The sequence below is a fragment of the Convolutriloba macropyga genome, chromosome 6 (genome assembly GCF_964194025.1).
Source record: "Convolutriloba macropyga chromosome 6, txConMacr16.3, whole genome shotgun sequence".
In the NCBI taxonomy this organism is placed as follows: Eukaryota; Metazoa; Xenacoelomorpha; order Acoela; family Convolutidae; genus Convolutriloba; species Convolutriloba macropyga.
In genome coordinates, this window is record NC_134473.1 from 12,903,133 (window position 1) to 13,019,594 (window position 116,462).

Consider the following 116,462-nt stretch of genomic DNA (forward strand, 5'->3'; position numbering starts at 1 on the left):
ATTTCAGCACCATCACTGGACAACTATTGCCGGAGTCTAGCAGGGGCTCTTTTCTGTCGTTGCCCCAGACTGTACTGTTATTCTTTTCGGCATAAAGTGTATACACAAATCATAATATGCAAAGTTTTATCACTTTGGCACTGATCTTTCAGTCTAATCTCTTCACCAGACAATTTTTTTAATAATCGAGATCAATAATTATATTTTTTCACTAAAATATATAACCCTCGGTTAACATAATAAAAAAGGTAAGTTTTGTGGGGAGGGGGGGTGGGAACGGACTGAAAATCTGAAACATTTCAGAATGGGGCAGAAACTGAAAAGAGCCCGATCAGGAAGTTATGCGCACCCAAATTATGTTTATGTATTTTGATCCTATTTACCATTTTGGTCTTGTTTAGTCTGTTAGTGGGTTTTCCAATATATTGCATCGTCGTTGGTACAACTAATTCTTGCGCAGTTGAAGAAAAAACTTCCTATCTGGCTCATAGTTTTCGGTTCATTGACGTTAACCTTTACAGTGATAAGCTTGATTGTGATTGGTTGCGGAACAATTGCAGCGTCCAGGCACTCAATCAAGTTTCAGGAACGTCGGCGGATCCCAAAATCTTCTGCAGACGTGGATTCTCAAAGAGACCCAAAAGTAATTATGGATTCTTATTTGGTCGTGTCTGTTATAGTTACGACTATTTATTTTGTACTTATACTAGGATGGGTATTTATGGGGAATTATTGGCTCTATGGAATTGACAAAGATGCAACTGATAATGAAAAGAAAGATGTTAACTGCTCAAAGGCAATTTACGATGTTGCAATGGGAACTATTTATTTCATGGACGCATGTATTCTACTGATATTGTTCTTGATAATTTTTTCAACTTTTGTGCTTGGTGTTGTTTTAATTCTGTATAGTTGCAAGTTACAGTAAGCGTTCAAAGTAGCGGTTTTTTCACGTAAAATTTCCGTACGCATGTGATATGTCTTTTAAGAGTTTTTTAGTACTGCTACTGGTATCACTTGACTAGGAGCATTGAACCTTTTGATGACCTATCAAGTAAGTGGCGGTAAAACTGATATTGAAAATCACTAGCAACAAAAAATGTATTCTTGGAAATGTTCTTAAGGAAACTGATTTCTCCAGGAATTATTAATTTGAATATCCAAGGTTTTTGTTTTTTGAAATAGTTCTTTTTTCAACGATTAGAAAAATTTATCGATTAGAGCAAAAAATTTTTAGTTTTTGTTTACGGCTGAAAAAGTTGGCTTTGTCATTAAATGATCTATATGATATGAAAACAGACATAGAAAATTAGATTCTTAATGAAAATCAATTTTTAACTTTTTTTCCACTCTCAGAACGTAATATACATCCTTCTAAATTACTCTTTTTTAGGAAAGCGTTTTCTAGCTATTTTGATCTAAACCACAAGAATATAAACAGTTTTCAAAGCAGATGATTGAAAGCGTTCATTTCTTGTGAAAATTGAGACGTCCGAATCAACATTATGCAGAAAAAGTGATCTCATTTTAGTTTTGTGCAGCTATTGATATTCAAGAGTTACATATCTGATAAAAACATCAGAAACCACCCTAAATTTCTCAATTTTTGTCAGAACAAATTTCGTATTTAAACTCAACTAACCAAAACTCTTTGACCCTATAAAAACTCAGCCAAACTAATTTTTTATTAGCGATACTTGAGAATATGTTAGATTAAGAAGGATTTAACAAAAAAATGTTATTTTTGCTTGAAAATTTGCAGTCAAATATGTTGTTTAGTTTGCTTTAGAATAGTATTTTTGACTGCAAAAAAGGACCGCTTAGAACTTAGAAAGTATCAAATAATTGGTTTCTGTACCTCGATCCTTGCGAGAAAAAAGTTTGACCAGGAAATTTTCTCATTTTTGTTCTGTTCTTTTGTTTACTTGGTCATTGATTATCTTTTGTATACACTTTGCTTGATAATTTTAGATAATTATAGATATTGAAACTCCAAAGTTGAACTATTGTTTTTTTTTAAAAAAACAATCAGTTAAATCTTCAATTCATGAGTAATTAATAATTGCGTAATTAAAAAAAGGCTCAGTCAGTTTTTTGCCGAGCATAGTTTAGTTTGAAGAAGTTAATGGCAACTTTGGTCATTGGTCATCTTTTCAGTTTGAAGAAATTAATGGTAATTTTGGACATTAGAAAACATTTTTTTTCTTTATTTCTCTTTTTGTCTCGCAGAACAGCATTATTTTTCCGTTATTCGGTGGAAGTGTTGGCATAATGCAAAAAAACTAACTTTCTACATCTCAATTAATTTCAGATTTTTGTAAATCCTAGGATAAGTGTTAATTTTAAGACCTCAAAAAGTAAACGACTGGAAAGTTCAGAAAATATTAAGAATTATCTTTCAATTGTGTTTTATTTTTTACCAAAGAAAAACAAAACAATAGGAAACATTTTGGAAGAGAGCGGAAATTTAAGATTTCCAATTGACGGGTTGAAACCTTAGGTGCAAAAGCAAGTTGCCGATCCTCTTTGTTTAATAATTATAACACAACAATTACTTGCCCTTTTGCACCGCTGTATAAAACCACTGTTGAAAACTTTCAAATTAAAGTTTCTGTGCCTTCTATGGTATGTGTCAAACAAGCTCAGCAGAACCCAAAAAGAAATCATAACCGTTATTCCAATAGAAACTAAGTGACTATCAAGAAGTGGTGACTATCACAAAGGACGGATGATAACTGGGTATTTCCTATCTTCTTAGTGGTCATATAATACATAGCCCCGTCCCCCAATTACCGTGCAATTTCCATAAGAGGATTTTAATTCCTAGGGGGGGGGGGGGGGCTATTATGGGAAAGACCCAGGTAAGTAGTTGCTCCTGCTTCTGCTGATTTTTTAAAAATCAGCCGATTTTTATTTATAATAAATTATAACCTTGCAAAAATTTTCAGAACAAAATTAGTTTCTCAAGAAATTCTGAAAAAAACTATAATTATAGCTAAAATTTTGTACTTTTTTGTCTGAGTTCAAAAAATTGGGTAAAAGCCATACGATATATCCTCAACTTTAATTTGAGCTCGTTAAAACCTGTCCACATGATGAAAGAAATACATGAAATATAAAAAACAATATGAGTACGCCTAGTGTTCCAAAAGCTGACATTTTTGTCCTCCCGACTGCCCCCCCCCCCCCCAATCAAAAACAGGAGCCAATCTTTGATAAATTTTAAGAACTAAGTTGGTTTAAGTTTTGGTACTTGTTTGAGCAGCCATTACCAAAAACGTCAACTTCTTAAACCTAAGCGCAATCTTGTCATTACTTTTAATCTTTGTATCTTTTTCATCAAGCACCAAGGTCCGAAGGAGCTCAAATTGACGTCCAGCATGTCCGATGATAACAAAATAATTAGAATTCAATTTTTCTTATTAAAGTTTGGTTTGTAACTTTGCTTTTTTGGAATCATGATCTGCAAATATTATATGAAGCTATAGAAGAACAATTTAGAAAGGTGCTATCTTAACACCTTGCTTTTCCACAAGTTCGCATCAGCACGGCAAGCATTGTTTTCTGCCAAATTAAAACTTTTCCAAAGGTCATTCATGCTTTTTAGAAGAAGGTTTCATTGGGAGGTTACATTAACTACTGAATTGTGAAATGTCTTTTAGAAATTTGCGTTTTGATCAGGCTTAAATTTGAGAGCGGTTATCACTAGCGAAACACTGTTATATACCAGATTTAGATTTTTTAAATTCACATAAATGCATCTCTTCTGATGTTTTTCATTTATTAAATTCGTCTAAATTAAGGTCAGTAAATAATAAAACGTGTTTTGATATTAAAAACGGAATTTGCTTCCTCAATTGGTCAATTTTGTGACAAATCACCAAAGTTTCTGTAAAACCTGCTTATAATTGGTGTGATACCAGTTCAAAAGTGGGGCTCTTTCTCTTCCCACACTAAATTGTTTTAGGGCGCGCCGCGGTTACCCCAAACTTCACTAACTTTTAATTTTGAGCGTTAATTCCTAAACTGGTTACCAAAACGTCACGCATAGTTTATTTTGCGTTATTTTGAATAGTGTTGGTTGTACCAATTATATTAGGAATTGAAACCTCGACATTCTCTTCGACATATTTGCATTATTTTGAAAACTGAAGGTTTTACTTTTCCTCATACTAATTTATAGAGCATTTGCTGGAATGTTTCTTGAGTTGGATATCATTATGGAAAATTGGGAAATGTTCTCCTTCAAAGCCATGTCCATACAAAATCTCCTCTATGAAGGGAGCACTGACGTCAGAGTTATCACCAACAATTGTGAACAATTTAATCTTCATCACAGTTTTATTGTTGCTGATCTCTGAGATTACTTTTGAATGATCCAATTGTCGTTTCGTCGCCACGATTAGTACCTCCGAGAACACTTCAACACAGATAAACTGGACTTTTGTATGTCTCAGCAATAATGACCAATTTTTTGATAACCATTCTCTCGCATCATCGAAAAAGTTTTGGTGTCCATTGTGTGGCGTAGCTTTTATTACTCTTCACGAAGGATACCTTTCTGCTATTATATTGTGATATATTGTGATACTCTGATAATTTATTAATTATGATTGGTTGTTAAAGTTATTAATTTCAAATTGGTTCACGGAAATTTTAATTATTTCAGACGTCCGTCTTCCTGAATTTCGCACTAATTTTTCTAAATCAACTGTATACGCCTGAGGAACCAATAATAAGCGTCGCTTTGTTACATTAAAATAGCTCTACTAACGTCGGGCCAATTGCTCTTAAACGACTAGTGAGTGAAGTTGGCGGCGGTGGAGGGGGCTACGGGTGAAATATGGGGGGGGCTGGATACTGCTCAGCGATTTAAGGTCCTCCGGGCTTTACCTGTTAAATCCCGTCTTTGCGAAGAAAAAGTCAAATGGCCAGACGAAAAAACTATTAGACGCAGCCGGAATACCTGCGAAATGGAGATAGAACCAGAAAGCGATATAAGTTGAAAAAGATATCGACGGCGCTCAAAAAGCTGTGTGAAAACATTCAGCGAAACGATTATGAAGCTTGTTGGAACTCAATCCGCAGAAGCCTTTTTTATTAGAACCTTTATTGCACTTATGAGTTCCTTTAACCTAAAACTAATTCAAGTTAAACTTAAGTTTTAAAGTGCAAGAGTCATCCTTTCGAGTGAGGTAAGTCACATATTATCAAAATCTAATCAAGCAATTGACCTAAAACTTTCTGCTAGAGAGAAAAAGAAATGACATCACGCGCGCAAAAGCCATTAGTGAGAGGAAGAAGTCATTCGAAAAAGTTGACTACAGCATTGCGTCAGACGACGAAACAAAAAACATAGCAGAGCAAGTGTTGACTACAAACTTTATGTTACAGCAATTACTAAGTTTAGTTAAATAAGCGAACAAATTATTAAGCAACCAGATTTTGTGGGTCCTTTTGTCGTTACATTGCATCCTTTTGCTAGATGAACAGCCGTTGAGTTATTCCGAAAACGCAAAGAGTTTAGTTATTAGCAAAGAATTGTTAGCTGTAACTGTTTAAGCCCAGAGATAATTTATCACAAAACGAACAAAATTACATTAGTTTTGTTTGTCAATTTTTTCATTGACTTTATTTTTCGATATAATTACGAGACCATATCAGTGTTCTACTAGAATTCGCTTTTTTGTTTTGATGGTTACGCATATTATGAATTACTATTTAGCCCGTTTTCATGCTTAAAAATTGAAAAAAGCTATTCTCAGAAAAGTCAGCTATATTACGACTTTTACCGCATTCATCCAGAAAAAGCAAACTTAACTTTTTGCAAAAATGAGAGTAGAATTTTGTCTCTGAGACTCCACAACTAAAAAACATCCGTTTCTTCGTTTTGGGAGGTGCTTATTCTCACAATATGCTACACACAATCGGAAATTAAGCAGAACAATTCTCCTCCTGAAAGCATTTTTTTAATCCTTGTCTCTGGGCCCATAATTTACCATGAGCCATAGTTTAAATCTTGCTGGTTGTACCAATTATATAAGGAATTGAAACCTCAAACATTCTCTTCGACATATTCGCATTATTTTGAAAACTCATGGTTTTAATTTTCCTCTTACTAATTTATAGAGCATTTGCTTGAATGTTTCGTGAGTTGGATAAAATTATGGAAAATTGGGAAATGTTCTCCCTCAAAGGCATGTCCATACAAATTCTCCTCTATGAAGGCAGCACTGACGTCAGAATCATCACCAACAATTGTGAACAGTTCAATCTTCATCACAGTTTTGTTGTTGCTGATCTCTGAGTTTCGTTTTGAATGATCCAGTTGTCGTTTCGTCGCCACGATTACTACCTCAGAGAACATTTCAACACAGATAAACTGGACTTTTTTTATGTCTCAGCAAAAATAACCAATTTTTTGATAACCATTTTCTCGCATCATCGAAAAAGTTTTGATGTCGATTGTGTGGCGTATCTTATATTACTCTTCACGAAGGATACCTTTCTGCTATTAGATTGTGATATACTGTGTTACTCTGATAATTTTTTAATTATGATTGGTTGTTAAAGTTATTAATTTCAAATTGGTTCACGGAAGTTTTAATATCTTCAGACGTCCGCCTTCCTGAATTTCCTAATAATTTTTCTAAATCAACTTTATACGCCTGAGGAACCAAAATAAGCGTCGCCAGTGATAATTTACCATGAGCCATAGTTTAAACCAATAATATTTTCCATGAGCCATAGTTTAAATCTTGTTGGTTGTACCAATTGTATAAGGAACTGAAACCTCGACATTCTCTTCGACATATTCGCATTATTTTGAAAACTTTTGTTTTTAATTTTCCTCTTACTAATTTATAGAGCAATTGCTTGAATGTTTCATGAGTTGGATATCATAATGGAAAATTGGGAAATGTTCTCCTTCAAAGCCATGTCCATACAAATTCTCCTCTATGAAGGCAGCACTGACGTCAGAATTATCACCAACAATTGTGAACAGTTCAATCTTCATCACAGTTTTGTTGTTGCTGATATCTAAGTTTCGTTTTGAATGATCCAGTGGTCGTTTTTTCGCCACGATTACTACCTCAGAGAACATTTCAACACAGATAAACTGGACTTTTTTTATGTCTCAGCAATAATAACCAATTTTTTGATAACCATTTTCTCGCATCTTCGAAAAATTTCTGATGTCGATTGTGTGGCGTAGCTTTTATTACTATTCACGAAGGATACCTTTCTGCTATTATATTGTGATATACTGGGTTACTCTGATAATTTTTTAATTATGATTGGTTGTTAAAGTTATTAATTTCAGATTGGTTCACGGATGTTTTAATATCTTCAGACGTCCACCTTCATTGATTTTCCCACTAATTTTTCAAAATCAACGGTATACGCCTGACGAACCATTAATAAGCGTCGCTTTTTTACATTAAAATAGCTCTACTAACGTCGGGCCAATTGCTCTTAAACGACTAGTGAGTGAAGTTGGCGGCGGTGGAGGGGCTACGGGTGAAATATGGGGAGGGGAGGGGGCTGGATACTGCTCAGCGATTTAAGGCCCTCCAGTCTTTAACTGTTAAATCCCGTCTTTGTGAGGAAAAAGTCAAATAGCCAGACGAAAAAACTATTAGACGCAGCTGGAATGCCTGCGAAATAGAGATAGAACCAGATACCGATATAAGTTGAAAAAGATATCGACGGCGCTCAAAAAGCTGTGTGAAAACATTCAGCGAAACGATGATGAAGCTTGTTGGAACTCAATCCGCAGAAGCCTTTTTTATTAGAACCTTTATTGCACTTATGAGTTCCTTTAACCTAAAACTAATTCAAATTAAACTTAAGTTTTAAAGTGCAAGAGTCATCCTTTCGAGTGAGGTAAGTCACATATTATCAAAATCTAATCAAGCAATTGACCTAAAACTTTCTGCTAGAGAGAATAAGAAATGACATCACGCGCGCAAAAGCCATTAGTGAGAGGAAGAAACATTCGAAAAAGTTGACTCCAGCTTTGCATCAGACGACGAAACAAAAAACATAGCAGAGCAAGTGTTGACTAAAAACTTTATGTTACAGCAATTACTAAGTTTAGTTAAATAAGCGAACAAATTATTAAGCAACCAGATTTTGTGGGTCTTTTTGTCGTTACATTGCATCCTTTTGCTAGACCGTATCAGAGTTCTACTAGGATTCGCATTTTTGTTTTGATGGTTACACATATTATGCATTACTATTTAGCCCGTTTTCATACTTAAAAATTGAAAAAAGCTATTCTCAGAAAAAGAAGCTATATTAAAACTTTTAACCCATTCCTGCAGGAAGAGCAAATTAAACTTTTTGCAAAAATGAGAGTAGAATTTTATCTCTGAGACTCCTCAATCTAAAAACATCCGTTTCTTCGTTTTGGGAGGTGCTTATTCACACAATATGCTACAGAAAATCGAAAATTAAGTAGAACAATTCTCCTCCTGAAAGCAGGTTTTTATATCCTTGTCTCTGGGCTCATAATTTACCATGAGCCAAGGTTTAAATCTTGTTGTTGACGAATCTAAGTTCCCCATTCTTTCTTCCCCATTCTAAGTTTTCCCCATTCTTGAAAATTGATAGAACTCAAGAAGCAAGAAAACTGTTTCAGAGTGTGAATTAAAGGTGAAAAACTTTCAATCAATAACATCTCTTTATACTATAATTAGTACCAACCTGATCTGTTTTAATGCGCGGTCAACAAAACTTTTTCAAAAAAAAGTTTGCATGCAAAACAACCGCTAAAATGTGCTGGAAGAGCACGTTTTAACCTAATAAAATCAGAGTACGCAAATTGCGGAGTTGACTTTTTTGCCAAATTTAATTTATTTGTTTTTATTGTTCTTGAAAATGCCAAAAAATTTTTTGAAACCGGGAATCCAATAACCCACAGAAAATGGGTTTTCCATAGAAAAAAGCCGAACAGTCCAATTTGTTTTTGAAAAGCCCCCTAGTTTTTGAGGCCGAAAAGTCAAATGGGTCAGACGAATAATCGATCAAACAAAAAATCGCGTACAAAAATGCCACAGGACTAATATAGTTGTTACAAACTTAGTTTAAACGCAAGTAATAAAACACAAACCGATTGTAGGTGTTTACAAATCAAAAGGAAAGTGGTATGAAAGTAACTCCAATAATGCATTCATTCCTCAATCAGCAATTTCTAAACATTAACCGAATAATGTCGGAAAATTGCTCCCGAACGAGAGGCGGGGGAAAAACATTTGACCCCGCCGGGATTCGAACCTTTGATCTCCCTCTCCTTAACCTGGTGCACTGCCACCGATTTTTATTAGCAATAATTTTCACTTCGGAGTGAGAGCAATAGAGATCACTCAAAAATGAAGAATGAAGGCGTGAAAAATTCACTTGAGAAGTCAAAGAATGTTCTAGAAAAAAAGCGCAAAAACGGTCAAGCAAAAAATTTGCATAAAAAAGACCAACACGTTTACAATAATTGCTATGAACTTCGTTAAAGAGCAGTTAAAAAAACATGTTTAAATAGAGCTAAAACTGAAAATGTTTTATTGCAAGACTTCTCAATGGTTGATGATTTTGCCGCAAATCCTTTTTAAGCAATTGGAAAGTTTTTAGAAAAATTCTGGTTCAAATATTGAATGCGTTAACAGAAAGTTTCCTCAATTTAGGCAAATGATGAGCTAACTCCAACAAATGGTTGAAAAGCTTGTCTATTGTTTCATCGTAACCATACCTCAATTGCAGTGACACCAAATTATGAGAAAATTCTCTGACACGGTTGACCTCAACTGTCCTATCAAATCTGTTTTCCATAATTGTTAACGAAAGCTCTTCAAAATCCTTGGCTAATGTGAACATTTCCAACTGACTTTGAGAAGTTTCAATGTTCTTACAAGATCTAGGAAGCTGGAACTTTGTCTTCAAAAAGCTTGTCTGGCTTTCTAGCGCAGGGTAGAATCGAAAAGTTTGAAGACATCTAAAGACACGTTCTATAGTTGTGGAGAGATTTTCAGCGGTTACTTGGTTATAAATTGATAGTTCGGTAATTTGTGGTAGCTCAACAGTTGATAACGAATTGAGACCGTGAACTGCCAAGTGCTTTAACTTTGGTAAAATTTGCAACAGATGAAGGTTGGTAATGGTACCACGTATGTATAGCGTGTCCCATAAAGTTGAAATAAGCGAAGGTTTCAAAAGCCACAGGTTAGAGTTCAAAGGTCAAAGTTCAAATTTAAAACATGTAGAAAAAATTGATGAATGAAAACTTAATGGAGAAAACGTTGGCATTCAAATGAGCACCTTGATGCTCATTTACACGTTTTTGGCGTTTTTCGAACGTTCGCTTATTTCAACTTTATGGGACAGACTATACAAACCTACAGTATGATCATAGACGCTTCCGGGAGTTATGGATTGAGCAACGTGTCTGTCTGAAATAAGCGCGTTCATCAAAAAATTGCCAAAAGTTGAAATTTGTTCACTCATGTCATCAACAGGAAAAATGTCATGAAAGAAACAGTTTATTTCGCAGATCATTTTTCGATGTTCAATCTCTAACTTTAACCTCGTGTTGGCATCACTGTAGGGTTCCAGAGTTTGAAGCAACAATACATCTCTCTGTTTTGCCCGCAAGAAATCAGAAATATTATCATAAAGCCCACAAGTACCCAATTCGATTTCGACATATCGAAGTTTGTTTATGTTCGGTAACAAGTTTGATACCAGCAATTCGTTACCTAACGTCGGCAAATTTTTATCCCAGAAATGAAATCGTAGCCAATTTATACTCCAGCCAGGGTTAATCTCAAACAGTTTCCTGGGACCACTTCTGAAGTTCTGCAAATCTTAGAAGTTCTTTTTGAATAAACCAATTTTATATTGGGGCAAATTTTGATTAATCAATACTTGGTTAATTAAGTCAGTCAGGTCAATTACAGGCAATAATTTGGATAACCAAAAAGTCTAAACAATCGTAAACAATCGTTTCAATTTAAACTTGTCCGACAAAAAAAAGGAATTTATTGTCTCCGTAATTAAGCTATTTGAAATAATTGAAATGAATTGAGTTAGTGGCGCACGCGATTCAAATCAAATACGTAACGTACTTGATGATCGCGTTACCAAAAAAAATTGTCTTTCTGCCCATTGGTTAATTAATTCTATAATCGGCAATTGACTTTTACACACTATTGCGTGCCTTTTATTAAAATATAACCTCTTTACGTTGTTGTTGTCAACCGGCCTTTTGTCTGTCCGTACAGACAAAAGATTGCACTAAAACTTTCTCTTTAAAAGTTCCGTACCGGAACAGTTACTATTTACATGTCGTATTTTTTGTCTTTTAGTCCTACTGGTCGTCAGAAGCAAAAAGAGCAACGCAGCAGACAGTCGATTCTTCTTTCGTTCTTTCTTTGAAGCTTGCGCTATAGAAAACAAACCATTGCTTGCGTCAATTTTAACTTATATCTTATAACACGTATGACAAAAAACCTCAAGTTGAATGTTTAGAAATTGACAAAAAAAATGTGTTTGAAGCGTTTTTACATCAGAACCTGAAACCTTTTTGCATACAATAAAGTTGCATTATATCTCAGTTACAACAAACAATTATGAATTAAGATTAATTTTTTTCGAACACTTTTACCATTTATTTGTTATGTAAGGTGCATTATTTACAAAGGTGAGTGTGGTAACAACGTCAAGTCATGGACATTGGAGAATATTCAAGAAATTATGCAAACGACACATCAGGTATAAATAGTGGTACTAATCTGTCAAAAAAACCGTTGATAAACTATCAAAAATTGTGGTTGGTCTGGTCGAAACAAACAAGAATCAGGAATTATAAAATCAAAAGATGGAAAAAAAGCAGCAAATGACGAACGATTGCTTGAGAGCACAAGAATGTTATACTATCAATGACTAAGTGATCATTTGTAATCCACCCTTCGGTTCAAAAGATCAACGAAAAGTGCTTGAAAATACTTTGATTTTTTTGATAAATATCTTGGAACCAAACTGCGGGAGGATCGAATAAAAGCCTGCCATATTCTTCCTGGCACGGGGTCACATGTTTTTCCTGGCTCAATAATATGCAAGTTCGTGTATTTTGACGAAAAAGATCGAGTTTTTGTGGCAAAAAGGAAACTGAAAAAGTTGAAGAACCCATTAAACAATCTGAACATGTATATCAACGAGGAGCTACCAAAACACGAAGCGCAAGTCAACAGTGAAGCTAAAAAGATGGGAATCGTCCACTAAAAACTGTGCAGTATCGGTTATGGTCCGGAACTCTCAAAACGAAACTTCATTCCAACCCATTAACTCTGTCAACGACCTCAATAAAGTCAAGAATGTTTTGTTGAGAGACTCAGCCACAAGGAAACCAAAATTTGGCCTCAATTATGATCAAACGTTAACATCAAACGAACAAGAAAAGTATTCTCCTGAAATGAAAAAGCAGAGGAAATACCAAACCGGAAAAAACCTGCCACATTTCTAAAACTCAAAAATTCTTGATTACAATAAGCTGAAGCCGTAACTTTGTTTGCAATCCTGTACCAGTACTTCACATCATTGTCGAACTGTGGCTCCTGTATAATTTAAACACGACATTTAGTGCATTTCAATAACTACGATAAACGCAGCCTGTCTTTCCTTCGGTTTGAGGTTTTTTAATGAAATTTTTTATTAAACTTTAGAATGTTCTGCCTTAGTGCTCGCGATATCCGCAGCCTAAAGTAGCACAGGATTTTTTAACAGTGAAGAAAACATCAGAAGGAAGAAAAATAGTGCGATATACGCAGAGTAGTTGCTTAAAGCTCGAGATTCATTTCCAGTCGTTTGGAATTTGTGATATTCGCAGGTAACGATAGATAACTGATAATGAATCCTCGGGAAAGCCAGAAAAAACTGTCAAAATTTCGACCGGAGACATGTTTTTTGTGATATTCGCTAAAATTGTGTCAACCAGTCGGTGTTCTTTCGTTTTGATTTGATAACCGCGTAATAAAAAGAATGCACAGGGAGTTTCATTTTACAATAAACGAGTGGCAAAAATCTTCTTATTCAGTTAAGAGCTTGTAATAATTTAAACGATGAAAAATACTATTTTACTGCAGAACATCAGATCAATCTATAAAAATTCAAACCATTTCGAGATTTTATGGCGCAACAAGAAACACAGCCGTTGGCTATATGCCTAACCGAAACGTGGCTTAAAAATGACAGCAACATCAAATGTTCATCGTTTAGTAGTTACCAGCTGCTTGACACGTGCAACTTGCAAATAGACAAATGAGGCGGAGTTGTATTTTTTGCGAAGAAAGGCGTGGTGATAACGGTTCTAGAGAAATTTTCTAGTACGAACTGTCAATGGCTAACAATCAAAAATCAAAGCAAAAATTATGAAAAAGATCTGGTTCTAACTGTTGTATTTCTCAAACCTTATACAAGTTCATCAGAGTTGTCAAAAACTTTTGAGGAATTCAAGCCAAAACAGAAGCCTTTAAAGTGTGAAGATTTAATTATTGATCACTCAAAAACAAATGCTAAATTGTCGACGTCGAATAAAATTCTCGGAGGTTGTGATCTTAACAATATGTCTCTGACAGGATTCACCAGGGAGACCATTATTTCTCAAAAAAGAACCGATTAGCATATTGCTCACAGGAAGTGCAAGTAGACATCCTAAAATCTACAATAAATGGTCACTACACTGTTCAAACTGAACTAGATGAGGAAACGAAAGAAATAGGTTTGAAAATGCAAGAGTATTACAGAAATTCGGTTGTTCTAGAGAACAATTCTGCGTTAGAAAAGCTAGTGTTTAAACTGAGACACAAATTATAAGGTTTGCAAGATAACTTTTGTCTCCTGAACTGCGACTCAGCTTTTGAAAAATTTCAACAAACTCTTATTGATGAAATAAAACATTATGTGCCAGAGAAAATATCAAAGGCTCTCAGACATAATTCATGGATCGATAACTCAACTAAAAACCTTGCAGCAAAAATGCAAAAGTATATCAAAGATACATCCAACAGAAAACAGATGGCAATAAAAAGAGATTTAAAAGAATTAGGAATTTGCTACAAAGAAGGAGAAAATTTTATCAAAAGTTTTTAGTTAGGCTCCAAAAGTACTTCCAAAACAATCTTCGATACTATCAAAAATTTAAGAGGAGACACACAAAAAAAACAACAAGCTACTTTAACGCAGGAAAAGACTGAAAATTTCAAAAAACTTTTCACTACCATTGGAAAATTAGTAGCTGATAAACTGGCTCCAGGGGAAAAACAACACAAAGAACACAAGCCTCAATAGCATGTTTGTAAACAAAATCAGCGAAAAAAAAGCTATCCGTGACAATCAAAAACCTGAAAAAAAATACAGCTCAGATTATGATGGACTCAACAATTTTATACTCAAGAAAATACAGTTTGCTATTGTCCCCACTCTTACCTATTTGGTCAAAAAATGTTTTGAAAACAGCGTTTTCCCGAACTGCTTAAAAAAGCCGTCATTACCCCACTGTATAAAAAGGGAGATCCTAAAGTGGCTGAAAATTACAGACCAATCAGTTTGCTGCCAACAAGAGGAAAATTGATTGAGAAATTGGTTCAGAAAGGAATGCTAAGTTTTCTGGAAAAATTTAAACTAAAAAACAAAAATCAATATGGGTTTAGGCCAAAAAAATGCACTGTTGACGCCCCGGTATCTTTTATTGAGAGCGTCAGGCAAGATTGGGAGGATGGTATTGCAGAAACTAAAGCTGTGTTCATCGATCTCAAAAAAGCGTTTGATACAGTATTTCATACAGTATTTTTTGGACAAACTTAACAACTTGGGATTGAGGTGTCAAATGCAAAATTTCTTAAAATGTTTTCTAAGCAAAAGGCAGCAATGGGTAAATTCAGGAAATGTATACTCCAATTTTGCAGAAGTTGATTTTGGGGTACCACAAGGATCAGTACTTGGACCACTTCTTTTTCTTGTGTATATAAAAGATATTGATAATGACTGTAGTCAGAACTGTTGAACCGTATACGCTGAGGATACTGTTGTTGAACAAAAAGCGAAATCAACAATTGAAGTTTTCAGCCAATATTTGCATCTGTTTAGTGATTACCTCATAAAAAACAAACTAAATGTGAACTACGAATAAACTTGTTTTATGAACATGAAATCCAGAGGGAGAAGTTCACTGCAACAAATGAAGATAACAGAAAAAAACCTAACACAGAGATCATCACTGAAATACTTAGGTATAGAATTGAATGACAATATGAGTTTCGGCGATCATATAAAATACCTTTGCTCAAAACTGAACAAATTCTCACGACTTTTTTATCGGCTCAGATCAATTTTAACTGTTAAACAATTGTTATAAACAAAAAAGTGTATGCGCAGCCTGTTGTGAGCTTTGGCGTACTAGTCTATGGAACAAAAAACAAAATCCTAAATTTGCCACTTGAGTAAGAAAAAACAAATTACAAGAATTATTTTTAACAAGCCTAAATCAACCTCCACTTGCCTGGAACAAGAATCAAATCACATTTACTCGATTAGAGTCATGCACTTTTTTGATATACCGAACAAATAAGCTGAAATTTTGAGAGCAAAATGCCAAATTGATTGTATCAATTTTGTAATTACTAGAAAAAATGTTATTACACTGCAAGCAAAAAAAATCCAATCAAAGCAAATTAAAACTGCAAACAAAATCAGCGGCCTAGGTCCTAAAAGGTTGGGAGTAAGAATACGAAAATTACTTAACTTCAATTTAAAATTCTAACCTAAATTTGTTTTAAAAAGCAACATATGAGTGCAAGAGAACTTTAGCAACTCTTATCTAGTTTGAGGGAAAATTTTTTAGTAGACAACTTGGAACTGTTTGCCGTGCTTTATTAACAAAAACCTACGGGGTTTTTGCTGTGCTCAAAAATCTAAAAGGTTTTGAGGTTTCCCACCATTTTCTCCTACCATGATACGGCACGCATTCACACCAAAGTTTTGTTACACTAATGGTACTCGTCATCGCCAGACTGGGACCTCTTTGACCTATTGATGACCTGTCAAGTATATTTGTTTTTATGGTACATAATTTATACCATATGTGTTGCAAGTAAGTGTACATCCTATTCGAGAACAATTTATTATTATTATTGTTATCGTATGAGCTACCTTCAGTTAACACTCGATCCGCGTGTACGGAAATAGGAGCAGATCACAAAATTGCGCGGCCAAAAAGCCTCCAGACCACCGTTGCGCTTGGATTCAATTTGGGAAAGACAACCATGAGCACCACCTAAACCTCGGGAAATATGGAGATCCTACCCGAAACTAGCGTTGTTGGCGATAGAGAATTTTCATCTTGGAGTACTTTTGGGCCCTAAACCAAAAAATGTGTCGCTTCCAATCGAACCGATATATGAGGAACCAACTCTTGATCGAACCCCGACAATCAAACGCGAAACACAAGCGCGGAATACGCAACAAAGACCAATTAGGGAAAATAGATGTTGTAGAAACTGATGGGAATAATGTGTGCTGATAAACCTTTGAATGTAGCAGATCGGAGATCTTAGGCCCTGGGACAGCAGGTCGTAAACATCTACATAGTCAGGCAGACAGGGCCCGCACGCGAAAACTAAAGTCAAACATTTATGGAATCTAACGGAGAGAACATTCACGAGATCAGACAAAGATATATTACGCTCGACAACTATACAATGTGGAGTCGTAATTTTGTAAAAGATTAGTCTGTGGATCAATTTACGGTTAAATTATAGAGATAGCGGAGAATTGCAAGCCAGATCTTAGAGAACTGGAACTGATTAGAGACCCAATCATCTTTTTTTGAGGACTCGCAATATCTAACGAGCGCCCTTAAAAGACGTGTATTAAACTGAAGGCGCCCTGCAAATTGCAAAAAAAAAATTGAACCGAGTGTTCACTATCAAAGCGTCATAGAAAGTATTCCCAGTAATTTAATCATATCTTTGTCTTGGTACACGGTTTCAGTGTGGAAAGCTAAGACACGAGCATTGGGTCAGAGCGGAACGTTCGGACGAGCCAATAACAGAAAATGCTTGAATTTTCAGCCTAGAAAACGACTAAATTTTTGTCAAAATTGTGAATGAATTTATGACAAGATCACAAAGCACAAGGTATGGCGGAAAATAAATATGCAAAAAATCTTTTCGCTACTGTATATAGAAGTGTCTTCAGACAATAAAATGCGAATTCCAATACAAACAGAAGAGTCAAAGAGCTGCTGGAAAAATGCTCTGAATCATCAACAGAATTTGATCACCGAAAACAATTTCAATGCTCAATGCTGGTCAGATACTTCCGAGTCAGATGACAACAGCGTAATAAAAATAAAGGACAGTCCAGAAGCCTAGAAACTCGAAGATCAAATTCGGAAAAAATGAATTGGAAACCTCAACTGACTCGAAATCCCTTGACAATCTTTTATGAAATTTTTTGCCAAAAGTCTAAGACTTTTGCAAAAAAAGCAAAAAAAATGTCACAGACCAAACAGCACAACAAACTATCTCTAATGACTAAGTTACTATCCGTGGATCACAAAATTGTCCTATTGAATCAAACGGCTGGAAATTCAGTTCGTGGTAGATACTGGTTCTAACGGACGGGCACAAGCCAACTATCGGCAGAGACCTATTCTCGAGGATTGAATTGCAGCTAGTCCAAAAAAGTCAGTTCATTTTCGCTATCGAGGACTAATGTCCCATCAAATTGAAAACATTTTAAAAAAATCAAATTTGATATAAACGACTAGGAAAGTAAAAAAAAAACACGTCGTAAAGTCGAGTTTTGGCCAGAGATTTTTTTCAGTATCTCGCCCAAAAGGCGTATACCTATCCATCTTGAGAGCGTGTCAACTAATGTCAATTTCTGAATGCCATTGAAAACTGAAAAATTGTTGGGATGTCTATTTCATTTTTCCAATTCTAATGGCGGTAAGCAGAGATCATTTAATTCAACCTGCAATAGATTAGAAATTTTTCAAAAAAGTAATTCACAAAAAAAAATTAAAAACCAAACCTCGAGGTACTAATGGACCGTATACGGAACGCAATCAAATCTACGCTTGGAGAAGTATGGTTCAGCAACATCCAAATTACGCGTACAGTCATTTGAATCCAGGAACTTCAAAGCAATGTAATTTTAGAAGCGTCGGATTTGAATGCACAGGTCCCTATAATATAAAACCCGCATTTACGGACTCTCCAGCCGGTTTACAGAAAGCAATGAATTGCACTTTATCAACACTGAGCAACATATACTGTTTCTTAGATGACATATTTATTGTTACAAGAATATCAAAATCAGACCACTTAGTAACCGTACAATTGTGCCTCGAAGTAATTGACGAAGAAACCTTCCGGATAAATCTCCCAACATGTCTTTTCCCAAAAAAAACTTTTTGGCTCGGATTCCATATCTCATTTTCAGGAATTAAACCTCAAACTTAAAAAACAACGGCAACTTTGGACCTGAAAGCCCAAAAGATATTTAAACAGACGCAGAATTTCTTGAAATCGTACATCTTGTAACAAAATTTATTCCCAGTCTAGCAAAATTATGTTATCCTTTCAGAGATTTATTAAAAAACAAACAATATTTTTCTGGTTGAACTTTCAACACGTGCATTTTGAGAAGTATCAGAGGGAGATAATAAATAATACAGAAAACGCACATTTTACCCAGCGCTAAACAAGCGAGTCAGATGCAACGCTTCAGGTGAACTTATAGGTGGTACTTCAGGTGAACTTAACAAACACACATTAGGTAAAAACCTATTTTATATAAATCTCGATTCCTAAAAACTGCCCCTCAAAATTTTTTGTAAGCAAATTAGAACGTTTTGGAGCCGTTTGAGCAATAGAACGTTCTATGAACTATCTCTGCTGAAGTGACTGATAACTGAGTGCTACTTTCGGCAATTAAGGCAAAGAGAGCCAAAAAGATATATAAAAGTTGTCTAAATCGTTGAATTGATAAGCTCATCCCGTTCAATTTTATTATTCAACATATGCCAGACTCAGATATCATATTTGTAGAATAGAAGTCACCAAACACTTTACCGAAAAGCACGCGTAATATTTCAGTGTAAGTTTAATAAATTTTGGTTGCCAAAATCAATAGTGATAAAAAACTAGGTGCTGAACAAACATCGGCAAATTTAACAACTGAATGAAATAATCTGAAATCTATGAAGGCTGCAAATACTTATGGGTGAAAATAAACGCGAAAGATAAGTGATCATTCCATATAAGGAACGTTGTCTCCTTAAAAACTCCAATATTATTTACTAGGTTATTTTTTATTAGGTTAGTGTTAATTTAATTAAAAAATTCGGCTCAATTACCGAATAAAAAACTTGCATTACTCGCTCCTCACAATCTTCTAACCATCCCATAGATCATACGCGAGCAGCAGGAAACCCTCACCCTTACGCTATGGATCCGAGAAACACGGAACAACAGACGAGTTCAACGCCGAATAAGTTGAGTCACACTCTACGCTAACGTCTCCTTTGGCAGTGCACACCTTATCAAACCTGTGATAAGGCAAACACATCAGAGAATACATCAACGGAGATTAAATTCCTCACAATTCTGGCAACGACTTCAATAAGAATTTTATTGCAGCGATGACATCCAAAGACGCGTTGTTGAAAGTTATAAGCAGTGTTATGTTAGCTGAAGACGAACAGAGTTGCAGAGAATTCTCAAAACACATTCAGTCCTTTCGGACGGACCTTCATTTTAAAAATTGTTGGCTGTGCGCGGACGACAAAGTAGCAACCCTGGATGCAATTGAAAACGGGATGATCAAGTCACTGCACTTGTCACTTACTTGTAGCTGGGCATGAGTGATCTCTTACTGAACGCGTGTTGGCCATACATCAACAGGGATCTTCCTGCAAAGGCTGCAGAATGCCCGCCCTGTACATTGATAGAAGAATTTAAGACCGATTTTACTTAGTTATAAATTCAAACCCTTGGAAATGTTCGTTGTGCCAAACGATGAAAAACAATTACATTTTGCAGTACCGATACAAGACGATCACAGTCAGAATTCTATATATTAATAGCAACAGTTCGATTCAGTAAATTTCCGACGGCAAAAGTATAATTCAGTACATCTAGCGATTACGTAGTACATTTTGTTGACGCTTACATGAATAATCGTAGTGTACCGAGAAGTATCAGAGTCAATCAAGCACGGAGTCTAATTTGTACAACAATCCGACACTCTAGCGATAATCATAGGAATAACATATTAGATGCACCAGCGAACGACCATCGCGCAGTCGGTTTGGTAGAAAGAATGATCCAGACGATCAGACGCAGACTTTCTTGCCAAAATTGTCGAAATGTTTTTAATAATACAAATACTAATTTTCCAATAGCGGTTAGAGATATAACCTAACAACTGCGTATTTGTATACAAAAAAGATTAATATATGTCTACTTATATCATGCTATGGTTGACCTCGAAATACGCCATTATAAAACATATTACCGTATTCGAACCCCGATAGAGGCGTATAGTATCCTGGAGTATTCGTACAGTTAATGTATTGAAATCGTACAGTAGAACTTGATAAGCTTAATTGTAGGGGCAAAAACTCTGATGCTCGGAAGCTTTTAAGCATATCCCAAATAAAATTGCTTACTTCTTTATTTTTGTAAACTCCATTATTGCCCACAATTATCCAATTTCATTGTTGAGTAACATTAAATTAAATTAAATTATAGTTGTAATTTTCTTGCAAGTCATTCTAAGATAACAATCCTCTCTCTCTCTCGATTCGGGTAGCCCAAAAAATAAGTAGTAGATTGATGATTCTTTCTGACGTTTATCAGTTTTTTGTCAGCGACCAAAATGCACCCATACCTAACTTTGGGAGCAATTCAGAACAGAATCCGAATATGTTTTTTCAAAACGTATTACATTTGTCTTTTCATATTACATTTGGCCCTGATATTATCTGAATCAAACTCTGACATATTCTGTTCAGAATCTGAATCAGAGTTGGAATGCGAAAAGTTAAGGTCTGGTCAGTGCCTGAATCAGAATCAGAAAAAATTTTCAGAATCCGAAAAACACATAAATTAAAATTATCAAAAGGAACTTCTAAGCAACTATTCAATACCGACCTCAATGTCCTCGGTTTTGTTGATTGACCAGAAGAAGCCGAGATCAGCATTCTTGATCGTCTCATCAAAAAATTTATCTACCAACCTAAGTCGTAACACAGTTTTAAACTGTCTAATCTGTCTATCAAGTGTGTCGAATTGTCGATCACTGGCAGTGACTAATTTGAGAATAATCTCCCAAATATGAAATGGAATGTTGTATACTGTAACAGAAGATTGCAGTTCAATGTTAGAATTTGAGGCAATATCGGTTGGAGAAATAATGTTGCTCATAATAAAACTAGCGTCAAATCAAAACTCAAAAGTTCAACGTGACATTAAGAGGGTTTTGAAAGACCACGTCCAATAGTTCAAAGATAACCAAAAAAAATTGAAAGCATTAAATGATACAATATTTGCGATGACGCATAAGACTGCATATTTGGCATATAATTTTTCATTCTCTCAGCAAGCGTCTATTCATATCTTATACATATTTTAACAGCAACCGTAGTAGGATCGTTGTTTTTGTGCTTCAGTTTATGTAATATTATTACATTCAGCATAGCTAATATTAAGGCCTATGTATAATGTGTAGCGCTAGCTGAACTTAATTTCGAGCTGAACTCAATTTCAGCCGAACTTAATTTCAAGCTGAACTTAATATAGGTACATTAAGTTTAGTTCGTATACACGGCAATACTTAAGTCAACTCAAAGGGTCGAAAGGCCGCATTGCCGAAAAGAGCTGGGTAGCTCATTTAAGTGTCGGATAAAGCTCATTTCTGTCCGTGCGCAGTAAAGATTTTTTCGCCTCTTCCTCAATATCCGACCATCATAGGGAAGCTGAACCTTCTTCTTGGTTTATGTTTCATTTCGACTATCTAGCCTGCTTTCACATATTATAATACCTTGACATATTTGGTAAGATTTGGATTCGAGTTTATGGAGTTATACTATGGTACCAAAAAGCTACGTACAGCATGAGCATGATTTCTACTTTTAACGCGTGATTCGTGCTTCATAAGCAGAAATTGATCTAAGACGTGAAAAAAATGTGAAATTTAGAAGTTTTAAGAGAAATTTCGTTCTCAACTTCTCCGCTTAAGCAGAAAAGATGGTCAAACCGTATGTTCTTTCACTGTTTGCCAAGTTGTTACGCTATGAGATGTCGGATTTTCAAAGAAGAAAAAACAAAACAACGCAAGTTAAAATCAAGATCCAGCGCACTTCATACATACAAATGATATCTGAAAAATAACAGTTTGGAGCCCAAAATACTGAGTGGAAGACCACCAAAATTGTCAAAAAATCCGAAAATAAGTTAACAATGTTTTAAAAGATCTCGTAACCTCTCTGGAGCGTATCGGTGTTACTCGTAGGGCTGTGTCTTGCTGCGATTAAATTTCCAGAGCTACAGTTAGAAGAATTACAAAAACTGACAGTTTTCTGGTAAACTTTAGAAGAAAAAGTGTCAGAAATTTGGAACGAAATTGCCCTGATGTCATTAGAAACCTGTATGTAAACTATACAAAACGTCTGCTAGACGTTAAAAAAGCGAAGGGTGTACTGACGCGTTGTTAGAGAACAAATTTGAAATCAAAATGTTCTTTTGTTTGGTCCTTCGTAATGCTTTTAAAAAAATCTTCAGGTGTACCATAGTGTGTATATATAATGTGAGAATTATAGCACTATATGTTCAGTACACTTGTACGGTGACTGCTTTGAATGCGGCAGAGACAAAAATTCACCGCAATTTTTACAAGAAAAGAAAAATTATCAACTTAGACTGATAATTTTGCACTAACTTTAGTAAATTTTAATTGTAATATCCAACCACAACCTTCTATGACAACAAGCAAGCCAACATTAGGACAAAAATACGCAGCAATTCGACCGAGATGAATGCAATAAATTTGGTTGGCCGTAAGAAGAAAAGTTATTTCCGACAAATTTACCCCTTTCTCTGCTTCCCATGGAAGTATATAGGTTTTCCCGTAATTGTAGTAGCCACGCATCTCCGAAAAGTACAACCCAGGTTTAGACCTGGACATATGAAAAGATTTTATGAGTCTAGTAGGGAGGTCTTTATTGACTATAAATACACGGTACAGAACTTAGGTAAAGTCTTTTCACGGGACGAGCTAAGCCTTTTGATAGCCCAATAAAGTCGAGCACGGTCTTTTCATGGGTCGAGCAAAAGTCTTTTCATAGCCAACCAAAGTCGAATACGTTCTTTCCATGGGTCTGTTCATAAGCCAAATATACTCGAGCACGGTTTTTTCATGGATGGAGCCATGGTCTGTTCATAAGCCAAATTAAGTCCATAGCGTTCTTTTCACGGGTTTTGACATGGTCTGTTCATAAATAAAATTAATTCCATCACAGTCTGTCCATGGGACGAAACAAATTCTGTTCATATGCCAAATTAAGTCCATCACGGTCTCTTCATGCGTCGAGCAAAAGTATGGATGAAATAATTTTTTTAAAAGTTTTTTGATTCCGTTAGCATTTTGATATGAATCACACTGCAAAGAGTTGGTACAACATAGATGAACGCAAAAATTATCAAAATATTAAAAAATCTCATTTCACTAGCATCACGAAAGAAAAAGAATTCAGAGAGAAGACTTTCTTTCATCTAATCAAAACTTTTATCGCAATTTTACTATTCCGGCGGAACTTTGATATGAATCACACTGCACAGAGTTGACACAACATAGGTAAACGAAAAAATTACACAGAAACAATCAAGTCTCATTTCACTAGCATCAGGAGTAAAAGAGAAGAATTCAGAGAGAAGACTTTCTTTCATCTAATCGCAACTTCTATAGCAAATTCCTATATCGCCGGAGCTCTGACATGAATCACTCTGCAAAAAATTTTTACAACGTAGTGAAACGGAAAAAATACAGAAATTTTGAAAACAAGTCATTTCACTAGCATCACGACTAAAAGAGAAGAATTCAGAGAGAAGACTTTCATGTGCACACTTTACAGTGCCAAAGGTCTGCAGTGCCAGAAGTTAAAATGCAAGAAGTTGATACTCAGCCAGAAATTGACTTCCGTTGACTTTCGTCGTTTTAAAACGTGCAGATGAGTGTTTTAAGAGAGGTTGAGGTTGTTTGTAAAAGTCTTTTTTAACTACGTTGAAAAATTGTGCGTCGCCATGCGATTATACATCGTAAAACAATACAACTTCAACTGGCACAGATCTATTCAATAAAATTAAACTTTTTAATAGTAGCCTGGCTCCAAAGCCCCCTGGACTCTAAAAATTTTTAGAATACTATTTTATGAAGAGATACTTCTGCAGCTGTCTCTGTTCGAGTAATTTTCTGTTACGCTGTGTTATCGGTCTCACTGGAACAATGGCAAATTTGCACTGGTCAATAACAAATCGCAATCCAATACAGTAGATCTAATTTTGATGACCATGAAAAATACGAAGCGACAAATCCTCACCAGTGCCAAAGAAAAAAGAAAAATGTCAGAAAAACTCAATGAAGTTTTGACTCAATGACAGTATAATGTCATAGTGTCAATGTGTGAATTCTTGGCTCCTCAAGGCAGAAGATTTCAGAAAAATTAAATATTGTTATTAATGACTGACGAGCCAAATCTTACAATTACAATCTGAGCAACGCAGCAGAATTTGGTTACACCATTGAGCATAAATGTTAGACGGTTTTTGGGCTATTTTTGCTGGACTTGACTTGAATTGGCAATCAGAGGCAGGGCTTGCTGTTATGAAGAGAGAAGGAGTTTCAAAACACATAGAGCGTGCAAAGGAACCAAGGTCCTTTAAATTTATATTCCCCAGCCTACAATTTTATTTCCTAATTTTATTCACGTTGTCTTTAATTTCTTTTTCTTACGTCAGCCAGTGTTTAACTTCGTTCCTATATTTTTTATAGCTTGTGTTTTTCCCGTCTAAGGCCACAATTAGTAATATGAAAGATTCGCGGTATATCAAAACTGAAAACCAATTTATAATTAAATATCTTGAAATTATCGCGGGCCATGGCCATGCCTCGGATATGTGAAAGAGAGTCGACGTTAGAAAGCGCTGAAAACTGACTTGATTTAAAAAGAGCCGAAAGGAAAAAGGTGCCTTTAATTACACTAAATTGTTAGTTGATACCAAGAAAAGTACTTAAGTGGGTTAATTGGTCTTGTAATAGTTTCTTATCAAGTCCCATAAGCTGATGAGGCTTGACCATGGCCCGCGATAATTTCAAGATAAATATCTTTTAAGTCACGTTCAATTGGTTTTACTAGAAAAAAATTAAATTTTGTTTCTCAAATACTCGGTTGTGATTGGTTGAGAATTTGGTAGCCTTATTTCAGAAGACAATTTAATTGGCTGCAAAATTTATCGAATAATATTTTAAATAAATTTTGGGCTCCCTTTCAATCGGCTCTCTTACAAGGCACCCATTTCCTGCACGCTTCAACAGTCCTGCACGCACAATCCAATAGTTTGCTTCAGTGATATGAAACTATCACAACCGAAAATGAGACCAATTAACCCAATTAATTATTTTCTACTCAACTAACAGTCTAGGTTAATAAGAGACAACTTTTTGGTTTCGGTTCCTTTTAAATCAAGTCAGGTTTCAAGGCTTTAAATCAAGGTCGGCTCTTTGTAACGTCGGCTTTCTTGCACGTAACCGAATTGATGGAAAACTTGATACTTTAATTTGAAAACCTAGAGCACCAAAGTGTTGAGGAGAAATTGTCGCGGAATTCAAGATTTAGGCTGATAAGCATTAAGTTTATGGGCCTAAGAAAAGTACTTGCTAATTTAAGTACTCATGCTTTTATTATTTTGTTACAGCTACCTACTCAAATCATTCTCAACATCTGTTTTTACTCTGAAACCGTGTTGACCAAATGAAACAATAGCAGTTGAAAACAAAAAAACGCGTTGAAAAGTTGTTTGCAACACTTTGTTCTCTTTTAACACATTTGCCACTAATCAATCTTCTAATTACTATGAAACATAAAATATCTAAATTGTAATCATCGCATTTACGTACTCTTCATAGTGCTCAATTAATGAAAAAAGTTGTATGGTTCAATTTTTTCGCTAAATTAAAAAAAAAACTAGGACCGTATACAAATATTGAAAAACCAAAAACTGGCATCAAAATTTTTTAATTCAATTCTCTGTACAGAATGAAGTTTTCGTCTGCTGTAAAATAAAAGCATGACTACGTAGAAATTTTTCAAATTTTTTTTTAGGATGTAACGAAGAGCTCGTAAAAGATAATCTTTTGAGCCAATATTTCCAATTCAACAAAATTAGACAAAGAAAAGGAGTAAATAAAAGCAGAATAAATACCGACTTGTTTCATCTGAGTTGCACTCTCTTAAGAATCATTTTTGCGAAAAGAACTTCGAAATCATAAGATCTACTTTTAAAATGATTAACTTAGATTTTCTACCAAATAAAATTGCCAATTGAATTGTGCGTACGCGTTCAATTGAGCAGAACATGAGCTGTTTGAAGAAGTTTACTAATTCGTTTCATTTTGTTTTCATTCCTGTTCAAAAATGGAACAGAAATTAGGAGATCAACATATCAGCAGGCATTGGTTTAAGAATAAAGGAAAATTGCTTGTGTATAGGCTTTCACTTTCGCAAACTTTCGAAAGTATTTGATTGATCAAAAAAGTATGGAAATGCAATGCCAAAAACAAATAGTCTATGGAAAATAACAAGAAGTACCCTTTTGAATTCATGGAATATTTACACTACCCGGGTCGAATTTGGCGGTGAATTTTCGTAAGAAATGCTGTTAAATACGGTGAAAAAAAAATAATTTTCACCGCGAATTTCTTACATCTTTTTGCGGTGAATGCGGTGAATCGCAGTGAATTATTTATTTTCACCGCGTTCTCAGTATTCATATTCCACTGCGCCAACTGTCACTTACATCTTCAAAACTTCGGACCTTTTCGGACCTTTTGTGCTAGCGCCCCTCCAGCCTTATATAGCCGTTAAATTTGCACCCCCCCCCCCCCCCAAAAAAAAATCTAAGCTTTTGCGAATTGTGAGAGCGATATTTGCATTTCATTGAAACAAGAGTGTCTAGGTAGATTGAAGGCACTTTTAAAATAGTTTCCTTAGGAAGTTTTAAAAAATCAAGCCCTTATTGTAGCCGATAACACCAAAAATGATCAAATAAAGAAGTTTTCATTGATGCTTACGTTATATGCAACAAATTTTCGTTGAATACGTAATACTTTCAAACCATAGCTGTGCTACTTTTTAGTAAATGCATATTTCTCATATATGTTCACGTATAAGATTACTTAGCTTTAACAATATGTTTACACATTTATAATTAGGGATGCCTAACTAGGCGGGGGGGGGGGGGGCGCCAACTGAAACGATCCAAAATTTCTTGTGAATTTAAATCAGATTGAGTAAACTTTGGAAATCATATGCGGTGAATTTTGGTAAGAAATGCGGTGAAATGCGGTGAAATATTTATTTTCACCGCATTCACCGCAATCACCGCAATTCTTCCAAAAATTCACTTCATTCACCGCCGGCGCCTTTTTTACAAAAATTTACCCGAAAACCTCGACCCGGGTGGAATTTAACTCAAACCATGAAGTGTTGTTGGTCTTCAGCTCGATCCAAGGATCGAGGTTGCACTTTAGCCCGCAAAAAAGGAAGGTTTTTCAAAGCAAAAACATCAGCAGAAGATTGACGTCTTTTAGGAAACAAAAAATTGAGCAATGCATCAATCATAAGTGATGTTATTGAAAATCCCCCATAAAACCGAAAAAAACCTGAACTGCTTTTTTGGTTGCCATAATTTAGTCTTTTGCTTTGTGAGGATTGGTACGTTAGTAAGAAGCATCCATTAAAAATCAGGATAAAACGGTTATTCTAGGTTTCTTTATTTTTTATTCTTTATTTTATAGCTATTTCAGCGCCTCTATACATTCAAAAGCTCTAAACTTTTGGTGAACGCAAAATAAGGCCAGTTATCGCGGCGAATCTGAGACGCGCCGAAGCGCGCCCACCGGCCCGCCAGGGGCAACTTACAATACGGGTATCCCAAAATTTTTCGGCTTAGTTGACCTCATTTTCAAAATTCGGCTAGCTTGCCCATCGGCTTGCTTGACCGCCACCTAAATTTTTATACTTGTAATAAGACTTGCCCACTACTGATATTAACTTGGCATTGGGTCCAAGTTCCGTCAAATTTTCAACATCTCAGTCGGATTAGCGGTAAAGTTTGGGAAAATGTTTTACAGAACTGCGTCCTTTTGCCTACCAAATTTCGCGATGGGTCTTTGACTCGACTGTAGTTCCGTTTGATTAATTAGTGTTGTTTCTAACTCTGGTTCAACTTCCAAGGGTATCATTTAGGATTCAGGCAAGATTGTACAGTTTAGTAGAAGAGTTTTGAATTAATCTTGCAAGATCCTAAAAGATAAATGCGTAAGTTTGATTAGGGAAAACTCGCCATGTTTCCTCTCAAACAGTTTAGCTAACGAATGATTATTCTTTTATTTAAGCGATTGTTATTTAAGAAAAAAGATAAAATAACGGTTACAAATTTTAAGACAACATAGTCCACGATCCCATTTGTTTCAGTTATTCAGAAGTTACGTGTTCCTGGCAGGGTAGTTCCAAACACAGAGGGGAACTGTCTCAACCAAGGGGTGTTTCTCCGGAACCCAAACTGACCATTGAATCCGGGCACATCTTTCACATCCGACATAAATGCCCCGTGCCCACTGATTGTCTCCTGCGAATAACCCATACCAGATCTGTTTCGGTTGGAGAGGTAAATAAAACCCAGCCCCTTCTCGTGGAAGCTGTCCACGCTTTTACCCGCAATCGAGTAGCCTTTAAAGTCCTCGTTCGCAGGATCTTTTTGCTTACTTCCGATCAGAATCTTGTCAATGTCGTGGTACTCGAAATATCGACGAACGGAAGGATCTTTCTGAGAGTTGTATGGAGGAATCGCGGGTCCTAGTTTAGGGTTCGCTTTTGAGTAGTCGTTTGAGATCTGGGCTAATGCGATACAGTCGAGAACAAAACCCTTCTCTCGGGTGTTTCGCTCTTCGTCTGACAGCCCTTTGGGAACGTACTGTTGTCGGTAATTGTAGGGCCATTCTCGTCTTCGTGCTGTCGTCTTTTCTTCCCTGTCGGTTTTTTCGCCCCCATTTTCACCAGAGTCATTTTGAGAATCTTTTGTTTTTTCGTCCTCCTCTTTCTTCTCACGTCGGGGCATTTCTGATCTTTTTGCAGATGTCGACTTAAGTTCCAAGGATTATAATTACCCAATTTGGGATTCTGAAAATTTTGATTGGTTTTTTGAAAGTTATTTGACAGCTATGATTGTTCAAAAATAAACAATTATGATCTTCAGTTTAAGATATTTAATTTTGTAAATAAATTTTTTAGCTAATCAGAAAGATATTAAATGTTGCATAAAGCGATGCACGTAAAATGTTGCCAAGGAGTTTGTTTTATACGTACATACACACGTATTATCTTAAACGTCTCGAAGAGAGAAAGTTAATTTGATAAAGACAGTCCAAAAGAGAGTAAATCAAAAGCTAATTTTGCACTGTACAATAATGGTGCATATGTTGCGTTTGGCTTTTTTTCACGTGTTGTTTACCAGTGGTGGCCTGCTGGTTACAGTAGTAATGGTAAATAATAGTAAAACAGTGAGTGATTTTTATGGTTTTTAACCAGTGTATATCATTTGGCGAAACTGTTACCAAACAAAAATTGTGCTCCATTTTGACGGCGCAATCCACTGTTAGGTATCAAACCTATAACTGAGTTAATTCTTAAAGATTTATTTTTTGTTATAGGTCAATGCTGTCGTAAGATTAGGTCAATGCTGTTGCTGTTATAGGTCAATGCTGTTGCTTAGAAAAAGTAATTTTCATTTGATAGCAACTTCCCCCTTCATTTTTTGTACTCATTATAACTTTTTTCACATAATAAATCTTTTTCCTCGGCGCTTTTTTTTCAGAAACGCTTTTATGAAGTTTTTCTTTCTTCATCAAGAAGACTCATTGTAGTGCATGCTCAATTTAGACAGTCTTTTGTTTTTAAAAACCAATTTTCTAAGTGATATAACTAAAAAGATATCTGATGAGAAAGCAATCATGCGAAATTCGAGGTTTCACTCTAAAAAACACTCATTTGCAACATATTGCAGAACATTCTTCAGTTCTCTAATCCGGCACCTTAACCATTTCCATCAATTTTGTGTTAACAGCCTCAAATTTTATCGATTTTTGTCCAAAATGGAACTGGATTCGTTATTTGCTTTGTTTTTAAATTTTTTTCTAGGACTTCATAAACAACTTTTTTATACCGTGTTGTATTCATTCGCATATTATTTGTCATCATCTTTCGAAGTGCATTCTTTAAGAACCACTTCCAAAATAAAAACTCAATTTTTGATAGGAAAAAAAACCCACGGAGAAAGCCACTTCACTGCAACTAGTGCAATCTGGCATGCCTCACGAGCAATGCCCATGCTATGTCGGCCATCGAGACTTGACAATAAACTATCACAAGTGAACATTTTATCACAAACGAATTTCAATGTTAGCGTGGGGGCTCTTTTCCATGGGGGGTTCTTTTTCTAGACTCTTTGGGATCATCGAACAAAGACGGTTCTCCGAATTATGAAAGAGACTCAACAGAACAAAAAATTAAATAAAATTAAACTTTGTCAGCGTGTAAAAGGCTCCTTTTTACCAGCAAAAATGTGCTCTACATGATTCTAGCTTCTTTTTTTATGAGTTTGGCCGTAATTATAAAATTTCATTTAAAGTATGGATACCGAAAATCCACAGAACATGCGTTTGCGTTTTTGGCTCTTCTTTATCAGAAATATTTTCACGCTCAGCTGTCATCTGCTATTTTGACTTCTAAACATTCATATTCGGAACTTTTCCGTTTGTGCTCCCCCCAGTTTAGTGTGTGCATATTAATTGCGCCTCCTCCGACGCAGGTGCCGGTGTTTTACTTAGTAGTTTACTACGTAATGGCACGTGCTCTGCAACTGGTGGGAGCATAACTTGCGGGGAGGGGCTCAAACTGAAAAAAATTCTTCTTTTCCAGGAGTGGTCAATGTCAATGACGGACGCAATAAATTTAGCAATTAAAATTTAGAAGCTTTTGATTTTTAGATTTTTCTCATAATAAAACTTTTGAAAAAAGAGGAGGTTCGATTGTTAACAAAAACAATATCGGCTATTTAATCTTTTGTAGCAAAATCATAGATAACATTCAGATGAAAGAAAAACCGAAAAAAACATATGGCAAGCGGAATAACACAAAGTAATAACATTCAAAGCGTCATCTATCACGTTAAACGAAGTGAAAAGTTAAACAATAAAAATTTAGCTTTTTTCAAAAACAGTTGAACCAAATATATCTTTATGTCACACATTTTATATCACATGAACAATTCACAAAAACAAACCGACACACAACGACACGCACAATATATACCTATGTACCATATATAAAGTACAATTCAGTGGAAACAATTATGGGAAAACATCATCTTTTGGTTAATTTCATTTTCTTTTTTCGTCAGTTTAGTGACACTGACGCCCTGGTGCTATACGGACTAAGAGCAGCGTTCCATAAAATCCTAACGCATAACATCCACGCCGGGATCAAAACCAGCAATAAAGAGAACTCAAAATTTTGACAAAAAAATAAAACAGAAAAAAAACTCCGTAATATTGAGCGGCCGAAGCACCAATTGCTTTCCCCTTGGCCATAACTTGTTTAAAAAAAAGCTCGACTTTACTGCTTGTTCAAAATCTTTCTGTTTAATTGCACACAAATTAACCTTATTTATTACATTTTTGTTCTTCGTTTATTCCATATTATCCAGAGCACTCTATTGTAGATAATAAACAGTTCAATTTTTAATGGCCAGGTAACGAAATGCAGTGAAATCCTTATTTGCAATCAACATCGTTTTTTGTCTTTTAAAAACTGGATTTCACTAAACTGTTAAGCAATTTTTTTTTATATTTTTGTTTCAGAATTGGCAATGTATTGAGAATTCTGGTTTGCTAATTTGTTGCAATATTTTTCTTTGTTTTTGGGTATCTGAAAATAATAAACAATGACAATAGAAAAATTTTTAGGAATTGTACAGAAAAGTGTAGTACCTTATAGCAAAATTTTCGTTACAACAATACTAATACTGAACAAATTTTTTGTTTTTTGTCCAAATATTTGTGGTGTCTTCTCTTCCAAAGATTATTGACTCCATGTATCCCGATATCAGAAAAAAATAGGAAAAAAGTTTATAAAGACAAAAAATAATGTTTAAATTTCAAGAAAAAACTTTTGACTCAAATATGTATTAAATTGTTTTTTTGTGAAGTTGTCAACTAATTGGGCAACTGATCTAAAATGTTAATTTACAAAAAAACAGTCCTATTATTGGACAGAAAAGGCGGAGAAAACTTGTTAAACTACCTACGTTTTCTAATCGTTTGTAATCAACGCAAAGAAGTTTTATAGTAAAATTTGCCTTTTCTTGAATTCAAAAATATACTTTTTTCAGAATCCTGAAAAAAAAACTTTCTATTGTTTGTTCAAATTTTAAAATTTGCAATGTTGTTGGAACGTCAAAATTTTATTTCCTTTTTCACCGCATATTCGGCTTAATTTTTATTATTTTCCAAAAAATTTTGCTATGATACTCATATACAAGTATAATTTCAATCACACACTGAGAGGAAGCGCTCAAATTTTAGCTGCAACTAAAATTTTGTGAATCTTCTGTTAAACAAGTTCTTAATTGCTTAATCAATATCAATTTCATTAAAATTTTAACCTTAGATCGTTTTGATTTGATATAAAAAACATTTTCAGTTAAGATAATTCTAGTGCATCTAACAATTCTTTTATATATAATTTTCTCAGTATGGTATATCAGAAAGAAATTCAACTTGTTGATATATATTAAAAATAATCAGATATGAAAAAATGCTTGCTAAGTAAACATTGATATTTGACATTTGAATCATAGAAGAAAAATGGATCCTAAACAAACATTGATATTTGACATGAAAAACACAATGTCGACATTCAACAATGTTTAAGTGCAGCTGTTGAACAAAAATAAGGAAATTGAATGCTTCCTTGGTAAGAACTTAAATTTGAAATTTGCTAGAGCTATTAGTTCATAATGTATTCTAATCGAATTTTTTTTCTAAAATGAAACTACACAATTTGGCATTAAAAACTTTAAATTTGAATTAATGTGTACCTAAACCACAGTTTAAAATGAACTTAAAGAAAAACTTGAAATCAATCAAAAAGATAGGAATATGATGTTTATCGTAATGCGTATCAAATTGTTTAGATCCTAATTTTTACAATATCACAGGAATCTCAATGATTTTCCTGGAAAACTTTCACCCTGAAAAACAGAACCTGGATGCTTGATTTGAAAACAATCAGATCTAAATACGACATCATAAGTCACTTAAGTCTGAAAAAGACGACTGGTGTATTAGTTCTGTTCTTCAACATGGCACTACCTCATAGTATACAGAGTGAAATTCAAGTTTACCTACTGATTAAGTCACCTAATTTTAAAGACCTAAGTATATGTTAGAGTATAGTTCTGGGAAGCTTAAGGCAATTAGAGCTCAAAGCCGAGGGCGCTTGTGCCCGAGGCCGAGCTCGAATTGCCGAAGGCTTCCCAGAACTATAATCTAACTTATTTAGACCCCAATTTCGCTGTTCAAAACTCAGAGAGAACTCAAATAAAATTTATAGTAACATTGCAATTCTCGTGTAGCAAATGAATTCAACAATTAAATATTCGTTCAACCCAAGTAATATTTTTTTTCTGAATTACTTGATATTATTGTAGGAGCAAATAGATTGCAGAGGTCGTCAGCCGGCTGTGATGTGGCACTCTTGTTGTCACTCTTTATGGTTTTTAGAAAAATGAGCAATTTATTAAAAAATAGTTCTCTACATTGACTCAATTATAGATCTTAAATAAGTCCTCTTTGCGGAGGCTGTTATATTTTGTAATTATTTCCTGTTATCAATTGTCATCTTTAATTATCTTTGAAAAATGTATGCTTTGTCTCATGAGAAAAAATTGGGCTTCCAGAAAAATTTTCCAGGAAACATGCCTTAAGGATTCCAAGAATTTTTTCCGAGAAGTTTGCTCTGTTGATTGCTCATTTTATACCATTTTGTAAGGTTAAACTGTTCGAGAAGTGTGAAAAATGATTAATTTCAAAGTCTAGTGTGATATGAAACGTGAAATCTTGAAAAACAAAGTGAAATAATGACTTCTTGCTGGACCAACTTTCAAAATTAGTGATCGAGCCTAAATTTATTGTTGATTTTCTTTAACAGCGAAATTGAGGTCTAAGTATATGTTAGAACGAAATCTTCCAGAGGGACTTAGTGCCCTTGCACTCGACACGAGGGTGCTTGCACCCGGGTGCCGACACGTTGCCCAAAGGGGACAAAAATTTTGTTCTAACGTATTTAGAGAACCAAAGAGTTCGAAAATTTTGAATTTCATTTGAAATTGAAGTTGAGAGTAAATTTTGCAGATTAGTGGAGGAAAAGTATTCTTAAAAATACAGGAGTTGAAATAAACTAAAATTCGTCATCTCTGATAGAGAAGCAGCCGATTATTTTTAGTGGTTTCATTCAAGAAAGGAAAGGCTAATTTTTTTGTCGTAAAGCTTTGTGTCCTACAGGACACTAAGTTTTGGGACAAAAAAATTGACTTTCATTTCTTTAACTCTAAGTTCAAACTTTCAAACTAAGCTCTCTGCCTCGAGGTTTTAGTGACCGATGAAATCGTACCCTGGGTTCTCTAAATAAGTTGAAATGCAAATTTTTGCACTAAGTATTCGAGAGCAAATGCCATTGTGTCAGCTGGGCATCAAGTCATTGTTTTTAACTCGTCATTTTTGACTCTTGCTCTAGGTGAAAACCGCCTAAAATATTTTGGGTCGTTTCTAAAACTACGTCATATTAATCGCAACGAAATTTTCAAGGAACTGCTTTCGTCCCCCTTTAACTATCTAATTTTTGCAGAGTCAATTGCGTAAGAAATGTTTTGGAAGTTCATCACAAGCTAATGTAAGATCAAGTCAAAAATAGAATTTTCACAATTCAAAACTATAGCATTCTAACTTACATTAAAATATAGTACCTCGTTTAAAGAGACCGATACTGACTGTTGTCTTCCTACTGATTCTATTGCGTGGCAGGAGACGGAACTAGTCACTATGCCAAATAATATTAAATTTCTTCTGTTAAATAATTTAGGATACCTATTTCTTAAGCTTTTTAAGCTTTATCGCATGATGCAGAACCTACCTGAAGCAACGCCACGTGAGAGTCAAAATTATAGGTCCTCTTTTTTAAGTTTCCATTCAGCTAACATTTCTGTAGGAAACAGTCCCCATTTTAGAACAAATATAGTAAGAAACCAAGCAACATAATCCTCTACCGGTACCAGTTTAATCTTACTAAAGAAAGCGACTGCGACTTAGAGACCGAGAAAGAATTAAGGGATCTATTCTGTTTCGACCTCACAACCCCCCCCCCCCCCCCCCCCAGCTTAGTTAGCATAAATTTTTTATGCCCCCCCCCCAGGCGCACGTGCTATTTTCTTACATAGTAACGTGCTATATAACAACATATAATTTGTAACTGGGGGTCATAAAAAACACTGGGGGGGGGGGGGCGAAAAAGAATAGATCCGAATTAAGTATTAGCAAGTAAAGTTCATTTTTACGCAAAGATACAAAAGTGATAAACCAGCTTTAAAAGAGTAAATTTCATCAAAAAATTCGATACCGGTAGATTCCTGTAATGCAAAAGATACATTTTGGCAGAATTTACTCAGAGGTTAAACTAAGCGACTAAGAATCGAAAAATTCGGAATAAATGGATAACTCTGGAGTGACGACAAAAAATACAGATCCTGAGGATCCCGATAACTTTAAAAAGGAGCAGAATCTTCCGACTGAACAACTTGAAAATAAAATAATGCGAATGAAGAATGAGTTCAATCCTTTCCCACAATTTGACCCCTTCGGCTATCTACCAGGAACAAACTTCACCTATCGTGCGAGAGAAATATTCAGACACTTTGGACCCTTCAGTGTCATAGACGAGACCGTGGGCAGAGACGAGTGGGCTAATGTGCGTCTCGATACTTTCAACATTGCAGGAATCTTTTCACACTTAACCCAACATAGGTCTCTCAGGATACCCAGTAAAATGAAAAAAAAATTGATACACCTTGATACATGTTCTTGAAATATCTCGCAAAACCAGAAACATCTTGCCAAGAACTTTAATTACGATCATTTCATGCTAAATCTTGATAAGATCTTGGTATGATCTTATCAAGATCAACCAAGAAAAATTCTTGGCACCTCTTGACAAAATTTTGACCAATCTTGATAACATATTTCATCAATTCTGGTCACTGTTTGTTGACTGGCCAGAGAGATAAAGCTTTGAGGAACAAGAAGGAAGCCCAAGAAGCCCGAGTTAGAGAACTTAAGACCAGTTCTTTTTGTTGCACCTGCTTAGACTCTCTTACTATAGAAAATAGATGTCCGATTATTGTTTTCACAAAAGTGTCTGGCATCGGTAATTAACAATACGATGAACAACTGTAACTCCATCGACAACTTTGCCAGAGGGCTCAACGCTGCTTTTTTCGTTTGTTTTCTTATTAGGCAATGAATTGTTGCGTCAAATCTCTGTTTCGAGCTCCGTTTGCTGCGACTTTTGACCGTTTCGTACTCCTTTTACGGTAATAAATGCCTGTTTAGGTTCCGGTTCTTGGGCGACGATCATGCGCTCATTCATTCTAAAAACACCCGGAATCGAGTGTCATAGACTATCAGTACTGAATCATTATATTCCAACTCTTTGTAGTCTCCCAGTGAAACAAAAATTTTGTAAAACAAAATCATAAATTTAAGGTATGCTTGGTTGGGGAACAGTCGATCCTCAGACAATTTTTTTAATCTTTGATACAAAAATTGATACTTTGCCAAGACATGTAAAATCTTGACAGTCTTGACAAAACTTGGATTATTTTACCAAGGATAGGCCAAAAACTCTTGGTACATCTTGATAAGATCTTCCCAAGATGTTATTAAGGGGTTTCAGGAAATTTTCTTGATTAAACTTGCCAAGATCATGGTAAAACTTTGGTGATATTACACAAACCAGCTGGTGATTATATCAAAATAATTCTATTCAATTATGATAGGGTTAAAATCAGACCAAAACCACAGAAAAAATAGTAAAAACATCCTGTACATAATATACTCTCACGTGAATTTGAAATGAAACATAGCAAAATCAGCCTATATTTTACTATGATTCAGTTTTCAGGCCTGAAAAAGCCTTTTTTAAAAAAAACGTTTCTAGACATTGCAGAGTGGCGTGGTTAAAGGAGAAAAGATTCACTCACAGCAAATCGAGCCTTGTCGGCCAGATTATTCCCGATGTTCAAATTTGATCAAACGTGTGTGCTGTTCATAAAGAAACCTGAGGGTGAACCCTCACAAATGATTGCTTTACCACCTGGACATTACAAACCCAGAAAAAACCCATTGGGAGATGGCCACTGCAGGCCAATAGGAACTGTCTTTTGTTCCCCATTTCTCATTTAACATGTTTGTAAAACTCAAGCAGTCAAACAGAAAACGATATCAGATTTTTTAAAATAAAAATTCAACTCAAACAGTCTAATATAACAGCTCATTATAGTATCAATTGTTCTCGAAGGAAGTTTTAATATTATTAATATCATTTTAATTACCCACACGGATGTTCGAATCGCATACAAAGCAACCCGAGATGAGGTCGTTGATTTATGACTCGCCAAAACTCGTCTGCGGGGGATGTCATTCCGGTTCGTTAAATACACGGACCCGGAAGAAGTTAATGACCCGGTATTTCGATTAATAAATCAGATATTTCTGGACAATGACATTCTAACTCCATTAATAAATCTGGTATTTCGCAACTGTGACCCGGTCTTTCGAGTCATAAACCTGACGTTTCGAATCATAAACAGTGACACCTCGAATCATATTTATTTTTAAATTGAATCATACATCCCGTATTTAAAATCATGATTCTGATAATTCGATTCATTAAGTCTGTTATGTCAAAACAGCTACCCCGTATTTCGAGCTTACGCTTTGTTGAAGGGTTTATGATGTAAATTTTAGTCAAATATCGAGACTGGCCAATGTAGATTGAGACACGAATTTCAATATTCGTACTCAATAATTATGGAATTTACCTACTTTTCACCGTGTTCACTCCTTCTCTCCAACACACACACACACACACACACACACACACACACACACACACGCACGCACACACACGCACGACACACACACATATATATATATATATATATATATATATATATATATATATATATATATATATATACATATACACATACATACATACATACATACATACATATATATATATATATATATATATATATATATATATATATATAATTGCCTCATGTGACGTCATTTGAAGTACATAATAGCCACCTTAGTGAATTTAGTTACTATCTCCCCCTCGAATGAATCAAGCTGTAACAGATTTGAGGTCCCACACTAGTCTTTCGAAAATCAATTTCTAGTATTTTTGTAGGAAACGAATTGAAAACTAACTCTTGAGATATTTTTTCGGCAAAACAGTTTTGAGATAATAATTCACGAAAATGTTTTTTTTGTTTTAGCCTCTGCATCAAATGATATGAAAACTCAAATAGATATTTCTTTTTTTTTCGCTGCCCCCACAGAAGAAGTATTCTGGTACTTAGGCAAAATTTGGGTCATCAACCCCAGTAACGCTAAAAAATTATTGCAAACTTTTTCTTACACGTTGTGTTTGGGACAAACTCTTAGTCCTAATAGCAAAAGACAAGTCCAATCTGCAGGAACAATACGAGTAGAAGGAGGCCAAAATTGGGGAAAATATCTCGTTGAACCAGGTTACTTTTGGTACAAAAATCGATGCTATCTAATTCAATACCAGTCAATTTTGATATCACCCGTGCCACCGACCGAACTGACTTTCGCGAAGCATTTTATCAAAGCAATCAGAACTACGCCGCAGCCATTTTTGTGGCTGAATAAGATTGGAGAGTCTAACATCTTCGATACGGCTCAAAACCTTACCTTAAATGGCTATGAAGAGATGTTCGGTGATACCCTTAGGAAAAAACAACCGCATCTACTGTCTATTGCAGACTACCATGCCGTTACGTTACTAAGTGGATACGCATTCCAGGGTACAAATGTGGAATTTCGAGGTTCTGATTGGCTAAAATTGTTCATCAAATTCTTCATGACTCCAGTGATGAAGTTGTACTATTTGATCGGATATGATGGAAAAAAGATCGGAGACTTAGATATGGTTTGCATGATGGAACTATTTCAACTCTATCTCAGGAAAACCTTCCTTTTTTTCGCCCTGTTTTTTTTTTCTCTTTTTAAACGATTATAACCAAAGAAGTTTTATTCTTGCATGCCAATTCATAGAAATCAAATCACGATATCATTCGAAAAAAAAATTTTAGTGTTAAGACATGTTTAACAGAGGTCGGAAATAAAGAGTCCCAATTTTTTGTTCTCTGGAACAACGTTATGCTGGTTTCTTGAATATTACGTTAAACAAGGTTGTCTCTCGAAGTTTGTAGCAACTGTACTAGTCCTCTTAAGCTGGCCTTCTCTTTCATCAATTTTCGTAACACCTATTTTTTTCTCGGATAACTTTCTTCTTACTAAAAAATTTCGTGACATTTTGTCTTGAAGTAGTCTTTAAATTGGTGAGTAGTAATCTAAAAAATTACTAGACTCTAAGCTTGCGATTAAACAAAATCGCCAAAATTTCCGCACAGACATGAATACATGGTATTAATGGCGGTTTTATAGTTTGACCCCACTAAGCGCCCCAAATACGCCAAACTGTCTGTGTAATTTATCGGTGTAAAATAAATCTTCAAAAGGTAGTATATCCCCACCCCCTTTCATTTTCTATACCGCTCCTACCTTACCCAATATTCTTCCCCCCCCCCCCGCCCAACCATAAAGAAGAGAAGCGTTCTAAGCTACAGCTACCGATTACCAAAACCAGCCCCCACTGGTTCTGGTTGAATCTTATACGACACGGCAATTTGTTCGATGTTAATATTCTTTGAAATATTATAGGAATCGTTGCATTATACACCCATAGTCAAACTCCAGCGGTTGTCCAGCAACATTTTGCAAGATTACATGATAAATCTAACGTTAATCTGGGACAATCTGACCAACGAAAAAGTTTATCTTGCAAGATGAAACATCCGACGCTTATTTTGTAGAAATCTGGCAAAATTGTGGTGGACAACTTTCTACAAGGGTTGCATGAGAGGCCTTTAACTCATTTAATGTTATAATTAGTTGAAATTTGACTTGAAAACTTAAGAATGACCGCTTCCGAATAGTACTGATACAAAAATTCATAAAGCCTCATTATAGTTCAACCTGTAGTAATGGGAACTGTGAATAAGAACGGATAGTTAATGTGGCATATAGAACGAACGTATTTATGCGCGTCAATTATCAACCGTAGCTTTTCGCGCTAAACAAATTATTGCACTAAGAACATCAACTTTTTACTACTTTTACTTTGCATTTCCATATAATAGACTTGTTTCAGCATAGGCTGAATCACGGCGCTTAGACACAACAGGGAAAACAAAAGTTCTTTTTGGTAGATATTATTTAAAAACTCGACCTTCTTGCAATATCGCTTTGCAAGACTGGTCACTAATGTACAAAATCATTGGAGCAAATGACATTTTTCATAAATTTATTGAAATTTTCCAAAATGTATTAAATAATCACGCACCTTTGAAGAATATAGATGTGAAAACAAAAAAGGAGAACAAAAAATGGTTATCAAAACAACTGCGTAGTCTCATTAATGAAAAGCATCGTGTATTAAATGAATGGAAAAAAGATATCCTAATCAAGAGCTCTTTAACAGTTACGAAGTACTTAGAAACAATGTTAATAGAAAATTGCGTGAAGCATCTGACGATTATACCAAAAAATTTTTCGAGAATCTCTCAACTTCAAAAGAACAATGGAAATTTATCACGAACAAAAATAACTCAAACAAACAAACAGACAGAAAAAATTGCAAAGCTGAAAGAGGGCCATAACGTAATATCAGATGAAAAAAGCATTGCTAACTGTTTGAATAATTGTTTTGCCCGTCTTGGACTTTACAAGGGCAAAATAATTCCTCCTAAGTTGCCTTCTTTTAATTTTAAGGGAAATGAATTCAATTTCAGGCCGGTAACCAGAAGAGAACTATACAAAGTTATTGACAAATTACCAACACAAAAATCAGCTGGACCAGGGTATACACCATCTTGGGCATTGAAAGATTGTAAGTTGTCCATTGGAACCCATTTACAGTTTGCTATTAATGAGTGTATAAACGCAAACACATTCCATGAAATTTTAAAAGAAGCCTATGTCACTCCCATCTATAAAAAAGGAGACAGGCATAACCCTGAAAACTATCGACCAATATCGGTCACTCAACGTTAGCAAAAATTTTTGAAAGACTTCTCTTGGAGCAAATGTCGGAACATTTAGATATGAATAAAATAATTAACAAAAATCAATTTGGTTTCCAAAAACAAAAGTCGTGTCTTAATACAATAATTGCACTGACAGAGAAAATAAATCATTATGTTGAAGGAAAAGATATAGTCTTAACAATTTTTTTGGATTTAGTGAAAGCTTTTAACTCAATATCCTTGGACATTTTCATTCAAAAAATTTAAAAAAATGGTTTTGGAGAAAACGCAAGAGTCTTATTGAATTCGTTTCTAATTAACAAGAAACAGTGTGTTAGAAACGGATTAGTTGAATCCGACTGGACAATTATAAATCATGGTGTTCCGCAAGGTACTGTACTAGGACCACTAGTATTCATACTTTATGTAAATGACTTCGGTGAGGAAATAGGAAAAAGTTCAAATGTTTTACAATTTGCAGATGACACAGCAATTTTATGTCATGAAAAAAATGAACAGTGTTTAGAAGCAAAGGCTAAAAAAATATTGATGGAAACTGAACAATATGTGAAACAAAACAAGTTAACTCTAAATGAAGGGAAAACAGAAACAATGGTTTTCAAAAATGAGAAGTTACCAACTATCAATTGCGTTGAATTTAATAGTCATTCATTGAAACCAATAGATGAAGTCAGATACTTAGGTGTTATTCTTGACAAAGAGTTGACATACCAAAAACAACTTAATAATGTGATCAGTAAAATGGCTTTAGCTATCAGATCAATTTATTTGGTACGCAATCAAATACCTTTAAAGGCTCGAATAAATCTCTTTAGATCACTTGTTTTATCGCATTTAGAATTTAGTGCAATATTTTTTCAAAGTTTGCCGTCCTACTCAATTGACAGAATAAACAAACAAATTAGATGGGGCATAAAAGTTTGCTTTTTTCGAACAAAATATGACAGTGCTCATAAACTATTTCTTGAAAATAAAATACTTCCCGCAGAACTTCAAATAGCAAAAACTTCATTAAATAGACTTTTCGATATTGTCCAACAAACAAACATACAAGACCAAACAAATTCAGAGTAATCGGAGACGTTGAAATTAAAGTTAATAATCGTACATATGATTTTTCTATGACAACAAAATGTAAATCAAAATGGAGTCAAAATTCAATTATAAGAACCTTTGTTCGGAAATGGAATAAACTTCCAAGAGCTCTAAGAAAGGAAAAATCAAAGCAAACATTTAAAAAAGAATTAAAGGAAGAGATGCAAAAAAGACACAAACGAGTTCCAATAGACAAAAAAATTGAAGGCTTTAAAAGTTTATTTTTATAAAATAATTCACGAGAACTAGAAACTGAACCTTAGTTTTTTATTAATATTATTATGTTTAGTTTTTCAAGGGAAAGATGTAGTATGTTTGATTTATAATATTACAACATGTAACTTTAAACTTGGGTTTATTCGAATTTACATGTTTGAGATTTAAAAAAAAATTCTGAAATATGAATAGGAAGCAGGTTGCTCCCGGGGAAACAACAATAAAATTGTTCAAGAAAAAACAACCAGGAAAACAACAAATTGCAGCGGTTTTTAAGGAGAGAAAAAAAATATTTTGCTCTTTTAAAACAAACAATGATGCTATTAGTTTTTAAGATACCCGGACCGAACTTCAAGTCTATATCAGTACTAGGCAAGTCTAAGTACAAGTCTTATATAGTTTTTCAGTACTGTGCAAGTCTAATTACAAGTCTTACAAGTCTGACAAGTCTAGATTAAGACCTGCCAAGCCTTAGATTAGACTTGGATTTAGACTTGCCAAGTCTTAGATGAGACTTGGATTTAGACTTGCCAAGTCTCAGCCCAGACTTGGATTTAGACTGCTAAGTGTGAAAACCTTGGTACAAAATGGTACCAAACACTACTGCAGGACCCCCGGGAGGTCCCAATGGGTTATTTCAAGTACTATGGGCCGTTTTTAGGTGTTTTTCAGCCGTTTGGAGCCAAATTTTAGTCGAAAATCGACAATTCTTGATATTTTCAGATTTACCAAATGTCTGGCAATCCTATCAGAGGAAAAAATTATGAAAAGGGGTAGCGCAGTTAGAGTCCCCTTGCTGTCCCGAGGCCTTGTTAGCCAGTGGCGCCTGGTTTGACCCAAAATGTATCAAATCAGTCAGAATATGGATCTAGTCAAAATGCCTCAAATATGCCGATTTCGATGCTCCATACAAATTAGCCAGTGCACCAATATCGCTATCAGTCAGTATTTCGCTAAATACTAGTCCCACCAGAATGTTGTATTTATAGTTTTGAAGCTTTTATCATGCGCTTCTGACAGTTTTTGGAGCACTTTTGACATTTTTTCACCTATTTTTGACGTTTTTTTGGCTATTTTTGACGTATTGTTCAGCTAATTTTGACGTTTTTTAGACGTTCCAAGTCTTGGCCAAGACTTGCGTTTAGACTTGCACGTCTTGGCCAAGACTTGCATTTAGACTTGCACGTCTTGACCAAGGCTTGCATTTAGACTTGCACGTCATGGCCAAAACTTGCATTTAGATTTGCACGTCTTGGCCAAGACTTGCATTTATACTGATAAGTGTAAAAAGTGACATGATCATAGCTCCTAATCAGTACCGATATAAGACTTACAATTTGAAGTGCCCTCTACTGATATTGACTTGCCGTTCAGCCCGGGCAGTGACATGATCGTAGCTCTTAAGCAGTAATGAAATGAGACTCGCAATTAGACCTGCCCAGCACTGAAATTGACTTGGCTTTAGGTCCGGGTATTTACAGTTTGCTACATATTCATCAAATATTGACTGGGAGAAAAAAAATGAGCTGAATTTTCTATTTCCGGCCAGTAGAACAATTGGAAATCACCCATGATGAACAAGAACGTTTGATACAGAAATTAATTTTCAACCCCTCCCCCCCCCCCCCCCCCCCATTTAACTATGGCACAGAACATGTCTTAGACATATGTTTTTGCCTTAAATTTGCTTCATTATCAAATTAAACTGGTATAAATAGTTTTAGGAATAGTCATTTCAGAAAACTGATGGCTACCTTGAATGCCCAACATCAATTTCTTTTTCCATGTTCTATATCGACTCAATACTAAGGAAAAAAGTTTAATGAATCGTCAGTGTCTACAGAGAACAGCATTTGTCTCGCGAGAATCCTACAACATAGACATTCGTTTTCGAAGAATTTTTCACCGTTTTTGAAAATATATTGAAAGATATTACAGTACAGGATAAACATCCTGTTTCCCCGGCGGATAATGTTCAATGCTTAAAATAATTAATAACATTGTCATATGATCAATCGAGAGGCGGCTAAAAAGAAAGGAAGAACTTTCCCTAGTTTGAACTGGCTCAAAATGTACCAGGGTCCTGTGCCACTCGTGGAGCCTCATCCCGGTTTGCCCGCATCGTTCTTCAACAACTGGCTGGCTGAAGGCTGGCAGCAGAACCTGCAATCAGACTCCCCACAGACGAGCGCTACACTAGAGGGAACAACGCAGGACATCATTTCGGATGGTTTAACTCAAGTAATGAGAAAATTTTTATTTTTCAATTATGCTCTGCTAACACGATTAGCGCACAGCATTTTAGACGCGACTATTCCACACTACCACTCCCAATTAACATACTTTAGAAGTTGATGAAAAATCTTCAAAAATTGATCCAGATTTTTTTTAGAAATGGCCAAATATCTATGAGAAGCTGGCATTTCTTGAAATTGTGGTACCAAATGAAAGCTCTTGATGAGTACATTTCACTGACATTTACAAAAATTCGATAAAATGTTTTTACTAGTATCCATTATCCTCTTTGCCTTGGGTTGGTGGGTGGATGGCATGAAATGTAACTTGCAATAAGTTACATGTTGCATTGCATATTTCAAATTCTTTATTGATACTTTTTCTTTAGAGATTACGGACCAGAAGTTTAAACCAGAGTTGGCATTATTAAGTGTAAAGCATGTCTGTGCTCAATATTTCAAAAAAAAAACCTGAAAAAAAATATAGTTTTTTCTCAAATTATAATAATTTTCTGTTATTTTTAATAGCACTGTCGATTTATCAGCAAAAACGTAAAACTTTCGTAAAGGTTTTTTTCAAACTGCTTGTCAAGTGGATTGAGAAATTGCTCTATGATCAAATTTGATGTTTTAGAAACTTTTTCACGTGTGATAGTTTGACCTTTGTGAGCAGTTGCAAATGATTGACACTACTTATTGTCATAAAAAAAGTGAATTTAGTAAAATTCAGCATATTGGTTGCTATTAATAGCCGCCATTATCTTCTCAGTCGGCTATTATATGATTTCTTTTTTTCACTTTGCTAGACAAAAACTTGTCTTCACTTCACCACATTTTTCAATTGCATGAATTTTTACATATTTTCTGTTTGTAAAGTACTGGAGATGGTAAAGCTGGAGTTTGTCTATCTACGAATTCCAATCGAAGTAGCTCACATTTTTGTGTACAGTCAATTTGTGTTTGGTTCTTTCAATTCCAAGGGTCATTATGGGAATCTGCAACCTGCAACCTGGAAAGTATGTTTTTTATTGTTTTACTGGTGGGTTTAATAAGTGAGAAGTCTTATCCTTTTTTAGGTGACTTTTTCAAGAAACATGGTGATCATCAAGGAAAATTAGTGAATTTTACGCTTTTTTTCGTTGTTTGTTTTCCTAACAGTTAGTGTAGTTTCTGTTTTCAGTTTTGTAAACTCCAACACCATTTATGTTTTAAGAGGTTTAGTGGAGTCGTTTGCAATTACTTTTGTCGTTTTCACCTAATGGAAATAAGAAAAGATTCTTTATTATCTTGAGGAGTTTTAGAAATTGGTTTGCCAAATTTCCTGTTAATGCCCTTTCTGTCTCTTGATTGACTCTGATTGATCTATTCAGATGCTGCCAAGGTCTAAATTTAAAGTCAAATAACATTTTTGGAAACTTGTGAGCCAATTTTTTTTTTCAAATGTTCTAAAATTAGTAAAAACAATTATGAAATTAGTAAAGTGTTACAGAGGTTTTGGTGCACGCAAAACCTTTTTCGTGTCTGTTTTATGAGGAGTATGTGTATGTAGAAAAAGATACAATAAATTTCGGAGTCTGCAGAAAAATTTTTTAAGTTATTCTATATTTCGGAGCCCAAAAGAATTAAGGGGTAGTAGTTACCTTTAATCAGCGCCAAACTAACAACTGGGACATTAGCTTCGAAAACTTTAGCAGTATTTCGGTAGAGTTTTCTCATTTCTGAAAGTTTCAAAACTTTTGTCTTTTTGCCTCTGCTGGTTGTTAGTATATCCAGGAGGTTGCTACCACCTGGTTCACATTTGCTCTACAAAATCCGAGTGGTATTCATTATAGGTCATCTAAACTAGGTAACTGGAGGGCTACAATGAAGCACATTGTCTTTTTCGTTAATTTTTTTTAAAATAAGAATTGAAATTGAAATCATAATTTTGATATGCTTGGGTTGCCATTTTTTGTTTTTGATCCCAGAGGGCTTAGGCTTTTACGGTCTACTTCTCGATCTAAAAAATCTACGGTTCAAACGGCTAAGGGCCTCTACTGTCTCCTTCACGGCTGTTTTTCGGCATTCTGTCTACTATGTTTGGATTGTATTTCCACGCCGGTCATGTTTTGTTTCTTTTCTACTTCCGAAAACAAATTCCTTCACTTGAGCTACTATTTTTTGCGTCAACACTTTTTGACATCTCTAGACAATTATCAATTTTCACTGATTCTGTTAAAAGTGCTTTGAGCAGCAGATTCTCATTAAAAAAGCTGAAGTGGCAATAATTTATCAACAAACGAATTCAAAAAGAGAAACAAGATAAACTCAAAAAGACCAGTTTGAACTTTGCTCAAAATAGTCTTTCTACAAAAATACCATTTCTAAAGCTTACTGCTAATGAGATTAATCACTGTATAAAAATCAGTAATATTATAACGTATCAAGTACTTTTTCCGTGTACCACCTAGGTCAAAAATTCTTTCCCCCTCAGACTGTACTTGGGTAGTGACACTCCTCCCTAGACCCTCAATTCATTTGACTAAGTTCTTGACTAGGTTGAAAAGCGATTTATTTTGAAACATCAAAATAGCGAGTTTTGAGCGCGAAATTTGACAACGTATCGAGTACTTTTTTGTATACTTCAGTTACCACAGAAAACTTTGCACCAAATTTTCAAGAAAGTATTGGAAAAACAAAAAAAATCTGATCATAGGCTTTTTATAATCTGGACAGTGGTCTGAATTTGGGTCTGATCATAGGCGCACTATAGTCTGGACAAAGGTCTGGGTTTGGTCTGAAAAGCGGTCACTTTGGTCTGGCAAGTCTGATCATAGTCTGTTTATAGTCTGCACAATGGTCTGAATTTGGGTCTGATCATAAGCGCACTATAGTCTGGACAAAAGTCTGGTTTCGGTCTGATCAGAGGACATTTTGGTCTGAAAAGTCTGATCAGAGATCATTTTGGTCTGGAAAGTCTGATCAGGGGTAACTTCGGTCTGGAAAGTCAGATCAGAGGTCATTTCAGTCTGGATAGTCTGATCATAGCTCAATTTGGGTCTGGACCAAAACCTGGGTACTAAGCAAAATTTTTTCCTATTTCTTTTAATCCTATAACTATTCTTCGTTTATTCATACAAACATTTTTTCTAAGTTCCTGCATAGACGACTAATATGGGGTGACATTTTTCTATTATTTCTTCCGAGCGGTAGTTGTTACATTTTTTACATATTTTTATAACTTTTTTTGAATTTTCTTACTCCAAATAAACATGACTAAATTCTTGGCCTGACTAATTTGCTTTCTAGTTGCTTCACCAAGTAAAAGTTTTCGAAAACTTTGTAAAACACTGAAATTATAAAGCGTATAATCGATTGACTTTTCGATTCAAATAAAATCGAAGGAAAAATTTGTCCTGTTCACACAGTTTTAACGGGCAACCGAGAGCGAACGTATTACTGCTTTATTTATCCACGGTCGGATCCTTTGCTTCAATTCTCTTGCTTTTTTAACGACCAAGTAAATTTTTAGAAGTTAGATTTAATAGGCTATAAATTTATATCTTCAAAAACTTATTGGTGCAAATTAGATCTTTTCCGTTTGTACTACCATTGCGTTATGCATCGCCCAGTTACAGAACACGTGCCATTGCATAGTATGTAAAAAATATAGCGCGTGCGTTTGGGGTATGCGACCACCAAGCTGGTGGGGGCGGAAAAGATCTATTCGTCCTCATTATAATTCAGATTCATATGAGGTTCCGCATGAATGATTTTCAGGGCTCGCAATCGGCATTTGCTCAGGCTAGACGAATTAGAACTCCAAGATCTGTCCGTTTTGGTAACTAGGCTTAACAACTGTACGGTTAAAAAGGACTCATTATCGTGGAGCATCTCAACTGGATAAAATCTAAACTACTCCGGAACAAAAAAAGAACAAAGTGTAACCTAGTTTGATGAAAAGACATTTTAGTTTTTTTCAAGAATCAATTTTTTACTACAGACACGAAGATAGGGAATCAATACGCCCCGAATCTAACTATCTTATATAATTATCCCCACAGTAAGAAAAGAACCCTTCAGTCAAAGAGTATTTTCTTATACATAGCGAAACAGATTTTTCATTCTTTACACCCACCTTAGTGGAGGCATAAATTTTGTAGCCACTCGCCCTCGTGATATAAATGTTTGCTGAGTCCCATTTGCTGATAAAATGTAGGATTTCGCGAGTAAATTTTCTTGATTACGTAACAATTTTTCACAACCCTGTTTTAGGATTATGTTTATAAGCAGGTGTTAGACATTTGTGAGTGTAAGCAAACTTAATTCAAATTTTATTCAAATTTTGATATATACGTCACAATTTTTCACGATGCCGGTGTTTGGCCAAGATTGAAAAACAGCAACAAGATTTGTCAAGCTGATTAATTTCAGAAATGTCCTTCTCAATACTAATTATTGATTAAGAAGACAGTTAGTAGTTTTGATATAATCCATATCATTGTCAGCAAGTGTAATTAAGTGTTTGAATTGTGTCTCAAGTAATTACTATAAAAAATTGGGCACAAAGAATTTGGGCTATTTACATGCTCAAAATCGTGGAAATAATTATGTTCATTCGTGTATAATGCTGAAGAAATTCATGCTTTTTGTTCACTAGTATCCGCAAATTGCGTAGTTAAATTTCATCGTTAAATGAGTTACGCAAAATGAAAACGACATTGTATAACATATTTGGGGATCTGGCAAAAAAATGCACCCACTAAATTTGGGGCACAAAAGCAAAGAACCCCTAATCTCATTGTAACACATGATTAACTTGAGGTCCAGTTTCTTCGCAATTCATAATAAGACAACACAATTTCTCAATTTCACGGCATCAATTGCTTTGACGCTTGCTTGCTATGACAACCCGGGTCGAGGTGTCAAGGCTAAAAATCGCTAAAAATTGTAAGATTTGCTGTGAATGCGGTGAAAAAAAATTCACCGCTAAGAATCACAAATCTTACAAAAATTCACCGCTAAATTCACCGCAATTCGTACAAAAATTCACCACTTTCACCGCATTCATCGCTAAAAGATGCGGGCGCTTTGCGGTGAAAAATTTTTTTAACCGCTATTCGCCGCAATTCTTACATTATTTTTTCGACAAAACCTCGACCCGGGAAGGGTTCCTAAGCTATCAAGCCATCTGAACTCAGAATCAATTCAACTGTAATCCTTACTTGAAATTTTTTCTGATATCCTAAAAATTAAAATTGTAGTTGATATGTTTTTATCAGCGCTGACTTAAACTTGCAGTTAACTTGGGACACGTTATTTTGAGGTTGCACCAATAAATTATAAATGTATTTTCTGAAAAAATTGTAGCTTTATAGCAAACAATACAAAATGCTGCCCAAATTACTTTAACACAATTATTCAGCAAAACGTTTTTCTGTACAATATAAAACTATCATTTTAGTGATTGTAGTGATTAATTATGGTAGAGATTACTCAGACTAAACAGACACATTGAAGCGAGAACTAGGCCTTATTCTCCAAGCAATTACCATATGTGACCCATAAGCATAATACTGAGAGCTATTGTTGATCCCCCTATATCTAAACGCGTCTACCTGGTTGGCTGTTCATAGTAGTCACAAATTGATCATAGATAATATCATGCAAATCGTAACGTATTTAAAAGTAAAAAAAAATCATGTAGGGTAACCAGAACATCAAATATGCCCTTGTATGAATACAGGTTACGTCAGTTTTTGGTTCTTTGATTTTTGTATACGGTCTTCGTTATTTAATTTAGCAAACAAAGTGAACCATATAACTTTTTTCAGTCATTGAGCACTATGAAGAGTTCTTAAAAGCGGTGATTATAATTTAGATAATTTTTGGTTTCATTGTAATTAGAAGGTTGATTACAGTGGCGAATGTGTTGAAAGAGAACAAGGTGCTGCAAATAATAGTTCAACGCAATTTCTGTTTTCTTCAGCTGCTATTGTTTCATTTCCTCGACACGGTTTCAGAGTAAAAGCAGATGTTGAGAAAAATTTGAGGCAGTAACTGTAACAGCATAATTAAAGCATGAGTACAAAAATTAGCAAGTACGTTTCTTAGGCCCACAACTTAATGCTCTTCAGAATAAATCTTGAATTCTGCAACAATTTCTCCTCAACTCTTTGATTATCTAGGTTTCTCAAATTAAAGTATCATCAATTTGGTTACGTGTAAGAGAACCGACATTATAAAAAGTCGACATAATAAAGAGCCGAAGTAAGAAAACCCCAAAACCTGACTTGATTTAAAAAGAACCGAAAGCAAAAAGTTGCCTTTAATTAACCTAAATTGTTAGTTGATTACCAAGAAAAATATTTATTTGGGTTGATTGGTCTCATTTTTGGTTGTGATAGTTTCATGTCAAGTCCCATAAGACTCTGAATCATAGAGTGATGTATAAAGAGCCCAAGTGAAGAGAGCCGATTGAAAGAGAGCCGAAAATTTGATTAAATATCAATCGATTTTTTAGATAAATTTTGCAGCAAATTAAATTTTCTTCGGAAATGAGACTACCAAATACACAACCAATCACAACCGAGTATTTGAGACAAAATTTTAATGCAACTGAAAGCGAATTAGGAACTAAATATCTTGAAAAAATCGCGGGCTCGTGGGACTTGATATGAAACTATCACAACCAAACATGAGACTAATTAACCCAATCAAGAACGTTTCTTGGTAATCAACTAACAATTTAGGTTGCTTGAAAGAAACTATTTGCTTCTGGTTCTTTTTAATGAAGTCAGGTTTTGGGGGTTTCTAACTTCGGCTTTTTATAATGTAGACTCCTTATAACGTCAACTTTCTTGCACTTAACCGACTTGATGATAAACGCGATCTTTTAATTTGAAAAACCAAGAAAATCGAAGTGTTTAGGAGAAGTTGTCGCGGATTTCAAGATTTATGCTGAAGAGCATTAAGTTTGTAGGCCTAAGAAAAGTACTGGCCAATTTTCGTACTCATGCTTTAATTATGTTGTTACAGTTGCTGCCTCAAATCTTTCTCGACATCTGTTTTTAATCTGAAACCGTGTCGACCAAATGAAAAATTAGCATTTGAGAACAAAAATTGCGTGAAAAAATATTTGCAGCACCTGGTTCTCTTTTCACATATTTGCCATAGGTCACTTTTAATTAAACAATGTGACTCCGCGTCATTATCTTGGGACGCGCAAAAAACTTTTAAATGTCTTAAAAGACTTTCAGGCAAAAAAATAAATATTCATCAGATGACATGTTTTAAATATTATAAAGTATTGATACGAGTTCTTATCAAGTGAATTATACCGATTGCGAATTTGTAGATCATAATCTTCAAATAGGACCTCAAAATAATTTTCAATAAAACTTGCAACCTAAAAAATTGTGGTTTTTGAGAACTAGGCAGATCACAAATTAGAGTTGTTATGCAAAATAATGATTTCATTATTTGCAGATTATGTCATAAGGGATCCTCTGAAAAAAATTGATGAATTATGGTCCTTAAACGATCTTGCGTGATTAAAGAGACAAGGCGGCTCGGTAATGTGCGATCGCACACAAGGTTCCGACTCCGCTCATCCACAATTTTGGCATAATTGTCTACCAAATGTTGAACAGATAGAAAAACACAAAAAATTCAAGTATTTTTCAAAAAAAAACTGTTGTATGAACGAAAAGACAGCCTCCAAAGCAAATAACTCACTGGAGTAAAAAAATGATGCCTTAGATTGATGAGATATGCCGATATTAAGAAAGCGAGCGAAGACGAACGGCAAAATCAAACAAAAACAACAAACATTAATTACATCAAAAAGTTTGTGTCAGTTTTAAAAAACAAAACTTAATAACAGAATCAAAATAGCGTCAGATGAAACTGAAAAAAGTAAAAAAAACTTGTAATTCATCATAAACAAATGATTATTTGGCAGTTTATAATAAAGCTTGGTAACGATTAGACAAAAAAGAACAGAAACTTTTAAGTTAGAAAATTTGCTGAATTTTTTTAAAAAAACAAATAATTTCAAAGTAATGAAAACCATTAGGAATCAACTAAAATATCCCATAGGTTTACAATTACCAATGCTTCTATAGAAGGGAATTAAGATTTCTTGGCATTCAATTTTTTGTGCAGTTACAAAAAGAACAACAAAAACACAGCAAACTAAAAATCAAATAAAACTTGCCAAGAAAATGCTTTGGAAGCCGTAAAGCCATATTTTGGCCCCAAAATATGTTTAATTGCACCTTCATTGAACACGGATAAGGTATTATGGGGTACACACTTATTAATGACAAAAAGCAACAATTAGAGAAAAAAATGCAAAATTATGTAATAATTTTTTTTTTTTCGAAAAAAATTTATTTCCAAAGACATGAAAGCCATTAATTACAAAATAAAAAATTGAATAGGTTCGTTCATTCTTCCAAAAAAAGCCCTTGAGACCTGCAGTGACCCAGAATATGTCTTACGTCTACAAAAAGAACGTCAAATATGACAAAAATCGAAAATTCATTTAATTTTTGTGAAAAACCCGTGTGGAAGCCAGTAAAATCATAACGAATTCTCTTAAAACATTAGATTTTGTGACACCAATCCCTTTTGACACCTCCCCTTGATAAAAATAATGTCATCTTTAACATTTAATTAACGAGACCAGGTAACAAACGGACAATAAAAGGAACAAAATTGCAAAGTTGAATTGATTTTTTTTAATTTGTTTTCAAAAATTTGTACAATTGTTTTCAAAGTCATGAAAGCCATTATCTATCTTCTAACATCAGAAAAACGGCTCATGTACTCTTCCAAAAAAACCAATCAAACTGGGTCATTGTACAGGAAATTAAAGACGACTAAAAAGACAAAGTAAAAACGACAGTTAAAGACAAAATTAAAAGATTTAATCAAATTCTTCGAGAAACTATTGTCGAAGCGGTAAAGAACCACAATCTATACCTTCAAGAATTTAAATATTATCAATTGTGCATTTTTTGAACACGAGAAATTCTTCGAGAAACTATTGTCGAAGCGGTAAAGAACCACAATCTATACCTTCAAGAATTTAAATATTATCAATTGTGCATTTTTTGAACACGAAAATGTAAAATATGAAATGACAAAAACGTGAAAATTTGTTAATACTAGAAAACATGAAAAATAGGCCAATACCTAAAAATTAAAAAAAAATGAGAAATCTAGTAGTATCAAAGCCAGAACACCATAACTTAAGGCTTAAAACCGCATTAACGACTAAATTTGAATTCAGCAGAAAGAAGGAGCACTCTTTGATTGCTGACACATTTGCTACAAATTGACCAAATTAAGAGTAAAACTGAGGCAAAGTTCAATAATCCGTTTTTTATTTAAAACTCAAGCATTTTAAAAGTCAAAACGACAATAAGCTTTCAAGCAATCAACTAGATAAATTGATTTTGAACTAATTAGGAAGCCAATATGACCTATCACTAGTGACCTTTGATTTGAAAAAATCGGTATTTAATTAATATAAAAAAGATCGAATTTTTAAATAAAAAAAACCGACTGATGACAATCCGAATTATTTTTGGATTGTAACGGTCCAAGATTGGTACAGAAATAATCGTGCTAATTGTCCATGAGGAATATTTAATTTTGGGAATGTCGTTGATATAGATATTTTGTTAGATAAAATTCAAAAATAAATGCTGCGTTTTTGATAATCAACGAATAAAGTTAGCAAAAAACGGCAAAGTTTTCTTTACAGAGCACTCTCAACGGAAGTTGATGTGGAATTAGCCCTCTTTTCAGTCTACAAAGATTGTATTAGTGGTGTTTGGATGTGCACTTCCTGCAAATTTAATCAGAGTGGACTAAAGAAACTTATTTCGTGCTGTTTTTGACGAAAAAGTCTGAATTTTGTGAAATAGTTGGCCGGAATTTGTGACAATAAAAATTCAATGAAAATAGCCGACAGTATATTTTGTCTTTAAACGTAAAATCAACATCATTTTCTTGAAAAATTTTATTAAATTTTATCAAAATTGGCGAAATTTTATTCAAAAATTACGAAAAAAGTGAATGAAATCAACGGAATTTACTCTATTTTATCGAAAGTTTAAACATCGATATCTCCCTGTCAAAAACGAAAATAAAAAAAATCTTTTTAATTCCATATTCTACACTGGACAAGCTTTCTAATGATACCAGTCTCAACTCTCTACGATGAATATATCGATCGGCCGAAATTGACTGAACAAAAAAAACCCATTTTGAGTATATAGTTCCTCCCCCCCTCAAGAGGGGTCGGAACAAAAATTCTTACAATTAATTTTATATTTAAAAAATATTGTTAATGTGACCAGTTGGATGCCTGATTCTTGTATTTATGCCAAAAAATATTATATGATTTTTCCATGACATTGGGAGGTCATAAAATTGCTTCACGGTCAAGTCACCAAGAGTTTTGTATCGCCACCAAACCAAATGAATTAAACGCAAATTTGAAAACTCAGAGATAAGAATTTCGAGTTGCCCTCCACTCGGTGGCTGCAACTGGTTTGGTGAAATATTCGGCTTCAATTTTTTAATGCATTCTGCTCTGCGCTCGTTCGGTTCTACCGGGAACCTTAGATAGGTCAGTTATTTGCATGACAGCTAGACAATGAAAACGCCTTTTGATCAAAGCAAAAACGAAAACCACCAAACACAAAATTAACTGACCGATTACATATTTGACTAAGTTTGACATCAGTCAATTTTGAGGCGACAACTTTTTCTGAATACAATACATTGTACTAACTCAAACTTAATGTGTGTTAATTTACTAGAAAGTAAGAATATAAAGCGGAAAGAAGAGTTAAAAGTGCAGTATCAAAGCTGACAGCTTGGCATCAATGTTATCACTCAAAAGAGCAAAAATCTTTACAAACACATTTTTTAAAACCCCAACCCTTCTGCTCAAAAAGTTATGAAGGAAATTGACGAGTTGGAAGAAAATGTGAAATCAGCAGAAGCTGCAGCCAGCATTTGCAAAGCATATAGCCCATTTTTAGTTGCGTTAGAATCTCGGTCGCTCATGTGTGATTATTTTGTTTATCAGTTTATCCAGTTTGATATTTTTTCCTTTTGTTACTTTCTTTCTTTTCCTGTTATTGAATTACAATGGGAGGGGAGATTTCCTTACGACAATTATGATTTTGTATTTTTGAATATAAAAAGAAAATTGATTCTTTTGTTTCGCTTGTTTTGTTGCAAGGAAAGGTTTTTGTGGAAGTCAGCTACTTCCGTCAGGTTTTGAGACGATTGTCTTTTTTGTGCTGCGATCGTCGGGTTTTTAACAAAAAGTCGCAGTGTCCTTGACATCGCCAAAACTGAAAAAATAGAGTAATGCTGTCGAGGTGCAGCGTGTTGATTCATCCAAAAGTCGGACCAATGAAGAAATTAAAAATTATGGCAATCAAAATGTAGGGGTACAAATTTAATCCCGTGGCCCGCAAAAAGCCACTAACCCAAATCAATAATCGGAAATGCCAATTGAATAAACCAGAATTGTCAAAAGTTAGCGAGATGGGTTTCAGAACTATGCGAAAACTAAATTAATAACAAGTTTAAATGGGTAGGTGATAAGGGGTGATCAACGAAATTTGAAGATCGGATAAATTGAACCGCTGGTTGGTGAAAAAAGAACAAACCAGAGCTCAAGAGGGAGTAACGTAATAATCAGATGCCATGCAAAGCAGGTCTTGACTGAAAATTCATGAATAGTGGGCTGTGAGTAATGGCAACGAAAGGTTTTGTAATGAGGGGTGACCATGGTCAAGCTCAGCTAGGAAAGTGATTGACTTTTGTTTATAAGGGTACTGGAGAAGACAATGGAGAAAATGGTTGCCCGTTAAATTCTTGTCGTTAGAGAGACGTTTGGTTTTGCTGAACTTTGGTTCCATTCCGTTTGAAAATGACTTTTCTCAGCTTCACAACAAGTCTAATGCGCTCTCCGAATGGTGTCTTTAGTTTAATTGATCGGGTGATCCCTCCTGTTTTTGCCAAGGAAAACTTGAATGAGTCTAGCCGAAGGCCAGTGGCCACTGGGGCGACAAATTCAAGAATCCATACTAATTTGTCAACTTGTAAAAATTTTGCCGTTTTATGCCATTAAAACATACTTGTTGAGTTGTTTTATACTCCCGTAGGAAACTATTCCAAACCAAATTGAGTTGCTGTTTAGTGTAATGAGCGCTGATTTTTTAAAATATTCGTATCCATACATGTGAGCATGCAAGGAGACAAGTTAACAGATGAGTGATCTAGGAGAAAATGATAACCCGAAAGTGGTAAGTAGCCATTTATGTCGTGAAAAACGTTTATTAGGGAATTGGTTCATGTCGGTCTCTATTCCACAATAAACTGTCCTCCGAATTTTCTTTGTCAAAATTCTGGAACCAATGATGTTGTATAGTGATAGTTTGAAATTTGTTCCTTTTTTTCCGAATTCCACTGAAATGGAAAGCACACAGGGGATTAAATATCCAATCGACCACTGTGTTCATGTATCAAATCTTAGTTGAAAACAATTTTGATTCGCTCAAGTCTGCGTTGCTAGATCTCAGAGCATTGTTTGAACTAACAGATTGCCGCAGTCTGAGATAATCTTGTTGGGTTTTCCTCCAACGCTGATTAACGACTGATGCAATTGATTGTAGTGTCTGATGAGAGATCATTCGACTCTTCAAGATGTACTGCTCTACCAACAAGAAAGTTGCAGAGTGAAATATATCTGTTAGATATCTTGCCATTGTTTTTAAGAAGAAAAGGTCCTGTGAAATGCAGATCTGTTACTTCCAAGGCCTTTTAATTTTTCATGGGCAATCTTTTCGCAGGTAAATCAACTATATGGGCATGCTGACATTTTGCAGCATTCAGCGATGTGGCAAACAGTTAATTATAGTACAAGGTTCTTCAGCGAAGTATCCAATCGTACTCCATAAGAGTGCTTCGAGTTCGCTCGGGAACATAATAATAATTAGTTTTGTGTGTGTTGTTGAAGCAGCTTAAATAAAAAATTTTACCGTCCAGTATTCTGCTAACACGGGGCCATCGAAAGACTTGCTTTTGACAGGCGACCACGTGCTAGTAGTTGGTTATTCTCGTCTCCAAAAGGTGTTAGTGCTTTCAGTTGGCTAGCACTAGAGACCTTAACTCCTTTTTTCAACGCCATGAACTCTGAGTTGAAATCTCTTCTTTGATTATCGTGATTAACGTGCAGATAAGTTTTAGTGTAATGCGCTAACTTCATTTCTGCGTCGCTTCTACACTTGTCTGCAAAAAGGATAGACTGCTATCACACGCACAATTTTGTTCCAACAGCTGAATCTTGTCGAGGCAACTAAGCTTGATACAATTACTTTAATTGAAATATATATATATATATATATATATATATATATATATATATATATCTATATATATATATATATATATATATATATATATATATATATATGTTGGGCGTGCAAAGTTTCCTGTTTAGGTCAAATTTATATTTTGATGTCATTTGTTCAACATTATGTCTTCGAATTCCGTCATCTGCTGAGTTAGCTGTCAAAGAACCGTACTTCCAACAGAAACGGGAGGTGACATCTAAAACTCTGGCTGTTCGATTTGCCATTAATAAAAAATTAAAACTGATTTTTTTTTTGCTTGCTTGTTTTGTTGCTGTGAAAAGTTTTTTTCCGGAAGTCAAACATTTCCTTCAGATTTATTGTCTTCTTCGTCCTGCAATTTCTTGGCTTTTTGACATCTCATTTTATCCTTGTTCTGTTCAATCGAGACCAAAGCAAAACTACATCCTTGTCGATCAATTCGGTTGTTTCGACTTGATTTTATAATCCAAATTATTGCCTATAGTTACCCTGACTGTCTAGAGTATCCAAATCGATAAATGAATAGATGATTTTCCAATTCAAGCTAACTCTTAACTGAAAGGAGTAAAAATTGCGGGTTTATTTAACTTTATAACAATCGCAATCAATGTTGTAGCTAAATTTCATCCGAGGTAATTGAACGATTTTGAAAAAACCGATTCTAAAAACTTTCTTTAATAAGAAAGGTATCGTAAGTTCATTCAAGTTTGGGTAAAATTTCAGTACCGGCAATTAATACGGACATGCTTGCTTCTTAACAAAGTATTTGTTCAAAAATCCTTGGAGAAAAAGCAACATAGGTTTCGGTAGTGAAGAAACCCACAGAAATAGACCCCTCGGAAATACCCCCCCCCCCCACTCCACTAGACTGTTGAAGATCTGCGCATATAGCGCGTTTGGCCATATGTCTTATCGGCACGCGGAACTTGATATGAAACTATCACAACCGAACAAATTATCAGGTCCATAGTTAATTTTAAAATGCGGGTTTATTTACTATTAGAATCAGACTGGTGCTTATTTTCCGCGGGGCTTTCTCCCTAGACCCGTTTTTAATAACTTTTATTTACGATAGGGTCATAAATATCTTTAATTAAAGCGAACAAATTAACTATATAGCTACTACATTCGCAAAAATGAAATTCATAGTCAATTTGAGAAACTAAAAGCTGATTTGTTTTCGACTAAATACATTCAGATGTTATATCTAAGTCAATAGAATTGACTGATATCTCTTTCAGTCTGTCTACATCACGAAATGGAGCGTAGCCAATCATGGCCAGGTAGAAATGGGAATCATAGTCTTCCTGTTCATCAGAATATATCGATGCATCCGTCGTAGCTGTCACGTTCCACCTAAATCGACTGAACTCAAACGCCGGGAAGAATTTGCTCTCATAAAATTGACGTAACTCTTCGTACTTCAAGCGCAGAGAATTTCGAAAAGCAGCAGTGACAACGTCACAGTTATCAGGTTTGGATCCAATCATGCCAACTTGGCATTCCTCGACGTTGTCATACGTGTGATGCATGAATGGGAGTAAACTTTTCGAAAATGGTGTAAAATCAAAAACTGAACATTTTACTTCGTTAATGTCCATATCGGAGAGTTTTTTTGATTTTACTGGACTGCAGACGAGGCCAGATTCGTGAATATCTAGCAATGATAGTTGACTTGATATAGAGTTGAAGAAAACGAAATACTCAGAATTGAAAACTCGGGAACTTGTCGCAAAAAAGTCAGACACAGGATGTTGGATCGGCACTTTCTCAACTTCTATCCAAGTTAGTTCTTCTGTTTGGTCTTGTTTGAGTTTGAATACAAGGAAGTTACTTCGTCCGTCAACTCCGACCAAGGTCATGGTATGGCCGTTTCCGAGCAGGCCTAAAAAATAATTTCTATCCGATTCCATAAAAGTTCCGCAGTTTTGTGAGTTCAACCAGACGTAACTCTTGTTAAACTGAAATATTACTAAAATCAGACCAACTTATCATACTTACAAGCCTAGTGTGATAATCGTAACTCTTTGCGTGCCTCCTGTAACATCTATACTGCTTGTTCCTTCTTCCCTAATTGAAACCTAACGTAAAGTTTGCAAAAAATTGCAAATGGATTTACAAATTTTGTATAATAATGTAAACATTTGTTCATCAAGGCTTCATCACTAAAACCAAGTTCGCTTTGTAAAAGCAGAAATTCGTATCTAGCTATGCTAAGTCTATCTTACGCAAAATTTATGTTTGGTGTTAACTTCAACCGTCTTACACCTGCAAGCATAGGACGCTGAGACTGTAAGATGCGAGGTATGACTTTAATCTTGAACAAGTTTTACTAGCAAGATGGACGTCAAAAAATTACTGTGAAAAATCAAAACCCAATAATTTGGTTGCTGACCAAGTTTCGTAGTCTTTCGAATTACAAAGCTTTTGCTTTTAGGATGGTTATCTTTTACGATCTTGAATTTTTTCAAAAGTACTGTCTGCATAATAATGTTTAACGATCCCATGTTTTTGCTAAACCTTCCAAGAAAGTCGTAACGTTCAAACAATGCGTTAATAAAGTTCTAGTTAGGGTTACGGCGATAATTGTAATATAATTACTGATAAATTACCAAAAAAATGTTGCAAACAATTGAATAGATGGGACAAGGGAAAAGGTACAAATTTCCTTGCGAACGAATACTTTTGTCACTTTTCAGGATGCAGCTCCACAAACTCGACTAAATTGTATTTTTAGAACTTTTTTATCTGCTAAAGAAAAAAGTTATTAAACTTCTCAAGGACTTCGCATATCAGGTTTGTAGACTCAACAAGTTTTGATTTGCAGCCCATAAAATTATATTCAAAAATTATCTTTGTGATTATTTTTGGAAAACCACTTTTCGATTGTACTGAAGCCACAATAAGGATGCTTTTCAAAACAAAAATTGGATTAGTGTTTATAACAAGCCTAGTAATTGACTATCGAGTACATAGCACAATGATTGTTTCAAAATGCCAATTATTGAGGGTCATACAGCTGGACGAAAAGCAGTTAATGATAATAAAAAATATACTTTAGGAACACAAGACATGACACTGCATCATAATTTTATCTGACAGAGTCTACTTTTAAAAAAAAATAGAGCAGGAGTTGCTCTTGTGCTCATAAAATTATATTCAAAAATTATCTTTGTGATTCTTTAGGAAAACCAGTTTTCGATTGTACTGAAGCCATAATAAGGATGCTTTTCAAAACGAAAAATGGATTAGTGTTCATTGATAAGGATTAGTGTTTATCAATAAGTTCACTAATCCATATTAATAAAATTGGATTAGTGTTTATTGGATTAGTGTTTATTAATAATTTCATAGCAACACTAAGCTATTAACTATCGAGTACATAGCACAATGATTGTTCCAAAATGCCAGTTATTGAGGGTCATACAGCTTGACTAAAAGCAGCTACATATAATAAAAAATATACTTTAGGAACACAAGACATGACACTGTATTTTAGTTTCAATTGACAAAGTCAATTTTAAAAAAATAGAGCCGGGGTTACTCTTGTAATTGAAAAAAAATTCAGGGAACTGGTATAATTTTGGGTTCAAAAAGAACAAAATAATGATTGTATAAGAAATACTTAGATCGAAGCACTGTTTCAATTTTTAGAATCTCTGCTAAGTTTTATTTTAATAATTGCATCCAATATCTTGTATTAATTAGTTTTTACGATACTAGAGGAAGGATTGCGCGCAAAAACGTGTAAACTTGTGCCATGCGCAAAATGTGTTTCAACATATTGTTGAGGCACTCTGCCAAAAGCTTTCCTTGCTCAAAAAACGAAAAGAAAATCTATTCTATTTAATAATCTTGAGGCAAGTTTTCGAGAAAATTTGGATACTTTAAGTTGCTACTAAAAAGTTGTTCGACAGTTATTTACGTTCCCTTTTTGAGACATGGTTTCTTCATAAAATTTTTGGTAAAAATTTTTTGTCTTGCTAGAATTTTTGATATTATTATCAGTCTCCTATTCACATGGTTCACAAAAATTCTGAAACAATTCCTGAGTAATCTCCGTATCGGGCATTTTGTTTTGCATGATTGTGGAATTTTGACGCCCCATGTAGATATAACGTTGATATTTCAAAAAACAATTGACAATCGGAAATGTCATGTGTTCACTTTTGAGAACGATCTGTCCTGTATTTATTTTAAATCATTTATATTGTTGCTTCTCAAATTATCTAAAATTTTTTTGACTTTTCACCATAAAAGAATATTTTTGGAGTTTACAAGGAAAATCAAATAGAAAGAACTAGGAAATCAAATTATGCAAAAATAGTTTCGTAAAACAAGATGCTTGAAATTGAACGTCTTTTTAGCCAAGCGTCAATTATAAAGTCTTACTTCAGATGAATTTGATCTGTATCTTTTGTAATTTGAGTATAACAAAAAATCTTGGCACAGAAATTTGGTAAACTGATTATTTAGAATCACATCGATTTTGTATTATAATTTCTTTAAAAGACAAAGATTCATTTGTCTTCATTTATATTAGATCGAAGAAATCCAAAGATTAAATTAAGTTATGCATTTCAAAACCAAGGTAATTAACTATTCAGACGTCAAAACAAATACAGAAGATAGCGAAGCATAAAAACAAAGTTATATGATGTAAGATGAAAGTTTCAATGCTAAACTCAATGGATTGGCATTTTTTTAGTTCCAGCTTTACGGAGACTTCTTATTTCAAACTCTGTTCAGAACCTAAAATTTTCAAATTGAAAATTAAAAACTACCAAAACCACCTTATCCAAAATAGGCCAATATAAATCAAATTTTTCTGCAAAAAGAATTATTCGGAACTATCCGAAGACGGGGATCTTTTCTGCCCCCCCCCCCAATCCTATATAACCAGTCTGTTTGCACCCCGATATATGTACTTTTTGTTACTTAGAGATCCCTTATTTTCATCATGGTTCACAAGGTTGGATGGATTTTTTTACCTATTGTCAAAAAAATAGGGCCCTAAAGACAATCACATGAAAGATAAGCGCGACAATAGTTTAAAATACCCATTATTATTTGTCTGCTTACATTATGAGCAAATTTGAATAAATATGTGTTAATTTCAAATGTTCGCTACATGATTAAATTGTTAATGCCGTTTGCGCATAATTGTATATGTAATTGTATGCGCTGCAAGCAATATGCTATAGCGTGTGTAAGTGGGGGGTGCAAATGGACATGGGGGCAAAAACAGAAAAGATTCGAAAACTGGCTAAAATCCACCAAAAAATGCTCCCAAAGTTTTTGAATAATTTCCGTCTCGGAATTCACCATTAGGACGACTATTGTGAGGAACGCCAGGCTATCATACAAAACAGGGCAGCAGAGATTTGTTGACATCCTAATATCTTCTTAAAATGATCGGATATGAATTTAACGACTCGCACTTTTTCGCGCAAATGGTTATCCGAAATGTTGCTTGTAAGTTGTTAGAAATTTGTAAATTTTTCTTTAAATTCTAATCTAACAAATATCTCAAAATTGAGAACGTGTTCATTACTTTAAGACATCTACTAAAATCCAATTTTCTTCTTCATTCAATTTAAAGTTTAGATATAGTTGATTGTGGTCATGTTCAATAAGTGTTTCAATATTTGAGCAATTGTCATTCCTTTCTTCATCATGTCGTTAGCAATATTTTGACCTTCCCGCTAATTTTGTTGGTCATTTGGTGACAGGTTTAGTTTGCTCCTCGCCGATTGGCTGAGCGTTTAAATTCTAGAGATCTCGAAATTCAAATATCAACCTCCCAATCACTATTCATACACTCGCGAGTCCAGCGCAATTATTATCAAGGTCAAGCCTCGCATTGCACACGTTGAAAAAACTTGAGCAAACTGATTGAAGCTTTTTAAAAGTTTGAAAAAAAATTCAACTAACTGATGGAATGGACAAAATACTGCAGAGTCAGTCTCGGTCCTTGGATCAATTGGGTGTTGTGTATGAAGAATGTGTATATGGTACTGCAACCATCATAGCTCAGCTTGAGTGCGACATTGTTGTTGTGAGTGACCATGTCTGGTCTGTTGGAGACATTCTTGGTCGGTGTCTGCACTGTGATTGTGTTGCTCTGAAAAATTCAAGTTGCTTATGAGGTATCATTGTCTAGACAATACTTTGATGTAAATAAAAGAGGGTAAGAAAATTTGTTGAGATGTCGCTTTTGATTCCCAACAAACTTGGGAATCTGAAAAGGTGTGCATGTTTAAGTGACTCAATTTGATAGCCATCAAGGCATCAAAAAATGAAAATCAGTTTCCTGAGTATGAGTTGGTTTGCTTTCAACTACCTTCTGATCTGTGTCTGGAAAGCCTTTGCAACAAGTTGGAAGCAAAAACAGTATAAAACTCGTATTGGATCTACTTTGATCTTTTTTGGAAGTTGAATTTGGTTCAAGAAAAGTCTTTCCATTTACCTGCTTCAAAAACTGTAATTTTATGTGTCATAAATTATCAAAATCATAGCTAGCTGTGCCATGAATTTTTTGTTGCATGTCTTCATAAATACTATGTAAGGTCTTACCATGATATTTTAAAAGAATTTGCCGTATCGAGATCTTGGTAAGAATTTTCCAGAATTGCAACGATCAATAAACCTTGAACGACATGTCAAGGTGTATCAACTGTTCTTTTACAGTTACGTTTTTCTCATCAGTTTCAAATGGACCGAGGGGTTTTAGCCCTATTATGGGACAATCGCCCAGACCTCCCTTCTGTTAAAAGAAGTCTGGGTTATAGACTTAGCCTGTTTTCAACCCAATTTTCTGACAACAGGTCTGTCTGGATAACTTTATTGCTTGTATGTCCTGTTGCAAATTGCGGATCTTTTCCGTTTGTGTCTCTACCCCAGTACGTTATGCTCCCACCAGTTACACACCACGCACCATTGCATAGAACATCATAACGTAAGAAAATGCAATGGCACGTGAGTCCGGGGGTGCAAATAATATGCACCCAACCCACTTAGATTGGGGGGGGGGGGGGGGGGGTAAACGGAAAAGATCCCAAATTTCTTACCTGCATGACACCTTTTGAAGTGAACTGTATCAAATCCAACTGTAATAGTTCAGACTTGTACTCGAAAGACGCGATCAAAAGCGTGATCACATCCAAACAATTGTCAACAACCGGAAACTCTGAAAGGAACACGTGATTAAACCTGATAGCATTCGCCTTCCCTTTCAATTCTATCACGTGACTCCAATCCAGGGTTGCGAAAAGCAAGCATCGTGTGTCTTCATTCTGTTGAAGTGTAATTGCATACGTTATACCGCAAATAACGCCCATGTCAACGTTTGAAGCCTGAATCAGTACAGATTGTTTTACATGAAGTGAGGCTTCAACAGGGGTCAGAAGGTTGGATAAAATTTTAGTTTGGTCCAATGTGTGTCGGAGTTTGAGAATGCTCTTCCAGAATTTGGTCGGCTGTCGTACATGTTGCATATTGTCGTGCAGTGTGAGTGACCTGAGAACTGGTTTATATGAGAAATGGCTGGCGAGTCGTTTCCACAATGATTCCTCGTTTTTTACTAAATCCTAAAAAATGTTGAAACAGATCCAAAACAATGCTTGAAATTTATCATATCGATGAGCTCAGATTCAATTCTTGCAAGGTAATTCGCAAACTGCAAGATTCCCATTGACAGTCATGCAAGATGAAATCGTGCAAGTTTCTTGCAATATTCATGCAAGATTTTATATTACTCTGAAAACATCCAAATGGAAGGCATGGATTTTTCTGTTAGTTGTAACTTTATAAGAAAAGCAAAACTACAGTAGAAAATGATCTTTATAGTCAATTTTTTAGACATATCGAATCATAGGAGGCAAAAAACAGTGAACTGAAACCTGAAATATCTTGATACGGTCTTTTCTTTTTAAAAGTTCTGGTGAGAACGGTTCTCATATACAAAAATAAACAACTTTTTGGTACAAATTAGGCATATTTTTTGAAATTAGGCACAAAAAAAGTAAGTTTACCAATATCTTATCAAGGCACACCAAGGTCTATCATGAAAACTTAGCCTTAATGATCATGCTGGAACCCAACTTGTGTTTAGTTTCAGTCGTTTTACAAAGAACGCTCTGAAGCGAATTCTATTAATTTGAAAAAATAAGATTGTGCTCCGTTAAAAATTTAATATTCGGTTTAAAGTTTGTGTTTGAGCATACGTGCCCAAAATTAGACCCCCCCCCCCTCCCCCCTTTGGCTATGCCAAAGTAACATGGAGCTGCAACAAAAAAGTGATTTTTTGGAAAAAAAACAACTGTAAGATTCAGATGTCTATTTCGAGACAGAATGCGCCATATCTTATAATCAATTTTTGGACTTACGTGAAATGCGCGACACACCAACTCCACAGAAACAACATCTTGTTCTGACAAACTTCCAAAAATCTTCAAAATAACCTCGAACGGCAAGTCCATAATTCCCTTAACGGGCAAAACCATTACAAGGCTCAAATAATTATCAGAATCAGTTAGCATTTTGTTTAGGACAAATAATTTGTAGAGTGCATTGAGTTTTCCCTCGAAATAGGAAAATTGAACCGTGTATGGTTTAAGCTAGCAGCGCAGAAGTAATAGTACGGTGATAGAATTGAATGATTAAAGAAATCCCAAACAAACAGAAGCTTCGGGGCTCCAGGGGTTTACAAGACATGGAAACATACCAAACATACCATGAACAAATTCTACAAGCTATAATATTATCACTAGGAAATTCTGTTTCACTATAGGCTCCAAATTGGTTTCATGTCAAACTGGAAATTCAATTCAAAATTCGATTCAATTTGAGTTTAGTGAGAATTTTGCAGGTTGTAACAACATAACACCAGAATGTTTTAGTTCAATTCTTCAATGTTCGCCTATTTTAGAATGCCTGGTTTTGTGCAAATAAACGTGTTCTGGTTATACCTTTGTTGTTGTTTAGTTGCCATCTGAAACCTGGCCGAGTTAAGCAAATAGCAACCAACTGCCGGTTGTTGGAACCCAGGAAACCTCTAAAGCTTGAGCTATGGAGTTTGACAACCAAAGCCATGACAATATAGACCGCTGGGCTCTCCTGAGCCATACACTGAGGGCTCAATACAATTAGTAGAAAGTATTTTCCGAAGACAAGTTTTGGAGTCCATCAACTAAAATTTTCCAAAATATCGCACTGCCAGGCCGCAAATGAGAACTGTGACTACACGAAAAGGTTCAAAATTGAAATCCCACTACATGAAACAAAAGAAAATAGCAGCATAATTTTTGTAAAATATCATGCTGTGCCTTCAACGTCGTAATCCCCCCCCCCCATAGTTTTGCAATTTGCAAAATAATGTAAAATAGCAATTTAAACTGAGCAGCTCATTGACTGAGAACAATGAGTGAGAAAAAACAGAAGCTGTGAAGTGTTTCGAAGCAAGGTCGCAAAGATAGGACTTGAAACCAACAAGAAGGTAGAAATGTGAGTACACTCCTAAAATTTCGACCTGTTTTACACAAAAAACAGATCAGAAACGATCAATATTTAAAATTATTAACTAATCAAATTTTACTGATAATAAGATAGCCGCTTTGCAGTTAAAGAGGTCGCTATAATTTTCAACATTTTGATCTCAGCTATGTCAAAATATCAGTAACTGTATCACTTAATCACAGTTTCATTAAAAATGCAGCTTTTCAAATCACAAACCAAACTTAACTTTTTTGTTGCGACCCTTCTTGAGGGGGGAGGAACTATATACTCAAATGGTTTTTTTTTGTTCAGACAATTTTGAACGATCGGTATATTCATCGTACAGAGTTGTGAGTGTTATCATTAACAACCCCTCCAGCGTAAAAAACAAAATTAAAAAGATTTTTTTGAACTTGGTATTTTACAGGGACTTATTGCGGTTTGAAGTTTTCTGAATAATAGACGGATTTCCGTTGTTTCTATTCACATTTTCCGGAATTCTGCCTTACAATTTCGTCAAATCTGCTTAGAATTATAAAAAAAATGTTAACAATAGTACTGTTGATATCGATTTTGGAAAAAAAAAGTACTGTAGACTACTTTGATTTATTCTTTCTTGCTGAGATTTTTGCCAAAATTCTGCCTTTTTCAGCAAAAATTGCCCGAAGTAAGCTTTATAGTCCACTTTTTCAAATGAGTTTTCTTTTTAAATAATTATTGGCTTATTGAACTTCGTCACTTTTTTTTAATTTGGAAACTTGTAGCTTAGTGTCAGCGAAGAAAGAATGCTTCTTCGTCCTTTTTTTCTGCTGCAATTTAATCTTTCTTGCGGTTTTGAGCGTTAATTTTTCTCGCTTTGATACTACTAGCTTTCAATTTTTTTTTTGGGTATTGGCACGCTTTTCACGTTTTTTTTTTCTCGTTTTGTCAAATTATCAATTTATTGACTGTTCACATATTAGATTATTGGCGTTCAAAAAAAGGCAGAATTGAACATTTGAAAGTCTTGTATGGCATGGTTTATGGTTTTAACGGCTTCGACACCCCTTTCTCGAAGATCTTAATTAAATTTTTTACAATCGTCTTTAACTGACGTTTTAATGTGTCTTTTTAGTCTTATGAAATTAGTTGAATAAAGATAGGTCTCATTGGCTTTTCACGATGAAATGAAGGAGCTTTTATTCTGCTTTGAGTAGATAGCTGATGGCTTTCAAGAATTTGAAAAAAAATGTTTTCAGAAATTGAAAAAAAAATTTTTTAACTTGTTTAACTTTGCATTTTTGTTCTTTTTTTGTCTTTTGGTTACTTATTCTCGTTAATTACAGATCACATATGACATTATTGTTGTCAAGGGAGGTTGCGATTGTACAAAATCTAATGTTTTTTATATAAATTTGTTATGAATTTACTGGCTTCGGCACGGGTTAGTGGCACAAAAATTAAACTAATTTTTGATTTTTGTCTAGATTTAACGTTCGTTTTGTAGACGTAAGACAAATTCTGAATTGTTACAAGTTTCAAGCACTTCTTTCGGTCTAATAGACGAACCTATTTAATTATTTCATTTTGTAGCTAACAGCTCTCATGACTTTGAAAATAAATGTTTTCGAAAAAAAAACAAAAGTGTTAAATAATTTTGTTTTTTTTTTGGTCTGCTTGTTACTTATTCTCATTAATGAGAAAGCCTACACCACATATTTAGCGTTCGAGGAACTCAATTTGAGGGCCAAATTTGGCCTATGGGCTCCGACAGAGTTTTCTCGCAGGTTTTAATTAAATTTATTTTAATGTCTCTTTTTCGTTCTTTATGTAACCTCCTAAAAAATTGATTAATGACAGGCCTTAATGCCCTCCTATAGAAGCGTATATAATCCTAAACTTATTAGACGTTTTCAATTGCCCTCTAATGGTTTTCCTTCCTGTGAAATGATTTGTTTTTAAAAAAAATAAACCATTTTTTTCTTTGCTTTTTTCTTTTTTGTCTAATTGTTACCGAGGCTTTTTATAGAGTGGTCCCATATGTTTTCTAGTGACGTGCAAGTTAGTTTATTTAGTTTCAGTTTTTTCCGACGCTATTTTGAGCTTGTTAGTAAGTTTTTTTAAAATGGACATAACGTTTCGGATGTTATTAGTATTTGTTGTTATTGTTGTTTGATTTTGTTGTTCGTCTTGACTTGCTTTCTTAATGATGACTGATCTCATCAATCTAATGCAGCATTTGTTACTCCAATGAGTTTTTTGCGTCGGAGGCGATCTTGCTCATACACATTTTTTTTGAAAAATACTTGAATCTTTGAGGTTTTCTATCTGTTCCTCATTTGATAGACATTTATGCCAAAAATGTTGATGAGCGGGGTCGGAACTTTATGTGCGAACGCACATTACCAAGCCTCCTTGTTCTGATCTTTTCTATTACCCGCTGATATTGCGTTTGTTTCTGTGAAATGCACTCGGACGCCAAATAAACATTGTTTTGGTAAAATTTCGTTATTTTTAGTAAGAAAATATGAGAAATACCTTTTCGCCAAGAATATTAGTTTATTAGGTTTGAAAATAAGGTTCCCATAAATCAAGGGCTACAAGCATTCAATTCAACCTTGTGAAATCAAACAAAAACTTAAAATGTGAAATGAATTGCAATAAACGAACATTGCTTCAAAAGAGCTCATTTGAGAAAGGCAACCAATTAAAAAGTTTGATATATTTTTTGCCTGGGAAGATAGAACTAAAAAAGTGTGACAAAAAGTTTGATAAAAGTCTGCGAAGATATAACCTCTCCTAGTATTACAATGACCATTAACATCGGAAATTTCAGAGATGATTGCAACGATACTTCTTATATCATAAAAACAATTTAACAATTAAAATTAAAAGACCGTGCGTGTGTGTGTGACTATAGCGTGGAGTTAATGGAAATTAGGCAGTAAAATGTGCGATAACAGTGTTCTATTTGTTGAAAAATAAAACCGAAAAAATGTTTTTAACGTTATCTTACACTAACTTTTTTTGGTATCTCACTGCTACAAACTCTGCAGTCTAACTTTTTCAATCTTTTTCGCAATTTTCAAAAATTTCAATTATTAAATGACCATTATTTTAAGTTGTACATTTTTCTGATTTTTTATAATGTTAATTTTCGTTTCAAATCAACCTTACTTCAAACGTTCTTGTTGCTTGTATATGTATTCTTTTTGAACTATAAAGTCCATCGTATGACAAAACCAAATCATAGCCAAAAAATGTCGCAGAGATTTTTTCGTTTTGCGATCGAGTTATAAAATTTTCTCCAAAGATACATCCAATTGATTTGTTCAAATTCTGTTTAACAAACGTTTACACTAGAGCAGAGGCATGTTCATTTAGCGACAAGCTTTTTTTCTCTCTGACTCAATTTTTGGCCAGCTAATTTCATATCCAAAGTTTAACGTAGAATAACAAATTAAATCTAACTTATAAAAATAAATTTCGGAAAAATTCAGTTATTTTCAAAAATTATTCACTTTTTTATCCTAAATATTATTTGAACAACCTTTTCGCTGATGCTTTCTATTACGTTTTTACTGGATTTAATTAACTGGTTTTTTGTTAAGTCGTTTTAACATTTTTTTCAATCAGACTAAAGATTAAATGGAATTTTTCTCCAATGAATAAAATAACAACTCATCTATTAGAACCCAAATTCTTAGCTTTTGACGGTATTAAATTGTTGTTAATATTTGATATTTTTCAATGAGACGTCTCATAAATAAAGAATAAAATTAAAACTATTAAATTAAGAGTTGCATCAAAAAGTTTATAGAAAAACTTGATAATTGTAGTTTTAATTACTAATGATTTTCTCAAAAACTTTTAGGATTTAGTCTCAAATTTCCGACGTAATTAAAAGTTCTTGAGAGTTCATTTTGTAGAGAAAACAAGGAAATTTTTCAAAAGAACGTGTTTTTTCAAAAGAATGTTTCTTCAAAAGAATTTTTCAAAAGAATGTTTCTTCAAAAAAGTTTTTTAAAAAACGCAAAACTTGACTGACAATGAAGAGACTTCCATAAAACCTCTCTAGCAATGGGTGACAGTTCAGTACCAGGTGACTATTTATTTTAAAAAACGGCAAAATAAAGTTTGAGTTAAGTATCGAAGAGTTCTGTTTTATTCATTGTTATTTCAATTGATTTGCTATATTGAAGTTTTCACTGTGTCTCACCTTATACAGAACAATCTCATGTGCTCTCCTCTTATTATTCCTTTCCAAAAAATAATACAAAAAATTAGGCTCGGTAATGTGTTTTGGCAAATAATGTTCCAACCCTGCTCAACCACGTCTTGACTTAATTGCCTGCTAAAGGAGACGGAGAGAGAAAACTTTCAAAAACTGGTTTATCCTTTTGAAAAATCGCTTTAAGCTCAAACCAATATACAAATTAAATCATGTGTCATTAGAGAGCCAATGTTACCAGCCATTAAAAAGAATATGGAAGAAGACAACAACAAAACTGAATAAAAACAACAAATATTACTTACGACCAGAACACAAAGTCTACCCATTTTTTAAAAACGAAAAATTAAAATACGTTTATACTCGTTGAAAACAATTATTTTTAATGCCATGAAAACGCTTAGAAATTAACAGCAAACCATGACTGGCTTCATTTTTACCCTCATATGAAACCTTTGAGACCTGTAACTATCCAAAATATCAGGCGAATACAGAAAAACAGATACAGGCAAAATTTTGCCCAAAAAATAAAATCCCTTCACTAAAATTCTCTAAAAGAATCAATTTCGCCTTCGTTCAACTTCAAAACGTGATATGTGGTATGTCATTAATGTGCCGATAATGTCATAATTGGACAAGAAATCAAAAAATCTTCAAAAACTGAAAAATTTATGAATTTTTATAAAAACTTATGTAAGCGCGTCGAGTAAACGCAAAATAATCAATTTTTAAAAGATAATTCAGCGCTGAAAATAAGATTTCAGCTCCGTTGAAAGGAAATGCAACCTCTCTGCTTGCCGACTTTACGCTCAATGGAAATAAGATTAAAATTGGCAAATCTCAAAAAAATGTTTTTTTGGAAAACAAATCTTATAGAGCCAGAAGTAAGAAAAACCATAATTTTACAGAAGAAAAATAAAAATTAATTGATACTTTTTAAAAAGCCAATTGGACATTAACAGACAATAGACAATAACAACGTATACAAGCATAACTCCTAGTTATACAAACGTTTTACGCAAACGGTATTGAAACCTAAAAAACCAAAAAGTTTTCTCTGAAATTATCATTTAAATTCATTGGCTTTCATTTGCTTGTGAATTTTTTTTTAATTTGACTTTTCAAAAATTGAGCTTTAGCTTGAAATCTTTTGGGTCTCTAATTAACACAAAAAGGCAAAAAATTGTAGATTAAATTATCAAAAGGACAAAGTGTTAGATCCAGAACACTGAGAACTGGAGGTAAAATATACCTTTATCTGAGTAAACAAAACTGTTTTCATAATTTTTGTGACTGCAATTCTTGTCAAATTGTACTAAATAAGCGTATTCTGAAACAAGAATATGCAAAAAAAATTCTGAAACTTTAAAAAATTTAGTCGAAATTTAAGCCATAACTGTTGACTCTAACATCTGTGACTCTAACATCTCTACCAATTTTATCATATTTCTATCACATTATTATCATATTCAAAATTGGTCAAAATTTCAGCAGAAATCACGAAGTGAAAAACAACAGAAAATAGGCTATCGTTCACAAAAGTTTAAACCTCCATAGCTTCTGGGAAAAACCAAATTTCTAAGAAATCATTTTTAGTTTGAAATTCTACACTTGACAAGCTTTCTAATGGTACAACTCTAGAATTGAACATTTTGATCGGCTAAAATTGACTGAACAAAAAAACCAGTTGAGCATTTAGTTCCGCCCCTACTAAAGTGGTTTGACAATGAACATATGAGTGCGAAAATGTTTAAAAAGTTAATTCAACAATGTTTCTTTTTTATCGATATTTTTAGTAGTGCCAGGGCATGCAACACGCGCAGGAGATTTGCTATAGCACAATATTTCAGCGTAATTTCATGTTCATTTCAGAAATGACTCTTAACATTTTTCATTTCGTTTGAAATTGATTGAAATCTTCTTGATGCAGCGCAAAAAATGTCAACTAGTGTATCCGATATAAGGGTTCAGATCTGCCACTGAACTATTGTCAAATGTAAGAACTTGCATGTTGAGCGTTGTACATTTTTTAAAAAAATTATTCAATTATAAGCATTTAAAGGCCAAATTAGGAAAGGAGCTGAAATTTTTAAAATTCGATAAATATTAGTCTGTTGAACTATCCATTACATAATTTCTTGGGAACAAAAAATTCAAGTGACTTTTTCCTTGCTATATTAGTGTCGACTCCATAAATTCCATTTTATGCAGGCTTTTTGACAATCGTTTTCTTGAAAATTTGTTGTAAATTTCAAGCTTTTCCGTTTTTTTAAGACATCATTTGCAGTATTCCTGCGTTAAAATGTGGCTGCCCCAGCGTTGTTCTTTTTTGGAAAGCAAAGACCAATAACTTTTATGGTTTTTTTCCTTACAATTTGCATCAAATGCGTGGGTTTGTTAAAGTATCCATGAACCATCATCATCATCTATTGAGGCTTTTTGTGGTATTTGTCATTGATAGGCTGAAATAAGATGCTCTGATTAAAAACATTGTTAGTAACTGATGCTTTCTCTGTCATTCGTACGATAATAATAAAAGTCTCCGAGGTCATTTACACATTAAATTATACATAGCACCAATAGAATTTTGATGAATACATTGCACAATCGAGAGTATATTTTTCTGCCGTTTCAATTCGATCTAACAAGGTTCCATTATTGACCTGAAAACTTAAAACAATAACTGATACGGCCACTAAAGCTAAAGAAAATACAGTCAAAACTATGAAAAATGTAAGTCGTCTCTCTTCGTTCGTGTCGAACTTGTTCACGACTACTGCCCCGAGAACTAATCCGACAAGCGAAGCAACCGACACGGTGATTGCGTAACACATTGGCAAGATAGCCGAGAGAAGGAGGTTGAGAGAGAAGTAGAGGATAATAGCCACTTGTTTGGTCCCAGATTTGAAACAGCAGGATGAGGTCTTGCGTCTGGTTGAGATGAAAATGCCAAAGTAGGTGAAACACAGGGGCATCCAGCCAATCAGAAGTCGATTTGGCACAAGGAATGTTGATATCTGCAACAAAACACTTGATTCGTACCCAGTATAAGTTCCGCGACCCAAGACAAGAATGAACTAGACGGACTTGGGGGTCCGGCGCAACCGAGCTCATAGTCTGGAGAAAATTTCATTTCAGTGGCGTCGCTCTGTATGGCCATACCCAAATTGTGTCTGTTCGGTCTGGCCCATACCCAATGGTTGCGGTGTCTGGCATGGCCCATAACCCTAACCCAGACATTCCAGAATAATTATCTCGCTGGTTGAGGTCCCAGACCAAAATCGGTAAGGTCTATGCCAAAGCTGAACGTTGGGGGGGGGGGGGGGGTGTCGTGCGTTCAATATTACATTATGTAAACACCAAAAAATGAACCAACGTCTAAACATGAACGACCGAAAATGGGAACATGAATGCTCGCCTGCATGTTGCGGACTAAATTGCACTTAATGCTCAAAAATTAGCATGACTACATGTGACTTCCACTGATAACAATTATGACACTAAATAATTATCTAGTAAGATCTTATAAGAAATTGCATCATTTGATCTATAATTTTTTACCTATGGCTCATTCAAGCTCAGGATGAGTCAGCTTTGAATAAAAAGTGCAAGACAAAAATAACAAATGAAAAATTAACTTGCAAGAAAAAAGGAAAAAATATTCAGATCCGGAAGTTAGTTCTTTTTAGTTTTCCATGCTCAAAACAGATCCATTAATTCTATGACAGCGACATCTGCCAAGATCAATTTGTATTTTCTATCTGTTTTTTGTATATTTTGGTCAAAATTTCTGGGACAATTTTTTTAGCACTCACGATTTATGAAAACAAGTCATATTGTTCAGTCTGAACTTCCCTTCTTTAATTTTATTTTTAGTGGCTATTATTATTTTATGTTGTCACTATTTTTAATTCTCATGACTGCGTTGTGGTAATGAATGACGTTTAATAGGTGATTTTCGCTTGTTATTGCTCATTAAACTTTGGAGGTATGGAGTAAAAAACTATAGAATGATAAATTTTTCTGATCTCAAGTAAAAATGGTCAATGTCAAAATCAAAAATTGCCCGAATACTTGCGAGAAAACGCTGTCGAAGCCGTAAAGCCATTTTTTGCCCCTCAGATTATGTTTTATTTCGCCTTCTTCGATAAACCCAAAAATTTGGTGAGTGACCTCTCATTAATGAGGGTAGGTAAAGAGCAGACAAAAAATAGAAAAAAAAGAGAAACTAAAAAATACTTTTGTAATTTTCAAAAACAATTATTTTCAAAGTCATGAAAGCTATAAGCTACAGAATTAATGATTAAATAGGTACGTTCATTCGTCCAAAGGACGCGCTTGAGAACTTATATGCTCAAAATATGTCTTACGTCTACAAAAAGAACGTCAAATATAGACAAAAATCAAAAATTATTCTACTTTTATTGCGAAAAACCCGTGTCGAAGCCAGTAAATTCATAACGAATTTTTTCATAACGAAAAAAGATCAGATTTTGTACACATAAACCTTCGCCTGACAACAATATTTTCGTATATGACCTGTAATTAACGAGACTGGGTAACAAATAGACAACAAAGTACAAAATGCGAAGTTTAAATTTTTTTTAATTCGAAAACAATTGTTTTCAAAGTCATGAAAACCATCACCTATCATTTTAAATCAAAATATAGGCTCATTTATTCCTCCATAAAACCAATGAGACTTTCATTATGCAAGAAAAATCAAACGACTAAAAAGACAAAGTAAAAACGATAATTAAAAGTTAATGAAAAAAAAATTCTTCGAGAAAGGGGTGTCGAAGCCGATAAAACCACAATCTTTGCCTTTAAAGACTTATATAGGTTCTATTTGTCCTCATTTTGAATGCCAATAATGTAATATGTGAACTGTCGATAGTGTGATAATGTGATTAAGCGAGAAAAAATGTGAAAAATGGGCCAACGCCTAAAAATTAAAAAATGTGAAATATAGTAGTATCAAGCCGGAAAAATTAAATTTAAATTCATTAGCAGGAGGAGGAAGAAGAAGCATTCTTTCTTTATTGACACTAAGATACAAATGGACCAAGTAAAGAGCAAAATAGTGGCAAAATTCAATAAGTCATTGTTTATTTAAAAATCAAACATTTTTAAAACCAAAACGACCATAAATTTTTCCAGTAGAGAAACTAGATACATTAATTTGGAAGTTCATAAAATACCATTTGGACCTATCACCCCTGAGCTTTGATTTGAATTGTTCTGCTCTTTAATTAACACAAAAAGTCGAATTTTTACTTCAAAAGAAAAAAGATCGACTGACTACAATCCGAATTATTTTTGGATCGTAACAGTGCAAGACCGGACAAAAACCAGCCTTGCTTTTGCTGTTCGTCCATTGAGAACATTCAATTCATTCGAATGTTATAGACCTAGATAATTTGTTAGTTAAAAGATCAAAAATAAAGGCTGCGTTTTTGATGATCATAGATTAAAGTTAGTAAAAACCAGCAAAACTCCAATTCCAGACTTCTCTCAATGAAAGAAGAAGTAGGAAAAGCTCCATTTGTAATTTACTAAGATTGTCCTTGCTGTTTTTGGGTGTGTACTTCCGGCAAATTTAATAAAGTAGACTAAAAAACCTTATTTTGGGCAATTTTTGATGAATAAAAGGCTGAACTTTGAAATATTTATAAAAAATTTCTGCCACAAAATTAGATCAACAAAATTTTTTTGTCCTCTAAAAATAAAACAACAGACTATTGTTAACAATTCTCACATATTTTAGCAAAAATCACTAAATTTTAGGCAAACATTCCGGAAAATGTGAAAAAAATAAGGCAAACCGGTTCAATATTACACAAAAATTTAAACTACAATAACTCGCTCTAGGAAACGAAATTAAAAAAATCTTTTTAATTCCTTTTTCTACGCTGGACGGGCTTTTTTAAGATACCACTCACAACTCTCTACAATCAAAATATCGATCGGTCAAAAGGGTTTGTATAAAATAAACAACCCATTTGAGTATGTAGTTCCTCCCCCCTCAAGAGGGTCGGAACAAAAACTCCAGATTCGTTCAGAGAGTTCGCACAATTAGTACTGACAGTGGTGTAAATGATTTGGTTGGTGAGAGAAAGATTAGTTTTATAAAACGTCTAAAATTTGCAATACCCCAGCAGGACTCTTGCGAAATCTTCCAAGAACTATTCGCAGAAATTAGCATGAATCTTATTTTTCGAGGCATGAATATCTCGGGGTTGTTTACTTCCTATTAAAAACTTATGAATCTAAGTAAGAAAAGTGTTAAAAAAGAACAATATATGTGCTAAGTCAAAAAAAATGTGGAATTAAGGTCCCAACGCATAATTAGAGCCATTAGGCAAGTATTAGGAAAAGTCAGCTTCTGAAAACCTGTTAAGTCGGACACTAAAATTTGTCAAGTTGGAAATTTTCTGTCGCGTTAAATCCAGTACAAAACTCGATATCGCTGTTTCATTTGTTGAGTTGGCCAGAATTCAATTACACAAGATTTTATATGATTTAAAAATTACAGGGCTCTGTAGTATTGCTAATTGGATAATTGCCGCCGCAATTTTCGATACTAGAGTCTTTATAATTATTTAACCGTTGACTTTGTGAACACCTTAGACTTAGTCTAAACTGACGGGAAAATTCAAAGAGAACTACGCTGCGTGAAATGTGTTGAGTGAAAGAATACGTTATTCATGGCCAATACTGCTGTGTATTATTTAAAACACTATTGAATAGGTTATGGAGGCTATTTCACTGCCGCTATTGATACGCGTACTAAGTGAAGGATACTGAAGCTATCCATGCCAATCTTCGCAGCAGCAAGTCTGAAACGCATATATGACTAAAGTCGAAAAAGTGTCGGCTCCACGAATGACCCAGGAATCAATTCAAAGCTAATCATAAGCCTCGTAATTTGACAGTCGTGTTGACTCAAGTTTACGAGCGTAGACAAACGTAAAAGCCTAGAACTTGCTGTTGACGGAAATCTGTTCCTCAATTCAACAATCGCGACTCTAGTCTATTCTTTTCAGCAATAATTTCTCTCTCTCTCTCTCTCTCTCTCTCTCTCTCTCTCTCTCTCTCTCTCTCTCTGCTCTAAGAGCAAAACTCTTCTCCTCCGCTAAGCGTTAATCATCGCATTAATGGCAAGTACGCCAATTTTTAAGCGATATAAACTTAGATTATTATTCACATCCAGCAGTAAGATGGATTTATTTACTTGATTAAGATTAGATATCCCACCATATTTTCAACTTAGGATTTACCACTAATTGTGCTGTATCATTTCTATCTGTTTCTGACTCAATCTTTATATCTAATCTATTTTATTTCTAGCAAATCACACATAGGTTTGGCAATTAGAAAAGAGCATTGTGAGCATATAGTGAGACTTATTCTAGCATTTAATTAAGGTCGCTTAAATAGTATTGGTTTAGCTCTAGTGTGGTGATTGAGATCAAGCGAAAAAAATCCCTACAACATAAGAGTTAAAAGCTCAAACAAAACCTACTTCATCTACTTCAATCAGACAGTAAAAGCACGTCTACGTCACAAAAATTAAAACTCTAACCAAGAGATTCTTCGAACAATCTTAGAACGCTAAATCTTTAACCTTTATGAACATCCCAATCTGAGAAAGATAACTAGAGCAATTGACAGAATTTAATTTTCCAATCTTTAGCAGACCTGTTCTGGTTGCGTTTTTTTTCAGATTAAGACATGTAATCAATTATGCATTCAAAAAGTGACAGAAACAGTCAGATTGTAAGAAATTGCCGCAAATAGGTTTTCCTCTTCGTGATTTAAAAAACGAACTAACTAGATTTTACTACACTGGCCTATTATTTTTGCTCAATATTGTGGTTTGGTGTTGTTGTATTACAGTTGAAACAAATCTGCGTAAGAAATGAAAATCAAATTGATCAATTCAAGCGCGATGCGAGACAAAAATGTTGAAAAATAGAAACCTGTTGTACCAGTCAGCAAATTGATTTAAAAAGAAGCTATATGAGAATAAATGGCCAACTTCGCACACTTTATACAGTATCAACTTACACTAAGGCAACAAAAATTCACGTTTATCTAAAGAAATTTTAAAAAGCTCCACATAGATTAAACAATATATTTCGAGTTCAAATCACTCTTGTATTACGTCAATGCATTTCTACCTTTTTTAACATAGACTAGAAGGTTTGCAGATTTATGTTTTCTTACATTTTTCTAACAAAATCTCAGTCAAATGACGGAAAGTTGTTGGTCTGAATTTGTCCCAAGAAATGTCTGTTTCTGTAATTGCTGTATCGAAATTGCCCATACATATTTAATTGGATTGAGATTGTGACTATTTGGTGGCTTTTCCAGTACTTCCCGCTCCTTTTATTTGAAAAAATGCTTAATTTTATTGAAAATTTCCAGAACCTTTAGCTATGGTTTGAAGACCTACCAAAACAGTTTCCTCTCGTCTGAAAACAAAATGAGATTTTCTATCTAATTTCCTCTGTTCCAATAGTCCCCCACGATTAGTGGTCTTAGACCATATACCCACCATTACGGCAGATGTACTATAATGAGGGTATAATTGCGTCAGAGTGGGGGCTATAATGGGAACGATCCTGTCAAAAAAAAACTAGTAAGATTTAAAGTCTGCAATCAAAATCTTCTGTCTCACTGCGTGTTACTTGGGGTTTCATGGAAACAAAATATTTGAATCGCTAGTCCGTAGGAACAAAAATATGAACTAAAAACCCTTCAAGATATATTTTTCAAAATATATTTTCAAACGTCACAACGCTTTTAACCCTCAAAACCCAATCCGTTGATAATAATTCATGTTTTAAACGCAGAGTAGCAAATCAACATCATGCTCGATTAAGCATAAATGTCATTTCAGCCGTGCATGAAAAGCGGAAATGGGAAAGTCCGCTTTTATTCAAAGTAGGCCATTTATAGCACGCGGGCAAATTGCATTATGACGTCAAGCTATGCTTCAATGCCCAATTTTTTTTAATAAACCCAACTCCATAGATACCATCCAATTAAACAAAATATCGCCACATGAAGCAAGGCTTGATCAAAACTAATAGAATTTCTATTTAGAAGGTAACCCAACCGTTAAATCGGTGCTATTTCTTTTCAACCCGCCTCACTTTTTTCAAACCAACAACATTTAACCACGCAAACTTTTCAGCCTGAAGCCCATTTCTCAAACCCTACACATCCCTAAATTTGAAAGTTCTTTACACCAATTATATAAAGAATTACAATAGGGGTGAAATGATGGAGGGGTGAATTAATCGGGGTGCAATATGAAGATAAGGGTGGGGCCCATAGGGGTGAAAAGGCGGGGGTAAAATTTATTAAAATATTTCAGACAATTCAGACCTCGATATGAAAGCAGATTGTATATTGTAGTTAAAGATAAAAGCGTCATTCAAAAACAATTCAATGCGGCTTTTATAGACAAAACTGCTCACAATTAGTTGATCAAAATAGGACCTAACAAAGAATTGAGTGAAAATTGTTTCTGAACAAAATGTTGACCTTGTTCGATACAAGCAACAATTTGACGCAGAGATCAAACAAGAGAAAGTTTTTAATTAATCGAACAATACCAAGAAATTCAATGCAAAGCTTAAAGCAAAATTATATCCTTGAACCTGCATAAATTTTGAACTGTTCTAACTCCCGGAGGCTGATGACGGATTGCAAATCAGGGTTCAAGACTCAAACAGAAATGTACTTTGAGATGACCTCTACGCTTACATGTGGAAATATACGTTATTGCGCTAAAATTCAAACCATTACTTCCCGGTCTAAAAAACGGTACTAAGACATTTTACCAATTGTCACCACACCCGGTGTTCTAAAAATAACCACTAGCAAAGTCACCAATAAAACGACAATCGATTCCTCTCGATCTTTGCGTTCAATAGCCCGGCTATAAGTTAGCTGCCGTCTCAAACGATCCGGTTGATGTTTATTCTTAACGATCCGGTTAAAATAATCTTATGTTTGGTTTTGATAGATTCATATCAAATCCGATAGGCTACAGAGGTATGGCCCAGACGGTGAAAACACAATTTATCTCACTAAATGTTCTGCTTCTTTTAAAGAATGTTTTATCGATTCTTTTCTTTCGATTCTTTTAAACCAAGATATTTTCATATCACATCTTTTCAATCCTGTATAATTTAACGGGGACAGCCGTACACCAGTGCAAAATTACACACATCTCTGAAAAAACATATAAAGTATAATGACAAACCATTTTCTAACAGGGGCAAAACCGTGTGCTCTTAAATATCATCAATGAATTCAAAACAAGGCCTTTCATTTCGGTTTATTTTTCATCCGGCTAACTGTTTCGACCAGTATGAATGTTTAAATTTTTTTTAAAAAAAAGAAAACAACCACGCCAATAAATAGTAGACTGCACAAAATTTATTACCAACAGTCTGGCATCCCTAGTCGAGACCAAAAGGTTATCTCGTATGATCTTGCAATATTTTTGTTTTAAAAATATCTTGCAAAGCAAAAAGTTATCTTGCATGATGAAAGGAGGTTATCTTGCAAGATAGTAGTTTATCTTGCAACATCATGCGAGGCGGGATGTTATAAAGTTAGATTTTAGGAAAGTCATTCCATTAAAGCCATATTCTGATTGTTAAATTTAACCATTCATTCTATCAATTCTCGTCAAAAATCAATCGGGAGCGAGTTGTTGAAATTGAAGAACACGTAAATTGATTTAAATTTAGAAAATAACAAGGAGGCTCGGTAATGCGCGTTTGCTCATAAAGTTCCGACCGCACCCATCCGCATTTGGCATAAAGGTCTACCAAATAAGGAACAGATAGAAAACCCCAAAAATTCAAGTATTCTTAAAAAAATGTGTATGAACAAAAAGATAGCCCCCAAAGCAGACAACTCAGTGGAGTAAAAATGCCGCATTAGATTGATTAGATCAGCCAATAGTAAGAAAGCAAGTCAAGACGAACAACCAAATCAAACAACAATAACAACAAACATTTATTACATCCAAAACATTATGTTCATTTTAAAAAAAAACAAAACTTAATAGCAAGGTCAAAATAGCTTCGAAAAAACTGAACTAAACAAAAAAAACTTCAACCGACGCACCTCAACACAAAAAAGAAAAAAAAACAGCGAAAATAAGAAGTAGGCAAAAATTTTTAAAAAACAATTAGTTTCAAAGTAATGAAAACCATTAGATAGCAATTGAAAACATTCAACATGTTTTTGCTCAAATACGCCTCTATAGGAGGGCAGTAAGACCTGTCATTATTCAATTTTTAATGCGGCTACAAAAAGAACAACAAATAGACAACAAACAAAAATTCAATTTAAACTTGCGAGAAAACGCTGTCGAAACTGTAGAAGCATATCTTGCCCCTCAAAAAATTCAATTGAGCCTTTCTCGAACACCAATATTCTGTTAAGCGAGCTCTATTTAATGAGAATAGGTAATAAGTAGACCAAAAAAGAGAAAGGGCAAAATTAGTAATACATTTATATTTTTCGAGAACAATTATTTTCAAAGTCATGAAGGACATTAGTTACAAACAACAATAAAATAAGTTTGTTTTTTTCGACCAGAAGAAGCGCTTGAGAACTGTATTTAATCAGAGTATGTCTTACGTCTACAAAAAGGGGCGTCGATTTTAGACAAAAATCAAAAACTAGTTTATTTTTTTTGCAAAAAAGACTGTGTCGGAGCCATAAAAATCAAAAAGAAATATTGTAACAAATTATAATTTGTAGATTTGCATCTACGCTTGACAACAGCAATGTCATATGAGACCTTTAACAAAAACGACTAGGTAACAAACAGACAAAAAACAAAACTTAAAAAAAAGTTTTTTTTTAATTTTTAAATCAATTGTTTTCAAGGCCATGAAAAACATTAGCTATCTATTCAAATCAGATTGTAGGCTCAATTATTCTTCCATTAAAAGCCAATGAAGACTCTCAAAACCATGGAAGTTTCAAACAAAAAGAATAGAAATTAAAAATTACAGTTAAAGACAAATGTTAAAAAATTTTAAATCTTCGAGAAAGGGGTATCGAAGTCGTTAAAACCATAACCCACACCTCTAAAGATTTTTGTTCCATTCGGCCGTATGTTTAACGCCAAAAGTAACATATGTGAACTTTCAGTAATGTGATAATGTGACAAAACAAGAAAAAAACACGTGAAAAATGCGCCAAGGCAGAAAAATTAAAAAAAAATTATCAAATTTAGTAGTATCAAAGCCAGTAAACCGTTACTTAACGCGCAAAAAGATTAAATTTTAAATCAGTAGAAAAGAAGCAAGAAAAAATACTCTTTCTATGCTGACACTAAGCCACAAGTTGACCAAATTAGGAAAAAGTAGTGGCAAAATTCAATAAGCCATTGTTTTTTTAATCAAACATTTGTTAAAGTCAAAACCCCAAAAATCTTTCAAGTAATTTGACTTGATACATTAATTTGTTTATGAAAATACACTAACTGCTTATGAAGCCAATTGGACCTATCAATACTGAGCTTTAATTTGAATTGTTTTTTCTTTAATTGACATGAAAAAGAACTAAATTTTATTAAAAAATAGACTCACTGATTACAATTCGAATCATTTTAGGATTTTAATTGTCCAAAATTAGACTGAAACCAGCCTTGCTATTGCTGTTCGTCCATTAAGAACACTGAATTGTTTCCAATGTTTTAGATCTAGATAATTTGTTAGTAACAATATTAAAAATTAATGCCGCGTTTTTGATAATCGTAGAGTAAACAGCAACAATACTTTTTTGTCTGTGAAAATCAAATGAACAACACCATTGTTAACAATTTTAACATATCTTAACAAAATTGACTCAATTTTATATAAAATTTCCGGAAAATGCGAATAAAAATAACGCAAACCAACCTCAATATTCACAAAAAAGCAAACCACGATAACTCGCTCTAGAAAACGAAATTCAAAAAAGTTTTTAATTCCATATTTTACGCGAGACGGGCTTTTTAATGATACCACTCACAACTCTCTACGATGAATATATCGATCGGTCGAAATTGTCTGAACAAAAAAACAGTTGAGTATATAGTTCCTCCCAACTCAAGAGGGGTCGGAACAAAAAATTAAGTGATGCTTCTTGCAAATTATTACGGGCATTTTTCTAGGTACAACAGTCCTCGCTCATGCCAAGGAGAATGTTGCATAGGTTTCAACCGAAGTTCTTGAAATGAAATTTCAATCTTCAATTATTGATGTTGGAGGGACAAAAGGTATTTTTCGAGTTTTCATATAAATGGGTAAGAATTACAGGATCTTTTCCGTTTGTGACAACCCCCAGTCGTTATGCTCTCCCCATTTACAGAGCACGCGTCATTACATAGTAAATTATTATGTAAAAATATGGCACGTGCGTCTGGGGGATTAAAATAAAAAGAACCCACTAAGCTGGGGGGGGCACAAAGGGAAACGATCCGAATTACGGTATAATTCGCTTTAAATTTTACAAAAATTACGGCAAATCTGGATTGTTTCTCTACACAGTACGATTTTCTATAGATCTCTAGTTTTCAAAATTAGTTAGAAGTTCTCATGTTTTCTATTGTTCTCAAATTTTTTTCCTACAGAGATAAAAAAAATGACCCTTTTTTTAACTAAGTTTTTGTTTTTCGTGTATCAACAACTGAGTAAGAACACGGAGAAGGATTATCTGAGCATATACGGAGAAGGATTATCAATTTAAGATTATCAATAATACTAAAAATTACGATGATACTTTTTACAAAAATTAAGCCGCAGTTAAGAGCGTAACCCAAAACCTAACAGACAAAAGAACTGACTTAAATTTTCGTACCGATTGTGAAAGAAATAACGATGATAAATGGGTAGCCAGAATGAATAATGCGCTCCAGTGTCGTTCGAAAGCCCTTCCTAGACAGAGAACAAAACCACCACACAGTAGACAGTCCAGCAGACCCAGGGGATAAAAGAGGACAGAGAAAATGTACATTAAGAGTCTGAGGGTATAAGGAGTTGATGAGTCACCACAGATGTGAAGGAAACAGCCCTAAAATTTAACCACCTGTTGGTCAATGAGAGATACACTATAAAATTTCACTATACATTATGAAATTTCGCTAATGTTTAATATCACTCCAATTGACAGCAAGATGGCTAATGCTCAAAATAAAGCAGGTTATCTAGGCCGTATCATTTGAGGCTTGGACTAGGACGGATGATTTTGATCGGTCTACTATAATTTGAACTTCAATAAGTAATTAATAGTCGCAAAACGATGGCTGGGGCCATTATCTGCCTTCTCTTCGTTTTTACGACTCGAAGAGGAGTGTTCGTTTCCTTTGTATTGGTTTCCCGGTAAAATTTCCGGGTGAACTGCTTTTTTTCTGAAACACAGGCTTTTAGATCATTCACTACGTTCCGTGAATGACCTATCGAATTTGAAAAATGTTTCTTTGAGATTGGCGCTCATGGATAACGATTTTTAGACATTTTTTCGATATTTGAATCAATTTTTTCATTATATTTTGTTTTTCTGTGTAGAAAAAATTTTTTATACATGCTGCAATAATATGTAAACCTTTGAAATTGATCCCAAAGTAAGCCCAACAATGCGTTTCAAATTCAAAAGGGCATATTCTCAAATTTTAAAGTTTTTAGTTAATTTTTTGGCTTTTTTCCATTAATTCCTTTATTTTTGGATCTCTTTGCAGACTTTTTTTTAAAAAAATTGAGTGTATATGACAACTTCCCAAAACTCATGCATTGAATGCCTCTTCTTACCGTGAGTTATATTGTTTCATAAAACTGTACAATTACTAATCCGACTCCAACGGTTTTGTCCAGTTTTTCTTATTTTTTGTTTGTATTTTAAACTTAATTACACGAAAAACACTTTCTGTGCATCATTTATTTGCATTAAATCTTTTGGTGTTAAAATCAGCAAAAAATCGCAAGTGCCTGTTTAACAACAATTTGACAAGTTGGAAAATATTTTAATGTTATCAAACTTTGAACTCTGTATTTTAATCAAATTTTCGGGTGACGGTACAATTTTGCTTAGGAAGGTTCTGCTCTTTGAGTTGCATCCAAAATTCTTTTGGATATGTTTTTCATTTCGTCGTAAAGATTTTTGTTACGACCATTTGACGTCCTGATCATTTCCTATTAGAATTTTGTGTCATTAACTTTTACTCTTTGGTCACACGTGACTTACCTCTCTCTTAAAAATGACTTTCCTCGGTTAAAAATTACTGTTCTCTATTTTAATTCGGCAATTTGTCATGCAATACTTAACTAAAAAATAACATCATAGCAATCAATAAAAAGGAAGAGAACTTTCTCTATATCGGGTTGTTTCTCAAAGATCTTTTTGAGCCTGCATATCTACAAAGCTATCGCGGCTATTTTCGCGGCTATGTTCTTCCATGTTTTGAAGATGACTATGACGTGTGTCTATGTTTTACGGGTGTCCTACAAAATCAAGTTATATAGTAGCTGAAAAAGCAGAATTTTTATATAGTATGATTTTATCAAAACTTTGATCCTTTGTAGAAAATTTGATCTTTGACAATACTTAGATACATAAGCAATGTGATCTCTAACGTAATCTCACCTGTTCTGTACACATATCTGACTCCTGTATAGAATTAGAGGGGTACTCTATCTTTGGTCTTCGACATTGTCTACCCAGCACTTCTTGACCAGTTGACTCAAAAACATCACAAGTAGACGGACCAAAACAGCACGAAAGTTGACTTGAGTCAGGCCTATTCTGTGTCATATTCACTGGGGAGTTGTCCACACTGTTCATATTAAGTTCTTCCTTTTGCAGTGTAGTTGCAGCCGCCAAGCAATCTATTCGGAAGGCGAAGAAATCTAAAGATGAAACTCGATGTCTTTCTCATTATATCCCAACCCTCCAAATAACCATAAATAACCATAATGATGGTATTATATACCGTAAAGATACTATACCATAATGATGACCCAGAAAACTTGAGGCCGATCTGAATTTCCAATAAATAGCTATAGCTTTTTTCTTTGAGAGCATTTATTATTACCTTTTTCTCTTAAACTTATTTAAATTTTGATTGCAAGTTAAGAGAGTCTCATTGGGGCAGGATTTGCGGGTACTAGTGCCCCGTTACCTGTCCTCTTTGGTTGCGGTAAAGAATAATTTTGTTTATCATTAGATGTTAGATTTGTATTACCTGATCAAAGAAATGAATTCTTTTTTTCTTTCTTTATACTGTTGAAGCTATAATTTCGCTTCGGATAGCGTGAGGGGAGGGGGTTACAATCGGAGTTTGAGAAACGCAATTGGATGTAAATGCAAGAATGCAATATTTTTATCATGTATACTAGTGGGTAGGGGGGTGCGAAGGTTCAAACTTAAACTTCTGACTCGATGGTCTTACTCCTAGTATACGCTATCTTTCTAAGCCTGATAAGTCTCATGAAATTACTTAAGGATTTAAATATGTAAATTTGACTAATTATTCTAGTTATAAGATTTGTATATGATTTGTAAAAGTTTAACATAGATAATTCACAGCACTAATGGTATAATTATAAGAGTTGCACTTAGAGTTATTAAATCTAACTTGTAAAAAGGGAAAGGGTCGGAATATTTGTAAAAACGTTATTAACTTATCAGTAACTAATTATCTCTCTTTTAGATAAGTACTGATTTGAAGAACACCTCTAACTATTCTTTTGTTGTAATAGCTGAGGAATGTTTAGCAATTCTTCTTTGAATTACTTTTGTTTGAGATTACTTTTCTCAATTTGGAGATATTAGAATCTCAGTTTCTCTGAGTTGTTAATTCTTAATTTCTCAAAGTTGTGATTCTTTTTTTGCTATATATAGTTCTCAGAACGGGATAGTTCACGTCCTGCTGGATGGCAAATTGTCCGTTTGGCTGGACGGACATTTTGTGCAATATGAATGGTTCAGCTAATTACATCATTCTATTTTTAGGATGATGTAATTTGAATACTTAGCTTAGTTAAGCTAAGTATTCAACATAAACATTACTTCAGTACATCCCGACCCGGCCCTTAGTGGGGGTTAAATGAAAATCATAGCATCAATAAAGGTACACATATAAATTTTTAAAGTTTACAGATAAAAAAAAACAAGTTATAAATTTTAAGGTTTACAGATTGTAAAAAATTTTTTGTGCCTTCTCCCCGGCTCAGAGATTCGAAAAATTGTCGTTACCTCGAAAATTTCTATGTCGATAGTCTCTTAGTTCTCTCAGCAGGCTTTCGTTGCGCTGCTGGAGCTGGAAATTCTTGTAACGTTCCTTGAGGAAACTTTGCTCGAGGTTTCGAATGTAGTTGTCTTCTGAGCTGTCGAGGTTTGCGGTTAGGAAATGAAATGGGACAGAGATGATTTGTTTATCGATGCCTAAATTCTTCGCTCTGTAAGTTTTTGTTTTGGGGTTATAAGAGATCAGTTTGTATAGGTTAGCGTGGTTTTGCAATTTATAGTTCAAGCTCATGTCATATTTCGGGTGCCCCTTGAAGCTTGGGTTGCACACTAGTTGTTCGGTTTTGATTTGGCGATTGATTTTGTCCTGCATAGTAAGTGTCTTTGGCATGACTGCTGCCACTGGTGGTTGGAGTTGTGATGGTCCTGGTTGTGGTTGTTGAGGCTGTTCTGGCAGTTGTTGGGTATCTTGTTGCTCATATGATTGGGGCTCCTCGGTTGTTGTTAGATATTGTGTGACAATGTCGATGGGAAGTTCTGATGGAGGTGCATCGTCTAGTAATTCCTCGAATGCTGGCAGCAGAAAGTCATTGTCGTCCAGTGTTATGTTCTAAAAAAATTTTTATATAAAGGGTTATTTATAGTTGTAATTAATTAGATTTAATTACACTGGAGAGGTTGGGAAATCATCATTGCTAGAGTGATTTTCCCTCTCTTGTCTAATTGATTGTAGCTCACTTTGTATTGGAGGGTATATGTTTATAGTCGGCTCTTTATAAGTTGGGGCTTGTACTAAGTGTTCTGAGTCGTCTCTTTCTTCAGTAGGACGAAATACTGAAGTTACTATAGACTGAAAAAGTATATTGAAAGTAGCTGATAGTATTACTTTCCCAAAACTCACTGAGGCTCCAGTAACTTTGTGTATTTGTAGTGCTCGAATGATGCAAACTACAATGTCGATTATAAATTTCACTAAAAGGAATACAGCGAAAGTAATTCCGCATTGTTCCAAATAATAGTGTATTCGGCCGGAGGCTTTTATATACCGGTTGTGTAAGAATTGTGACGAGATTAGAGAATCTAAATATATTGTTTTTGTAGTGTAGTAGTTGCTATAACCACTAGGCTGGCTTTTATTATGTTGAATCTCAACTAATTCACGAGAAAACTCTTGCGCTGCGTCTTTCATTTCGGAATTTAAAGTTCCATCGTTCCAAAATGCAATCATGTCTTCTTTGACATGAAAAGAAACTTCCTGTCTGTTTTTGAATTTCATCGAAACCATTTTGTGTTTCTGATTGCTGGGGGCAAATAATGCTGGCCCAGTGACTTGTGTTATACTTGGAGTTAGCTCGATCCAAGAGTTATCATTTTCAATATCTAGTTGAAAAAGATCCTTTTGTTTGTTGTTACATGGTTGTTGTTTAGTAGTAGTGAAAGTTTGTCTGCTTACTGGGTCGATAAAGCGAACTTTATTTTTATATAACACCGGTATTCGATCGTAACAAGTATCCATTACTTGTAAAGGCGAATAAAATTTTGGACAGTGATAGAGCCAGGCTATATTGCCGTTTGTCTCTAAAAACATAGATCTGTTATTAGTTAACAGAAAACCAGCCAGCTTAGGGCTGAGACGCGAATATGCAAGTTGTGTATTTTTAAGTGAACGTTCTAGTTCACAAATTTGTTGTATAGTATTTATTTCAGAGAGTTGTAGCCTTCGGAAATTAATATACTGATAGTAGTCGAATTTAGTATTCAAATGTGCCTCGTAATCTATCTCTGTTCGGGAGATATTAAGCGAACTTAGTGAATTGTTCGGAAGTCTAGTAATTCTATTTATATTAGGTAGAGTTTCGAGTGCCTCTCCTGTATTCATATTAAATCCGCCTGTAAATTCAACATATAGTGTGTCGTATGGTGACGGATGAACTATATTATTGCTATTGCATAGCGATTGAGGCTTATTGTACACTTGAAATAGAAAGCTTTGCTCTTTCGCTGATTCTTTAGAGATACAGTAATTATCTCCTATTTTTATCATTTTGCCTTCAAATTGTTCTCTTAAAGCGAACAAGCAATTATCTTGTTTCTCCCAGCTATAAGCATGGGGGTCAGTTGACGTGCTTTGACAACCGCCTTCTGATAATGTGCAAGGCAGGGGAATATTTTGCCAGTTATTTACTGATCCTCCCCGCAGGTTAACATTTAAAGTTGTATCCTGCATATAGGTTTCAAATGTATCGTGAATTATCCAGCCAGAATCGTCACATTCGTTTGGATTTTCTCCAATATTTGGACCGGAATTTTTTATATAAGTTGTTCTTACATTTAATTTAATAGGAATTTCTTTTCCGTTAATACTTAACTTATAAGTTAATCTAGCCTGCCTACACTGTTCTGGAGTTAAATCTACGTCTGTGGTAATTGTGCTACGTTTTGCATCAATTCCGCTAGCGCCGAAAAGGCCGCAATACTACCTAATGCTTTGGTGGCTTGCTCTACACATAGTAGCTTCTAATTTTCCCCTAAAGAAACGGTTGAAAATTTGTCCTTTGATTTTTGAAATTTCAACATTTTGTGGTTCAATTTTACAAGGAGCGACTTTGTTTAGTGAGTACATTTTATTAGAGTCCATAAATGAACAATCGTAGTGAGCGACTTTTAGTGATGTTGCAGTTTTTGCGTATAAGTGATGGTGAGCAGTTTTTAAGTCTGTGAAAATTTCAGAGTCTGGGTTTTCACAATTTGTGAAATTAGATAAAATTAAGGTTGCGGTCACAAATAATTTTGTGACATTTTCTATGTATCTGTTTTTGCAAAATAGAAATAGACGAAACAGAAAAAGAATAAGCAAAAGATTCACCTCAGTGAAGTTTCTTCTGGGGTTTTCAGTTTCGATAACCTCTCCCTCCTCGGGGAACAGAGATTCGATTTTTGTATTCATTTTTAAAAATGAATTTCGGATTGTTTTGTAGATAAGAGTTTAAAGATGTAGTCTCTACGCGAGAGATTCAGAAGAATGAATCGATTCAGTTGGGCTGAGAATTTATAGATTTCTCAATGGCAATTTGGCCGTCCGTGCGGAAGGCAAAATACTGAGCTCTGATTGGCTAACTGTTTCAACTGCATTTTTTAGTTTTTATATTTGCATAAATTATTGAGAGCGGATTACTATCCGCGCAACTGGCGGAATATGCAATTCTCATTGGTTGATTGAGGGTTGTCCGTGAAGACAGAGTGAATAAGAAATTTAACTGGTAGGGGTATATTTTTATACTTGTATAAATAGAGAAATATTCTGAGTGTAATTCTAGTCTAATTTTGAGAATAATGAACAGAACTATTTTAAATTTGTTTAAAGAGGCAAATTATTCTGCCTTCGAACACTTAGATTTGGAGTTGGATGCCAGAGAGATGAAATTTTTCCTCTCTGAGCAGTATATATCAACTCAAATTGTCCTCTCTGAAGAGGAGTTTTATTCGCTGCGGGTTGCGCAGGAGTATTGTGTAAATAATAAAGATAGGAATTTATTGAAATACGCTAAGATATGTCCTGCTACAGTGCAGTACCTCAAATGTTGGTTGGGGGAAGAGGTAAATTTTTAAAGTTGCAAATATTTTTCTGGGATATATTGGGGTAGATAATGAAATTTTTGAATTTTTTAGTTCGAGCGAAAATTAACAGCACCCAACCCCGAGGGCCATGAAGAATTTATGAATTTTGTGTTCGAGCTTTGGCGAGTGTGGTGGACCCCTGAGACAGCAAGAGCTGCTCAGCAACTGTATGGGTTGGCTGTTGTTCTGGGGTGCGGGCTTCTCTTTCGAGACTGTGCTATTGCCCGCGAATACCTTAAACTAATTAAACTTGCTAGAGCTCGACTGTTATAATTTTTGTAAATTTTTGCTTTAATTATTTTTATAATTTGTATATTTTATTTTTATAATTTCGTATATTGTAATAACAACTTTGTACAAAAGAATTATTTCTTTTGGACTTTTGGAATTAAATCTGATGGAATTGTATTTCCATAGCGTTTAGGTTCAGTCCGTGTTCTCTGCGGTCTGACATCAGAATGAATTGGATTAGGATTAGTTTTTATTTTTACTGGGTGGGGGGTTGAACTAATGATAGGGCTAAATGTATGGGAATTGGACGTAGTACTTTGTGAACTACTTTGGGGGCTAAACAAATTCCTGATATGTAGTGTGCTATCATTTTTATTTGTTTTGTATGGGCTGTTAGGCGCACTCCGGCACGTGTTAACAGTAGTTGAGTATTCAACTGGTTGCGGTGACGTTATTTGCTCAGCCTGATTATTTGCGTTGTTAATAATAGGCCACGGCATATATTCCGGGTTATCAATTGTTTGGTGATTGAATCTATTCATTGAGTACTGGTTGAATCTATCTTAGTAGGCTTGTGAATCATCATAGTTAGTACTATAGTCCTGTACTAACTTGTCTATTTCCTGTTCTTTAGGAAAGTATTCTACAAAGTGATTTCTATGCACTACTTTCTTTTGTTCAGTTGTGTCGTGAACAATTTCATACGTAGTGTTAGTAATTTGTTTAGTAACAGTATATGGTCCAGAGCGTAACTCTAGTAGTTTTTTGGATTTCAATAATCCTTTAGCGTGATTCTCTAGTAGAACTTTACGACCGATTTTGATTGGTCTACCCAATTTAAATCTATTCCTATACTCGTGTGCTTTGTTTGTAATTTGCCGACAGCGAGTATACGTTTTACTATATATATTTTCAAATTCATTTTCGCGTTGTAGTATAGTACTAGACAATCTATTCTGTAATAGTTTGTCTACTTTCTCGTTTTTACAAGAATTTTCACAGTGAGTATGTAAGGGAAGGTCTTTACAATACTCTGAATTACAATTCCGTCTATTATCCCGTAGTAAGCCTAGCTTAAGGGAAATTGGAATTTGCGGTTTAATGCCGAATACTGTCTCGTACGGAGTATATCCTGTACTGTAATTTATTGCAGTATTATGCGCAAAGGCAAACTTATTAGTAAGGCTGGCCCAGTTCGATCCGGTGTCGTTAATAAAACTGCGCAAATAATTTGCTAAGTTTTTATTTTGTACTTCAACCTTGCCATTTGTCCAAGGTGAGTATGAGGTTCGTGGTTTTAAGGTAATTCCGAATTCATGCGTCCAGTGCACAAAATCATTACTCAAAAATGCAGTACCGTTGTCATGTACTATTTGCTGGGGGATTCCGGATCGGGTAATATATTTTTCTATTAACTTAACAGTTTCTGGTGCAACGGCTGTTTCTGATGGATAAACTTGTATAAAGAGAGAGAAACTATCTACTATAACTAGACAAAATTTCTTTTGGTTACTACAAGGCCTAAATGGGCCCTTGTGGTCAATGTGTATAGTATGAAATGGGGTGGTTTCTAGTTCTCCCCACTGTTCTAAGGGTGCTTCGTTTAGATCATGTCTTTGTGGTTTATTCTTCTGACAAACTAGGCAATCATGTATTAGCATTGTAACCCATTTGTACATTCCGGGCCAGTAAAAGAATCTACTAATGTTGTTAAATGTACATGCGTCTCCACGATGCTCACTTAGCGGAATATTATGTGCTAACTCAAAACACTTCATAAATACCGATAGTGGAACACATATTTTGGTATCGTATAAACCGTTCTCGTCTGGTTTATTGTAGCATAGTAAGTCATATTGTTCCTCGAGTAGTAGAAGGTTAAATATATTTTTGTATGCACGTAATCCTTTACAATGTTTAATTGTACTTGTGCTCGGCGGTTCTTTGCCTGCCTTTAGCCACTGGCGAACGGTTTGTAAAACCGGATCATTTATTTGTTCTCGCAGAATTGTATCTGTGTCTAGTTGAGCTTGTTTGGTGAACTCTGTTAATTTTAGTAGTAAGTCCTTACAAGATACTTTTACTACTTCTGTATGTAGAGTCGTCGGTTCTACAATATCACACTTGTGTGTGCGTTGTTTGTATTCCTCCTTCGATTGTTCTAGTTCTTGTATTAACGATATATCTATATTCCCTTTTTGCAGTTCTAACCAGTCTTCATCATCAAGAACGTCATCTACTGCATGTACCTCTTCGGTTATTTCTTCGTATGTGTGGTCATTAAGGCTTTCTGTAGATACATTTTCCGAAGACATCTTTCTGATCTGATTTATTTGTCGTCCATATCTGAACGAGTCGGCAATATTGTATATTGCACTACATGTCTGCTCTATATCGTCGCTTGCGTCGTTAATACTAAAATCTTCGTCGGTTATATATAGTATTTTCTTTTTCTGACCGGGTATATGTGCAATTACCGGATAGCTAGTATTTTGGGGTGCTTTCTTTTCGTCACAGTGTAGTATTGAATAGTTTATCGGTTTATAATCCGGTGTGTAGAAGCGAATGTCCTTTGGGACTGTTTTGTGTTCAATTTGAACTTTTTCGCTTCTTCTTGCGGGACTTGTCTACTAAGTAAGTCGGGGAAAGCAAGGTTTTTACCTTCAGTGTATATTATCTTTAGATTCTGAAATTTAGTAAGCACGACTTGATACTTAAAGAATCTATGTGATAATTGTCCGTGGCGAGACCAGAGGAATAGTATAGGTCTGTGATCGCAGAATAGATATATTGGATAGGGGGAGCCTATAATGTAGAACTCGTAAGTTTGTAACGCTGATATTATACCGCACAGTTCTCTATGCTGTGGGGACATTTTCTGTTCTGCTTTATCGAATACGCGGGAGTTTGCAGAAACAATTCTTTTCCCTTCGGGGAACTGTTGTATTAGTATACTACCAGTTCCTAAGTTGGAAGAGTCAGCATGTATATGAAAGGGGTATTTTGGGTTGGGGATAGCGACGGAAATATCGTGTGCAAATTTTGCTTTCAACTTATCGAATACCTGCTGGTGGCTATCCAGCCATTCGAAATTCGTTTCATTCTTAACTAAATCATATAGCGGTTTTGCGTCTATATGATAGTTTATAACATAATTTGCATAAAATCCCATCGCCCCTAATACGCTGAGGACATCGGTTTTCGATTCAGGCGTTTTTAAGTTTTGTATATCTGCAATGCGCGAAGTGATTGGGCTAAGTGTCCCTTTCGATATTACATGCCCGAGGAATTTCACTTTTCGTAAAAAGAATTTTGTTTTATCCGGCGCAGCTTTTAAGTTAGCTTTACGCAGTAGTGCATGATATTCACGTATTACTGTGAACATTTCCTGTTTATCTTGTGCTTGTAGCAGTGTATCGTCAATATAAGTGATGGCTTGCTTTTTCTTTATTAGCGGTCCAAATGCATAACGCATAAGTTTACTAAAGAAGTTCGGAAGGGGCTTTAAGCCATAAAATCCGACTTGATAAGTATATTGACGTCCACCTACAATAAAACTAGTTAATTTCTGAGTCTCTGCTGTAAGGGGCACTTGATGATAAGCGCACGACAAATCATTACTTGTAAAATATGCTCCATTTACTCGTGTCATTAGAACCTGTAGTGGCTCGAGTGGCCAACTTGAGTTACTTGTATCTGTAATTGAGTTTAGGTAGCGAGCGTCAATTACAAGTTTTACATAGTCGTTCTTAGGCAGTATAATAATTGGATTTACAAACCAGCTATTTAAATCGTCGTGCTCATTTAGCTCGCGTATTATTCCGGCTTGTATTAATTCGTCCATTAATGCCTCTAACTTGTCACGCAAATGTAGGGGAACTTTGCTGGGACGTTGCTTTTTAAATTCGCAGTCCTTTTTTAGGGGTATGTGAAATTTCTGTTTCGTGCGGCCGATATCATACTTGTGATGGGAGTATACGTCCTCATCATCTAGAAGAACTTCTAGAAGTGCTCTGAATTCATCGTCCGTTAAATCAATCTGCGTGAGGTCAAACTTTTTTAGGTATTCGATATAGTGTGCATAGTTTTTACTTGCATCTTTTGGTCGTGTATCGAGTCCTTCTTGTACAACTTCATGAATAATGAAGTGGTTTTGTTCAGTTGTTCTGAACTTGGGGAATTGTTCAGTATTATTGGGCTTGCATAAGGTTTTTGCATCATTTGAGAAATCAGTTGCTACTTCAGCATCATTTTTGCACTTGTTTACAATTTCATCGCCTACAATTCCGAATATCTCTTCAATGTTTTCATCTGTGTATTGTGTAAAGGACGGCATTTGATTAATTTCGGCTTTACTCACATAAAAATATATTTTAATTCCCGAAGAATTAAATACATTGTATTTAAGACCAGTTCATTTTGTCTAATCCACATGCGATTTTTGGCATAGCTATGCATCTAATGTTTTGCATTAGAAGTATATTGCGAGGTTCGAATAGTGCAGTTGTAATACCTTCAATAGTCGGTTTACTATTGTATTTTTCTTTAGCTATTAGACTAAAGATTTGGTGTCCGAGACTAGGAGCAATGTATTGTAATACATTTTGGTTTATTGTATTTCCGTCACGATCGTTCACTTCTACTTGCCACTTACAATGTTCTCTCAAGTCGGGGAACCTTTTACACAGCATGAGTGCAAAGCCTTTGCTCATAGCGCAGTCCTTAGAAATTGTGTGCACAATAGCCATACTACTATTGAATATTGACTGTTCTTCGTGGTTAACATAGTTTATGCAACTATCGGATTCGTTCGACTCAGCCTCTTGTACTGATTTAACAACTGTACTAAGCGTGAAACAATTATCCAATTCTTCATACTTATTTAGTATTGAGTATGCGAACTCACTACAATCGCGCATGTTGAATTTGCGCGTTTCACGACTCAATACTAGATCACATACAGCATACCCAATAATACCTTTATTAAGTGTAATAGGGTGATTTTTGTGGTTTTCTATTAGTATAGGTAGTGTTTTCTCGTTTTGTGTACAGACTGTGTTAATAAACACTAGTTCTGTTTTTACTGTATTTTTGTGCAGTAGAAAAGAAGTGCCTTTGGGGTAACATAAATCAGTGTTTTGGTGTTTGTACAAGTAGGTTGATCTTGCCTGTATATAAAGTGGCTGAGACAAGACTATTGCTTCTATCTCTGATACTTGTGGATACTGTTTTTCATTATTCAGTGTTCCATAACTGATTACTCCTGTGTGTTCTTTTAACTCTACAGCAGGAATATCGAAATACAGAGCTTTAAAGAAAATATGGCAGAAATCAACACCAATCAGGTTAGACGTTCCTTCTTGTGTAACCCATACTTTATAGTTTGCTTCATACTTTCTCAGTCATCAAAGTATGATGTTACTGTAGTATGGCCTAACATACGAATTTGTGATCTATTATAGGATTTTGTGATATTGATAGCTGAGAAGATTCTCATGCTAGGGTTCAACTTTTGCATTTCTAGAAATGTGGGGTAATTTGTTATCGTACATGTCGAGCCTGGGTCAATCAGATACTCAATCTCAAGTCCACTATTTTTATTTATGTCTCCGGTGGTGAAATAATACATGTTTAGGTAAATCCTGGATTTTGGATTACTATTTGTGTTAACTTTCGGAGACTTTAGAAGTTTAAAGGGAAGAAATCTGTGATAGCATCGGTGTAATTATTCTGATCGTAATATTCTGTTTGTTGGTTTTGATCCTCTACCCAGCGAACAGAGTGGGACGAGCGGGGTTGTTGATCATAATATCTACTGCTTGATGCTTGGAATTGATTATTATGAGCGTGGGGGGATAAGAACGTTGAAAATTTTGATTCTCACATTCATAATATTGCCTAGCTTCAGTTTCATGGGGACTAAATTGGTTGTTTTGGGGAAATTTTTGTTCATAGGATTTGTTATTATTATTATTATAGTGTTTATTTCCGTATCTGCGGTTGTCATATCCACTGTTAGTATTATTTGGGCGATTCTGGTTATTAAAATACGGCTTACTGTTAGTCTGCTTTTTGCAGTCAGTACTGAAGGATGTCTTTTTCTCCTTTTCCTCAGTGAGTTCTCTTTTCATCTTTTTAAATCCTTCATCAATCCTGTGCTTAGAGCAGTTAGAAATGGAATGCCCATGATTACGGCAATAGTTACAAAAGCGTGTATTATTTGGTCGTCCTTTTACATTGGGGTCTTTAAAGGAACCTGAGTTAATAGCGCTGACTTCATTATTTCTTATTAGGCTAGTGAGCTCTTTAATTTGTGCTTCAAGGCTACTGATTTTATCATTTGTTTGTTTTACTGTGCCGTCAGTGCTAACAGTAAATGTTAAGTTTTTTGTTATTAAGTGGTTTTGTATTTCGTTCCATGTTTTATCCGGATTTTCTATCCTATATTCATGCGCTTCGCGTTTTAATGAGGGGGGCTGTAAACCTCTTATGGCAAAGTCAATATACTTTTGCTCTCTTTGTCGCTGCTGTATTGTTCGTTCAGTAGCAATTTGGCCAGGATCAGTTAATCGTGCAGGTATTTTTTCAGGCCATCCTCTATCAACAGCATGCTTAATTCGGTGGAAATAATTTTTATTTAGTTCCCCTTCTTGTCTGGTGGCACCTTCTACTTCTAGTCGATACTTAAATTGATCACGGCTATCAGTGAATCTATTTATGAAATCTCCGTTGATTTGGTCGAGATTTCTTGTGGGGTCTATAGTATTGTACCACTCTAATGCAGTCTCTGTCAGTAGTGATCCAAATAGCGCTTTGCGTCTATTTTGGTGATTTGTTAATGCAGTGGGGTCTGTCGGCAACGTTGTACCTAAGGAGAAGTTTATTTTTTGTTCAACGGAGTTCCTAAAATCGCTTGCATTTTGTCTAGGGTCATTTCCCGAGAAGGTGACAAGCGACATGCTAGGATGAGAGAGGGGGTATCAATTAATGTTCTGGTTACTGCTGCCGGATCCGGAACTTACAGTTGTTGTGCCTGTACTACCGGAGCCGGTTGAAGGAGCTGTACTACTCGGTGTTCCTCCTAAGGACATTATGTTAGGCTTGTTTTGTTATTTTATTTTTTGCTTAGAAGATAGAATGTTTATGCGTGCCTCACTGGTCGCACCAGCTTATAGTAGTGGGTAGGGGTGCGAAGGTTCAAACTTAAACTTCTGACTCGATGGTCTTACTCCTAGTATACGCTATCTTTCTAAGCCCGATAAGTCTCATGAAATTACTTAAGGATTTAAATATGTAAATTTGACTAATTATTCTAGTTATAAGATTTGTACATGATTTGTAAAAGTTTAACATAGATAATTTACAGCACTAATGGTATAATCATAAGAGTTGCACTTAGAGTTATTATATCTAACTTGTAAAAAGGGAAAGGGTCGGAATATTTGTAAAAACGTTATTAACTTATCAGTAACTATTTATCTCTCTTTTAGATAAGTACTGATTTGAAGAACACCTCTAACTATTCTTTTGTTGTAATAGCTGAGGAATGTTTAGCAATTCTTCTTTGAATTACTTTTGTTTTGAGATTACTTTTCTCAATTTGGAGATATTAGATTCTCAGTTTCTCTGAGTTGTTAATTCTTAATTTCTCAAAGTTGTGATTCTTTCTTTGCTATATATAGTTCTCAGAACGGGATAGTTCCCGTCCTGCTGGATGGCAAAATGTCCGTTTGGCTGGACGGACATTTTGTGCAATATGAATGGTTCAGCTAATTACATCATTCTATTTTTAGAATGATGTAATTTGAATACTTAGCTTAGTTAAGCTAAGTATTCAACATAAACATTACTTCAGTACACATGGTTTCTCTTTGTTGGGATTTTTATAGTAGTAAATTTGTAATACCAATAACACCTTAAATCTTACAATATTCCCTCAGTTCAATTGAAACTTTTCCAGTCATTTTCTTGCTGTGAATGATAACATTATATACGGGGAGGGGATCCCACTCCAGTCAATAATGATTTTTTGTGATGGTGGCGTAAGAACTATCTGCCCCTAAGAAAGAACAGTCAGAGACGAGTACGGATGTTTAGCTTATCAGATTTTATAAAATACTTACAAGACGATGTATTTAATAAGTTAACCATCCATCTTGTTAACAATTCAACTTACAATTTAACTTTTCAAGTTCTTACAATTTAACCAATCAGCTTTTAAATTGCTGCGGGCTTGACATTCGACGTACAAGAAACTAAGAAACTTATACAAGATACCGAACTCGTCCCACAAACCTTTACTGAAAGAAAATTCAGGTTCGGGATAGCACTTTGCAAGCTCTCAAAAATAAACATTCTAAAATTAAGAAAAATAAGGAAAAAGTAATGCAGTATAATTATGTGAAGAAGAAATCCACAAGTTGCATTCAAAAAATGAGAATCAAACTGGCTAAAAGCGGTGAAAAAAACATAAACCGACTAACATCGGAAAAATTGCTCTCAAACGACAGGCGGAGAAATTTAATTCAAGGGCTGTATACCAGATAAATTTTGGTTTATGGTAGCAAAAACATACGACCGGGGTGCAATTCGAATCCCAGGAGTCCTTGACAGAAGGATTACGACTCGGCTATCAGGCCCTTCTGATTTCCTATGCCACAATCCCTTTTACTTTAGAAACGAACTTTACTTCGGAATGAGAACAATTGTGATCACTCAAAAATGACGAAGAGATGCGTGAAGATGTCACTTGAGAAGTCAAGCAAACATTTTGCATAAAAAAGAAACGTTTTCAATAATTGCTTCGAACTTCTTTCGAGAGCAATTAAAAATTCAACAAATAAGTCTCGAATAACTTAAATCATTTAGCTTTTCATTAAAGTCAAAATAAAAATAGAAAAACATTTGTTATCTTTTTTAAATAAATTATCTGATGCAGATGAGATTAAATAATAACAGTTGAAGTATCAGCGAGCATGGTTAATTTAGCTGAAAAAAAATGAAGATATTTCAGAACTTAAGTTTTCTATTTAAAATGGTTTCAAATACGCAACTATTTCTTGTCTACATTTGGGATTGAAAAACATATTGAACCAAAAAGACAGCGCCCCAATACAATTCAAATTCTTTGAAATGTAAAAAAAAAACATAAGAAAATCCAAATAATAGCCCCAGCTATCGCTTTGCGGCTTCAAAATGGTATTTACGGAGAATGGAATACACGTACCCATATAGCCTTGTGCTACCAAAGTAAATTCTATTTGATCTTCATAGCCCACCTGATGATAATTCGTGTGCAGAGGGACCCAGCCACACATTCACAGGCACTTGCAGAGTCACGTTAGCAGCCATCATCTCATCCACATCCGGGAGGTCTGCACCCATTTGAATTCCGCCTTCTGAGGAGAAAACCAGGAGCAGTATTCCAGATGCAATGTGAATGATTGCCAGGAGGTATACAGCCCATACTTTGTACACTAAAACAGCAGATGCTTGTTGACAGGCTATAGAGTGAAAAAAGATTTGCCAAGCAGAACTTTTTTTATCTACATATATTGCGTTCCCGGGTCGAGAAAAAATCGGAAAAATATGTAAGATAAGCGGTGAAAAGTTAGTTTTTTCACCGCAAATTTCGTACATAATTTTGCGGTGAAATGCGATGAATGCGGTGAAATTATGTAAAATCACCGCTAGAGCAAGCGGTGATCTTACAAAAATTCACCACAATTCACCGCTAAAATATGTAATTTCACCGCTTAATATTAAGCAACACCTATATTAAGCAACACCAACTCCAATTGCAACACCTATATTAGTTTGAAATGGAGTTGGTTTAAAGAGCTGATTGCTTTATGCTTAAGAGGGAACTTAGCTCCAAATTAAACAAGGATGCTCGTTAATGTGCCTTAGCACACGATGTTCCGACCCCAGCTTATCTGTAATTTTCACTGAATTGTCAACCAACTGAAGAGATAATCAAAAATAGATGTTTGAGTTTTAAAAAAATCGTTACACAAACAGACTACTAATTGAATTACATAATGCCATGCCACTTTACAGCACCCACGAGATCTGATAATAAAAAGACTACAAAAAAACAATAAAATAAGCAAAAACAAAAATTTCACGGCACAAACTCAATATTTAAATTTAAAAGCACCTAGTAACAACGTGAAAATGCAATCGGATAAATCTTTACTACACAAATTTACTTTTTGCTTAATAAAAAGCAGATGAGATTTTTCCCTAATAAGACTAGGTAGCAAGTTGACAAAAAGAATAAATAATGAGGCGAAATTCAAAAATCAATCAATATTTTTCAACCAAATAATTTCAAACGGCTTAAAAGTCATTAGCTTTTAACAGAATAAATTTTTATAAATTTCCTAGCATATCATTACAAAACCAATAGGCCCCGTTTTTGATTAGACTAAGCCACAGAAACGAAGTAGAGATGCGGAACACCTCACAAAAAATAGAAAAAAAACTGCGAAAACACAAATTATTGAAGCCAATTAAATCATTAGCTATTATCTGATATTTATGCATTTTTATTTCAATTCTTGTTTGTACAGATTCAACAAAAAATTATTCTGAGAAATTAAATAGGTTCACTTAGGCCACATTTCAAAAACCACTCAAAAAAATTTATGAAAATGCAATTTCTCCAACGAACAAAGATCAGCTAATATATAATAACAAAAATCACGTTAAGACTATTCTTTGAGGCTATTCGCTATAACATGACTGCATTGAGCAACATCATTCACTCCTCGATTAAAAAGTTATGAGAACTCTCAACATTTTAAGGCTACAAAAAATAAAATACAGGCAAGCACAGCAAAATAAATAAAAATGAGCAAAAAATTGTCGAAGCCATCAAAAAATGACTTTTCAGTAAAAATTTTTCAATTAGTTTTTTAATAGCAATGGGATTCCTCTTTTTTCAGCAGCTTGATGTCAAAAAAAATCAACAAATATGAAATAAATATCAAAAACACGAAACTTCTGAGAACACCCGTAGTATCAAGGCCATTTCCTTCGATAGCATTAAACAGAAGTCAATAAAAACGCTAAGTTATGCCTCGATGCAAAAACGACGATGCTTGTCATTCATATTTCATTAAAAAACATCACAATAAGTCCTATAACTATGAAAACAATAACAAATACAGGCAAAATAATAAAATCCAGCAGAAAAGAACGCGGCGTCGAGACCATTTAAACCATAAGCTATTCTCTGAAAAAATTATATATGTTCCATTGTACATCTCTCCTAAGCCAATGGGAACAATCAATTTTAGCATAATGTAATAAGATTTCAAAAGGAACCAAATTTACGAATAAAATATCCAAAACAAAACAAAAACATCTACCAAAATTTATTAAAATCTCAAAAAAATCAATGTTTCAGTAAAAATTACGAAAACTCAGAATCTAAGCCAAAAAAACATGAGCGATTCCTCAAAAAAGAATTTTTTTGTTATCGGGAATCGTTTGACTGTAAATGAAGTTTGTCATTAACGGAACCTCGATATGAAAAGTAACTAGTCTCTTAGTGACTAAAAAAAACCAAAAAAGATGAAATATAAAAAAACAGCTCTAAAATTGAATTCTATTTTTAAAAAAATAGTAAACTTCCCTATGAGACCAGAGCTAGTCTTTTTATCGCCTTTCGTCTTTTGGCAACACAAAATTGTTCCATTTTTAAGGGTGAAATGTAAATTTGAATGAATATTTTTTTAAAGAAACAATCTTATTTTGAACAAAAATAGCGCTAAAAGTGAACAAAATCCTGCCAAATATGCCGTGTTTACACAAAATTTCGAACCTCAATAAGTCCTCGAAAAATACAAAATTCAAAGAACTTTGAACTCTACGCTGGACGAGCTTTTTAATGATACCACTCACAGTTCTCTGCGATGAATATATCGATCGGCGAAAATTGACTGAACAAAAAAAAACCCATTTGAGTATATAGTTCCTCCCCCCTCAAGAGGGGTCGGAACAAAAATTAATTTATAAAATTAAAAATTATTAATGATTAGAAATAATAAAACTATCCGTAATTTGGAGCAGTTCACTGTCGTAAACACCTTCGGATTACGATACGAAGGAGATAATTGCATATAATGCTTATAACCATAAGTCAATATGGACAAGAATTTCTCGAGAATCAAGGCATGAATTTCCCATTCATTCTTTTCTCCGAGAAATAAATATATTCTAGATTGAATTTAAGTTTCCCCAGAATACAAAATAAAAATTGAACTAAACAAACAGAACAAAAGTGACCTGAACCATTAACAATGTCATGAACATTCCAAGCTACGATTATCCACCAAAGATGGCTGAAAGTTAATTTATCAAAACAAAAAAAATATTACTGTTTTAAAAATTATTCACCTCTTCTACTAGGCTGCAAGTTGGAGTCCTCGTTAACTGATTGCTTCAAATCCACCATATGATCTGCTGGTCTGTCTGAAAATACAAGAAAAATACCCGGCAGATTGCCGGAAAATAGCCGCCGTTGATTCCCATAACCAAGATTGGGATTGAAAGAAGAGAAAAAAATAATGAAAAAAATGATTTTTGTACACAAACAATTTTAAAGTGCGAACAATTTTGATGTCATTTTGGAGCTGAACATAATCCTGTTTCGTAGTGAGGAAAAAACCAGATCAAAAATTTAAAAAAAAACAGAAAATCAACGACAAAATGCGAACGTGTACAAAAAACCACTAGCGAGAAAGCGAAATATAGTTCAAACACCGTTTTCTGACTCTACTTTAAAATTAGAGCAAAAAAAATTACGCCGCAAAATCACTCGTTTTTTCGCTCCACTTCCTGTTTCGGCGTGACCAAAATCAACTCTCCAAATTGACTCCAAAAATCATAAAAATGTGTGAACAGATCTTTAAAAAAACAGCGCCTAATACAATTCAAAGTATTTTAATTGTAAAAAATAGGAGCGCTATAATAGCCGGCAGAAAAGCTGAGGCGGTTATTAAAAACAAAAAAAAGGAAAGTTGATGTGATTCGTAAACGGTGATTCTTTCAAAGAATAATAGAAAATCAGCTGAAACTTTGTAAGCTCCTTTTTCTCATCTGAAACTATATATTGAGTTAATAATAGCTCTCAGAGCACAGAACAGATATCTTTTGACACAATACAGCAATGTTGGCAAAACAGACAGACAAGGAATTAATTATAAAAAGGAATACTTAGCTCAAAAACATCCAAAAAAATTAACACAAAAACCAGTAGATTTGTTTCATCCTCATTCATTGATGAATTGCATGTTTACCTATCTTCTAATTGAGATCTGTCTGAGATTTCAATCAAAAAGTTTAGAGATTTGCTCAGAAATGGGGAAAGTTTTGGGCAAAGAATTATACTAAAACATCTCTCTTTGCAAACATTTCTCTTTTAGGATCTACTTTTTGGATATCTGTCTTCACGATACACTGATTCCTCTCTGTTGTACGATTACTGAAAGTCACAGATTGTTCTAGAACAAAAGTGCAAAAATGGTCTTGCAAAAATTTTGTATTAAAAATCCGAACACTTTTACAATAATTGCTAAAAATTTCGCTCAAGAGCAATTATAAAACTTATGTTTTAAATGGTTTTGAAAGATTGTTTCTCTAATTAATTGATGAAACCAATATTTTATGACAATAGAACAAGAGCTTGTGCGATTTTAAAATGTTCTGAGAAAAAGTGTTTTTTCTTAAAATGCACATTCAAAAAAGCGAAGTAGTGTCAATGTTTTCTTTTTCCCACACCTCAATTGACAACGCAACGAATTTTGAATTCTCAGAGATCATGTGCGAATTGATCTGATTATGTTGGTTTCTAAGTTTTGTTCAACGCATTAAATTTATGTAAATAATTTGCCGAGACGGCGCTAAAGATTTGTGACAACTTCTCAATATTTTAATTTAGGTGTTGGAATTAAGTAGACGATCGGAGTTATTTAAAATAGATTAAGTGATTTTTCTTGTAATGTTACATGAATCTCTCGGGATGAGCGTGGGAATTTTTTATTTGATTTCCATGACATTTGATGTAATTTTTCATGTAAATTCACATCAGTTTTCGTGTTAAGACACCAATTTGAATACATTGCACATGATAATTCATGTGATTATAAAAGCAAAATGGCATTAAATCTCATGGAAATCACGCTCATCCCGAAAGATTCATGTTATATTACGAGAAAAATCACTTAATCTTTAATTTAAATAATTCGAGTCGTCTACAGAATTCTAGCACTTAAAATTTAAATATTGAAAAATTGTCACTAATCATCAGTGTCGTCTCAGTAAAAGTTTGACATAAATTTAATACGTATGAACAAAATTTAGAAACCAACATAATCAGATCAATTCTCACATGATCTCTGAAAATGCGTTGCGTTGAAAATTCAGTGCTTGAGAGGATAATTATTTAAGATTTTTCCATATGTAGAAGTATAGATTTTCAGTGGCTGTGAGAGCATTTGTTACATAATTTTCGAAAAACTCTTAAACCCATGTAGGATAGGTTGGAATAACCATCGCAAAAAATGCATATCAGTAGTTTACGGCATTAAACTGTTAAAAAAGAGGGAACGCTACAGTTCATTAAGACGCAAACTACAAATTACCAATTCTTGCATCTTGGTTATCTGTGTTTGGCGACGGCTGTTTGTAATTTGACGCAGCATTCTCAGCTCCTGTAGCAAAGTTTGAATCTTCTGGTGGTAATGAGGAGAACCCGTTGATGTCAACTTTCGGCGGAACTGTTTCTGCCCCAGTTTGAGCCTAAAATATGTCTGTCCGTTCATAAAACTTGAAAAGGTTTGAGAGAAAAAACAAGCATTATATAACAGAAATCCCGAAGACAACGAAAGAAGAGAACTAAGTGTTTACCTTGTCTCTAAAAACGGTAAAATTTGGACGGTTAAACAAGATAAAAACTATTTAAAACTGGATATCAAATCAAAATGAGCTATACCAAAAATACATTACGTTCCGAAGAAATATAACGTCTCGATATCTTTGGCATTGACTTGTCTTCAGCTGTCTAGTCAATTAACAAAGGTCACAAGAAAGACAGCGAAGAAGCACATATTGCATAATTTAAACCACCGTTGAACATACGGAGTAAATTGAAAAAAATCTGGAGCGTTTCCAAAAAAATTACCAAAAAATTTAGGTCAATTAAGTACTACGGAACAAAGAATTAAGGAGGGCCTTTTAACAGTGTCCCGCTTTTTCGCCCCTATTTATTTAACCCCTCAATCATTTTACCCCGATTTTAATCATTTATAAAATTAACACTATTAAGTTAATAAAATAATCACTTGGCCGCGCCCAGCGGGCTATGGCTATGCCTCAGCGGCCCATGGGACTTGATATGAAACTATCACAAACAAACACGGGATTGAGTTATCTGCTCAATTATTACAAAGGATGCCTTTATGTTGACTGTTAAGTGGTGGGATGAATTGATAGAGAGGTTAAATGATAGAGATGTTAAATGATATGGGGTTAAAATATGCTGGGTTAAATGAATCGGGGTGGAAAAAAATAGAGCCCTTTAACATTGCTTTCTACAGTTAACTAAAATAAATTGCTTATTCATTGTTATTATTTTACATGAAGGTGACATGCCTATCGTAGCTGAGACAATAACAATAAAGTACGATGTTAAAGTTAAATTGACAACGTTTTTATGTGTTCTACAGCTGCATTTCTACACTGTTTTAGAGGTTTGTTGGCAGTTTCTGCTGCTTTGACTATTTTAATAAATAGTTGAACTTATTTTTGTCATTTCAAGAACAAATTTAACAAGGACGCTCGATAATGTGCCATCGCACATAAGGTTCCCACCCCGCATATCCTCAATTTTGGCATAATTGTCTACCAAATGAGGAACAGATAGAAAACCCCCAAAAAATCAAATATTTTTCAAAAAAATTGGTGTATGAACAAAAAAACACCAAAGCAAATAACTCAGAGCAAAAAATGACGCATTAGATTGATGAGATCAGTCCTTATTAAGAAAGCAAGTCACGATGAACAACAAAATCAAACAACAATAACAGAAAACATTAATTACATCCAAAACTTTGACCATTTAAAAAAAACTTAGCAACAAGGTCACAATAGCGTCGGATAAAACTGTAACTAAACAAAATACCTTTTAATTCACTAAAAAGATATGGGACCGCTATATAAAGAGCCTCGGTAACAAAACAAACAAAAAGAACAAAAAACAGCAAAGATAAAAAAAAACTGGCCTAATTTTTTTTAAAAACAATTAACTTCAAAGTAATGAAAACCATAAGATAACAATTGAAAACATCTAACAAATTTATGATCACACACGTTTCTACAAGAAGGCAATAACACATGTCAATATTCAGTTTTTTATGCTGTTACAAAATGAACAACAATTAGAGACAAGAAAAAAATTCAAATAAAACTTAGGCCATATTTTCTCCCTCAAAATATGTTCAATTGAGCCTTCCTCCTACGCCAAAAATAATGCACTGGACCTCTCATGAGCATAGGATCGCTCGTGAGAATAGGTAACAGGTCGACCGAAAAAGGGAAAAATTAAGTAACTCTTTTGTTTTTTTTTCGAAAACGATCATTTTTGAAGTCATGAAAGCCAATAGCTACAAAATGAGATAATGAAATATGTTCGTCTATTCGTCCAAAAAAATTGCTTGAGACCTTTAATTATTCAGATAATGTCTTACGTCTACAAACAGACTGTAAAAAAGAAAAAAAATCAAAAATTAGTTTGTTTTTTGTACGAAAAATCCTTGTCGAAGCCAGTAAAATCATACCTAAATCTTTCAAAAAAACATTAGATTTTGAAAACTATCACCCTCTTTCGAAAAATCTTATGCCATATGTGCCCTGTAATTAAAAATTCTATGTAAAAAATAGACAAAAAAAGAACATAACTGCGAAGTTAAACAAAATTAAAAAGTTTTTTTTGTTTTGGAAAACAATTGTTTTCAAAGTCATGAAAGCCATCAGATATCTACTCAAAAAAAAGTTTATTCCTCTATGAAAAGCCAATGAGACCTGTCTTTATCCTAAGAGGCAACTGCCTAAAAGTCAAAATAAAATTGTGAAATCTAGTAGTATCAAAGCCAGAAAATCATAACTTAAGGCGTAAAACCACCGTAAAGGTTAAATGTTGATTCAGTATAAACAAATGACATTCTTTAACTGCTGACACTAAGCTACAAGTTGACCAAATTAAGAAAAAATAGAGGCAAAGTTCATTAAGCCATTATTTATTTAAAAAACAATTAAGTCTAAAAGTCAGAAGGACTATAAGCTTTCAATTAAAAAAACTAGAGACAAAAATGTAGAGCTGCTTAGGAAGCCAATTGGACCTATCACCACAAAGCTTTGATTTGAAATGTTCTGTTCTTTAATTAATATAAAAAAGATCAAATTTGTTTTTAAAAAAGACCTACTGATTACAATCCGAATTACTTCTGGATTGTAACAGTCCACGACTGGTCCAAAACTAGCCCTGCTAAGGTTGTTCATTCATAGAGAACACCCTATTTTTCGAACGTTATGGATATAGATAATTTGTCAGTTAAAAATTTTTTTTAAAAATGCTGCGTTTATGATAATCAATGAGAAAAGTAAGCAAAAAAGGGCAAAATTTTAATTACAGAGCACGCTTAAAAAATGAAAGTAGGACTAGCCCCCTTTTGAGTTTAAAAAGATTGTGTTAGTGGTTTTCGGTTGTGTACTTCCGGAAAATTTAATCAAAGTGGACTAAAGTATCTTATTTCGTGCTATTTTCGATGAGGAAGGCTGAATTTTGGTAACAAATTTTAACAAAATTGACGAAAACTTAGACAGAAATTACGGAAAACGTGAATAAAAACAACGCAAATGGGTCTAAAGTTCACAAAAAATATAAAAATCGATAACCCGCTCTAGAAAACGAAATTCAAGAAAATCTTTTTAATTCCATATCCTACGCTGGATGGGCTTTTTAATGATACCACTGACAACTCTCTACGATGAATATATCGATTGGTCAAAATTGACTGAACAAACAAAACCCATTTGAGTATATAGTCCCCCCCCCCTCATGAGCGATCAGAACAATTATCCAATTTCACTTTATAAGCTCACACAGATCCAGCGTCTTTTTAATAAGACGGTATTGTCACTTTCAAAGCAATTCCTCGGGCAACAATGGACAAAATGAGCTAAAAATGGCGGTTTTGACTACAGTTCTTGTGAAGAAAAGCTCAATTATCAACGAAAACGGCACCATTTTTGCGAAAAGAGTCCGACTAAACAATCCAGCAACCCTTAATCATCTTTGAAACAAAAATATTGGTATTTATAATGAACTATCCACACAATTTTAAATAATATAGCAAAAATAGCATGAAACTATCAACGGTCCTTCTAATGCTACCACTCATATCTTTCAGCGTCAGATATTTCGATGACCCAAAGATGACTGAACAAAAAAAATTACTAGTTGAGTATATAGTTTCTCCATTAAAAGGGTCCGAACAAGAAAATATAGCGCGAGAAGAATATAAAATACTATGTAATAACACCAGAAGGTATTTAGGAACCGTATTTTTGGTATATAACGAGCGTAACGCGTAATAAAACATCTCACTTTAGTATTAAGCGGTAACTCCTTAGGTCTCACACTCAGTGCTTGCCCATTACTAGCAGTTGTGACGTCATTAACTCCATATTCATCATCAATGCCATCTTGAATGGATGTCCGATACTCATCATCTTGATTACCACAAATTGAACCGTTGAGCCCGTGACTGTTGCTATCGATCACTGGAACTTCAATCGTGATACTGTTCCGCTCGATTTCAATTTTAACCCCAGGAAAACCCGTTTCCTCGTTTATGGGGATCTCTTCTGTAACTGGGGTTGTCACTTTTGGAGAAGAGTTTGCGCTACGTCTGACGTCCATCAATTCTTCGTCCAAATGCTGAGCAAACACTGGATAATCCGGAGCACTTTTGCGAGAAAGTATCTTTTGCTCCACTATTTTGCGCCAACGATCTTTATGCTTTGATTTCTTACTTGGGCTGGAACTTTCCGGGACTAGATTGGTCGAAGATATGGCGTTCCCTGATTTGTCAGACGCTGAGCCAATAGCAGTACTTGAACTTGAGTTCGCTTCATTTTCTGATTTCGGAACATGCTTGGTGCTATCGTCTTTCGCCCTGACGACTAAATTGTGCCAGGAATTTAAGATTTGTTTTTGCTTTTGGATCACTTTATGTTGAACGAATTGACGGAATTTGACCTGACTCTCTTTTCGCTGCTGGAATAAGTCAGGTCTTACAGGGTCTTTGTTGTGATAGGCGAAGACAGAGACCTCGTTTGAGAACACGACACCTCGGTTGATTGAATCAGGAGCAGAATAAACAATGTCCTCAAGAGAAGGGTCGGAATCGGTCATCGGAATGCTTCCCCGGTGCCTCGAAGATACAACAGGTGGGGCAGCATCTCGGGTTATAGAGCTGGGGAAGTTTCCTTAAATATCAAAAAACTCATAAAGATGATCGTCGGCTAAGATGCCGAAGCAAAAATACAACTCACCAATTTCAATTTCACCAGAAACTAGCCGATTCATTAACAATTAAAATGTGACTAAGTCAGTTTGAAAGCTGCATTGGTGACCCACTTTGCGGCAATTTAAAAATTTCTAGACGTGCAGTTAGTTTTTACTCAATAAAGCATTGTTCCGTTAAAAAATTGGATCTTGTAATGTTTGAAGTCATATTATATAAGGGCAGTTTGAAAGAGAAGGTCGATTGACCTCGTTCTCTGTCTCTGTTGTATCATTATTCGGATCATTTCCGTTTGTGCCCCCCCATACGTTATGCACCCTTCAGTTGAAAAGCACGCGTCATTACAAAAAATCATTACATAAGAAGTTTGCGGCTGCAGTATGGGCTGAAAACAATCTACCGTGGGGGGTGAAAATAATCAGTTGCGGAGTGAAAATATTAGCCCACTAATCTGGGGGAAGGGCGGGCACAAACGGAAAAGATTCCATCACTTATTAATGTCGTAACAAAATAACTTCTTTTCTTCTTTCTTTTGAGATAGTTGACTAGATTTAGCATTCCGCCCTTGCGCTTCAAATAACCCTGGGTAGCTTACTTGGAAAGGTAGAGGCCTCCTGCATTTCATTGAACTCGGCGAGACAGGCTCTGAACTCAAGCATGAATCGCTCATCACTCAGCAGGTCCCCAATCCCCTCAACGGGTGCCAATCCAACAGACTCAAGGTCCATCTTCACAGGAGAGGAGGGAGCTGAGGCCATTCGATGAGGTCAGATTACAGTCTGTCTAACATCGCCGGGTCGAAGTTTTAGCTTAGTCTAACTAACCACTTTACGCGGAAGAACTTTATTCTAAAAAAAACTGACCAAGTCTTTCTAATACGGATGCATTTAAACTTGCAATCATTTGTATTATTTAACTCACCCAAACTGGTGAAAAAATGACCGGTGAGGTTTGAGGCTTGATCAAAATTTTGAACTGGACTTTTGGACGTTGAGCTCAATATTTTTTGTGTTTGTGAATAAAAATGCCAGTTTTACTGTTAAATCATGAGCCGATGTTTACCAATTTCCACTTCATATGCAACTTTGTGAAACTCTTAATGTTGAGAAAAAATCAGTGACAAAAGTGTTTTCATAACAAGCTTTTCCTCGGCCCGGTCAAGTCACGATTAAATTTGAGAATACCAGTTGTGTTCTAAGAGATAATAACGACCACCAACAATTGCACTTCAGTTTAGCCGGTGACAAACACAACGACAATCCATATATAGCAACAATAATCAAAAGAAAGTAAAGTTTGAACTTTTATGAGATATTCCCGAATAAAACAACAAAAAGATGAAATTAAACTCTTGATTAAAAATTCGCCTGGCGTCGGTAACTCATCATGTAAAGTTCCTCAGGTCATTACGGTTGAAACGATATGGTAATAAACACAAGAACGGTTGGTAAAAATTCATTCTTTTGTGGCTTACAAATAAAACCATTTTCATTGACAGATAGAATTAAATCTGAAAATTGAATAAAATCCCTTAAGAACATATGTCAACTTTTCCATGTACAAAAAATTGACGCAATCGGCAATAACGTTGTTTGATGTCAAATAAGGAAATAAATGCTAATGTTTCCGTAAAGATTGGTAAATTTTGTAAGTAATGCATTTTGGGGCAATTTACATAGAAAAGGGGTAAATTGAAAGAGGCGTTATATATTTCATTTAAATTATTTTACTTCGTTAAAAATTCCTCTTTAAGTAATTTCCATAATGCAATACGGGGAAATATGATAAATTCATAAGCACTTGTTGACTAAAGGTTAAAATTGGCCGGTAACCAAGTGGTTAAAACGCGAAAAAAGAACAGGCCTCAGTAAAACTACAGGAAATGAAAAAAAAATCCCACAAAACCCACAACATTGCAGCTATGTTTTGTGAAATAAGAGCGCATAACGTGAACAGAACATACAGGAAACAGGAAACGTGTACAAACGCTAATATATCATATATTATCCGTTACTTGATGAAAATGATACAGGGAAAGGAGAACCGAAATTGGGTTTGGAAAGGAAATCTTGGGCTCATAATTTTTCTCACCTGGGCCCTTTAAAAGAAATAGAAATAATAAAAACGACGCATTTTACAGAAATTGTTAACCTGCAAATGCGGGTTTTTCTAAAACGGATAATTGTACAAATACTACAAAATGTATTCAGAGAAATTAGTTTTGCATTTTCAACATAGCTGTTTGTTTTGAAAGGTTTTCATTTTTGTTTTATATTGTTCACACCATCCCCATAGTAACAACATTTTGCCGTTTCAAAAACGCGGCTTCATATATGCAAAAACAAGGAAAATTTAAGGCTGAAAAATTCAACAACACATCAAAGAGGCGAAACAGAGCAATTATGAACACGAAAATGTCCATTCTTCCAATTCACAAAAAGAAAACTAGAAATAGTACAAAATTTAACAGACCATAGAGGAGTCAATGCACATTATTGTTATTAATAAAAAGCGCTGACCAAATTTTCCGATGACGCTAATAAACGGTTGAATGAGAAATGGGAGAAAAAAGGGGAAAAACTGACAATCTCTGAACTCTCAAAATGCTTTCCTTCATCATGAATGCGATTTAAGTATTATAGTACGTCACACTTAGGAGAAAAAATATTCAAGATCTTCTGTCTACAAATTATCCTAAGAGTTTACTACCCCTACAAATCTTGAAGAGTTTACTGCCAATTACCGTTCCCCGCAATAATGACGAAACAAGAATAGCGCCGGCGGTGGGCGAAAAAGTCCACAAGAGCTCTTTACAAAACGTTGTCCTACTTTAAAGCCTTCAAAAAATCAAAATTATGTGAATAAAGGTTAACAAAAGAGCAGCAAACAAACGAAAAAAGATACTTGGCCTCAGCTCCTTCAAATTAAAGGAATTCGAAAGAAAATTTGATAGGTAACATAACCACTAAAAAATGAAACTGGGGATAGGTAAAAGTCAACATCAGATCAGATCAGGATTAACTGAGTAAGTCAACTTTACATTTCGAAAATCAACAACATCGGAAATTGACTGCAAAAAATTTACCCTTAAAACAAACCCTTATTTCCTCCTATACTAATCTAACTCAAGTGTACATGCTGTGATGGTTTCACGCCTTCTTTGATAGTAGTTTAGCGAACGTTTTCCAACGTCACTGCACATTTTAAGACAATCGTCTGGATTGCTT

The 116,462-nt window shown here is 34.6% G+C and overlaps 5 protein-coding genes and 1 long non-coding RNA gene across 14 annotated transcripts; 1 reads left to right on the forward strand and 5 right to left on the reverse strand.

The window, feature by feature from the left end:
- Window positions 1-4,046: 4,046 nt before the first annotated feature.
- On the reverse strand, window positions 4,047-10,168 carry LOC142340788 (uncharacterized). The gene is made up of 2 exons (XR_012759084.1): window positions 9,698-10,168; window positions 4,047-4,542 (listed from the first exon to the last, which is right to left on the reverse strand). It is a non-coding gene; the product is annotated as an uncharacterized LOC142340788 (long non-coding RNA).
- A 231-nt stretch (window positions 10,169-10,399) lies between these two features.
- Window positions 10,400-21,747, reverse strand: LOC142341236 (uncharacterized). The gene is made up of 3 exons (XM_075392156.1): window positions 21,210-21,747; window positions 10,577-10,848; window positions 10,400-10,442 (listed from the first exon to the last, which is right to left on the reverse strand). The coding sequence occupies exons 1-3, from the start codon at window positions 21,480-21,482 to the stop codon at window positions 10,400-10,402; spliced, it is 588 nt and encodes a 195-aa protein (XP_075248271.1). The 5' UTR covers window positions 21,483-21,747.
- A 6,954-nt stretch (window positions 21,748-28,701) lies between these two features.
- Window positions 28,702-29,819, reverse strand: LOC142340789 (sperm microtubule associated protein 1-like). The gene has a single exon (XM_075391501.1). The coding sequence runs from the start codon at window positions 29,448-29,450 to the stop codon at window positions 28,812-28,814; it is 639 nt and encodes a 212-aa protein (XP_075247616.1). The 5' UTR covers window positions 29,451-29,819; the 3' UTR covers window positions 28,702-28,811.
- Window positions 29,820-35,214: 5,395 nt separating this feature from the next.
- On the forward strand, window positions 35,215-49,377 carry LOC142340790 (uncharacterized). Of its 6 annotated transcripts, none has more exons than XR_012759089.1 (6): window positions 35,215-35,306; window positions 36,103-36,437; window positions 37,703-37,876; window positions 39,214-39,688; window positions 45,233-45,419; window positions 49,172-49,377. XR_012759089.1 is itself a non-coding variant. In XM_075391502.1 (3 exons), the coding sequence occupies exons 1-3, from the start codon at window positions 39,470-39,472 to the stop codon at window positions 49,238-49,240; spliced, it is 450 nt and encodes a 149-aa protein (XP_075247617.1). In that variant the 5' UTR covers window positions 39,214-39,469; the 3' UTR covers window positions 49,241-49,377. The 6 variants fall into 6 exon arrangements, 1 of the variants encoding a protein (XP_075247617.1); XR_012759085.1 differs by lacking the exon at window positions 35,215-35,306 and adding an exon at window positions 35,597-35,716 and having other exon boundaries at window positions 36,089-36,437; XR_012759086.1 differs by lacking the exon at window positions 35,215-35,306 and adding an exon at window positions 35,597-35,716 and having other exon boundaries at window positions 36,089-36,437; window positions 45,258-45,419.
- A 10,516-nt stretch (window positions 49,378-59,893) lies between these two features.
- Window positions 59,894-67,750, reverse strand: LOC142340791 (uncharacterized). The gene is made up of 4 exons (XM_075391503.1): window positions 67,209-67,750; window positions 65,892-66,410; window positions 64,756-64,945; window positions 59,894-60,706 (listed from the first exon to the last, which is right to left on the reverse strand). The coding sequence occupies exons 1-4, from the start codon at window positions 67,359-67,361 to the stop codon at window positions 60,006-60,008; spliced, it is 1,563 nt and encodes a 520-aa protein (XP_075247618.1). The 5' UTR covers window positions 67,362-67,750; the 3' UTR covers window positions 59,894-60,005.
- Window positions 67,751-75,074: 7,324 nt separating this feature from the next.
- On the reverse strand, window positions 75,075-115,509 carry LOC142340793 (uncharacterized). Of its 4 annotated transcripts, none has more exons than XM_075391505.1 (9): window positions 114,420-115,509; window positions 113,831-114,014; window positions 112,314-113,197; window positions 108,292-108,448; window positions 106,046-106,120; window positions 102,919-103,116; window positions 88,190-88,452; window positions 86,411-86,623; window positions 75,075-75,543 (listed from the first exon to the last, which is right to left on the reverse strand). In XM_075391505.1, exons 2-9 carry the CDS (start codon window positions 113,991-113,993, stop codon window positions 75,091-75,093), a joined length of 2,406 nt encoding a protein of 801 aa, XP_075247620.1. In that variant the 5' UTR covers window positions 113,994-114,014; window positions 114,420-115,509; the 3' UTR covers window positions 75,075-75,090. The 4 variants fall into 4 exon arrangements, with proteins under 4 accessions (XP_075247620.1, XP_075247619.1, XP_075247621.1 ...); XM_075391504.1 differs by having other exon boundaries at window positions 113,831-114,018; XM_075391506.1 differs by lacking the exon at window positions 106,046-106,120 and having other exon boundaries at window positions 113,831-114,018.
- Between the last annotated feature and the right edge of the window lie 953 nt (window positions 115,510-116,462).

Excerpts from the sequence above, each read along its gene's own strand:
- LOC142341236 (XM_075392156.1), bottom strand. The coding sequence starts at position 21,482 with ATGAGCAACATTATTTCTCCAACCGATATTGCCTCAAATTCTAACATT. Across the intron at positions 10,849-21,209 it reads ACAAAACCGAGGACATTGAG|AACTTCAGAAGTGGTCCCAG; the intron begins GTCGGTATTGAA and ends TAAGATTTGCAG. Across the intron at positions 10,443-10,576 it reads TACAGTGATGCCAACACGAG|ACAGACACGTTGCTCAATCC; the intron begins GTTAAAGTTAGA and ends CGCTTATTTCAG.
- LOC142340789 (XM_075391501.1), bottom strand. The coding sequence starts at position 29,450 with ATGCCCCGACGTGAGAAGAAAGAGGAGGACGAAAAAACAAAAGATTCT.
- LOC142340790 (XM_075391502.1), top strand. The coding sequence starts at position 39,470 with ATGTTCGGTGATACCCTTAGGAAAAAACAACCGCATCTACTGTCTATT. Across the intron at positions 39,689-45,257 it reads AGATCGGAGACTTAGATATG|GGTCCTGTGCCACTCGTGGA; the intron begins GTTTGCATGATG and ends AAAATGTACCAG. Across the intron at positions 45,420-49,171 it reads TTTCGGATGGTTTAACTCAA|GGCTCGCAATCGGCATTTGC; the intron begins GTAATGAGAAAA and ends AATGATTTTCAG.
- LOC142340791 (XM_075391503.1), bottom strand. The coding sequence starts at position 67,361 with ATGCTAACTGATTCTGATAATTATTTGAGCCTTGTAATGGTTTTGCCC. Across the intron at positions 66,411-67,208 it reads TGGTGTGTCGCGCATTTCAC|GATTTAGTAAAAAACGAGGA; the intron begins GTAAGTCCAAAA and ends AACATTTTTTAG. Across the intron at positions 60,707-64,755 it reads GTATTTTGTCCATTCCATCA|GCCTGCTCGGAAACGGCCAT; the intron begins GTTAGTTGAATT and ends ATTATTTTTTAG.
- LOC142340793 (XM_075391505.1), bottom strand. The coding sequence starts at position 113,993 with ATGGCCTCAGCTCCCTCCTCTCCTGTGAAGATGGACCTTGAGTCTGTT. Across the intron at positions 108,449-112,313 it reads AGTTACCGCTTAATACTAAA|GCTCAAACTGGGGCAGAAAC; the intron begins GTGAGATGTTTT and ends GACATATTTTAG. Across the intron at positions 75,544-86,410 it reads CGTTATTTCTTTCACAATCG|ATATCAACATTCCTTGTGCC; the intron begins GTACGAAAATTT and ends GTTTTGTTGCAG.